Source organism: Lactuca serriola, chromosome 6, assembly GCF_051521515.1.
Source record: "Lactuca serriola cultivar US96UC23 chromosome 6, Lser_US96UC23_V15, whole genome shotgun sequence".
NCBI lineage: Eukaryota > Viridiplantae > Streptophyta > Magnoliopsida > Asterales > Asteraceae > Lactuca > Lactuca serriola.
Window position 1 is genome coordinate 120,741,137 of NC_136413.1, and position 144,179 is coordinate 120,885,315.

The 144,179-nt window shown below is 37.3% G+C and overlaps 2 protein-coding genes, 1 non-coding gene and 2 pseudogenes across 5 annotated transcripts; 1 reads left to right on the plus strand and 4 right to left on the minus strand.

Annotated features, from left to right (window-relative positions):
* Positions 1–50,520: 50,520 nt before the first annotated feature.
* On the minus strand, positions 50,521–51,808 carry LOC145056724 (tRNA-splicing endonuclease subunit Sen2-1 pseudogene; annotated as a pseudogene). Its single transcript, XR_013685890.1, has 2 exons — positions 51,699–51,808; positions 50,521–51,386 (listed from the first exon to the last, which is right to left on the minus strand). The product of XR_013685890.1 is annotated as a tRNA-splicing endonuclease subunit Sen2-1 pseudogene (transcript).
* A 4,470-nt stretch (positions 51,809–56,278) lies between these two features.
* Positions 56,279–74,857, minus strand: LOC145060094 (putative serine/threonine protein phosphatase 2A regulatory subunit B''gamma; annotated as a pseudogene).
* Positions 61,761–61,867, minus strand: LOC145060848 (small nucleolar RNA R71). The gene has a single exon (XR_013687030.1). It is a non-coding gene; the product is annotated as a small nucleolar RNA R71 (small nucleolar RNA).
* Positions 74,858–80,589: 5,732 nt separating the features above from the next.
* Positions 80,590–88,198, minus strand: LOC145056725 (ubiquitin-protein ligase). Of its 2 annotated transcripts, XM_079004445.1 has the most exons (19): positions 87,984–88,198; positions 87,819–87,869; positions 87,013–87,130; positions 86,736–86,871; positions 86,209–86,258; positions 85,838–85,926; positions 85,625–85,715; positions 85,260–85,296; positions 85,009–85,160; positions 84,427–84,931; positions 83,133–83,411; positions 82,878–83,023; positions 82,415–82,714; positions 82,098–82,341; positions 81,947–82,002; positions 81,699–81,779; positions 81,589–81,633; positions 81,420–81,494; positions 80,590–80,998 (listed from the first exon to the last, which is right to left on the minus strand). In XM_079004445.1, exons 1-19 carry the CDS (start codon positions 88,178–88,180, stop codon positions 80,819–80,821), a joined length of 2,832 nt encoding a protein of 943 aa, XP_078860571.1. In that variant the 5' UTR covers positions 88,181–88,198; the 3' UTR covers positions 80,590–80,818. The 2 variants fall into 2 exon arrangements, with proteins under 2 accessions (XP_078860571.1, XP_078860572.1); XM_079004446.1 differs by lacking the exons at positions 86,209–86,258; positions 87,819–87,869; positions 87,984–88,198 and having other exon boundaries at positions 87,013–87,128.
* A 51,176-nt stretch (positions 88,199–139,374) lies between these two features.
* PER1 (1-cysteine peroxiredoxin 1) lies at positions 139,375–140,426 on the plus strand. The gene is made up of 4 exons (XM_079006337.1): positions 139,375–139,500; positions 139,588–139,736; positions 139,808–139,954; positions 140,034–140,426. The coding sequence occupies exons 1-4, from the start codon at positions 139,383–139,385 to the stop codon at positions 140,277–140,279; spliced, it is 660 nt and encodes a 219-aa protein (XP_078862463.1). The 5' UTR covers positions 139,375–139,382; the 3' UTR covers positions 140,280–140,426.
* Positions 140,427–144,179: the final 3,753 nt, after the last annotated feature.

Below are 144,179 nucleotides of genomic sequence, written 5' to 3' on the forward strand. Positions count from 1 at the left end.
GGATAACAAAATATTGTTGAGAAGTATCCAGTCATGTGGGTTCAAGTTCGGTAGATTAGCCAGGGAAATAGTATGGACCGAGCTATCCTAGCCTCAGGTTACTTTGAATTTAACATTAACAAATTTCCCAGCCGAAGAGGGATTCAATACCTTCACTGTTGTAATCTTCTTTGGGCTCCATGTCAAGTATTGTGGCTGAGCAAACTCCAGATAAAACTCTAATAAATCCCGATCAACCTTTGGGTTTGGAGAGGAAACGACAGCCGTTGAGAAAAAGCAATGGAAGATAAATGGCTTTCGGGTGATTAACATATCGAATTGAGCATCCTTTGAGTTCTCAAGGTTGAACGACATAACAGGTTCAAGCCATTGAGTAATCGTTTCATCAATGACTTCCCTCTGGAGCGATTCAATGGTCCATTCCGGAAACATGGACTTTTTTTTCTCTAAGAGTTCTTTTTCTTTCAACTCTTTCTCCAAAAGATTCATCTTCTCCCGAATCTCTTGATCAAAAGGCTTGAATTTCTGATTAAGTTTAGAAGGACTCCCTTCCATGATGTCTTCAATATCATCATCTTCATCTACATCGTCTTCTCCAATCCTCTTCTTTTTCTTTTCCCTCTGACTGACCGAAGCTGCATTATCCTTCGGTCCAACAATAGCTTTTGGTTCTGGAGGGGGTTGAGGTTGCGCCTTGTCAGCCTTGCCTTGAGGAATCTTTTCTCCCCCTTGTTTTGGAAGAACACTAGTCTCCGGAACACCCTCAATCCTACTTAAAATATCCAAAGCAGGACGTAGCTTCTCATCTAAGTGACATCGAATGGAGATAGTCAAAATGGAGTCATGGGCGTCCAGGAGATGCAACAAGATTGAATGGACATCACCCACAGAGCTTCGAATCACCTGTCGTTCAGACTTTAAATCTTCAAGCTCTTTAGTTGCGGTCCGGAGATTTAAATTATGAATTTTGAGCTGAGAAGTTCGCTTGTCCAGCTCATCCATTATTTTGTTTTCGACTGCAAGCTCGGCCTCAAGCTGAATTAAGCGAGTATCAACTTTAGTATGAAGCTCTTCATTAGCAGCTTCAATAGCTTTTCGAGCCACTTCAAGTTGTGTCATCTCTGCCTCCAGTGAACGTGTGAGAGTGTCAACAGATGCGTTCACTGTTTGTGCGTTTTTTGAGCAGCTTGCAAGGAATCCAAAAATAGTTGAGCCTCTGATATTAGTTTTTCGACTTTTTCGGTCGCATCCTTGCAGTCTTTTGTTGAGGTTTCAATAGCAAGCGAAGCTTTCTGGCATTGGGAGGTAGAGTCGGAAATAGCCTTTGCAACATTGGAGATTGAGGTATCATGTTCTTTAACTATGGAAGAGAACAAAGCTTTAAGAGCAACTTCTGAATAAGTACCAGCAGTGGATGAAGAAAGTAACTGATCAATCGTATCAGTCACAACCTTGAGATGTCGCTTAGTAAGAGGAGCGTCTTCATCATCATCGCTTTGGACACGATAAGGACTGAAGTATGTAGAATCAAACTCCAAGTCCTTACCACCAAGAATGGTATTGGTTTCTGTTTATTAGGTAGGAGATAGAGGTTTGGTGGTAACATGGGTTTCGGGTGGTGAAGAACGAACCCCCGTATCAGATACGTTGGTTTGAACTCTAGTGGTGGTTGTAGTTGTAGCTTTAGAGAAAATAGGTGTAGGAATGGGAATGGTAGAGGAAGGTTGTGATGTGATGATAGGGAAAGTGGGAGGTAAGGAAATAGGAATGGAAATAGGTGGAGGAGAAGGTGCTTTCGAGCGAACATGTACCTCTGGTGTAGGAGAACGAGGTGGGGTACCACCACAAGCTGAACCTTCATCATCTAAGCTTCCGCTTTCAGATTCGCTAGGAATAGGGTGTTTATGACCAGTAGGTACATACTCGAAGTCTGAGTCGCTTGATGATTGAAGAATAAGCTTCCGAGCAGGTTTCTTGGTCTTCTTCTGCTTGGGCTGGGAAGGTGATGCCTTCTTAGATTTTCGCTTCCTTGGAGTCTGAACCTTTGATACGGGACCTCCTTTGTCCCCCTTTTTCGCTTATTTCTTCTTGCCCCATTTAGCAGGTTTGTTTTCTTCCTCAAGAGATTTAATCATTTCAGGAGAAAGTTTCCTTGGACCAGAAGAGGGGAGCTTCTTGCACTCCTGAATAATCTTGCTCGCAGGGGACACACATACATACATTGCCTCAGGCATTGAGCCAACGAAGTGAAACTTCGACGGATGAGTAACAATGATGTTGGTGGTATGAAAGGTAGCAATAGAGGAGAGAAGTGAGTCTGCCATGATAGGAGCATGATAACGCTCCATAATCCATTGAGTGATAATAGTCCAAAAACAGGCACAAGAAACTTCTGTTTGGCGAGAAGCAGATGAAAAACTTTGGACAAGTTGAAGCCATAGAACCAAACCATAATCGAGGTTGATACCAATGTATAATCCATAAAGCAGAGTCATGAAAGACTTGCTAGCACTATCAGATCCAACACTGCATTCAGAAAGCCCTTTGAAAAGAAGGGTGAAGAGGCCATTCCATTGAGGAGGAAGGCATGATTTCTTGAACTTGGTCACAGTAGTTAGGGTTTCAATGTACCCCATATTTTAGTACATAGAGAAAAGATGATCGGTGGAGATGGAATCGGGGTTCACCATGGATTCGTCTGAAGGAAGCCATAGCAACGACCAAAATCAACTCTTGGAGATCGAAGCTTTTTGGTTGAGAATGTCGAATTAAATCTTCTCTACACCTTTGTCGTATGTAGCAGTGGAATAAAGTTGGGAGAGGCAAGCCATTGGTACGACTTCTACCATTGAGATAGCCTTGACGAGTGGGGAATATTTTATACATTCCACCACTTGATACATGTAAGTATTGTTGAGGAACGGTGAAAGATCGATCAACAGGTTCTGGTTGGCCTTGATTGCGAGAAGAGTGGAGCGTCCAGTGGTTTCTTAACCAAAGGAAAATTTTGCCATTGGTGGAGCTTGAAGAAGAAGAAGAAGATGAACATTGATCATATTTTTGCTTGAGAGAGTTGAAGAAGGATAAAGAGTAAGATCCCAGTTAGCAAAATCCTTATATACAATTTAGTGGAGAGAGAGAAATCCGGAGTAATGATTCCACTAATTTGGGAAACATCGCCGAAAAAGGCATGATTTGACAATTAGCAAGCCCAATAAAGCAGCAGATGACACAAGAGTGGGTAACGGTTCAGAAGCATGCGCCTTTCCATACATATCCTCTTTTCAAATCCCCAATCGTTTAGACTTCCTACTGACTCACCCTTTGATCCTTTAATGGAACCTTTATCGCCATAAGTACCAAAGGCGTTATATTTACGCATCCCTTCGTTTGAAAATAACGACAGTATATCGTTAGGAACTGAAACTGTATATTTATGAATAGCTTGTGAATAAACAACCAAGACATTGTGGAAAATACAAGATTTTCATGCAAGATAGTGTCAAAGATAAAGAAATAAATCAAACTATTTGTGGGATTTTGTGATGTCATTTAAGACATAAAGCAGTGGATCCCGGGCACGAATCTCTCTCTTCAAAGTCAGGAGAGACTTCAAAGTGCTTGTGTGGATTCCCATTGAATTACGATCAAGTACTTGTTGAGAAGTATTGAAAGGCATCTTTTACATATAAGGCTATTAAGGGTGGCTTTCGCTTCAATTCTATATTCCGATACTTGACATAAGACCATAATAGAACGTAGTACTTGTGAGACCGGTGTGGCCTGTTAAATAAGTAGGTTAGTAACATATTCAGTGACTTGTTGATATTTATTAATTGGAAATCTTTAAAAAAAAAATTTGGATCCTTTGGGAAGAAAAATCTTAGTGAAAGACATTTTCATAAGGATCTCTCAAAAATAAAAGGAGAGTCCAGGATACATCCACAAAAGTGGTTTCGTTAATTCAAGGTGAAAGCTAGAACATTTATTTGTTCACCGTCAATGCATTATAGGTATTGAATTTTAGGTTTCACTTAGCACGTAGTGACACGAAACTAAGATCATAAACACAGAAGTTGTGTAACCATAAACCTTAGTGGTAGTGCTTAGAGTCTCAAGGGTTACAATTATGAAATGAATGATTAATGGAGAATAAGATTAAGTGAGTTAAAGAACGAATGTACCTCTGCTATAAAATAGGACCAAGCAGAAAAACTCTTAACTCATGTTAGAGTAGAGTTAGGTAGCTCATGATGAGAGTGAATTTGTCAGCCTAATTGGGAAGACATGATTGGTGTAAATCAAGTCATTAACGCTTCACTCAAAATCTTTAGAGGCTTGGGTCAACATACAGCAGCATGCTTCTAGGGAGACTTAGCTAATATAAAGATAAAGAATTATATGTATCCCAACTCCATCATTAAGAATTTTCCTTATACATTGATGAGATAAAGACTGAATAATTTAAAATAAAGAAAAATATTTTGAGTTACGGTTTACGTTTTCTGAAAAGAAATAAAAACAGAAAAAAAATATTTTTGGATTTTAAAAGATTTTCTGAAAAAGAAATAAAACATAAATAAAAATAAAAAAAATATTTTTGGATTTTATTAAAAAAACATAAAATAAATTATAAGAAAAGAGTGTGTACAAACTACACAGGTGAAACCATCACTTTAAGATAGAGAAGCGAACCGAGTCCAGTAAGACCGAATCCAAAATGGACCGAGCATTCGGTTCATTTCGGTTCCCAAAAGAACCGAACCCGAAATGAACCGAGAGTTCGCTCTATTTCGCTTCCAACTTTTATTGAGACGAAAGTGATTTTGGTACAAATTCAGCTTCCATCATTCCTAATCCTTGTAGGATTTTATTAAAATTGGTTTCAGGCAAGGCTTTAGTAAAGATGTCAACCAATTGATCAGTGGTCCTAACAAAATGAATTTCCACATTACCGTCTGCCACACGATCTTTTATGAAGTGGTACCTCAGTGCTATGTGTTTCGTCTTTGAGTGTTGCACTGGGTTATGACAAATCCTAATTGCACTCTATGAGTCACAATATAGTGGGATTTTATTTATGTTCAGGCCATAGTCTCGAAGTTGACTTTGTATCCAAATGACTTGAGATGTGCACAATGCTGCATCTATGTATTCAGCTTTGGCAGTTGAGAGTGAGACACAGGTTTGCTTCTTTGACTGCCAGCTAACCAATTTTCTATCTAGAAATTGGCATCCTCCAGTGGTACTCTTTCGGTCTAGTCCACATCCTCCAAGATCAGCATCTGAGAATGCTTGGACAAAGAACCTGGACTTGGCTGGATACCATAGACCGAGCGAAGAGGTTCGCTTCAAATATCGAAAGATATTTTTCACAGCTAGCAGGTGAGGTTCGTGTGGATTAGCTTGAAATCTAGCGCAATAGCAAACAGAAAACATTATGTCTGGTCGACTTGCTGTTAGATACATTAGTGACCCTATCATTTGGCGATAGAGGGTCATGTCAGCAGTCGGTTTGTCCAGAGAAGGTGTTAACTTTGTGCCAAACGCCATAGGAACCTTCACTTTTTAATCTCCTAACATTCCAAACTTGGGCAGCAAGGTCTTCGTGTAAGCCTCTTGATTTTAAAAAAATACCTTCAGGACCCTGTCTAATATTCAAGCCAAGGAAAAAGTTAATCAGTCCCAGTGAGCTCATTTTAAATTTAGTCTCCATCAACTTCCTAAATTTAGCTGTTAAGCTAGGATTTATGGAGTCGAAGATGATGTCATCAACGTAAATTTTAACTATCATAAGGTGGTCGCCCTCTTTCTTTGGAAAGAAGGTTGGGTCAACCAAACCTTGTTTAAACTTGGACATTTTAAGAAATCTAGTCAGAGTTTCATACCATGCCCTTGGTGCTTGCTTGAGACCATAGACTGCCTTGTCCAGAATGTAGCAGTCACCTGGATACTTCTCGTTCATGAAACCTGATGGTTGCTCTACATACACCGTCTCTTCTAGTCTCCATTTAAGAAGGCACACTTCACATCCATTTGGTATACTTCAAAGTTCTTGTGTGCAGCATAGGCAAGAAAATTACAAACTGACTCCAGCCTAGCTATGGGAGCGAAGGGTTGTTCGTAATTAATGCCTTCTTCTTGACAATAACCTTTCACAACCAATCTTGCCTTGTTGCAAATTACGTTTCCTTCCTTGTCCATCTTGTTCCTGAAAACCCACTTAAGTCCAACCATAGAAGCATCCTTTGGAGTTGGAATCAGTCTCCACACTTTGTTTCACTCGAACTCATTGAGTTCATCCTGCATGGCCTATACCCAATCAGAATGATCGAGTGCAATGTTGATCGTCTTTGGTTCAACCTTGGAGATGAACGAATTAAACATGCAAAATTCCACTTTAGAGAATAGTGCAGTTTGTTTCGCTTTCAGTTGAGAGCGTGTGAGAACAGTTTCTGATGGTTTACCAATAATTTGTGTTTGAGGATGATCTTTGGTGAGTGGTGGGTAATTAGGATCATAAGAAGGATCCAGTTCAGCATCCACTTCTTCTTCGAGTTCTGATTGAATATCATCATCATTTGAATTTGCATTCTCCCCCTCGAACGATGATACTTCCTCCAGTTCAGGCTCAAAATGCTTTCACTGGACTTGGCTTTCAGTTGGTGTTGATGATGATGGACTCTCCCCCTGGAATGATGAATATTGGTTATTTGGAGGAGACGAACCCTCCCCATAAACATGAGAACTATCTCTGGGAGGTTCGCTTGAGTTAGACTGTTCGGTTGCTTGTGGTTCTTCACCTATCATTTTCTTTGCAGTGTCATCGATTATCTTCTTCAGGTGATCTATCTTGTTGTCTGCAGCTTTAGATCTAGAGTGAATGGCTGTTTAAGGTTCATCAAATAACAACATGTACTGCTCAAAGAGATTTGAAATGGGTACCGTAACTTGACCATAAATGGGAAATATTTCCTCCACAAAGCCTTTGGTTGTTTTCAGTTTCTTGACGTAGTTATCATCAAAGGTAACATAATAGGTCTCCTCTATTTTATTTGAACGCTTGTTGAGAACTCTATATGCTTTGGAGGTTAAGGAATAACTCAAAAAGATTCCTTCGTCTGCTTTGACATCAAACTTGTTTCGGTGCTCCTTTGAATTGAAGATAAAGCATCTTGAACCGAACATGTGGAAAAACTTTACATTGGGATTTCGGTTGTTCAAGATCTCATAGGGAGTGATTGAGAAACATTTGTTGAGATAAGATATGTTCTATGTAAAACATGCAGCAGCAATGGCGTCATCCCAAATGTATAGATGTAGAGAAGCGAAGCTCAGCATGGTTCGGGCTGCTTCACATAGAAATCGGTTTCTCCTTTCGACAATCTCATTATGTTGTGGAGTATATGGAGCCAAGAAGTTGTGAGTGGTTCCCTTATCTGCAAGAAAGTCTTCAAAGTCTTTGTTCTTGAACTCCAATTCTTTGTCGCTTCTGATGTTGCGAACTACCTTTCATAGTTGAACTTCTATCTGTTTGATAAAGAGTTTAAGTTTGGGAGTGGCCTCTGATTTCTTCTTTAAAAAGAACACCCAAGTAAACCGAGAAAAGTCATCCACTATGACACGTATGTACTTGTTACCGCCAATGCTTTCGATTGAGGAAGGACCATATAAATCAATGTGTAGTAATTCGAGTGGTTTAATAACTTTTGTGTTGATTCGAGAGGGATGACTCTGCCGACTTTGCTTTCCCATTTCACAAGCGGCACACATGTGTTCTTTAGCGAACTTCAGAACAGGAAGACCTCGAACATGATCACCAAGCACCAATTTGTTGATGTATTTAAAATTGAGATGGGAGAGTCGTCGGTGCCAAAGCCAGCTTTCGTCTGAATGAGCCTTTGTCAGCAACCAAACTACTGGTTATCCTCGTATGGGATTGAGATTCAAAGGGTACATCTCTCCTTTTCGCTTCGAATTCAGCAAAATATTGTTTGTCTTCTTTTCAATAATCTCTGAGCCCTCGTCATCGAACGAAACCTTTAACCCGGTACCAACCACCAGTCGAGAAACACGGATGAGGTTGTGTTATAGACCTTCAACGTACGCCACTTTTTGAATTGAGAAATCACCATTGGTAATCATACCATAACCTTTGATTGTGCCAAAGGAGTTATTACCATACTTGACACATCCACCATCTTGAAGGGACCGAAATTCCCTAAGTTCTTCCTTTCTCCCTTTCATATGACGCGAGAAGCCAGTGTCTATATACCATTCATCATCGAACTGCTCGTCACGTATAACCTGCAAAAATTAAGCAGATTTAGGAACCCAAAGTTTCTTGGGTCCTTGTGAGCCTTTTACATAACAACGAATAGTAAGAGAAACATCGACCATAAAGGTTCTTTTTATTAGTGTTGTTTCATCTTTATTTTTTATGGTGAAAACTTTGATTTTATTAGATTTGAGTATTTCAGATTCAGTTTTTGATTTGATGTCAGCAATCTTTCGGTCCTTCACTTTGGATTCAAACGCCGTCTTCGTTTCATCTTCTGGAAAGAGCTTTCCTTTACCTTTTCTATCATTCTGTGAATGAGTAGTATAAGACTTTTGATGATTGCCCTTACTTGGTTGAGAGTCGAAACTACCTTCACTTTGGTTCCTCTCAATGGTTGATTTAGGACCGAAACCATCCTTTTGGTTTCTCACACATTGAGGACCGAAACTTCCTTTTTGGTTGTCGGCCGCCTGATTACTGAACATTCTCTTTTGGTTGCTGTGCTTTTGTGGACCGAAGCTCTGTTTTTGGCTATCTTGATTTTGAGGACCGAAACTATTCTTTCGGCTGTCTTGATTTTGAGAACCGAAACACTATTTTCGGTTGTCTTCATTGTGTTGACCATGAGAAGCTAAGTTTGCTTTTGCTTCTACCTTTGACTCAGAGGACCTATCTTAGCGAACGTAATTAGGATTTTGAGATCGCCAAAACTGTTTCCTTTCAATGAGATTTTTCTTGTATCTCAAATTCAGTTGATGCTTTCTTTCTGACACTTGTTTTGGATTTTTGTGGATGTTGGCCTTTTTCTTCGGTTTCTGAATGTGAGTTTTTCTCTTTAGCGAACATGTCTCACTTGATGTCATGACCGGTTCGCCTGAAGATGTTTTGGTACCACTTGTGCTTGGCACATCAAATCGTTTAGGTTCATTAAGTGGTTCTACCACATACCTACCCTTCACCCTCCATGATGTTTTCTGAGATAGACCTTCTGTTTCATCGCCATTATCAATCGGTGCTGACTAGAAAAACTCATCACAGCCATCAACATTATCTTCTTCTACCAATGCTGTTAATTCGGCTGTCTGTTGCTGAGTAACTCCTTTAACTGCATAAACTTGATTTGGAGTTGTTTGGACCTTTTGATATACAACAACTTTTGCCTTGAGGACTTTAGTCTTGTCTTTTGATGAGCGAGCGAACTCAACAAAGTTTTCAGAAATAAGATTTTTATTGGTTTCGGGTTCGCTCTTGACAAATTCAGAACAGTCCACCTCATCTTCTATAAATATTTCACTCATATCATCATCCTCATTGAATTCAAAAGTGTTTTCAATATCAATTTTATTTTCTAGAACTCAACTTGGCATTCATAGAGTCAAATTTCTGTACAGTTTCGGTTTTGATATTTAGTTTGTCATTTTCATCCAACAAAATTTTGAGCATGTCCTTATGGTCTTTTGAATTTATGAAGGACTCTTTTGTCAAGACCAATTTTGTAGGAGGGAGAGATATCATCAGAAGAAACAACGTTTTCACAGTTATATGCATCGACATCGATTTCATCCTCCTTGAACTCAAGGAAGGGTAAAATCGTACGATGTATCTTCTTTCCTATTATCAATTAAGATGCGGTAGAGTAATGTTGGAATATAATCTTTTAGCAATTAAACAAAAAACATTTCGTTGTTTCAAAAGCTTTAAATTATCTCTTTGCAAATAAATTGTTTCATCCCTAGACCTAATCAACTCCTTCTCCTTTTGCTCTATCCACATGCGTCTTTCCTCACTCTTTAATGATACCCTGATGATTTGATTAGTTAGGTTAGAGTTTGTGATGCGAGTTTGAGTTAAACTACCACTTATACTAGAAAATTTAGATTTTAATCCAATTAGTACTTTTTCATAGTTTGTGATGGGGATATTTAAAGAAACAAGAATAGATTGTACCTTCTTGATCAATTCATCGCATTCATTGATCTGCACACTGACAGGTTTCGCTGCAAAACACCTGTCTTCTCGCTCTTTCGCTTCGTCTCGTCCCCCCATCAGTGGTATAACCTCTCATTTGTGACACCTCAGGAGTCACCATCAGACACTTTCCAACAACTTTTTCTTCTTTCACCAACAAAGCACTGCCATGAGCGGGCTTCCTCAATTCTTCATCTTCAGAATCAGTCGACAAAAATTCAACACCGCCAAATTCATCATCAGTATTTCCCTGCACAATTAAAGCATTCATTGTGTTATGAGATCCAACTTTCTTTTTCTTGATTTCATCCAATCGACATAAGAGGCTCGCTTCCTCGTCATCATCGTCATTCTTTTCAGAATTCTTTCTTAACATGCAATATTTGGCAAAGTGATTTTTGCTTCCACAATAGTGACAGGTAAAGCCTGAGTCACCACCAAGTTTTGTTTCCTTCTTTGCATGGTTCTTCAGACTGAGGAACACTCTTCGGTTCCTCCTTCACCTTCTCAGCACTGTAGCTTCCCTGCCAGGTTCAGTTCTTGTTGGTTGGGAATCTTCTTTTAATGAACTTCTTGGGATTGGACACCATGAAAGCAAAATCTTCACTTCTTAGATCATACTTAGAAAGATCTAAATCTTCTTCTTCTTCAATAACATTCTTTCCTTTGGAGATTAGAGCTAATGACCCCATGATAGAAACCACGTTTGTTTCATTAGATACTTCACTCTTATGTGACTTTAATATTCCCACTAGCTTTTCAAAAGAGTAAGCCTTGAATTGTTCGTGTGCCTTCACAGTGGACACCATAGCCATCCATTCGGTTCTAAGGCCATTCATAAATGTGACCTTTTGTTCAATGACTTTCCTTTCTATCCCATGCTTTATCATTTTACTAAGGACATGATTAAAGCGATCGAAAGCTTGAATAAGCTTCTTTTCAGGCTTCTGCTTAAAGTCACCAAATTCCGAGAGCAATAAAGTTTGGATGGAATGCTCAAGATCTTCATCTGTGGAATATAGTTCCTTCAATCTGTCCCATATCTCCTTTGTTGTTGTGCATAAACTCACTAATCGAAACGTGTCCGATTGTAAAGCAAACCTAATCATCCTTAAGGCTTTGATGTTGCACTGAAACTTCTCTTTCTCATCTTGGGGTATGTCTTTCACATCATTAACGAGTTGATTGTACTCCTTTTGATTTTTGACAATTCTTGAAGTGCTTGAATGAGCGAATGGACCAACTGTTATCACCTCCCAGATCAAGTATCAATTGTCTTTCGAACCAATCATGTAGTCTTCAAAGTGATGCGTCCAGACCTCATAATCCTGGGTGTATAGTATGGAAATTCTCGTCGTCGATCCAATGTTGTTGGAGATATTGATTGGGTTTAATTGGGAATCATCCATGGACATGACGATGTTTGTTTAAAAACCTGCTAAAGATCAGGCTTGTGAATAACATTAAGGTAAGATCGATTTAAAGAACTACGTCAATAGAGAATGACGGCTCTAACAAGATCAATCAAAGCGGAAAAACCCTAAGAGCTTCTTCAACAGAAAAGATGTGTATTGATTACCCAGTCTCCTGCTCTGATACTAATTGTTGAGTTGAAAACTCTTAGATCGATTAGATCTTCAACAGGTTAAAAGATCAAAAGAAAACAAACACAATAAACACGATAGAGAATCAAGTAATGCTTAATGATTCAAAGTAGTCATGCCTCAACAGAGCTCGATGAAGAACTTCCACTATAGAGGCAAGCTAGGGTTTTTAGTAAAATAATCAGAATAATAATTAAAGTGATATCCACTAAGGATGCATGCATACACCTTAAATACCAAACCCTAATAAAACAATCACGATTGGACAGGCCCAAACTGGATAACAAAACTGGGCTAAGGACCGAGCCCAATGACGCAACACATTTAGACCGAACAATCTCCCCGTTTGCGTCAAATGTGGTCCATGAACATGGTAGGAGCATTTGTGAGTCCGAATGGCATCACCACGAACTCATAGTGGCCATAGCGAGTCCGGAAAGCAGCCTTCTGTACGTCCTCATCTCTGACCCTCATTTGATGGTATCCTGACCGCAAATTAATCTTGGAAAACCAAGATGCCCCCTGAAGCTGGTCGAAAAGATCATTAATTCTCGAGAGTGGGTAATGGTTCTTCACCGTTACCTTGTTCAGCTCCCGGTAGTCTATACACATCTGATACGACCCGTCCTTCTTCTTCACAAACAGGATCGGGGCTCCCCAGGGTGAACTGCTTGGTCTAATGAATCCTTTGTCTAACATCTCCTTGCAGCTGTGTAGACAACTCCTTCATCTCGCGAGGAGCTAACCAATATGGTGCCTTGGCTATTGGAGTTGCACCAGGGACCAGGTCAATACTGAACTCTACCTGTCTCTCCGGAGGCATCCCGGGCAGCTCCTCCGGGAATACATCTGCATACTCTCGCACCACTAGTACATCACTCACCATCGCTCTACCCACCTCCCGGGTATCCATAACATAGGCGACATACCCTACGCAACCATGCTGAAGGTAGCGCCTAGCCCTCGCTGCTGAGCATAAAGCTGGTCCACGCTATGGCCTCTCGCCTTGAATCACCAGCTCTCGCCTACTTGGGGTCCTGACCCGTACCAACTGTTGCACATAGTCTATCACATCCCCATTAGGGCTCAACCAGTCCATACCGATGATGACCTTGTTCCCACGCAATGGTATGGGAACCAAGTCTACCAGGTAGCGCTCCTCGAACAGCCTCAAAACAGAATCTCTGAAAAACTTTGATGCTCGAACTGATCGGTCATCAACAATATCGACCTTTAGAGGGCAATCCAACATGCTCGAAGACTCATTGAACCTCTTAATAAGTGCAAGAGAGAGAAATGATCAGGTAGCACCCGAATTGAACAACACCTGAACTGGAATACCATTCACATGGAACGATCCTAAACAAAACACATAACATGGCACATAAATATCATAATCAACATATAATAAACGCTAGGGAGAAGAAATCATACCCATCACCACATCGGGTGCAGCATGTGCCTCCTCGGTTGTCAACTGGAAGGCCCAGCTCCTCACCACTGGAGCCTCTGTCTTGCCCTGCTGGCCATCAGTAATCCGCAGGGTCGCTGGAGTTGGCGCCACCACTAGCGCTGATGCCGCTGTCAATCTAGAGCAAATGGCATTTTTATGGCCCTTCTGATTGCAATGAAAGCAAATCGGGTCTGATGTCTGAATGGTGGGGGTAGGGTAGTACAATCCCTGCCAAAGTGCATGGTCTTGCCGCACTTATAGCAGCCTGATCCCGGCCCAGTGCGGCAAACTCCCTCATGTGACCAACCGTATTTCCCACAGCGGCTTCGACCTACTAGCCCTTTGACCTAGAGTCGAATCCCTTGGGCTTCTTCCTTGAAGCCCCACTAACCTTCTCCGTCTCTGCCTTCCTCTTCCTGAGGTGCTCCAAGTCAATATCCCTCTCCCTCGCCCTCACACTCATAGAATCCAAGGTCGGGCATGCTGAGTAGCTGACATGCTCCCGAATGTCCGCCCTCAACATGTCATGATATCAGGTCTTACACATCTCCTCATCTCAGGCATACCGATGCACCAATAAGGCCATCTCCCGAAACTTGGCAGTAATCTCCCCCACCGTCTCAATAGTCTGTCTCATGTCGAGAAACTTCCTGGCCAACTGTTGAAGCTCCACAGCCGGCGCAAACTCAGGCCTAAACCTGGTAACAAAGTCTGACCAGGTCATAACCTCGATAGATGAGGCTCCCAACGAGTCACCAACTGACTCCCACCAATCTCTAGCCATGTCCCTCAAACATCTATCAGCATACCGAACCTTCGACCCCTCAGGGCAAACGCTAGTCAACTGATCAGACTCCATGTGTGCAATCCATGTCCTGGCATCAATGGGGTCCTTCACCCTATGGAAGTCTGGTACACCACATCCCCTGAAGTCCTTAAAGGACAGTGTGCACGCCGCTGACTGGCTAGACGCCCAGTCACTCCTAAACGCCCTGAGGCGATCCTCCATCAGCTCAATAATCCCTTCCTTGATCGACCCGAAAATCACCGGGGTCGACTCAAGGATGCCTCTAGTGATCTCAGAAGCAATGAACTCACGTAGTCCCTCATCAACTATGTTGAGAGAAAAACTTGGAGACACACTTGAACAAACGTTAGAACAAGTATGTTGCAGAATAGTTAATCTCAAAGGATCTAAAAGCTCAACAATAATATAGTTAGATAGTTAGAGAGTTAGTTGCGGAAAGTAAAGAAATATAAATGACAGCAATTGTTATATCAAGAATACACTTAAGCTGATTCGTAACAAGGAATGCAATCACTCTGAGTTAATAAGGAAGATCAAACTTAGTGATTAAGTCTTAAAGACTTGCTCCGGAGAGAGGTTATAAGTAGATATGCTTTAGTAATAATTGAGAGTAAGAAGAAAAAAAAGATAGAGAAATGAAGAAGATAACTTGGAGAAATGTATTCAGAATAATACTCAAGTTATCAGTGATTGAGTGTAGAGATTTATAATACAAGAGAATAAGTCTCTATTTATAGAGACTCTGAACTATTCTAGACTACAACTCTATAAGCAGCCATGCAAGGCATACTGGATAATAGAATGTATTACACAAAAGACAATAAGTAATCTAGATAAGTAGACTGCGGTAGCAAAAGACTGATTGAGGTTGCTGATAAAGAACTGACTCCAGGTGCTGAATTGGCTGCGGGTGCTGAACCGTTGCGGTAGAGAGATGGTTGCGGTAACTGAGTTCAAGAGGGCCACTTTTATGATTCAACAATTTCCCCTAAGTGACCTCTTTAACTCTGGTTCAGCTATCAAGTTTGAGAAACTTGATCAAAATCCACCAGAACTTCCTGACATTTTCCAGCCATCGGAATGAAGTATTTGACGTTGTCAGTCTTTCGTTTGAATAAGTTCAGGGAAGTTTGTTGCGCCTAGTGATCTTTCTTCGAAGCCTTCGGTAGGCATTGGCACAGGTTCAAGTAGTGGGAGATCAAACTTCTTGATGATGGTGGGGTAGATATCCGCATCTATTTTGGTAAAGTCACAGACTGTATCCCTCAGAAAAGAGTTGGCTTTTTTAAGCGTTATTTGCATCTTAGGGTGCTTTTCTGCCTTGTTCTGGAACACCCTGGAAATAAGGAAGATTTCTTCCGGATTCATGCAAGGGAAGTCTGCCTGGGTGCGGATGTAGTCATGCTCCCTTCTGGTGAGAGTATACTGGATGAAATCAGCCTTCATGAACTTCCGCATCTTGTAGTTCTTGACTGCGGATGGTCTATCGTTAGACCATATATTTTCAATGGAGGAGCCATGCTTGGCATAAAATCGGTTAAGTCTTTCAAACTACATTGGTAGTCATTTGTGAGCAGGAAGGCTACAGTCAAATGACTCAAATACAGCAAAGTACTTGGTATTTGAAGAAATTGGAATATCCCAGTATCCATCAGCAGGGGGTTCAGCATATGTGAGGTGCGGGGTGTAGTCTTCATCCAATAGCCTGCGGTGCGGATTGACCCATGAGTTAATCAAAGACTCATCTATCATAGTGTCGAATCCGCATTCTCTCCAGATAAGTTCAGCAAGCTTGGCCGCCTTCCAATCATGCTTTCTTTGGGCTGTGGCTGGGGAGTCTGTGGAGCTTGTGGATGACATGTTCTCCTCAACATTTTTGAAATGAGGAGGAGTCTCAGGCTTTTTGGGAGTATCTTTTGGAGGTGAAGTATGGGGAGATGGATTATTTTGTGATGGTTGCGGTGAGGGCTGTGGTGTTGGAATTTTTTCAGTGGTGAGAGGGGGACTCTGATGGATAGATGTATCAGAGTGGTGGACTTTTTCTTCTTCTTCACTTCCCCCTCTTGAGGAATGCAACGGAAGTGCTTCCTGTAACATCCGGAATTTCAGGTATTATATTTATTCATTATATTTCATATTTTGTGGAAGAACTCGGCGAGTTGGTGCGTAGACTTGTCGAGTAGAGACGCGAATCATTATCCGGGTGGATGGCTGGACTCGGCGAGTCGCCCCGAGGACTCGGCGAGTCCACGCTGTTTAATGAAACCCTAATTCCTCGGGCTTGGGGCCTATTTAAGGGGCCTTATGGCCGTCATTTGCAGCTACCAGACCCCAGAGAGAAACCCTAAGTGAGCTAGAGCGATTGTGAGAGGAAAGGAGCCATTTCTTGATCATTTGTTAGTGTTTTTGCAAATAGAAGAGGACCAAGACAAGAGGAGGTTGAAGAGGGTGCTAATCCAGTGATTCTAGGGCTCAGAGACTTCATTTTGAGGTATTCATTCGACCCTTCTTCAGTTTATGGTGTAATTCCTAGAGTTAGGGCTTTTTAGCCCCTTTAGAGGATGGTTATATGAAGTAATTGGTCCCCTCTCGTGTTGGTGTTGTAGATTTGGACCCAAAGAGGTCCAGAGACCCTTTTTCCTTGAGCTTTATGAGTGTTAATGGGGTTTATGAGCTTTGGATGTCATTTTAGAGGTCATATCTTCAAATAAGGCCTTTGAACCTTTGCATGAGCACCAAGATGTTAGCTTTACGTAATTATGATGCTTTGGGAAGCTAGATCTATAGTTTAGAGGAGCGGATCTGAACTTAGGAGGTCAGTTCAGCTTGAGCATGGCATGAACTCGCCGAGTCCAATAGCCGACTCGACGAGTAGGACGAGGGTTTTCCCAATAATCACACAGTTGGTGACTCACTGAGTTGGGGAAGTGACTCGGTGAGTCAGAGGGAATCTAAAGGTCAGAGTGCACGATGGTACTCATCGAGTCAGGAGCTGGACTCGGCGAGTTGAGTCGGGACATTTCACAGATTGTGATCGGTGATGATTTGCAGAGTTGAGGTTGACTCAGTAAGTCGAATGAGGACTAGGAGAGTGAAGAACACATGTGGACTCGCCGAGTCACAGTTGTGCACTCGGCGAGTTTGGTCAATGTTGACCGTTGACTTCGTTGACTTTTAGGGTTAGTCAATGTTTGGACCTTAGATTCATCGGAAGGGTAGGATAGTCTTTTACCCTTCCTAGAGGATGTAGAGAGAGAGAGAGAGAGAGATTAGCCTAGCCTTGAGGGTTGTATTAATTAGGGTATTTATTTCATGTGATTAGGCAGGGGCTAGACCAGATTTTACCGAGTCAGAGATTTAATGAGGTATCCGAGGTGAGTCTTCTCACTATACTTTACCTTGAGTAGGTAATCAGAGTTATGTGATACAGTGTTGTATGCTATATACAGTGTTATGTGTTGCACTGCATTATTCTATGTGATTTACGTTGTGCATGTTACAGAGTTAGAACCGGAAGGTTCACAGAGATAGAACCTGAGGGTTCACAGAGTTTGGGTGCACGGACCCACAGAGTTATAGCCTCGAGTGGCTAATATGTGTTATATATGGTATTTTGGGGAAATTCACTAAGCTTCGTGCTTACAGTGTTATGTGTTATGTGTTTCAGGTACTAGTGAGGATCACGGGAAGGCGCCACACATAGGATTGCTTGCTATGTATAAATCCCATCAGTATGGTGATAAGTTCATTAGATATTGTCATGAGGGATGTATGTAGGCTGAGTATGATAGCATGAAAGTACTTGGCTCGATCTATTGGCATGGTTATTAAGTGGTTTATATCTTTTAAATTGGAACAAGAGTATAACCACATATCTCATTCTGGTTGTGTGCGGCCACGTTTTCATCTGATTTCACATTGGTAGCATCCTGTACTGTGAAAGGAATTGTGTGTGGTGAAAGAGTATGGCCCGTGTTGTGTTCGATTAGCGTTGAGAGAGATGTTAATTGAGTTCCTGCAAGACGGTGGATTGATGGTTGAGTATTTGAGGCCCCTGTGGTGATGGTCTTGAGTTTTCAAACTAGTGATAGAATGACGGCAAGATCAGTTTAGTACCATGAATTTATCATTTTAGTGGTTAGAAAGTGTCACAAGGTATCATGAACTAGTGGCCATATGTTTCATATGGGTGGGACTCGGTTATCATTTCATGGAGACTTTTAGGTCTCAAGAATCTTAGTCTTGTTGGCATGTTTGGGATCGATAGTCTTTTGGGAGACCAAGATACCGGGAGCATTCCATACATGGGCTGAGGGTCAGGAAGGGCATTCTAGACTCATGTTGTGGGCTCGGAGGCAATCCAAAATTATGATGAGGACCTTGTAAGGGTATTCTAGAGATAGGTTATGGGCCCAATGTTTATGTTTGTTTATTTTCCGAGCACAATTATTGGTTATCAGATCGGAGGTAAGCCCGAGGATAGTTATAGGTTATCAGATCAGGGGTAAACTCCAGTGCAGATAATGGTTATCAGATCGAGGGTAATCCCAAGCGTGGTTATGGGATAAGAAAATCGAGGGTAGACTCCATTGTGGCCATCGGATGGCCGGTCTGTTGAGCCGAATGAGTGTTTGGGTTAGTCGAGTATGCGATTGATTAACTTTTATTCAGGTCTCGTCAGCACATTTATATGTTTAGTATTCTTTCTGCATATTCTGATGATGTTCCTAGTTAGGGACTATGGGTAGGTGCGACGAACGGATGATCGCCAATATTAGAGTATGGGTTTTGAAGTTTAGAACTGAGGGGTTCTTGGTTCCCAAAAGTATATTGATGGAGATAGTTGTGAGTATAGTTTGAGGATTCAGCGGTTGTTTGGTTCTCACTAGTAGCTGGGTCTTCAGCTAGAGAGAGAAAATAGTCGTTGCGATTGAGTAACTTCAATTTATCGGTATATTAGACCATTTTGAGTGGTTTCCAGGGTTGAAAGTAGCTTACAGGCTAGATTTTCCTAAAGTGTTGATGCAGATTCACAACACCTTCCAAGTTTTCTAGCTTCGGAAGTGTGTGGTTGATGATTAAATGATAATTCTTTTGGATGATATTTAGGTTGATAACTGCATGAACTATGTTGAAGATCCAGTGGCAACTTTGGATAGAAAGACGAAGGACTTGCACAACAAGGTGGTACCTTTGGTCAAGGTCTAGTGGCAGCATCGGAAGGGTTCTGACTGCACCTGGGAACCTAAGGCAAACATGAGGGAGCATTACCCAGAGTTCATTGCATCAGCGGACTTCGAGGACGAATTCTGATTCAACTGGGGAGAATTGTAACATCCGGATTCTTAGAGGTACTTTAATTTATTATATTTTGGATTTTGGGTAGTACCACTGTCACACCCCCGGACCAGACGGCGGAAACGTCGGGAGGCGGGCGACTTCATTGTGCACTATCGTAACAACTGAATATAAATAAAACAGAGCAATCCAAACATCATACATTGAGATGGAAAACTTACATTGTTTACATATTGTATTTGTTCTTCGGATTACAAAAAGGTACATAAGTAGAAAACTTCAACTACAGCTAAATGATCTTGCATCAACGTCCCTTGTTACCTGCTTACTAGATCCTTGAGAATACAAGTCGTTTCGAAAAGCATCAACTAAAAAGTTGGTGAGTTCATAAGCATTTTTGTAATAAAATCGTTTACACATGTTTAGAATCGTTCTCATTGTACTTTCAAAAAATCCGATATTTTCTATGAAATCGTTTGAACTCTTGCCTTGAAAATCATGGATATATGTGTGCATGTCATTACTTTTGTTCATTGTTATAAGGAGTGATTTTGAAAAGTAGTGTGATTTGTAAAAGCGAGCTGTGTCCAAGAATAGTTCTTTCGAATAGTAACAATCAATCATCTCAAGAAAAATCCCTTATTTTCAAAAAGGAAATATGGTTTGAGATCTTGTTCCTCTTATCGAGTAAAATTGAGTGTGTGTGTGTGTTCTAGTTTGTCGTTATCGAAATCGTAGAAAAATCATTGTTTCCAAGAAATCCTATATTTTCTGCTATAAAATAATCGTAAGTTCTAGTTTATCGTTATCGAAATCGTAGAAAAATCGTTTTCTCCAGAAAATCCTATATTTTCTGTTATAAAATATTCGTAAGTTCTAGTTTATCGTTATCGAAATCGTTGAAAAATCGTTTTTCGTAGAGTCCTACGCTTTTTACTTTGTAAAATAGCAGTATTTCGACTCTATGCTTGTTAAGAGAAATAATCATGGCAATTGTGGACATTTTATACGGTGAAAAGAAATGACAGTCAATGCAACAAATGCAGACCATCACCTATCACGTATAGGACAGTCAACACAACATGCCAAATTTTATTTATGAGGTTTTCCTTACATAAATTTCTAGTTAATATAACATATTCTAGTGAGTCGTTATAACCATACTAATCATGATGGAGTGCTTGTTTTGGCGTTTCTCAGGCGCCCTCGGTTTGAAAAAGACATTTGTCACCCTAGACTAGCCTGTCTAGCTGTAGCGAACAGTGAAGGTGCGGGGTGTCAACCCCGGATAGATCTATACACAAATTCCCGCTCTCCCTCCAGGAGACTCTGGCTATAACTCCTTACAGGACTTAGACGTACACTAATATTTTTATATTTCGGTACTGTTGAGATTTGTCTGACTAGAATATTAACAATCTTTTGAGCAATCGCTAGAGATCCATTATTTTTTAGATTAATAATGAAACTCGTACTTATTGAATAGAAATATCGTTCTCATTTCATATCGTTGATTGTGCTCGTTAACTGGGTGCTTGTGTTCGCTCCTTTTCGTTTATTGAAAAATGAGTCGTTTTAGTAAAGAGAAAAAGTGTCAAGTTATACTTTATACAAATTTATAACTACCGGTTATGACACGCATTTTCTGTTTTATGACATATAGAACATTACTTGTGTTCTCGGAGGTTTTATAACAGCAGCTTATGACATGAAAATATTTCTGTCATAAAGGCTCTACTTGTATATTTTCTTAACGCAAACTTTTATGTTGAATATTTATAAAATACTCCCTGATAGTTTGCAACAAAGTTCCTATTTTCGAAAATCACAAGAAATAGTGTCCACTTAGTAAGGTCTCTTTTATAACTTTTGTCTTTAGACATGAAAGCATAGATAAAGGGGTTAAGTTGGACACACCCAATAGTTGGGAGGCTCTTTTGTACAAAGTATCCTCTGTTCTTTAGGAAATTTAGAAATCATTCATACATGAGTATATTACTAAATAATAATTTAATAATATTTCAGACACACATACAAACATACGTATATATGCAATCATTTAAGAATCTAGGCAAGATATGACTTGTACTCTCCCCCAAAAACATTAAAACATCGAAAAAGGTGGGGTATGAAGCTCACCTTAAGTTAGTTGAGGAGTTGTTTGGAGTTATTGAGTGAAGATCTCAAGCTTAAACTCTTGCTGAGATGAGGAACTTCCCTGGGAGGGATGCTTTCCTAAGGGTGATCATCACATATTATGAATAAAATAATATGGATTCATCTTGAAATATTATAAAATATTAGATGGGTGGAGGAATTTACCTTACAACTCCAGGGAGAAATTGAGAATTTTGTTTTCAGCAAGTTCTTGTTCTTGCTTGGAGATGAGTTTTGAGAGGAAATGAGAAATGTGAGAGAATATGTGAAGTATAACCCCTTCATTGTCGTTGCTTTGGAGTATAAGAAAAGGAAAGGAATCTTTAATGCATGGGGATCTGGTGGTCCATGCATGGATATTTGGTGGATAAGGCATGGAGTACTGTGATTTGCATGAGAAATGAGGAACTTCATCAAATCACAAAGTCAATCCTTTTGTCCTTTTCTTGATTTAGGATAAGGTTTTCCTAAATCCCAACCATTTATTTTTATGAAGGGTATGCTTAAAATAATTAATTTTAGCATAAAATAATGGTTTTAGGGGTCTTAGTTAAGAAAAACACGAGTTTGGTGGGATTTCCGACCTCAAAATACCTTAAAATGGTGAAAAAGTCCGAAAATGACCAAAATCAGGGGCTAAAAGGTGAAATCCGGAGCTCTAGGGTAATTTCCGAGGCTCTTCTTTAAATTCCGGAGCTATATCTAAAATTGCAGAGGGAAGGATGAAGGCAATGAGGGTCCGAAGTTGCCACCATGCGTGTTCCGGAGGCGTTGTGCGAGTTCCGAAGTCCTTCTTCACATCCGGAGTTAGGTGCGAACCACGTGAGTCCGGACCGAGGTGCAAGGCAACCTAGCCCTTCCGAAGCACATGCGAGATCTTGTCCGGATGAGAGGCTTCCCCTTAGTCCATCAGAGGGTCCAAAGCAGGGAGGGGTTCCGGACCAAGAGGTTTAGGACCAAGAGGGTCCTTTTGGGGTTTCCTCTTCCGGTTTTGAGCTGTTTTCGATTGAGGAAGGTACTTAGGGAGATTTGAGATACGTGGAGAGATTTGGGAGAGATTTCACATACTGGGAGAGATTTGGGAGAGATTCACTATTCTTGGAGAGATTTCGCATACTTATAGAGATTTGGTAGAGATTCACTATTCTTGGAGAGATTTCGCATACTTAGAGAGATTTCGGAGAGATTCACAATTCTTGGAGATATTTCGCATACTTAGAGAGATTTGGGAGAGATTCACTATACTTGGAGAGATTTGGGACATATTCATTATTCTTAGAGAGATTTTGCACACTTAGAGAGATTTGCAAGAGATTCACTATACTTGGAGAGATTTCGCACACTTAGAGAGATTTGCGAGAGATTCACTATACTAGGAGAGATCTGGGAGAGGTTCGATATACTTGAAGAGATTTTCATTCTAACACTTTATGGCTCCTTAGGAACTCATATTGAATGCTTATGTGTGTTAGCACAAGTCTCACAAGAGTCCTTGCTTACCTGAGGACGGAATTTCCTAGCCAAAAGTGCTAGTTATGACAACCACCTCATGGAGAAGGCATCCCACGACGTGGTGATGGTCATTGTACTGCGGGTTTTAAATGGCCGCCATGGCGTGGCCGATGTTTAACGAGAAACCCTAATATATGGGGTTTACGTCGTATTTAATGGAATGTGATGGCTAAGGTTGCTCACTCTTAGCCTACGTCACACTCTCTTAGCCTCCATCACACTCTCTCAGCCTCCAAGCAAACCTAAGACCCCATTTGTGTCGGCTAAGCTTTCGGTGTTGACTTTTGGGGATAAAAGACGAAGGAGTTGACTTCTAGGGTTGGATTCAACAAGCAACTATTCTAACCATCTTATTGTGCATCTTCTGGACTCTTATAAGTACCCAAGTTCCAGGCTTTTTGGTTTATTATGCATAGATTTAGGTTTCTATGCCCTCATCTTCATGTTCTTGATTATTCGGTGGTGATATCTCATAAATTTTTCATCTTTATGAATCTCGAAGACATTTTGGACTGTAGATGCTTTGGATCTGGAATATCATTGAGTTTTAGCATCATACATGGAAAAATTTTCCAAAAACCCTCATTTTCACCTAATAGCGTCTCATGTCCATATGATATCTAGAATGGAGGAATATATGATCCCTTATCTAAGGGACGCGTCATTGACTAGGTCAGAGTTCGGCATCGGCTTTTAAGATCTACGATTGCTAGTCAGGTTGTGGAGTCGTACTTGCAATAATAGTTATTAGACTTATACAAGTGGGAAACTTTTGGATTAGGTTTCTAAGCCCATAACTATAATTGGTATGTAGTTGACCCGAGAGTAGCATGGTCCATTTGGGTTGCATATCACCAGGACAATTTGATAGGATGGACTTTTGAGAAGAGGTTATTTATGATTTGTTAATATATTATAAGCTCTAATATATTAATATGAAATCATGTGATTTAATTAGTATTGATCAAGAATTAATTTGGAATTAATTTTGTGCTCAAAAGAGACTAATTAAATATATGGGGATTGATTTGGTAAATCATTCATTCTTATGGTGTGGGCCAATGATCCATGATTCCTTAGGTTGGGCTAAACCCATGTGACAACCCATGGATGATCCATGGAGGTTTAAACCCATGGAGCCTAAGGAATATGGAAGGTCATGCACATTTAGGTTTACATGTTGTAACCCTAATCTTGCCACACAATATAAGAAGCCCCTTAGCATCTAAAATGGGCGACTAGACACCCTAGTGTTCTTGGAAGAGCTATAGCCGATTTTTGGAGTGTAAGTACTCTCTCTTAAGTCCTCCATTGTTGGTGGTGTTTTGTGACTCCATTTGAGGTTCAACATGTCACACCCCGAAACCTAAGGCGGAAACGTTCCGGGGCGGAGGACATCATGTATATCGCAACCAATGTACATAGTAAGCATAGTAAACACAAAACAATACATTACATAGAGTTATTACATTTGTTTGAAATCAAAGTGTTACAAGTGTCATACATATATATATATATATATATATATATATATATATATATATATATATATCATAAGAACAAAAGTTAAGACGAGTCTGATATACGCTCCGTGTTCTCCAAAAGATCGCGGGTACCTGTCTAATATGGACCTGAGAATACAAGCAGTTTGAAAATCAGCATAAAGTTGGTGAGTTCATAAGAGGTTTGTTTTCTGAAAATGTACAAGTTTCCTTTGGTTTTCCGAAAAGTTTGTTATCCAAGAAAATCTCATATTTTCTTATAAGTATAGTTGAATTATTCGTTTGTTATACGGTCCAGTTATGTACAATTTGTTATCCTAGGAAAAACCCTTATTTTCCTAAAAGTAAAGTTCAGTTATTGAATCCAAATGTAATGTACAAGTATCTAACATACTTGTTGTATTAGCTAGGTATTCTGATGTCCTAGTTATCCTACACTCGAATGTATCCAAAGGCGTGCTTTTGTATTCGTATTCCTATTCGTATTCGTATTCGTATTCCTATTCCTATTCCTATTCCTATTGTAGGGTTTCAAAGCACTCCATGGATGATGGCAATGGGCCCCTTTGATGAATTGTAGGTTAAAAGCCCAAGACTTGTCTTTTCCCTATAAATAGTCATGTACTGTTCATTATTAGGGTTAAGAGTGAGGCAAAATGTAGCCGCTACGTGAGGTTTCTTATGTCGTGTTAGATTCTTTAGTGTATGCTGAAAGTGTAATTTATTCCTCATATTTGAATAAATCGAGTGATCATTCGACATAATCTTCATATTTGTGTTTGTTCTTATTTTTCGCATCTTGTTCATCAAATCTCAATTAGGGTTTTAATCCCAACAAGTGGTATCAGAGCGGGTCTTTGAAGATCTATTTATTTTTGAAGTATCGGTTCTTGATTTGATGATTGTCTGCACAAATTATTGAAGATTATTGGTGTTGTGGCCTTTTGGAATAAATTTTTTTTTCTGCACAAGTATCGGTTTTTGAAGCCTCTGTTCATGAAGATTGATGATATTCTGTTAGTGTTTATCTGGTTAATTTTTTTTCTAATCCAATTCGTATCTTGTTCATATTTTCTGATTGAATCTGATCGATTGTTCAATCCATGATTATTCTATTGTTCCCATATATATTTCACTTGATTTTGCCCATAGATTCGTTCCTTGCATTGTTCTTAAGCCCAATTCTTCCGTCTACTGTTCAAGTGTTCTTAAGCCCACTCATAATGATTTATGTTCATTGGATTAAACCCATATCTTGTTCATTAACGTCGCATGTTCTGAATCACGCAGTCGACACATCTCGAAATCCTCTGGTCAATCTAAGCGTTTCATTCTTATGTTTCACTTGATTTCATGATTCTTGACTCCGGTTTAATTTATTAATCGATTTTGTCTTTGAATCTAATTTCTTATATCTAACAGTTCGTGTCTTGTTCCCATCGAAGTTGTTAGATTTGTTCAACAACGATTATTGTTGACAATTGATAATGATTTCTTGTTATCATTGACTGTGATTTTGGGTCCAATATTGTTCTTTAATGTTATTGGGTATTCTTATTGATGAGAATCGATATTCCTTTTTGAGAACCGGTGATGAACAGAAGAAGAACAGAGGTAGTTTGTATTGATTTTCGATTGAGTGCGATGTTTGATACGGAAATCGATATGTTTAGACCGGAAATTGTGTTGAGGAAAATTAATCTTGATGTTTGGCATTAACTGGTGTCAATGGTCAACGCTAAAAGGTCAAAATTGATATTATGGTTTTCTTTTGAACGGTGGTCTCATTTGTTCGCAACCTGGTGATTTGCAATTTTTATCATTCACAGTGTAATGGGTCTCGGAAACGGAAGCAATGAGATCAGAACACAAAATTAAACCGAAAGGACTCAAAATCGGAGTTGATTGGTTTCGTGTTCATATCTTCAAGATACGAAAGTTAGCTGTATCAGTCACTAAATGGGAAGATAACTTAAAGTTTCTCTTTTGGTCCCTGTAACTTAAGCGATTTGACGGTTTTGGTCCCGGTATTTTTAGTGACTTGGCTATTTTGGTCCATTCCAGAAATTGTTGCAATTAAAGGGGGAAATGATGCAGAGTTACATTTTCAGTTCCAGAATTTCAGAAAAGTAACAGTTTCAACCCATTTTTCGAAAAGTTTGCAAATGTAAGGGCTGGTGAACAGTTTTGAATTCTTTAAGGCGCATATTTTTTCGTGAACAGCAAAATAATGATTCCATCAAGTCTTGGCGGTTCGGAAAGTCGTTTTTCGTGATAACGTCAAATTTTCACGACTTTTTTCGGATTTTATACTTTATTGTGTATATCATTTTGTCACGAGGGAGCATAGTTAATTTTTATCCATTCAAGATCATTCTCATGACCATAAGAAGGCTTTGCAATCACGTTTTCGATTATAAATCAGGGGAGAATTTGATATGACCATTCGAAATTGGATTTGTAACTTTTCAAATTTGAAGATTTTTTATAAAAGTTTGTGGTAGAATTATGAAGGTACCTTTTACAGTGGAAGTTCTTCATCGAGCTCTGCTAAAGCTTTTACAGAGAAGTATCCTTTACAGTAGAAGTTCTTCATCGAGCTCGGCTAAGGACTTGTTATATCTCCGACTTCTAGTATTTTCTCAATCAAGTGGCATTACGAATCTTAAAGTTTGGGTTGTTACATGATATTTTTTTGATGGCTTATATCATTAGCTTATTTGAAGATTATTGTGACTTGGAGGGGGAGCTCTTCAAAGATAAGAAGTGATTCGGTTTCTTTATTCTGAAATGGGTTTTTATGGCGGGTTTGGTTTTCATGAAGATTCTTTGGGATTACATTCGAAAATGAAGTTTAAAGACATTACTTCAGTGCTTGGTTTATATATCCTAGAGTCTGTGTTTGAAGACTATTGAAGAATCAAGATTCATGGATTGCTTCATATATTCCTCGTTACAATTCTTTTTATTTGCTAGATTCTTGTTTTGGAAGTTAAAGCATTGTCATCCATTCCATACTTTGAGGGGGAGATTGTAGGGTTTCGAAGCACTCCATGGATGATGGCAATGGGCCCCTTTGATGAATTGTAGGTTAAAAGCCCAAGACTTGTCTTTTCCCTATAAATAGTCATATATTATTCATTATTAGGGTTAAGAGTGAGGCAAAATGTAGCCGTCACGTGAGGTTTCTTATGTAGTGTTAGATTCTTTAGTCTATGCTGAAAGTGTAATTTATTCCTCATATTTGAATAAATCGAGTGATCATTCAACATAATCTTCATATTTGTGTTTGTTCTTATTTTCCGCATCTTGTTCATCAAATCTCAATTAGGGTTTTAATCCCAACACCTATTCCTATTCCTATTCCTATTCCTATTCCTATTCCTATTCATATTCGTATTCGTATTTGTATTCGTATTCGTATTCGTATTCGTATTCGTATTCGTATTCGTATTCGTATTCGTATTCGTATTCGTATTCGTATTCGTATTCGTATTCGTATTCCTATTCCTATTCCTATTCCTATTCCTATTCCTATTCCTATTCCTATTCCTATTCCTATTCGTATTCGTATTCGTATTCGTATTCGTATTCGTATTCGTATTCGTATTCGTATTCCTATTCCTATTCCTATTCCTATTCTTATTCCTATTCCTATTCCTATTCGTATTCGTATTATTCCTAGTTGTACTTTCGTATTCGCTCTGTTCCTAGGTGTACTTTCGTATTCACTCTGTTCCTAGTTGTACTTTCGTGTTATTATCTGTTTCTAACTGTACTTTCGTATTCGCTCTGTTTCTAACTGTATGTTATTATCCCTTCACTCTCGTATCTACGGGGAGTGGTAAAGTTCTAAGTTTAATGTTATTAGTCCTGCACTCTCGTATCTACGGGGAGTGATAAAGTTCTTAGTTTAATGTTATTATTCCTTCACTCTCGTATCTATGGGGAGTTATACCAAGAACATTTTAATGCTTTAAGATTCATTCTTTTAACATCAATTATATGGAAATTCATTTGTGAAATATAAAATGTAACATTTTAAAACAAGTTTCACAAATAACATGACGGTTTACTCTACAAGTTGAACGATTAGTTAATACAGTTTTCCGTGTTAAAAGCATACGAAATATGGAATAGATCAAATGAAATCATAAGTTTGAGTACAAGATTTCCTTGTACTTTTGCTTGTATTCCCCCCTGAAAAAATTGAAAAACATTGAAAAAGGGTAGGGTATGAACTCACCAATCGCGGAATGTGTCAGTTTGGATGCTAAACGTCAGTTCAAGGCTTGAAAACGCACGAGGTTCCTATGTAATATGAAAAGATACACATGTGTATCTAATTAGGCTTTGAACTACTATTCAAATGAGAATATACACTCCGAGACGTGAAAACACCCTATTGCAAGTGTTAGGCGTGACCCGGGTGACATCTAGGGACGTATATGGCTTGGATATGGAGTTTACTCTTCAAGAGTAAACTCATAAGAGAGTTTACGGCCCTAATGACCCACTCCCCATGAGTTTACGGCCCTAAACTCGTGGTGGGGTGTTCTAGGGTGCTAAATGGTCTTATATCACTTGGGAAAAATTGCTAGGATCAAATCTAGGGCATAGGAATGGATTAAACCAACATATGGACCATCTAATGGAGTTTATGGCCGTAAACTCCCCCACACACCTTCCTTTGATGTTTTGGTGGTCCTAGGTCATTACAAGTGTTTCTAGCTAAATGTACAAGCCATGGAATGAATTTATGGCACCATTTGACTAAGTTTTAGGAGTTTATGGCCTAAGAACCCATACTTGGGGGGTTTACGGCCATAAGCTCCTATGGTGGTAGTTTTAGCATGTTTAAGGCCCTTAAATTGATTGTGGTTGCTTCTAAACTTTATTCCAAGGCTTATGGTGTGTTCAAGTGGCATCTTAACATCTTAAAATGAGTTTACTCCCCATGAATAGGTGTTCACGGTCCAAGCATGTGCTTAGGCCGTAAACTCATATTTACACCCTAAATGATGTGTTCAAGATGTTCTAAGTCCATGCAAATAAGTCCTTAGGTCATATCTAAGCTCCAAATGAGGTTTGGAAGGGTTTTAAGGCGTAAAAACCCCTTTTATGTGAGTTCACGGCCTAGGGCTCTTCTAGGACCGTAAACTCATGCTAATGGTCCTATTTCATATATTAATCACGAATTTGAAGGCTAAAGGTGTTATACTAGGAGCTAGAATAGTTACCTTGATGATTTGGAGCTTAAAATGAGTGATTTTGAATCAAGAACTTGGACTTGAGGAGAGAGGTTAGAGAGAGAGTAGATAGAGAGTGGAAAAGACTTCAAATGAGGATCTCTCAACTTTATATATGCTTAAAGTTTGGGACACGGTGGAATTCTACCCGATACTGACGTTAAGCGAGACTTTTGGTCGTACCCGATTTAATTGTTTTATAACTCGACAGAATAAAACTAAAATTTTTCCAAATAATAATTTGGGGCGTTTTCATGAGTTTCTAACGTGTTTGGACAACTATTAAGTCATAATAGTAAAGTCAAAATTAATGACTTAATTTAGAAATGAAACGGAAACAATTCAAGACGACGAATTTTTAATGACGGAACGGGTTACGACGACGGAATGAACTTCGGGTTGTCACATTATCCCCCCGTTAGAGGGAATTTTGTCCTGAAATTCAAACTTTAGATGCGACTCGCAGATTTGGAAAGAGATTACGGATACTTCTGTTTCATCGGAATACGCACTCCCAAGTGAATTCGGATCCTCACATGACATTCCAGAGAACCTTTCACTTATCGGGATACGGCTTGTTTCATACGTTTAATCTCTTGATCTATGATTTTGATTGGTTCTTCTATGGGGTTCAGACTTTCGTTGATTTCGGCCTCATCAAGGGGGTTACTAGGGTTTCGCCGAATAGGCACTTCTTAAGGACAAAGACGTGGAATACCGAATGGATGCTGCTAAGTTCTGAGGGTAGTCGAAGTTTGTAGGCTACGGGATCGATCCTAATGAGGATTTCGAAAAGTTCTATGTACCTCGGGATACGCGTTTCAGAATTTAACATGCCTTCTTCGATTACTACATGACTAAAGAAAATGGTTAGACCGAAGGGCATCACCACATCTTCGTAGTGACTATATCAAGTCCTGCATGTTGTTTTGGAAACATCATTCCTGTGAACTCGTAGCTGACTGGGTAACTTCTGCATCTCTGCTGGAGCCTATCGATGCGGAGATTTGGCTATAGGGTTTGCTCCGGGAATTGGGTCGATGCAAAACTCTACTTGGCATCCGAAGGGAATTCCCGTGAGCTCTTCGAAAAAGACAACATGAAAAAATTGCAGACTTCGGGGATGCTCTCAAGGTCTTTAACTTCCTGTTTCTCATTGATCACATAGGCTGGGAACTAAGTTTATCACTAATGATCTCTTTCTCACGGTTAGCTATCTCGACGGTAAACGTTTCGGTTACTAGTTGACAACTATGTTTATGAAGATGTTCGAATGAATAGCTAACAGATTATCTTTCATTACTAGAATTGAAAAGGATTGCAAGCATAAGGGTTGTCGAAGAGGAATATACATGTGGCAACGGTATGATCGGCGGCTGCCTCACCTTGTCCTATAACTAGGACTCTTCCAGTGTTGCCAGTTGTTGCTGTCTTGGGGCAGTTTCTCTTATAATGCACGACTTCGCCGTAACCGTAGCAGGCCTTACTGATACCTGCTCCGGAGACTTGATTGGTTGGTGTTCTGCAACTTCGCGCAAGGTGATCCTCTTGGCCACAATTTTTGCAAAATTTCACACGATAGGGACCGGGGATATCTCATTAAGGCAGACATAGAATTCTATTAAGCGATAAGGCAGGAAAGAGTTATCAAAGCAACTAAACTATCGCTAAAGGGATGATTAAGGAGCAATGCTAGAATGCGATCTTCTATAATGGATTTGGCTCGAGAAATACTCCCATAGTATTTCATGATTCGATGTGACGACGGCTCGTTGTTTGGGTATTGGGTAAGTTTTAGGCATGCCGCATACCACAGTCACTCCCAAGCACATGTTGGTCGTGTCTCGAATGAATATAGTTGGCCAGGCTATATTGATCCTAGACATGACGACATAACTGCCCAGGTTTAACCGCAGCGTACAACACCCATTTACTTGTGTTTTGCTCTACTTGTAGTTACAAATTTCGACGGTTGGGTATACTTGTATACTTTTGAAAATACTTATATTTTAAGGTATACTTTTAGTTCAGAGCACTTAGGCCCCTTAGTGTTTATAGTCTTATACCATGTAAGGTTTGGTATACTAGTTCAATATAAACAAGGGCTCTGATACCAATCTGTCACACCCCGAAACCTAAGGCGGAAACGTTCCGGGGCGGAGGACATCATGTATATCGCAACCAATGTACATAGTAAGCATAGTAAACACAAAACAATACATTACATAGAGTTATCACCTTTTTTTGAAATCAAAGTGTTACAAGTGTCATACATATATATATCATAAGAACAAAAGTTAAGACAAGTCTGATAAGCTCTCCGTCTTCTCCAAAAGATCGCGGGTACCTGTCTAATATGGACCTGAGAATACAAGCAGTTTGAAAATCAGCATAAAGCTGGTGAGTTCATAAGAGGTTTGTTTTCTGAAAATGTACAAGTTTCCTTTGGGTTTCCGAAAAGTTTGTTATCCAAGAAAATCTCATATTTTCTTATAAGTATAGTTGAATTATTCGTTTGTTATACGCTCCAGTTATGTATAATTTGTTATCCCATGAAAAACCCTTATTTTCCTAAAAGTAAAGTTCAGTTATTGAATCCAAATGTAATGTACAAGTATCTAACATACTTGTTGTATTAGCTAGGTATTCTGATGTCCTAGTTATCCTACACTTGAATGTATCCAAAGGCGTGATTTCGTATTTGTATTCCTATTCCTAATCGTATTCGTATTCGTATTCGTATTCGTATTCGTATTCCTATTCCTTTTCCTATTCGTATTCGTATTATTCCTTGCTGTACTTTCGTATTCGCTCTGTTCCTAGCTGTACTTTCGTATTCGCTCTGTTCCTAGCTGTACTTTCGTGTTATTATCTGTTTTTAACTGTACTTTCGTATTCGCTCTGTTTCTAACTGTGTGTTATTATCCCTTCACTCTTGTATCTACGGGGAGTTATATCAAGAACATTTTAATGCTTTGAGATTCATGCTTTTAACAACAATTATATGGAAATTCATTTGTGAAATATAAAATGTAACATTTTAAAACGAGTTTCACAAATAACATGACGGTTTACTCTACAAGTTGAACGATTAGTTAATACAATTTTCCGTGTTAAAAGCATACGAAATATGAAATAGATCAAATGAAATCATAAGTTTGAGTACAAGATTTCCTTGTACTTTTGCTTGTATTCCCCCCTGAAAACATTGAAAAACATTAAAAAATGGTAGGGGTATGAACTCACCAATCGCGGAATGTGTCAGTTTGGATGCTAAACGTCAGTTCAAGGCTTGAAAACACATGAGGTTCCTATGTAATATGAAAAGATACACATTTGTATCTAATTAGGCTTTGAACTATTATTCAAATGAGAATATACACTCCGAGCGCGAAAACACCCTATTGCAAGTGTTAGGAGTGACCCGGGTGACATCTAGGGACGTATATGGCTTGGATGTGGAGTTTACTCTTCAAGAGTAAACTCATAAGAGAGTTTACGGCCCTAATGACCCACTCCCCATGAGTTTACAGCCATAAACTCATGGTGGGGTGTTCTAGGGTGCTAAATGGTCTTATATCACTTGGGAAAAATTGCTAGGATCAAATCTAGGGCATAGGAATGGATTAAACCAACATATGGACCATCTAATGGAGTTTACGGCAGTAAACTAAGAGTTTACGGCCGTAAACTCCCCCACACACCTTCCTTTGATGTTTTGGTGGTCCTAGGTCATTACAAGTGTTTCTAGCTAAATGTACAAGCCATGGAATGAATTTATGGCACCATTTGACTAAGTTTTAGGAGTTTACGTCCTAAGAACCCATTCTTGGGGGTTGAAGGCCGTAAGCTCCTATGGGGGTAGTTTTAGCATGTTTAAGGCCCTTAACTTGATTGTGGTTGCTTCTAGACTTTATTCCAAGGCTTATGGTGTGTTCAAGTGGCATCTTAACATCTTAAAATGAGTTTACTCCCCATGAATAGGTGTTTATGGTCCAAGCATGTGCTTGGGCCGTAAACTCATATTTACACCCTAAATGATGTGTTCAAGATGTTCTAAGTCCATGCAAATAAGTCCTTAGGTCATATCTAAGCTCCAAATGAGGTTTGGAAGGGTTTTAAGGCTCAAAAACCCCCTTTTATGTGAGTTCACGGACTAGGGCTCTTCTAGGACCGTAAACTCATGATAATGGTCCTATTTCATAGATTAACTACGAATTTGAAGGCTAAAGGTGTTATACTAGGAGCTAGGATAGTTACCTTGATGATTTGGAGCTTGAAATGAGTGATTTTGAATCAAGAACTTGGACTTGAGGAGAGAGGTTAGAGAGAGAGTAGAGAGAGAGTGGAAAAGGCTTCAAATGAGGCTCTCTCAACTTTATATATGCTTAAAGTTTGGGACACGGTGGATTTATACCCGATACTGATGTTAAGCAAGGCTTTTGGTAGTACTCGATTTAATTATTTTATAACTCGACGGAATAAAACTAAAATTTTTCCAAATAATAATTTGGGGCATTTTCATGAGTTTCTAACGTGTTTGGACAACTATTAAGTCATAATAGCAAACTCAAAATTAATGACTTAATTTAGAAATGAAACGGAAACAATTCAAGATGACGAATTTTTAATGACGGAACGGGTTACGACGACGGAACGAAGTTCGGGTTGTCACACAACACTTGGGGCACTAAGTTCTTAAAGGCCAAACTCAAGAAGTTCTACAAGCTACAACAAATAGGTAATTCTATAACTCTCTTTTATGTTGATTATGTCATTTCCATGCTAGTTGTAGGATTAATGCTTTGGAAACAATATTGCATGTATAATTAGAGAAAACATAGATACAAAGCATTTAGGGTTGTATGTGCACCATAGGATGTTGTAGTATACTAAAACCTATCAGTGGTATCAGAGCCTAGGGTTGTTTTCCATTATACTTGATGGTTTATTGGTTTTCTAAGCAAAAAAATCGAATTTTTTGCATTCTGGACAGTGAACTCGCCGAGTCCACTCAGAAAAGGTCCAACTCGACGATTCCAGTTCATGTACTCGCTGAGTTGGTGCTCCAGTGGGCAGTTTTTCGACTTTTTTGGTCTGTTTTGGATTAGAATCATTACGACAAAATGTTTTAGTTCATAAAATCTGATTTTGTTGATATGGTAATGATGATTCTCATCCAAATAAAAGATAATTGTCAAAGTTTCATGATTTGTATTAGTTTATGATTAGGCTAATTTCTTGAATCTTGTTTGATATGAATTATCTTAACTTATGAGTTTAATTAGATCATAGACATATTGTGTGGTTTTGTTAGTTACAATTTTTGATCTAAATGTTTTTATGAAATCCATAAGTTGTCCTCAAGTTATGGAAAGTGAAAAGTCTCTTTTTTAAATGTCATCATAAAATGGTTTTAAGTCTTCCATAACTTGTCCTCAAGTTATGGAACTTGAAGAGTCTTTTACATAAATGTTTTTATAAACTCCATAACTTGTCCTTGAGTTATGGAATGTCAAGCGTCTTTTCATAAAACCTATATTAAACTCATAAGTTATGGATACCAAAAGTTTTTGAATAGTTCAAAACTTGCCCTCAAGTTTTGGAATTTGTAAATGTAAAGTTTCACTTTTGAAACATTTAGTTCCAAAAACCCTAGAATTTTAAAGATTTAAAATTCAAGCCTTATACTATTATAATATTATAGGTATAATATTTGTATATATGTATAAGAGTAAAGTCAGTCTTGCCGTTAGTAGGCCTCATTCACGAAGTCATTCTATAAGAGGGGGCATAAGGTTACTGCCTATAAAATGGCAGTTTAATGGGTGTCCACTCTCACCTACTGTTTCCTTGACTAGTGGAGGATTGTTAGCCGAACAGGTTTGACAAGACATTTAAATTCTCATTAAAAGTATAATGAAATACTAAGTAACTAAACACTTATAAATTCCCAATCTTAGTTACTTAGGAAAATGTGAATTTGGTGCTAACCCATGAAATTGCACTTTGCACCTTGTTAACCGGCACACTAACTTGGGACTAACATTGCGTGGAAAAGGGTATCTTGATGTTAATCATAGATCAATGGAGAGTTTGTGGTTAACCGGCACATTGATTATGTGGTTGTAACATTGGGTGTACCATGCTAATTTGCATGGTGTTCACACCTTGTTTGTGATCCTCAACATCCCAATCACAAGCTTGAAGGGCATGATCAAGATTTAAACATGCCATTGAAAAGTTTAATGAATCTCAAAGGATCTAGGAATTTCAATCCATTAAAACTTAATTATCAATTTCGTTTTTCATGGTGGAAATTGGTAAATCGTCATTTACCTACCTTCAAATATTTTTGCATTCGGATTACGGAATCCCTCTTCCGAATTGTAAAATATTGTGTTAGGTCCTAGCCTTAATATTTCATTTGGGTGTTATATTAAATACTTAAATCAACTAACTTGAATTTCTCCCATTGTAGATGTCTAGTTCAGACAATTATGGTCTTCCCAAATCTTTTGGAACAAGCTTTCCTCTTGAAGATGATATCCCACGTGATGATCAAGGTGAAAGATTAATCTTTTTGTCGTGCATTAGTGGAAATGGAAATCATACTTCACTTCCTCCACGTCCTCCAATTATTCTCCCTAACCCACAAGTTTAAAGACTTGAAAAGTTCAAGAACACTCAATACCTTTTGGATAGCAAACACAAGGATGGAAAGTCTGTGTGTACACATGTCTTGGATATGAAGTCACACATTGACAGGCTGAGAATGTTGGGTTTCTTTTCCCAAGGAATTTGGCTATTTACTGGGTTCTTCAGTCACTTCCCGAGTCATATAGTGAGTTTGGGAAAGATTACTATGTGACAGATCACGACATGACCCTTAATGATCTTACTTATTTGTTTGTTGCTGCTAAATCAACAATGATTTGGCATACTGGAAAAGCAAATTTGATTGGAAGATGTACTTCTCAAACTTCCATGGACATCGAGAATGGTAACATTGGAAGTCCAGAAAAGATTTCTCTTCCCAATGGAAAGGGATCGGCCATAGTCAACCCGGTTGACCAAATGGTAAAGAGAAAGTCTAAGTTTGTGATTGTCTCATGTGCCAATGCAAAAGAAGTCTGTTTGTTTGTATTGCCAAGAAAAGGAACATTAGAATCGAAGCTGCCCTGACTACCTGAGAACTTTAGTCAGATTGTATGGTTCTGCTTCAGGTAAAATCCACTATCTAACTCTATTAAGTTCCTATTTGGAGATTCTTAATACATGATGTAATGCAATTACATTTTGATGTTTTATAGAATCAAAGGAAGCTTAAAAGAAAAGTAAGCGGAGTCTGATCGCGAAGAAATGGATTTCGATTGCATGGTTCGATGATCAGATTCTTGAGCTGCTGCTTAAAGAGTTATGATAGATTGCTTAGAAATATGTAGTAACATAGTTTTCATTTATAATTGCATTGTAAGGAAAAGTTTTTCTGAATTTTTTAAATAAAAAAAAATTGTTATTATTTTATTATATCTCCTTGCAATGGCATTTGTGTAAATTGATGTTTGTATGTTTCTATTGTTAGCAATATGAATTTGATTCTTTTGTTTGTGGTAGTGTCCAAATTTTGCCACATAAGGAAAGATTCTCATCACCCAAGTTTCAATTGGATAGAAACTTGGAATCATGCAACTTGTAGTGTGTGATGAATGAGAACCTTCATCTTTGGTAAATTAAGACTAATTCCTTGTTCTCATATATATGTGAGTTAAGTGAAGGACTAGGGGATCGGGTACACTGGGTGTGCGCTGGTTAACTCCACCACAAAGAACGATAAGACTATTCATCATGATATACTAAAGTTTAGTAAATATGGTTATGCTTACAAGTTTAAGTATAATTCTTAACATTGGAAAAGTTTCAATGTATGGCAAAACGAATAAGAAGAATCAAATTAAGCAGAAAGATAAAGATTTCTCCAATCTGAATAGATGGGAGATTACTTTAGTATCGTGTTTTATGATCATCTTAATGATTATGGAAAACCATATCACAATTGATCCTCTAAGGATACCTTAGTGCATTTGTATGGCTAAGAAGAGGAATCATGAATTGTTGGAATGGTTAAATCAAAAAGGTGAATAATACTTCGTTCCAAATCGAGTCTTAGAGTCATACTCCAAGATTGTGCCTTGAGTGACATAATCTTAAGGAAGGTTTAAAACACTCATCAAATGTAGAGTAAAATGTTTCTTACTCTTGTACATTTGAAATTGGTAAGTTGTGATGTTTTGGATAAAACAAAGACCAATTAAGGCCAATTGTGTGAAGTGTTAGTCTTGATTAGAATCCGCACTAACTCTTGAATATTTGTTTGTCAAGGAATAGTTCTAGACAAGAGAGTCTTATATGTCAAGAGGTCAGTGGGAGTCTTACAGATCTTGACAAGTATCAAGAACTACTCAAGAGTAAACATATTGTTAAACACTAGCACACGACTTGAGGTATGTAACCTATCGTGTTGACATATTCTTGTTTCGGTGCCCATTCTAGTTAAAGTTGACTATAATTGTGAATTCTATGAGTTCTCAGTTGTTTTCATAACAACTTGGAAGCAATGGTAGGCCCTTGTGTTGCCAAGTTGCAAGAAATTAAGATTAAACAAGTTCAGTCCATATGGGTTTGGTTTTGTCACTAACCTTGTCTTGTGATTATGGTTGCGACAAATTCACATGGATAAGAACACATATACCATAAAATCTAAGTGTCATAAGGTTTCTCTCCAATTCATGAAAATGATTATGAGGAAACGTTTTCACTAAGTAGATTTTAAATAGTTAGCCATTGTGATATTTGCATTCGCAAATTCGATTATGATTACGACATCCCTCTTCATAGTTTGAATTGTGAGAAATGGAAAGGGTCTAAACATTTGAGACTTATTGATGTAAGTTCTAAAATTGTTTAGACACACATGTAAGCTATCTAAGGAAAGGTGTATGAGTTTGAGAAGCCTAGATAAAGTCTTATCGAAGCATCTCGTATCAGAAATCTGAACTTTGGTAATGAAAGTCAATAAGTATTGATTTCTAGAAGTCCAACTGATTTTTTGGTACATGTCAAAGCTAGTGGGAGCATAAGTGTTATGCTAGTAAGATAATAATTATTATGCTAGTGGAAGCATAATTATTATGGTAAGTGTTGCAAGTTAGCAATGTTAATAATAGAAAACAAAAGTTTCAATTCGCAAAGTTGTGGGTTTGAAAAGTTGTTTTGCAATAATTAAGGGAGAGGAAATTATACTTCATTTCAAAATCTAAAAGCTTAAATTGAGTTTTTTAATCAAATTTGGTCAAATATATATGTGAATGTTATGTTGGAATGGTTCAGCATAAGGAAATTCTATATATGGAAATGTTAATTGCGTTCTCAAAATTTGACTATGGTTATGGAATCCCTCTTCATAATTCAAATTATGAGAACATGGCAAATAAAAATATTTTAGCAAAAGACTGATCAACTATCGTGTCTTTATGTTAGACATTATGAATCGCATCCCATATGCTTCGGGTATAGGATCAATTGCATATGATATAATATTCTCGTGTTCTAATTTTTCCAAATGCCTAAGGCATTAAAAGAGAAAAAGGAATAGAACCGGATATGACTAAAGTGTTTAAACAACTGTTAAGAACAATCTAAGGTTCGCCAAGGATTGGTCGCTAAAGGATAGTTGGAAGTATTGTAATGGATGGAACATATTGACATTATTATGAATAGACATGAATCTATTAATAATGAGTTGCTGTATGGTAAATATGGAATGTTTCCATATTGGGGGTTGAAGAATAGATGAGAAAGTTAGAAACTTTTATGCAAGAAGGATGTTTAAAGGAATGTACGTTGAATTTGAGACTTCATTTCCATGGAATTGTCTTGTAACAATCTCCAAAGGAATATTTTGTAATATTGTTGGTCAAGTCTCTGTGACTTTTGGTACCATGACATTACAAAGGTTGCATTACATGATAGTTTAGAAGTGATCAAGAATTTGGAATTCTTACACTCTCAATAAAGATTTAGAATTGTGAAATGAGCATCATTGAAATGTTTTTCAATTGATCTATTTCACAAAGTCAGGATCATAGACAAACATAGTGTGCATGCTTGGAGCAAGGCATAGCTGTTGTTTTAATTCAAGTGTTAAGTTGATAAATCGAAGCATTATACATTGAATAATGAGTAATCAATATGGCACTCAAAAGTTTTGGGTCCATATAGGATTAGTATTATTATTGTGTTTCACTTTGCATGTTATGACTTCCCGAATAACTAGGTTATTCAAACCATCCACAGACGATCATACTTTGGAAGTAGGTATTGAGGCAAGACTGTCGTGAATGGGTCTGTAGTTTGTCTAGGTATTTTAGACATAGTTGTAGTGTTCATGAGTACTCCTTGAATAAGATTCGAGTATTAGATTCAACCCATGCTCATCTGAGTCACTTCATGGATTTTATCACGAGTGATTGTGAGACGATAATATCTTATATTCTTGAAACAGAGACATGTGAGTTGTAGTTGCGAGTCGGTTGCACATTGACATATGTAAATGCACCAGTAACTTGGATGTTATAAAACATATTGTTGTGTGTAATTTGATTAGTAAGTACAAGCAAGCATTTGGGTCAAAGTTTATCCATTCCTTTTACCCCATGTGGTTAAAAGCGATATATGTGGGCCTCTCGATGATTTAGTGATGACACCCGAAGTGCTTGGCCAAGCCTGGACTGATTTGATTTGTTCAATTAGTCGTTCGTCATAAATCGGAAATCGAGAAACAATGGATGGACGGAGAGAATGATTAAAATCCATGTCTCATGTCCACATGATATCTAGAATAGAGTAATATATGATCCCTTTCGACAGCGGCTTTTAAGAGCTACGATTGCTAGTTGGGTTGTGGAGTCTTACTTGCAATAATAGTTATTAGACTTATCCAAGTGGGAGACTGCTGAATTAGGTGTCTAAGCCCATAACTATAATTGGTATGTACTTGACCCGAGAGTAGCATGGTCGATTTGGGTTGCATATCACCAGGACAATTTGATAGGATGGACTTTTGAGAAGAGGTTATTTATGATTTGTTAATATATTATAAGTTCTAATATATTAATAAGAAATCATATGATTTAATTAGTATTGATCAAGAATTAATTTCGAATTAATGTGATCAAAAGTGACTAATTAAATATATGGGGATTGGTTTGGTAAATCATTCATTCTTATGGTGTGGGCCAATGATCCACGATTCCTTAGGTTGGGCTGAACCCATGTGACAACCCATGGATGATCCATGGAGGTTTAAACCCATGGAGCCTAAGGAATATGGAAGGTCATGCACATTAGGGTTTACATGGTGTAACCCTAATCTTGCCACACTATATAAGAAGCCCTTTAGCATTGCAAATTGGTGACTAGACATCCTAGTGTTCTTGGAAGAGCTATAACCAATTTTTGGAGTGCAAGTATTCTCTCTCAATTCCTCCATTGTTGGTGGTGTTGTGTAATTCCATTTGAGGTGCAACACTTGGGGCACTAAGCTCTTAAAGGCCAAACTCAAGAAGTTCTACAAGCTACAACAAAGAGGTAATTCTATAACTCTCTTTTATGTTGATTATGTCATTTCAATGATAGTTGTAGGCTTAATGCTTTGGAAACAATATTGCATGTATAATTAGAGAAAACATAGATCCAAAGCATTTAGGGTTGTATGTGCCCCATAGGATGTTGTAGTATACTAAAACCCATCAGGTGTTGCCAAGGATGTCCAGGGTATGGCGACCTACTGTAATTGACTTTGACTTTGACCATTGACATAGTCCAAGTTTGACCAAAGGGTATTTTGGGTATTTTGAGTTGTACTTATCATTGGTCACTATTTGATGAATAGGTGACTGTTAGAGCAGATATTCAGAGCAGAGACCTACTCAGCTATCTATTCATACTGAGGTGAGTTTTCCTCATTGTACTTATGGGTCGAATGCACCAATGTCGGTCTACTACATTATGTATCCTGGTATAGAAGATGTTGATATGTTAAGTGATCTGTTAGATCTGTATCCTAGTAAATAGGATGTAGTATGCGATAGTGATCTGTAGATCGGCATGTTTGTCTATTGACTGGTTATATGTTCATCTGTTTATTGGATATATGTTATATGTTATGTATATATCAACATAGTATGGTTGGTTGAGGTAATATTGCTTTGTGTTGTGGCCAACAAACCTGGGAGCAAGCCAGACATAAGCTGTGGGCCTAAAGGGCAAGCCAAACTTATGTTGTGGGCTTGGGAGCAAGCCAAATAGGAGATGTGGCCCTAAAAGGCAAGCCAAACTCATACTATGGGCTCAGGGGTAATCCAGTATGTTAGCTGTGGACCTAGTATATGTTGTTATATGTTTCTGTGGGTTAATACTTTGGGGGAACTCACTAAGCTTTGGTTCATAGTTTCAGTTTATTGTTTCAGGTACTTCAGATGACTGTGGCAAGCTGAAAGCGTGATAGTGCATAGCCTTCGGTTTTCTGTTATTTGGATTTTGAGATAATCTGAAAGCTGAAATACAGTTTTGAAACAATAGTTTTGTAAACATTTATGGTTTTGGATTGTTTTCGTAAAGCTAAAAATTTATTGTGATTATTTGGGACATTACAGTTTTGTTTGTTTACCGTATATAATGATTTTTACGTTTTGTTCGAATAGACAGATTAAAATAATAACCTGGATATTTTTGACGTTTTATTTGAATATATTATTAGATGTTTTTTTTACTGTTTTTTCGTTTACATTATCTAATGATGTTTTTTTTACGTTTTGTTTCAATAAACAAATTAAAATAATAAACCGGATAACTATAAACCGTCCAATATAATTATTTAATTTTGTTTTTAATGTGTTTTTTGTTTACAACATTCATTTATATGTTAGTGTTTGTTCTTTTATTCAATTTTTAGAAGTTTTATGGTTTTCTTCGTTTTTCATTTACATCATTCGTTTATATGCCAGTGCTTCTTCATTTTTTGCCTAAATAATTTTTTTTCATATAACTATTTATGAAAAAAAAACCAATGTAAAACTATTCAATCTAATATGTGTGTGAATATATATGTATATATATATATATATATATATATATATATATAGAGAGAGAGAGAGAGAGAGAGGTTCATGTATTCTAACTAGTTATTGTGTGGATGTATGATTGATTATGGACCAATCAAAATTAAAAAAATAAATAATTAAATAAATAAATAATGGTATCTAAGTAATTTGATAAATAACTTCTAAAATTACTCCCTATAATCATGTTAGTTACATTGACTTTTAAGCTAATTTCTCCCCTTTTTATTTACATATACTACATCGATTCCTTGTTCATCATATTCATCACTTCATCACCAGAAAAACCTTGATGTCATCGTACCACCATCATCCGCCATCGTAGGTTTCTTTCACCGCCTTTTCACCCAATCACTCTTCTACATCGCCTCACAGTCCTTCAAAGAAAAAGTTGATAGTTGTCCCTCACTTCATTTTACGGCGAAAGGTGATTACATCTACCTCAAATCCCATCTCCCTCTCCATAAGATCACAGTGAGTTTTTTTGTTCATAAATTTTGTTGACCGGCTACTTGAGTATACATCTACTGACATTGGAAATTCGATAAATTCAATGATTGGGTTGGTATCGACTCACATTATATTTCTTTTACCTCACCTCCTGTTCTCATTATTTTTGATTTCGACTTCTCTAAAATCAGACAGTTTTCCCCAATTTGAACTACACTCTATAGATTTTTGTTTACAACTGATGATTTTTGTGCATAGATTCATTAATCAGGTCTCATTTTTTGATTTCAAGTTTCTATTTTTGATTTCAATGATATATGCTTAGATCGTAAAGGTGATTATGAAGACTCAAGAGTGGGCAACGATTACTTGATCTTTTTAACGGTGCCTAATCTTCTTTACTACTACCCGCAATCGCTCTACCTGTACCTATCGAGAAGGACAACACTAAAGTTGCAATGGTTTCCTTAACACCACACTTGCTGGTCAACCTTTTGTTGAGTACATGTTGGTAGAGCTTGAGCAACGTATGTCTATATATTAAACTGAACTGATATTATTTCTATTTGTTTTTTTAATTTATGATAAAATTATGGTCGATAGATAACCGATAACCAAAATCAAGTTGAATTTAAGAACTTGTCAGGTTTTGGGAGTTATTTTTCATATGGCACTTGTATAAATTAATGTTTGTACAATACATTAAACAAATTATAGAAAATATGGTGATTTAAGGAGTGCCCTAAAAGTGTTTGATGAAATACCAAAGAGAAATATGGTGGTATTGATTGTTCAACATGTCATGGGCAGTCTCAGATTGTATTCTCGGTTAGTGATGGAATTTTTATCGATTGTGCATCTCGTCTCCATTATTCTATTGATTTACTGATTTATGCATTTTTTTACTTGGATATTTTTCCAACTAAATGTGTAACGACCCAAAAATCAAGGGTAAAATTTTTATTTTTATTATAGTAAAAACACAGATATCTTCTAAATCCAAACATTCCAGAAACATGATTAATTAAAATATTTATCATAGTTCGTCCCAAATTCATAAGTTGCGGCACACAGGTGTGTGTGCACTGCGATCAAGTCGGACCCTTCATTTCCAAACCAATGATACCTGAAACAATAAACAAAACTGTAAGCACGAAGTTTAGTGAGTTCCCCAAAGCATACCCCCCACAATCCACATAACCACATAATCCATATTAGCTATAACAGCTACATAAACCATATCAATCACATAAACCATACCAATCACGTAAGCCATATCAATCATGATAATTACACATACCATATTAGCTATAAAAGCTACACAAACCACATAAGCCATGCATATAACATATAGGGATGCTGTGGGCTCCCCCAGGGTCTTACTCCAGGATGTCATGGGCTTCCCACATGGTCTTACACCTAAGTGTCATGGGCTCCCCCATGGTCTTTAATAGGAAAGCCATGGGCTCTCCACATGGTCTTACATCCAAGTGTTATGGGCTCCCAACATGGTCTTCAATAGGAAAGCCATGGCTCCCCACATGGTCTTCCATACAAGTATAACACATATACAACTATCATACCTCTTAGCACATAACTGGATAACATGCCACATAACACTATATCAACTAGTGTACTATATATCACAAAATCGGCCGGCCTTGGTGCCTTAGACCCATTAGTATGGTGAGGAGACTCACCTTGCACCGCCGAAGTCCCGCGGATAAATCCCTGACTGCTGGCTGGCCGATCCTCGTACTGTGAATCATCAAGACAAAACCCAATTAACCATTTGGGTTTCAATACATAACCATAAATCTACACTTAGAGTAAATGGACCATTTTACCGCTAACCCAGCTTGGTTTAAAACCAAGGCCCAAACTCACACTTTGAAGGCCCAAATGCCCAATAATCAACCAAGGCCCAACATATGGCCTAATTTTCCAAATTGGGCCCAAACCTCTACATGGACTTATCTTAAGGCCCAATCATTTATTACATATTTCCAAAATTAGGGTTTTCTAAACCCTAATTAGGATTTTTAACTCAATCGTGTGCCCATTAGACCATTAGTTAGGTTTTTAGATCCATTTGTGTTACATAAGTTGGGCACCACCCACTACCACCTCGGGTAGTGGTGGTTATGGTACGCGGCGACAGCCACCACCTCGTGGTGGTGGTGGTGGTGGTTGTGTTTTTAGGTCAAACAATACCAAAAGTACTCCAAATAATAGTCCAAACGCACCCAAATGCACACCACCACAGGAGATGGTGGCTAATGGTGGCAGAATGGCGACAGTGGGTGGCAGTCACCACCTCACGATGGAGGTGGAGGGCCTTTCTTGGTTTCCAGCCGAGCAAACCCACAAATACACTCACAAATACAATCTGAACACGTAAACACATCCAACTTAGCCACATTGGGTGGCAGAAGACGACCAGAAGCATAGGAACGACGACCTAAGGCCACCGGTGACCACAGCCGACGTTCATGACGTCGTATTCACAGCAAAGAACAAAAGAGAGAGGAAGTAGATTTGCGGTTGGACTTACCGAGCGCTTCCGGTGGCTCCCGGCTCACGCAGGACGAACACAACATGCCCCACATTCCTCTGCGGTTCTTTTATTGCCCATGGCGTCTCCGGCAGTCGAGGTTGTTGCGGCGACGATCATCGGCGAGATAGCTGGCGGAAAAAGGTGGCGGCCGGGCTTGGTGATGCAAGCGGCGGCTGAGGAGTCTTCACCTTGGTGGCGGCTGATGAAAGAGATACACTAGGGTTAGGTTTACCCGACGTCGCCTCTTGAAGAAGGAAGGAAATGAGCACCGGGTCTAAAACCTGTGTTCTTTACAAACTTCAATCCGATTTTTACAAGTTTAGCTCCTACTCCATCAAAACTTCTCAATATAACTCCCATATTTACCATTCAGCCCCCTAAGCCTTCAAATCCTTTCAATTTAAGTCCATTAATTACCAAACACACCCTGACTTGAAATCCTTTTCAAATTAAATCCAGAACTTACACTTTTAACCCCCCAAATCCAAAATTATATCATTTGGCTCCTCGAAACCAACATTCCGCTGAATATTATTGATTTGGCTATAAAATAATAATAATAATTACATCAAGCGGCTTTAGAGTTTATTATTTATTTAATTAATTTTAAACTGAATGTTACAGAATGCATATGGTAACTAAATCTTGAATTCCAATTCTATCGGAATGGAATCACGAGTTCCAATTCTGTTGGAATGAAATATGGATATTTTCTCACTGATTTATGCATGCTCTACAATTCTTGGTTATTGGTTTTGGTGCAATTCACAAGTCCGCATATTTTTCCAAAAGAATTTAGTTTTTTATTTTTCATTTGCTAATGCATTATTGGATTCTAAACTACAATTGGATTTTTCTTCAAAGAAGTTGATGCTTGAAGAACTGACCACAAAATTGAAAGTGATTCTTAGCAACATTATTCTTTTAGAATGTATTAGTATCTTTGATATATTTTGATGTTTTTTCCCGATTTGAAATTTTATTTAGTTTTATTCTTTAACAATAAACGTAATTCTTAGCAATTGCTACCCGTATTCTATAAGAATTAATGTAATTTTTGTTTTTATTCTTCAATTGATGGTTCAAGAATTTGTTATTCTACAACAGTTTTTAAAGTCATGATCAAGAAAATAGGTTCAAAAATATTTTTATTATGTTATAGTTCAAGAATATTTTTATTTTTGAATAAACTCAAAAACATATTCTGTCAGAATGCCCAAATTAAAAGAATTATAATTCGTAAAATCGGATTTTTAAAATTAATACAATCTATGATCCCTTAAAATATGCAATTTTCCATTATTAAATCTATATTAGTTGACTAAAATACCCTTATAATAAAATTAGATGATATTTTTCAATTATATTTAATTCAATAATATGTATTAATCACTTTCTTAAAATAAGTAAAATGAATGACCCACAATAATTTCTATATCCATACAATAATTAGTTAAAATACAATAACATAAGCATATATATATATATATATATATATATATATATATATATATATATATATATATATATATATATATGACAAAATTGCAAGAATGGTCCCTGTGGTATGTCAAAACTAGCAACTTTGGTCCAAAATGGGTTTGGCTCGCAAGGATGGTCCAATAGTTTCGTTTTGTTGCGAGTTTATTCCAATTTCCTATGAACTTTTTTATAATGACGGATTTACCCCTTGTTATATTATTTTCTATTTTTCTTTTATTACAATAATTAACAAACAATTAAAAATAAAACAAAAATAAAATACCTCTCTCTCTCTCTCAGTTTTAGGAATTGACACTATATTCGTCATTATCAAATCCACACAACCAAGTTCACGATCTTTTACACACATCTCCACCTATAAAGAGATCTGCAAGAAATTGACTTGGTTTTGAAAATGATAGAAAATCGATCCACCGCAGAAACCCATAAAGAAAAATTTTGAACCCAGAAAACAAAATAGTAAATTGTTCTTAAACTGTGTTTACACACCCTTTTCATCTTCCTTGAATGTGATCCCGAGTTTCTTTCGGAGTAGGGGCAAGATCAGTTTTCTACTTACCTTCTTCCAATGACTTCTCTCAATCAGAGAACATAATGTCCCCTCCCCCCTCCAATTAGTTTCCTTTCTATTGGGTTGTGTTCTTGAAGCTCTGGATATGGAGGATAACAACTGAAACAGTCACTTTGTTCATCAATTAATAGTTTTCTAATACATTTCCTAGCTGTAATTTCAGTTCATTTGTTAATAAGCTTGTGATAATCGATTTCTTGGATCAAGGGTATGGTTGTGATAATCGATTTCTTAGATTAATGGTCATCCACGTGAACTACAATTGTCGGAGATCAGAACATAATATCGTTTCTCCTCCCTTGCAACTGTCGTTCAACCTGCCATCTATATTCCTAAAAATCAAAACCCTAGAACTATGTTAACCACCATCGTTGACAACAATTTCAAAAATGGAATTTGGAATGTGGGTCAACCACTCACGATTCACTTGTGATTTCCAGTCTAAGACACAAACATAAGACAGAACAATAAAAAGCACGCACACACATATGGGAAAGGGTGGTGATTATCATGTCCATAAGTCTATGACGACAATAAGCAGCCGACAGTGGTCGAGAGATGTAATCCAAATCGATGGCGCTAGGGTTTCTAGGAAGTGGTGTCGTCGTCAGAGTTGATAGGTAGTATGTGATGCAGTGATGGTCAATAGTGGCTATGAAAGGGGTTATGAAGGTGGAGGTTGGAATAGGGGAAGGAAACTGTCGGTGTACGGTAGGTATTTTATAAGAGAGAGAGGGGGGGGGGGGGGGAGGGGGTATTTTATTTTTAATTGTTGTAATAAAAGAAAATGGAAAATAAAATAATAAGGGCAATCCGTCATTATAAAAAAGTTAATAGGAAATTGGACCAAACTCGTAACAAAACGAAACTATTGGACCATCCTTGCGAGCCAAACCCATTTTGGACCAAAGTTGCTAGTTTTAACATACCACAGGGACTATTCTTGCAATTCTCTCTCTCTCTCTCTCTCTCTCTCTCTCTCTCTCTATATATATATATATATATATATATATATATATATATATATATATATATATATATATATATATATAATGAACATTAAATAATTTTATTGGAAGACTGATAGTTATCCGGGTTATTCTTTTAATTTTTTTACTCGAAATAAAGTCAAAAAAATCATTATATAATTTAATCGAACAAAACGTCAAAAAAACATTAAGTAATATATTTAAATAAAACATCAAAAATATTAAAAGATTTTTAAACCACAAAAACAAAGATAAATAAATAAAATAATAAATAAATAATAATAGTAATTTAGATAACTGAATTAAAAAATAAAAATAATTTTATAAATAATCTATATTATTTCGATTAAAGTAAAGATAATAAAACAATAAAAATTTAAGGACCAAAACTATAAATTCTATCAAACTACTTGGACCTAATCGGTAATTCACCCTCATAATGTGTACTTCATGTTCCATTACCAAAATGGAACATGATGAAGGGTTTTCCATGATTGAACACATGTGGAACCCTTCGATTATATTATCATTGCAACATTGTGATATTATAAACATGCTTGATATATAAATTATTTATAAATAATAAAAAAAACACAAAAATATCACATCAACACAATTAATCCATACTATTTTTTACTATTCTAAACCAAACCCGATTTGACCCTACCAACATCCACCACCCAAAATCAAAATCAAGGCCAATAATGCTCAAACAAAACATTAACAACAATATACCGATCTATTTAGTAAAGTATGAATCTTTAAAAACAATTTATCTAGCTTAAAAGCAATTTAAACTGAGTTTAAATTTAGTGTATAAATAACTAAACTTTACTCATGTGCTCGTATAAAATGTTCCAAAATTAAATTTAAACATTATGAAAACATAATAATCACATGCTTACTCGTATGTCTCTGAATATGTAATTTTTCAACACTTTGTTTGGCATATATATGCCCAGTAGGATAAAATACAAGAATTAGCAATATAGTTTCATTTATTTGTTTATTATAATATCCTACTTCCATTTCTTCCTACTATAAAATTATACTTTGAAAAACTATACCTAATAATTGCAATGTCGACAGAAAACAAAACTATTTTCACTGCTATAATTGGATTTAAAAAAATTGGAAATACAATGCTATAACTGAAAGATTTTTCAAAATAAGAAACAAAAGTAGGATTTTATAACAAACACATAAATGAAAGTGCTTTGCTATTTCTTGCATTTGACTCTACATCAATACATCATGAAACACGATAATCAATTAATCATGTATTCAAACAATTAATCTTTTATAAATATATATGGCTAACAATAGGGTTAAATGTAATAAATAGCTTTATAAAAAAAGGACCAGATATATTTATCAAAGTACAATTACCTTTATAAGAACAAAAATTGTAAACATAATGCTTTAATGGAAAAAAAAAATCAAAATAAGATGCTATAATAAAAAAATAAATGAAAGTACATTGTTATTTCTTTCATTTAGAGTAGATTAACTAACTTGGTCCCATTTTCCACATTCTCTTGATCCTCCCTAAATCTTTCTGGATTCCATCTTGTAATTGTTCGCTCTTCAACACTATAATTCCCTAAACAACAAGGTGAATCAATCCCATTTTCACCATTTCTATTTACATAAAGAATCAACAATGTCTTTGCAACACTACCAGAAAGCCGAAGCATACATTGAAAATCAGACCAAACCCTCAATCTATCATTCCCAATTCCATTCCCATCTTCATTCCCATTCCAATTCTGATTCCGATTCCGATTCCCATCAGAGAAAACCAGCACACCGTATTCGGAGTGAACAAGTGAAGGATGATGACAGTATGCCACAAAGTCAACACCATACTGACACCCGGACCTCACGACCCAATTCTTGGCTCTTAAATGAGAATAAGCTTTAAAGAAATCAGGAAAAGATACCCTTTTGGAGGTCATATTGATATAGTCCCATAACTCGTTATTTGTTTTTATAACATTATCACCAGTTACAATCTTTATACAATTGAGAGAAAAAGATAGATAAAAGGCTTCTTCTAAAGTCAACTGAAACCATTGTTTATCTTTATCGATTGTTATAATTGGTCGACCAAAACAGGCTTGATTTAGAAGGTCAGTTTGGTCAGGATTAGTTGCAAGAAGTACACTAGAGCCTGATAGTATTCCTGAAGAATTGGATTTGATTAGAGAAGACTGGAGATCTGAAACTGTCTTTGACATGGGAATTTCAAGGGCTTTTGCTTCTGACCATTTTCCTTTCCATCTTGGTCCACCCATTAAAACCTTCAAAAAAATAAAAAAGATGAATGTGTGTATTATTACAGGTCGAGAAATTTGGTCACTAGACTTTTAAAATTCGTTATTAAAACCATTCGACTTTAATTGTCCCTAATTGGAAAGCATAATGAAGTGGAATCACCGAAAAAATCACGAACAGACTCCACACAGGAAATACAGGAGACAGAATCAATGGCATATAAACACTCGACACACACTCCAGGCAGGTATAATCACACACATACACTCCACACAGCAAATACTATGGAGTTGAAGAAATGGAGATGAAACCAATAATGATGATCAATGGCATATTACCTGATGGACGAAGTCGCTGATGACAAAAAATCGCGGCTGGGTCGAGGTTTTCTGGAGCAAACGGCCACAAGGCGACAACGGCGGAGTCGAGGTGCGTCGATTGGGTTTTCAGCCTCATTAACGTGTTTTGTTTGCGTAATTAAAATGATTTTAAATAAAAAATAGAGTAAATTACACGAATGGTCCCTATGGTTTAGTGTAATTTGCGCATTTGGTCCCTAACTTCTTTTTTTAACTCGGAAGGTCCCTATTATTTGCTTTTGTTACGTGCTTGGTCCCTATCTTATCTAAAAATATTATTTTGGCCTTGATTTTTTAATTTATATTAAATAAACACACCCCAAACCCACCCCCTCACCTTACCTTACCTATCCCATCAATTTTTCTATTTAAATAATAGTCTTTTTAGATAAGATAGAGACCAAACGAGTAACAAAAACAAACAGTAAGGACCAAGCGTGTAACAAAAACAAACAATAGGGACCTTCCGAGTTAAAAAAATAAGTTAGGGACCAAGAGCGCAAATGACCCCAAACCATAAGGACTATTCGTGTAATTTACTCTAAAAAATAATTATTATTTTTGTATTTTGAGTAGGAGATTGCTATTAAAAAAAAAAAAAAAAAAAAAAAAACCGCAAAACCGAAAAACCGATCTGATCCGGCCAATCCAAAACCAAAAAAATCCAAACTAAAAAAAAACCGAAACTGTATTTATGGGTCGGTTTCGGTTTGGATATTTCGATATTCGCGGATACCCGAACCAAACCTTCGTGTGTGTGTGTGAGGGGCTCAAATGAGAACCACAAAAGATTAAAACTCCTAAGAACCCCTAATTCTTAAGTAAATATGTATTCTGAATACCTATTAAATATGTTAAAAATCTAAATATTTATTTTTTGGTAAAAATATGGAAAAATCGTATTTTTTATAGTATAATATTTTCATTTATACATTCATTAATATTTTAACACACAATTTATATAAAATACAACTTAATATAGAAAATTTAAAATTTAATATATAAAATTCACAACTTAATACAATCAATTTTACACTAATTTACATATTACATATTCAGAAAAGTTAAATTCCACCATTCATTCAAAAATCATATATATATATATATATATATATATATATATATATATATATATATATATGATATGATATGATTTTGAATGAATGGTGGCTGTAAATGCATGAATATATATATATATATATATATATATATATATATATATATATATATATATATATATATATATATAAAGTCATGCATTTACAACTTAGACACTTCATTCACAGTTTAATAAACATATTAATTCACACACTTTGAATTTAATGCAAAACAATTATTTAAAAACTAATACTTTCTTACATACTTATACAATACAAAGATAAATATATTCACAAGAAAATTAATACAAAAAATCATACATAATATTTTAACACAAAATTATGTAAAAAAATTCACAACTTAATACAGCTAATTCACAACTTAATACAATAAACTATAGTTTAATACTCAAAATTCACAACTTAATATAACAAATTCATAATTTTAACACATAAATGTTATATATTATTAACTTAAAACTTATATTTATAACCTCATATAAAACATTCACAGTTTAATACACAAAAATTATATATTCACAGTCATATTCTCAACTTAAAACTTATATTTATACGTTCATATTTGGAAGCATTTATGTGTATTAAAATGTGAATTTATTATACTAAGCTTAAAAAGTACATTCACATTTTAATAAACATATTAATTCACTCACTTTGAATTTAGTGCAAAACAATTATCTCAAAACCGATATATTTTCACATACTTATACAAGAAAAAAATATAAATATATTCACAAGAAAATCAATACAAAAATTCATACATAAATTATTAATGTTTTAACACAAAATTATACTTAATACAACAAATTCACAACTTAATACAATAAATTACAGTTTAATACACAAAATTCACAACTTAATATATAACAAATTCATAATTTAATACAAACAAATGTTATATATACTTAACTTAAATTTTATATTTATAACTTCGAATAAAACATTTACAGTTTAATACAGTTAATTCACAGTTTAATACACAAAATTGACAATGTAATACAATAAATTTGCAATTTAATATATAAAAATTATATATTCACAACTGTATTCTCAACTTAAAACATATATTTATACTGTCATATCTTGAGGCATTTTATGTGTACTAAAATGTGAATTTATTACATTAAACTGTTAATAAAATTGTAACACCCCGTTTATTAAATAAATAAATAGACAAATTAATAAATAAATGATAGCCCTAAATGCAGAATAGTGTAGTAAGGAGTTAGTTTTGGGGGTTAAAAAGTTATAATTGAGAGCCTGAGGGTCAAAGTATAAATTCAGGATTTATTTGGAAAGATTTTTTAAGACATGGACTGTTTGGTATATGTTGGATTTAAATTGAAAAGATATTTGGAAGCTGGAGGCTGAAGAGTAAATTTTGGACTTAATTTGTAAGGGTTTTCAGAAAGCATGGTTTGAATGGTAAATTAAGGATTTGTTTTGAAAAGAATAATGGGAGGAGGGGGTGGAAGTGTAAAAACCATATGAAAAGTTGGGGGCCGAGTAGCTTCGTTTGATTACGATAGCCGAGGATTGTTGCCCTGCATGGGAGGGTCTGGGTACCGTACTGGGGCGGGGTACGGAAGGTGCTAATGGATGAGGCCAACAAGTCTCGGTTCACCATCCCCCCAAGGGCGACGAAGATGTATAGAGATCTTCAACCCGATTACTGGTGGCCCTGCATGAAGCGGGACGTAGCTTGGTACGTGGAGAGATGCCTAATCTGCAGGAAGGTCAAGGCAGAGCACCAGAGGCCCCACGGCAAGATGCAGCCGCTCGTATGCGAAAGTTATGAATTTCTGAAGTTCGGGGCGTAAACCCCAAGGTTGTGTCAGTTCATGAGGTGAGCATTAGAAACTCACGAGGTGAACAGGTATTGGACGTCTTCCAGGGCAAGTGGCCATGACGAACGCAATGACGTATCGAGCTCACGGGGTGAATATTAGAAACTCACGGGGTGAGTAAGTTCATGAGGTGAATATTAAAAACTCACGAGGTGAACTCAGGAAATTCACCCTATAAATAGAAATCAAGGGTCAGCCGATTTAGGTTGCTCTCTCTTACTCTCCCACTCCCGATACTCTCTCTAAGCCCTATTTTAACCCCCCCGAAGCCCCGATATCATTCCCGAACCCCGAAGCAAGTCCCGAAGCCTAAAGATCCCGAGAAGTGAAATTCCCGAGCCGAAGCTCTCCCTGCGAGAAGCCGATTTTTGTGAAGATCTTCCAGATCTACCGAAGAATACTACTTCTACAAGCCGTAGTGCTGTCCGATCATCTTCTGATCAAGTGACTGTGTGTTTACTTTCTTCTAACACATAAATATGAAGTATTTGTTATAAAATACGTGTTATGTGTTTATATATTGTTGTTTATTTGAGATGAGTGGGGAATGGATGTTTTATATAGTTTTTAAATGAGTTAAACTATATATGTATTTTATATCTACAAATATGTTGGGTAGAACATGGGTAGATGAGATAGTTGGTGTGTGATAAAAGGATGAGTTGGATTAGGCCAAGAGGTAAGTTTTAGATCCGGGAGTATGGATCAGGTAAAGAGATAAAACTTGTCATTAGTCTGGGAGTATGGATTAAGACTAAGTTAATTGTCCCTAATCGGGGAGTATGGATTGGGCACAATTATTGATCCGGGAGTATGGATCAGATCAGGATTAAGGTATAGTTAATTGTCCCTATTCCGGGAGTATGGATTGGGTACAATTATTGATCCGGGAGTATGGATCAGATCAGGAGGTTAGTTAGAGATCCGTGAGTATGGATCAGGTAGTTTTAGATCCGTGAGTATGGATCAGGGGAAAAGGTTAGTTTTAGATCCGTGAGTATGGATCAGGTGAAAAGGTTAGTTTTAGATCCGTGAGTACGGATCGGGTGAAGAGGATAGTTTTAGATCCGTGAGTAGGGATCAGGTAAAGAGGAAAATTTTAGATACGAGAGTTTAGATCGTGTCGTTGTGAGGATCGATGGGGTGGGATAAGAGTTGCCTTTATATGGTGAAATTGTACAAGTTTGAATGTTCTATATTTATAAATATATGATATAAAATTGTGGGATGAAAACCCTATATGCTCACCAGGCTCCCAAGCCTGACCCACTCAGTTTCCTTTGTATCACAAGTATCGATACGTATATTTCACGGAGAGATTAAAGGAGATGTAAAATCTTTAGTATAAATAATATAAGTTCTGTTTATGCTTATGTGTCTGTATCGGAACATGACATCTCGAGATTTTGTTATATAATGAAAATACATTTCTTTAAAGAAATGTTTTGATAAATCTTTATCATATTTTGGGAACAAATTCCGCAACTGTTTTCTTTAAAATATTACTCTGATTTTATAAAAAAAAAAAGCATAAACAAATCGGTCTTTTCTGGCCGTGAAATTGGGGATGTCATAGTAGTGTTTGGAATTGTAATCAAAATGGAGCCTCAAGAGACTCATCCCATACATCCCCACTACCATTAGATGCATCATATGCATCTTCCTCCATTGAAAGCTTTATATATTCTCAATGTGCAAACTGATCCCATTCATTCAATGTTAGATTATCACGTTCCTATTTAACAAGAAAAATGTTATTTCCATTTGTACCCCTGATGATATTACTAAAGATGGAATGGCTTACCTAGCGAATGAGAAAGGGGTCACGGGATTCAAAGGCCATGAACTTATGAAGGTTAAAGAGGATATTGAAAGAGCTTCCAGAGAGCTTGCTTCCTTTCTAGTCTTGTAATGTAAAATAAGCCTCTTCCTGTAAATAAAAATTATATATAGTTAAAAAGAAAACTAATATGATGGTATCAGTGTTCTAAAAGGCGCGCCATGGCGCGCGCCATGGCGTGAGGCGTGGCTTCGCCGTTACGAAAAGCTTCATAACGTTGCTGTTAGGCGTAACGCGTGGCAAGGCGTGATATGGCGTGCCATGGCGCGTTATGGCGTGTTATGGCGCGTGTTTTTTCGTTTGAGACACAGTTTTTTTTTGCTTCATTATGTCTTTTCAAATCGGAGATACAAGTATTGTGGTTTTTGTTAACTTTTTGTTATTAGTTATTGATCTAACACCTCTAATAAGTAGTTATATTTAATATAAATTTATATTTATGTGGTAATATAATTTTAAATTAATACAAAATCGCCGCCTTACATCACGCCTTGAAAAATGCCATGGCTCGCCATGGCTCGTTAAGCTTGAGGCTTGGCCTTGCCGCCACGCCACGCCTCACGCCATTTAGAACCTTGGATGGTATACAAGTTTGGTTAATAAAATAAAGGGTAGTTGTGGTTAAGTCATGTGAACTATCTGACATAAAATGTCCTGAAAAAGAACAGACTCTTGAGCCATGCATTCCATCCTATGCAACTGTTCTTCATAGAAGAATTGTAATTCATTCCTAGTCAGCACCCCGTTTCCATCCAAATCTATGCACTTAAACCTGAAAAAAAAAATTATTTACAGCAACCAAAAAAGATGTTAAAAAATTGTATAAAATAAATGGTTGAGAAAGGAGTCATACCAGTATTCAAGACGAGGCCCAGATGATTTATCCTCTTCAGATAAAATAAAGCACACAAAATCTTCACATCCCATTTTACCCTCGACTTTAATCGTGAACTTTCTTGGAACCTAAGCAGGATATAATTTGATCAAGAAGAAATATGAATGATATGTGCATATCTATATCTATATATATATATATATATATTACATCATATCTTAATATTTTATGCTATATTTTTGATTATTATAGAACAAAAGGTACTTATTATGTTTAATATTTGTTATGAAGCATAAAAGACATTCTCGGAAGCAATATGGAAGCTGGCAGCAGGAAAATACGAGCTTAGACAAGAAAAAGACACAAGAAGGATGTTGCTAGACAGCTTGACCCTTGTCAGTATTTTGACCATATCTCATGACTCGTAACTCTGATTAAGGTGATTCAAAATGATCTGAAAACTAGACACAATTTAGGACGACTTTGGTGTTTTGAGAAAAGTCGGATTTCCAACCACCACGACGTGGTGAATGGAATCTCCGTGATTCTTGCCGTTGGCTTGGAGAATACGGGATAAGCTTGAGGACCACGATGTGGTGTCAAGATTTTTGGTAACTATATATATCTCGGACATTAGGTCGATTCCAGAGGAGAGAGGGTTGAAGGCTGTGACTATTAACGAAAAAATACCCTTCCAAGATCCCTTTGAGGGCAGAATTCAACTAGAGATCAAAGGATAAAGAGATTGGAGCAAGGATTCGCATCTACACATTCAGTTTGCTTAGTTTAATGATGTTTAGCTTAGTTTACCTTATGTTTATGTGTTCATCAGCTGTGATTATGAGTAGCTAAACTTCTTTACTTTCGTTTAGTTAGATGAAACCCTAATAACTATGGTTTAGTTTATTAGTTTATGGATTTATAAAATTTGGTTTGGAGCTTGTGTTTGATTAACTTACCTAGCATGTTAAAGTGTTTCTCTTTGTTGCTTTAATTCAAGTTAAGTGTAGCTTAGTGACTATTAAATTACATGAACTTGTTTACCTAGTGATTTAGTGACCATTAAATTGCTAGAGCTAGGATTGACCACATCTTAGTTAAGTGATAAAAGTAACAATTTAACTGTGTTAGAGAACATAATTGTGACCATAATTGTGTTTAATAAATCTTACATAGCCCAATTATAATTAATAACTAATTTTGTGTTTTGCTTGTGTATGACCATACAAGGTAGTTCATGAATTGGTGAAAATATTAGTAAATTTGGACTTGAATTGCTAATTACAATAACTTGGTAACCAACTTCATTAATCCATAAATAAGAACTAACCATAGGAAAAGGGTGGATTCGAAACTAAACGAAAGTGTTTTAGTATATTGATTACAATTGTTTTTATTTGAGTACTTAAGTTTTTCTGAACTTATAAAGTCAGATAAAACCTGTTAGGTCATAATTTTGTGGTTTGAGCTAGGCATTCATCTTATATAGGTCTTGGTAGGGTCTTGGGGTTTTTTATGTTGGTTGTAGTATGTTAGCGAGTGTGTGCGGCCATACACGCGTGTGCGGCTGCACACTCTGTGTGCGGCTATACACGTGTGTGCGGCTGCACACTCTGTGTGCGGCCATACACACGTGTGCGGTTGTACACATGTGTGCGGTTGTACACACGTGTGCGGCTGGTGGTCCTATAAATAGAGTGTGTCTGTGTCAGTTGTACAGAGACGTCAGTGCCGTATGTGTGTGTTTTCCCAAGGTGTACCTGACATTTATATGATATAGATGTGTGCATGCTTGGATTAATTCTTCTTCTACTCCTTCTACACTCTATTTGATGTTTGCCTTAATTGATCACTGATTTGGATCCTTAGTTTTTGGGACTTACAATTGGTATCAGAGCCAATTCAGTGTCAATTTTTGAAGGAACTTTGAGGGTGTGCGGTTGGAGTTTGAAGGTGTGCGGTTGGAAATTTGAAGGTGTGTGGTTGGAAATTTGAAGGTGTGCGGTTAGAGTTTGAAGGTGTGCGGTTAGAGTGTGCGGTTGAGTGTGCGATTGGAGTGTGCGGTTGAGTGTGTGATTGGAGTGTGCGGTTGGTGTGTGCGGTTGGGACCTAGGCTTGTAATGACCTGGGTCCCCAAATCTAAATAATCCCACTCATTGTGCAGGAATAACTGTGGAGGAATGTCGTCAAACCTTGGTACGTCGACAACGGTTATTCCAGGCACATTGACAGGAGACATCTCCCAACTACACGTCATTCAGAATTTTATTGGGGGCTATGTTTCCTTCACGAGAGGAGATGGAGGGAAGATCACTCAAAAAGGAATAGTTGTAAATCGAGTGCTGAGTTTTGAGAACGTCATCTATGCTCCTGAGTTAAAGTATAGCTTGTTGAGTGTCTCACAGATCAGCTTACAGACTACGGATAATGATATACGGTTAAGCAGTGAAGACCTCGATGCAATAGTGTTTACAGAGTGTTCCATCGAGTTGTACCTGACGTTTTTCTGATATAAACGTGTGCAAGCTCGATTTCTTTTCATCTTCTTATTCTATTGCTGCTTGATCATTGACAAAAGGAGTTAGCGGTGTTCTCAAAGTGAAGTCTCCAACTTTTGATCAGATGGCCGACACCTTTCAACCGATATAGATACAACTTCAAGGATTCCTCCCCTTCCATTTGCTATTCCAACTTTATTGCCATTTGATGAGTGATCAGATACTGACACAAACCTCCCAGCCTCCTGTGAAAACAAGATGACTTGATCAGAGGCAGGGAGATCTTATCCAAGAACAAGCACCACCAGTCCAACAACCCTCCAAAGTTGCTACACCAACTCAACCGAACCTAAAAGGACCAAGTAATGTTAGATCTTCGTTTGAAGTCGGGAGTTCTTCTGCTCCTGGGGGTTCTTCTCCTCCATAACCTACGCATGATGTTGCCTCTTTGCGGCTTGCCAGGTTTCTTGCTCAACAAGATTCAGATCCTTTACCTCGTGGCAAATGAATATCAATAGGTGAAGGAAGTTTAGGGGAGCAGGCCCATCTATCTCAGAGCTCAAGGAGGAGATCACTGATGAAGAAGACCTGATTCCATGCTAGATCAAACCAAGGGGGAGATTGTTAGGTCATAATTTTGTGGTTTGAGCTAGGCATTCATCTTGTATAGGTCTTGGTAGGGTCTTGGGGTTTGTTATGTTGGTTATAGTATGTTAGCGAGTGTGTGCGGCCATACACGCGTGTGCGGCTGCACACTCTGTGTGCGGCTATACATGTGTGTGCGGATGCACACTCTGTGTGCGGCCATACACGCGTGTGCGGCTGTACACACGTGTGCGGTTGTACACACGTGTGCGGCTGGTGGTCCTATAAATAGAGTGTGTATGTGTCAGTTGTACAGAGACGTCAGTGTCGTATGTGTGTGTGTTTTCCCAAGGTGTACCTGACATTTATATGATATAGATGTGTGCATGCTTGGATTAATTCTTCTTCTACTCCTTCTACACTCTATTTGATGTTTGCCTTAATTGATTACTGATTTGGATCCTTAGTTTTTGGGACTTACAAAACCCCCACTTTTAGTTGTTTTTCTTAGTTTAGCTTTTAGTAATTATTTTATTAATTAAATACTGTTCCCTATGATCGACACCCGACTTACCCAAGCTATACTATAATCTGACTAGGTACACTGCCTATAGGTGCATAGTTAGTATAAGTTTGTTAGGTTATAAATTTAAAACTTGATAGGCATAATTTGTGCACATCAAGTTTTTGGCACCGTTGCCGGGGAACAACTATTTTAGTTGTTAATTTAATTGTTTTAGGTTAATCGATCCTTTTTGTGGGGTAAAAACCGCAAAAAGTTATTTTTCAGCATTTATTATTTTTCTATTTGATTTGTCACCACGTCGTTGGCATCTTGGCCACGTCATGATTACGTTACAATCAATTTTTTGTGTAGTTATTTTTTTTGTTCGTTTTACGCGTTTTTTTAGTTTTGTTTTAGCAGGAAACAAATATGGGGGACATCACGACCATGACAATGGAAGAGTACAAGCGACATATGAGGAACGAAAATAGATGGGGTCTTGATCCACCAAAAATCTCAACCACGACAAAGTTTGAAATTCCGAGGCACATTCTTAATATGCTAAAAGATTTACCTTTTTATGGGAATGAGCACGAGGACGCCTACGAGCACCTAGAAGAGGTGGTGGAGATTTCACATTATTTTAATGCACCAAACATGAGTAAAGATGCGGTGATGCTTCGACTTTTACCGGTCACTTTGAAGGGTGAAGCAAAAGAATGGTTAAAATCACTTCCCTTTGGAGCAATCATGACATGGGCCGATTTTAAGACTGAGTTCATAAACCAGTTTACCCCTCCTTCAAAAGTGGCAAAGCTAAAAAGAAATATACAAAATTTTCAACAACTAGAATGGGAGTTACTATATGAAGCTTGGGAGCGTTACAAGAGATTGTTACGACATTGCCCTCAACATGACTTCAATCTGCAACAAGAAATCTCGATATTTTATGATGGAGTCAATGTGTGTACTCGCCAACTTCTAGACTCGCAAGGGCCCATGACAAAGAAGGATCCGGCTACTAATAAATCTTTGATTGAAGAATTCTCCAAGCATTCAAGGGAGTATCACAACCCAAGGGGGGAGGATATCACGAGAAGAAGAGCGAATGGAGATGGAGCTTATGAAGTCCTAACAACGGTAATGGCAAAGCTCGATGCCATGGAAAATAGGCTCACAAAGGTGGATGGATCCATTAATATGGTACATGACAGATGCAGAGATTGTGAAGGACCTCATTCTACAAGGGATTGTGATGCGGAGTACAAGAGAGAATGAGATGTGAAAGAAATTCAAGAACTTAAGCGTGATCTTTATCAAATTAAGCAAGACCAATCCAAGAAGATAGATGCTCTCGAGCCAATGCTATTCAGATTCATGGAAGCTAGCGAAAAAAAGACATGATGCAACTGATGCAACACTTAATGCTCAACAAGCATCTATTTTGAGAATCCACACACAAGTTGAACAATTAACAAAACTTGTACAAGAAAAGCTATCGGATCTACTTTCAAGTAAAGTCGATTCAACCCCTATGGCTCAAGTCATGACCGTTGATACAGAGGAAGATGATGAATTGGTGCATATGAAGGACCTTGAAGAGGAATCTAATCAGTCACTCGAAGTAAAAAGTAAAGAAAAAGAAGAGTATCATGAAGCTTCCCAGTCGCCACGACGTGGAGGCAATAGTGCCACGTCATGGGCGATAAAAGAAAATTATGATTTCTCAGTTGTTGAGCCGTATCGATCACCTCTCCCTTTCCTATCTCATGCCAATCCAAATCTGGTGAAACAAGAAAACAAGAAGTTCCTTAAGCATGATGAATATCAACGCGTGAAGGAAGAATAGTGGGAGGAATGGGAGGAGCCTTTACCCAAAGAGCAATTGGAAAAAGAAGTGAATTATTCGAAACCTCCAATTTCAACGCCTATGATTTTTGAGGTGTTTGATTTTACAAGACCACCAAATCTAGTAATAGATCCGACTGGAGAAAAAGAAGAAGAGAGTGATGAGTCCAATTTTGATAAGAAAAACCCAGAAAGAGACAAGACAAAAGCTAAAGACACGGGAGTGAGGAAAAAACCCAAGCGAAAACACAAAGAAAATGTCAACCCAACTATGCAAGAAATCTCAAGAAAGGCATTCTACAGACGAGTTGCCTACAAACAAACAAGGCTCAAAATGATGGAGAACAGGTAGGTTACACTTCCACCTGACACAACATAGAGTGGGAAGGAGTCTGGCTCATGACTCTTCAAAAAGAAGCACTACTCGGGAGGCAACCCAAAGTTTTTAGAGTTTGTATTTTCTTTTTTATTTATTTTTAATTTATTTTTAGTTTTATTTTACCTTAACCGAATGATGATGTGTTCCTCTAGTTCTTGATCTTATTTTGTAGTGTTGAATGAAATTGAAGCAGTGAAGGAGGTTAATTTGAATAAGCCGTGCGATTTTGAAGATCATAATTGAAGAACAAGTTTTTGAATAAGTGTGGGGTTCCCACATAATGAAGAGAAAAGCTTTTTGAAGCATATTTACTAAAAACAAGACAACACGACGTGGAAATCATCAACACATTGTGCCAGTGGTTCAGCACAATTTTTTCAAGAATAGTTCTTTAATTCCATTCGATCCGGCACATTTGCATTCACAAGAAGAAGCTTTCTAGAAATCAGCTCATTCTGGCACCGATTATTGCAATTTCAAGACCAACACGTCGTGGTAATCCCCACCATGTCGTGTTGTCGTAGTCAGAATACTAGAAAAATAATATGTTTGATCCACCACAAGGTGGTGCTTTTCAAGTCTATTTTTTGATTCAGATCCTGTACCTTCAGTAGTCAAAGTGTTCAAGAGTGGCGTTTTCAATTCTATATTGAATTCCATGGTATGGATGATGTAACACCCGTAGATCAGGGCTAGTCAATTTAGAGACGATAAGCATCAAAAATGACTTTTTGATAAAAGATTATTTAGTAGGATTAATCTTAACTAAGTTGTAGTATATGTCACAAGGTTTCCATGCATATAAAGAACGCTGAAATCCGAGTTATAACGAAGAAGTTATGATCTGTCGAAGTTTTACGACAGAACCGGCACGACACAACGCGACGTAAATAGTGAATTTACGTTAGAGCGATATTTGGCCTTAGCGATCTAAATGAAAGTCATAGAATACGTTAAACCGAGAGCGTGCATGAAAAGAACGCCCAAATCTGACTTCGTATGAGGAAGTTATGATTTTTCGAAGTTTCGGCTTAGCAGTGTACAGCCCGAAGTTCGAATATGAGATCGAGCGATATTTAGCCGAAACAATCTAAACGAGATTTGAAGATCTCGTCGATAGTAGTCCAATGGTAAAAAGACAGATGAAAACGGAAGTCGGATGAAGAAGTTATGAATTTATATCGGAGTTTTCCTATCCCGGCCTACTTAAAATAATACATTTATAATATATTAAAAATAAAGTCAAAATTAGCCAACGGAGTCTAAACAAGAGTTGTAGAGCATAATCTCACCTACGCGTGGATATAAAGTACGTCAAAAACAGAGCTCGTATGTGGAAGTTATGAATTTCTAAACTTCGGGGCGTGAACCCCAAGGTTGTGTCAGTTCACGAGGTGAGCATTAGAAACTCACGAGGTGAACAGATGATGGACGTCTTCCAGGGCAAGTGGCCATGAAGAATGAAATGACGTATCGAGCTCTGGAGGTGAGAATTAAAAACTCACGAGGTGAGTTTAGCATTTTTACCCTATAAATAGAAATCAAGGGTCAGCCGATTTAGGTTGCTCATCTCTTACTCTCCCACTCCCGATACTCTCTCTAAGCCCTATTTTAACCCCCCGAAGCCCCGGTGTCATCCCGAGACCCGAAGCGAGTCCCAAAGCCTGAAGATCCCGATAAGAAAAGAGTTTCCAAGCCGAAGCTCTGCCCGCGAGAAGCCCAGTGTGTGAAGATCTTCTAGTTTCACCGAAGAAATACTACTCTTAGAGCCGTAGTGCTGTCCGATCATCTTCTAATCAAGTGAGTGTGTGGTTACTTTCTTCCAACACATAAATATTAAGTATTTTCTATGAAATACTTGTTATGTGTTTATATATAAAGTTGTTTATATGTGTGAGTGTATAGTCCCTTTCATAAACACGATTTTAATACAAGTATTGTTTGAATGTATTAAGTATATGTTTTGGGTGAGGGTATAGTTACTTTCTTCTAACACATAAATACGAAGTATTTGCTATGAAATACGTGCTATGTGTTTATATATTATTTGTCTATTTGAGATGGGCGTGGAATTGATGTTTTATACAGATGTTAAATGATTTTAACTGTGTAAGTATTTATATCTACAAATATGTTGGGTAGAACATGGGTAGACGAAATAGTTGGCGTGTGATGAAGGATGAGTTTGAGGATGAGACGAAAGATAAACCTCGGTAGCTATGGATTTAGTACTGTAAAGATAAGCCTCAGTAGCTATGGATTTAGTACTGTATATAGATGAACCTTGGTAGCTATGAATTTAGTATCGTATAGACGAACGTTGGTAGCTATGGATTTAGTATTGTTAGATAGACGATGATAGCTATGGACTTAGTACCTGTTAGATAAACGTTGGTAGCTATGGACTTAGTACTTACACTGGTAGCTATGGATTTAGTACCCGATGAATGAACCATAGCAGTTATGGAATGAGTGTTTTACGAAGGAGCCTTGGCAGCTATTGTCTTAGTGCCTAATAAAGAATCATGGCAGTTATTGTCTTAGTGCCTAATACGGAGTGAACGAATAGATGACTCTTAGGGTAAACCCTTAAGAGTAAGGAAGATAATGGGGATGGGAGATTGGTTTGATTGTTTGATAATTAATTATAATAATTATATTATTGTGGGTTAAAAACCCTATATGCTCACCAGGCTCCCAAGTCTGACCCACTCAGTTTTCTTTGCATTACAGGTAATGGCACAAAAGTATAAGTTGGTGGACTTGACGAGAGATTTTGGATTATAGATCAATAGTTATAAATGACTGTTGTAAGGTCTATTTTTAGTGTTTATGATTTTGGTCTGTATCGGAACATGACATCCCGAGATTTTGTTATTTAATAAAAATAAATTTCTTTAAAGAAATGCTTGGATAAATTCGTATCATATTTTTGTTTTGGGAACAAATTCCGCAACTGTTTTCTTTAAAAGATTACTCTGATTTTAAAAACAAAGCATATACAAATCAGTCTTTTCTGGCCGTGAAATTGGGGATGTCACAGTTGGTATTAGAGCATTAGTTTAAGCGAACTAGGAATATGTAGGAAATTTCTAGACTTAATCTTAGAATGTTAAGCGATGATTGAGAGTTGAGTGTGTCTAAAATATGTTTGGTAGTACACCTAAATTGACACAAGCACTAGTTTATTTTAGGAATGATGCCTAAAATGCTTTTATGTGCTAAATGTTTTGTGTGATAGCTATATTGATGCTATTATTTGTTCGGATCTATGGTCTGTTGCCGACCGGATCTAGAAACCTTATGTGTTTAGGATTCTAAGTGTATGACTACGATATTAGAACTAGCATGTAAACGTTTCGGAGTGATAAGAATATTTATACGTCTATCGTAAATAAAGCTTTCTTATCTTAAATTCTCGCCCGGTACACCGAACGTCTGCTTAGGTGTACAAAATGTTGTGGTGAAGACTCGTAGAGAAATTTGAGTAAATGGAGGAAATGAAGAAGGCTTATGATGGTGGATGAAACCTATCAGAAGATATTGTAAGATTGGTATCTTGCCTTTAGAGTATGTCTTATGAAATAACAGTACGTTTAGAGGAGTATGGTACATCTGAAGTACACCTTCGATTGGCAGGATGATGAAACGATTGATGAAATTCTTGAAGTTGTCTCATCTTCTGGTGTTTACATCACCAATTGAGTTGAAGTAGAGTTGATGATTGAAGATTGAGCAATGAAGAAGTCCTAGTAGAATCTAGGGAAATTGTTTATAATTATTTGGACACATTCGTATGTGTTAAATTGTTTTGTGATTTTAGGACTTGGGGACTGCGAGACAATACTTGGGACGAGCACGAATAGGTGTGAAAGGTAGTAGATGCATATACTACCGGAAGCACAGGACTCGCACTTGGATCAGGGAAAGTCACAAGGTTACCAAGAAGCTAGTAATTGATTCCGTTTTGTTCAAGTGTGTTATTACCCTTGTTTCGGTAGTGACTAGTAAGATGGTTGTTATTCCGACCCTAGTGGTCATATTCAAATTGAGTCTGACTACGGTGAGTATGTTACTTGGTTCGGAGAACCAAGTTCGAAGTAACATCTGACGTAAGTCAGAAGGTTGAAATTAATGCGATCGATAGTATCGCGCTCGTTGTTAAAAGAAGTTTGCAGGAAGAAATGCTACATGCTGAAATGTGATTATATCACATTAGAATATGAAGGAATGTATATTCCATTTTGGAATTTGACTCTAAGAGACTTGAGTCAAAGCATTGCATCATGCGATGAGAGGTCATTAGAACATGACCCATCGATCTGTTGCAATAGATAAATGAAAGTATTTATCCTAAGAACAAGAAGGAGTCCTCAATAAGAATTTATTTTGTAACTCGAAGGTTACAATTGAAAGTACAATATAGCACGAAGAGCAGATGCAGGATTGAGCACTACCTGCTATCAAGAAATCCAGAGAGTTAAATACTCTTTCGAGGAAACATAGAAATTACAGTTATTACCTAGGATGAAGAGATAGCGTATGGGATCATTATACAAGTCCTATTTTCGTTGATGATTCTCGGACGTAATCATCCTAAGGGGGAGATAATTGTAACGCCCGTAGATCAGGGCTAGTCAATTTAGAGATGATAAGCGTCAAAAATGACTTTTTGATAAAAGATTATTTAGTAGGATTCATCTTAACTAAGTTGTAGTATATGTCACAAGGTTTCCGTGCATATAAAGAACGCTGAAATCCGAGTTATAACGAAGAAGTTATGACCTGTCGAAGTTTTGCGACAGAACCGGCACGACACAACGCGACGTAAATAGTGAATTTACGTTAGAGCGATATTTGGCCTTAGCGATCTAAATGAAAGTCGTAGAATACGTTAAACCGAGAGCGTGCATGAAAAGAATGCCCAAATCTGACTTCGTATGAGGAAGTTATGATTTTTCGAAGTTTCGGCTTAGCAGTGTACAGCCCGAGGTTCGAATATGAGATCGAGCGATATTTAGCCGAAACAATCTAAACGAGATTTGAAGATCTCATCGATAGTAGTCCAATGGTAAAAAGACAGATGAAAACGGAAGTCGGATGAAGAAGTTATGAATTTATATCGGAGTTTTCTTATCCCGACCTACTTAAAATAATATATTTATAATATATTAAAAATAAAGTCAAAATTAGCCAATGGAGTCTAAACAAGAGTTGTAGAGCATAATCTCACCTACGCGTGGATATAAAGTACGTCAAAAACGGAGCTCGTATGTGGAAGTTATGAATTTCTAAACTTCGGGGCGTGAACCCCAAGGTTGTGTCAGTTCACGAGGTGAGCATTAGAAACTCACGAGGTGAACAGATGATGGACGTCTTCCAGGTAAAGTGGCCATGAAGAATGAAATGACGTATCGAGCTCTGGAGGTGAGAATTAAAAACTCACGAGGTGAGTTTAGCATTTTTACCCTATAAATAGAAATCAAGGGTCAGCCGATTTAGGTTGCTCATCTCTTACTCTCCCACTCCCGATACTCTCTCTAAGCCCTATTTTAACCCCCCCGAAGCCCCGGTGTCATCCCGAGACCCGAAGCGAGTCCCAAAGCCTGAAGATCCCGATAATAAAAGAGTTTTCAAGCCGAAGCTCTGCCCGCGAGAAGCCCAGTGTGTGAAGATCTTCTAGTTTCACCGAAGAAATACTACTCTTAGAGCCGTAGTGCTGTCCGATCATCTTCTAATCAAGTGAGTGTGTGGTTACTTTCTTCCAACACATAAATATTAAGTATTTGCTATGAAATACTTGTTATGTGTTTATATATAAAGTTGTTTATATGTGTGAGTGTATAGTCCCTTTCATAAACACGATTTTAATACAAGTATTGTTTGAATGTATTAAGTATATGTTTTGGGTGAGGGTATAGTTACTTTCTTCTAAAACATAAATACGAAGTATTTGCTATGAAATACATGCTATGTGTTTATATATTATTTGTCTATTTGAGATGGGCGTGGAATTGATGTTTTATACAGATGTTAAATGATTTAAACTTTGTAAGTATTTATATCTACAAATATGTTGGGTAGAACATGGGTAGACGAAATAGTTGGTGTGTGATGAAGGATGAGTTTGAGGATGAGACGAAAGATAAACCTCGGTAGCTATGGATTTAGTACTGTAAAGATAAGCCTCGGTAGCTATGGATTTAGCACTGTATATAGATGAACCTTGGTAGCTATGGATTTAGTACCGTATAGACGAACGTTGGTAGCTATGGATTTAATACTGTTAGATAGACGATGATAGCTATGGACTTAGTACTTGTTAGATAAACGTTGGTAGCTATGGACTTAGTACCTACACTGGTAGCTATGGATTTAGTACTCGATGAATGAACCATAGCAGCTATGGAATTAGTGCTTTACGAAGGAACCTTGGCAGCTATTGTCTTAGTGCCTAATACGGAGTGAACGAATAGATGACTCTTAGGGTAAACCCTTAAGAGTAAGGAAGATAATGGGGATGGGAGATTGGGTTGATTGTTTGATAATTAATTATAATAATTATATTATTGTAGGTTGAAAACCCTATATGCTCACCAGGCTCCCAAGCCTGACCCACTCAGTTTTCTTTGCATTACAGGTAATGACACAAGAGTATAAGTTGGTGGACTTGACGAGAGATTTTGGATTATAGATCAATAGTTATAAATGACTGTTATAAGGTCTATTTTTACTGTTTATGCTTTTGGTCTGTATCGGAACATGACATCCCGAGATTTTGTTATTTAATAAAAATACATTTCTTTAAAGAAATGCTTTGATAAATTCGTATCATATTTTTGTTTTGGGAAAAAATTCCGCAATTGTTTTCTTTAAAAGATTACTCTGATTGTAAAAACAAAGCATAAACAAATCGGTCTTTTCTAGCCGTGAAATTGGGGATGTCACAGATGACTTGTTCCCACACCATAAAATTTTATTTTTATGCCATGCGGAAGTAATGTCTCGGCTGCCACGACATGGTTGCCACTTTCCTATGTTGTGGGGGAGTTTTTCATCACATCAGGAGGCTGCCATTCTACTTTCCAATTCTGTTTCCACACTTTAGAGCAAGCTAGAGATCTTTCACTTGATTCGAGATACATCTTCTATCACAAGGGAGTCTGTTCATTTTTCTCCCTTTTACTGGTTTTAAATTATTTTATGCATACAATGAGGGCATTGTATGTAATAAGTGTGGGGTAGGGGTTCGAGAAAGTTAATTGGTAGAAAATTTTAAAATTTTATAATAGATTTGAAATAATAATCTAAAAATTGAATCTAGTACTCATTTAAACTTAAGTTTCTAGTGTTGCGTGGAATGATTCGATGAGAGCTCAAATGTTTAATTGAGCCAATATATGTTATAGTATATTTGTGGCTTCCCATTTCCTAGTGAAAAGCCATGAGATATGAAAGGTAATCTGGTAGTTTATATGACATAATATGTTTTGCATCATGTACTTGAAATCTATCCAGGAGAGCTTATGTAGTCATTGCACTTAGACTAATACCTTTAACAAATAAAGGTTGAAGTTAAGCTCATTTTCTTAAGCATGTAGGATTTGAGTGAAAAAAGTGAGATATTATAAAAGAGAGAGAGAGAGAGAGAGAGAGAGAGAGAGAGAGAAATTACCGAAAAGTTGTTGTAAGAATTTTGGAGCTATCAAAGTATGAAGATCAAAAGATCAAAATTCTAAAGAATCAAAAAGTTGAAGATACCACAAAGAAAACAAAAAGGTGGTGAATTCTAAGAAATCAAAGATCAAATATTCAAAGAAGTGAAGAATTCTGAGAGTAACGTTGTGGTATCTAAAGTTGTAATTTTTCTAGATTATGTATGCTTGGGTAGCTTAAACAAAAATACCTTGAGGTTAAAAAAGATTTCTGAGGATTGATTCGGAGGGTTGCAGAAATGAGTGTCGTATAAGCTAAGGGGTGAAGGTTCATACGAATTGTGAGTAGCTAGGATTAGGGAAGTTTTTAGGAACCTTAGACACAAATATGTGCATTGAGGTCTTGGTATAATTACTGAGTTCAAAATGGATTGTCTTATGTGATATTGATGATAAATGCTAGACTTAATTAATTAGTTTTGCTTGAGGGCAAGCAAAAGATAAGTGTGGGGTATTTTGATATGTGCATATCTACATATATATTTTACATCATATCTTAATATTTTATGCTATATTCATGCTTATTATAGAACAAAAGGTACTTATTATGTTTAATATTTGTTATGAAGCATAAAAGACATTCTCAGAAGCAATATGGAAGCTGGAAGCTGGAAGCAGGAAAATACGAGCTTGGATAAGAAGAAGACACAAGAAGGATGTTGCTAGACAGCTTGACCCCTCGTCAGTATTTTGGCCATATCTCATGACTCGTAACTCCGATTAAGGGGATTCAAAATGATCTGAAAACTACACACAATTTCGGACGACTTTGGTGCTTTGATAAAAGTCGGATTTCCAACCACCACGATGTGGTGAATGGAATCTTTGCGATTCTTGTCGTTGGCTTGGAGAATACGGGATAAGCTTGAGGACCACGACGTGGTGCCATTACCACGGCGTGGTGTCGAGATTTTTGGTAAATATATATATCTCGGACATTATGTCGATTCTAGAGGAGAAAGGGTTGAAGGCTACGACTATTAACGAAAAAATACCCTTCCAAGACCCCTTTGGGGGCAGAATTCAACTAGAGATCAAAGGATAAAGAGATTGGAGCAAGGATTCGCATCTACACATTCGGTTTGCTTAGTTTAATGATGTTTAGCTTAGTTTACCTTATGTTTATGTGTTCATCAGCTGTGATTATGAGTAGCTAAACTTCTTTACTTTCGTTTAGTTAGATGAAACCCTAATAACTATGGTTTAGTTTATTAGTTTATGGATTTATAAAATTTGGTTTGGAGCTTGTGTTTGATTAACTTACCTAGCATGTTAAAGTGTTTCTCTTTGTTGCTTTAATTCAAGTTAAGCGTAGCTTAGTGACTATTAAATTACATGAACTTGTTTACCTAGTGATTTAGTAACCATTAAATTGCTAGAGCTAGGATTGACCACATCTTAGTTAAGTGATAAAAGTAACAATTTAACTGTGTTAGAGAACATAATTGTGACCATAATTGTGTTTAATAAATCTTACATAGACCAATTATAATTAATAACTAATTTTGTGTTTTGCTTGTGTATGACCATACAAGGTAGTTCATGAATTGGTGAAAATATTAATAAATTTGGACTTGAATTGCTAATTACAATAACTTGGTAACCAACTTCATTAATCCATAAATAAGAACTAACATAGGAAAAGGGTGGATTCGAAACTAAACAAAAGTGTTTTAGTATATTGATTACAATCGTTTTTATTTGAGTACTTAAGTTTTTCCGAACTTATAAAATCAGATAAAACCCCCACTTTTTGTTGTTTTTCTTAGTTTAGCTTTTAGTAATTATTTAATTAATTAAATACCGTTTCCTGTGATCGACACCCGACTTACCCAAGCTATACTATAATCTGACTAGGTACACTGCATGTAGGTGCATAGTTAGTATAAGTTTGTTAGGTTATACATTTAAAGCTAGATAGGTATAATTTGTGCACATCAATGAAAATTAAAGATCTTTTTTGTAATAAAAATGTTGGAAAGAAACCTGAGAGAATATTCGGTCAACAATCCTGTAGGTTAACGGATGGTTGCCATATCTGATAAGGTTCTCTTTATCAATCAACAAATCATGATATGTATCGAGCTCCCAGAACTTGCAATATATTACTAAGAAGTGTTCATAAGAGAGGAACCTGTCCCAAAAGACAAATATACCCTTTACTTTATAAACATATTTCTTATTCTGATCACCAAAGAAATAGAAAAGAAAAGAGAGAGGTGTTCCCGTAACCATTGGCCTCACTAGGTGGCATGGTATTCCCATGTGGGGCCACTATTGCCAGGTAGGACCCCACCATGTGTGGGAGAGGCATAACATTTTTCCGTACTGGATAAAGAATGAAAGATAGGATTAAAAGAGAATTGAGGTGTAAATACAAGTAGTGGTTACTACATTTTGCTCCAAACTTACTAGAGGAATGCTTGTATAGTGTACACAAGAATCATTGTAACCTTGTAACTAAATAAGTAAACATGCAAGAAACATTTACTAGAAGTGCCCATGGAGCTACCTTTGTTGGAATCCGGAAGCTCAGTAGGTGAAGCAATTTGTTTCTCAAAAACCTCAAGAATATAACCACATATATTTTTCACATAAATATGGATTGATGCTCAAAAGGAACAACAAAACCACCGAAAGAGGTGCATCAAAATGAAAATACCACTCACTCTTGGAATTGTAGTAGTAGCAAGGAAGTTATCAGGTGGCTCTTCAATGGTTCTTGAATGCAACAATGCTATCAAGTGCAGGGTTTCAGACCTGTCGCGTCATGCAGTATATATATAACATATTAGTAATGACAAACACAATATATTCCAAATAATGAAGCTCTTTGAATATTGTCAAATACTATTTTACCTCAAAACCACCCCTCAAGTTCAAACAAGCAATAAGAAGTAAAGATTGAAAACAAAAAGCCACCACCTACAGAGTAAATAATAACAGTGTACAACTGTATAAAAAGAAAGAAGGACCTTGTAAAGATCATCTGTTTTAACATTTGTTCAAGCTCTGACTTCCTAATGGTTAAAGAAATGCTAGCAAAATTACTGCCTTGATGAGTGCTAACTTCTGATACTCCACTTGAGTTTTGCAGTCAAGAAATCATTGAGACAAGTACACATTATTGTTGATCTAGTAAAGAAAATAAATACTACAACTAACAACAATTTGAACAAGTCCCTCCATCTACTTTATAACAGTTATGAGACAAGTTTTTTTAAATTAGTTGTTGCCATCAACATTACAGGTTCTTAGCCACATATTAAATTAGATGAATTTAAGAGATAAATGTGAAGAGATTGGATGTGTGAACTCCACCATTACTCATCATTTTTTGTTGGTTCTTGTTAGCTTAATAATATCTCTAGCGTTTGAAAAAAAATAGTTATTGGACTTAAAAATAAAAAGTAAAATCGAAATAGTAATAATTTTCTATTACGTCTACAACAACCAAAAGTCCGACATGAAATTGCAGTTAATTTTTCCTTAACAGTTAACAGCAACAAGTATTAATAATAACGATTATTTATAAACAGCAGCGATTAAGACAATTACTTCTTATTCCATTCGTATTACCATAGCTACATAATGAATTGACCCAATCATATGCCCTCGAAAGTAAACATTTCTACATAAAAAATCAAGTCAACCATATGGTCTAGAAGACGACGGGCATGGTTGTTCCAGCAGCAGCCATAATTATCTTTCCTGTCTTCAAGAAGAGCTTCAACATGTTAATAAACACAAAAATATTAATGTACATCCACAAATCAAAACACACAAGACACAGAAAGATGAGTAAAAACACTATGTAGATGTGTGTGTGTGTGTGTTAAAGAGATATTGATTATACCTTTTCGTCTATGTGGTTTTGTCATTTCAAATTTCCCTTCTATAGAAGGAACAATGACATTTACAGTTACAACTTCTAACGAGTGAAGCAAATTTGCATGAACACACAACATCTAGGGTAACGAAAAGAGTGCAGACGGTGAGTCGTAAGGGTCTGATGCAAGAACTAGATAGTCCGGTAACCTAAATTCCACCTTGCAATGTGCTCGTCGATGATGAGACGGCCTAAACGGAAAGGTCATCGGATTTTATGGCTTAGAATTCAGATTCAAAGGATCTTAGATTTCAACGAGTTGTGTAGAGTCTTCACCTTACTTGATTCAATTAATAGAGACAGTTGACGGAGGAAACCATAGATTTCGGATGCTGGTTCTTGGGCAACGATCGACGATGAAGCTATAAAAGAAAGAGGATGACAAGACGAAGATGATCGATGGATTTGAGAGAAAGAGGGCATCGATTGATTTGGGGGAATGATTTTTCAGTACCACAAATGCCCTTAGATTAATTTCAGAACCATACCCCCGTGTTTAATTTTCCCATTTATTTACAAAAGTGCCATAAAATATCTTAACCCTTAACTTTTTTAATCCGACGATCCACTTTTAGTTCTCGGGTTCTCGGGAAACTATAAATTCTCAAATGATCATTCCTCTCTCTCTCTCTCTCTCCCTATATATATATATATATATATATATATATATGTATATATATATATATAGAGAGAGAGAGAGCTAGGTTCAAATGTTTCTAACAACTCTTGTGTTTCTAAATGCACTAATCACAATTTAGCAAATAATTAAATAATTAATTAATTCAAAAGGGTATTTCTGGGTTTTTGACACATTCAATTAATAGGATCATTTAATTAAATCCGTTCAATTAAGGAAACAAAATAATTAGGTTTGACCTAATCTCTCTCTTTTATCTCACGTCTTCACCAGAATCTGTTATTCTTCAGTCGCAATACCCTATATACCATCGATCCCCTTTGTGGAACCCTTCATCGTGTTCATCACAATTGCTGACAACATCCACCATCGTCCATTACCACTCCACGAAACAAATCAAACCTGCAAATAATAAAATATGTGGAGGAAAGGGTACAATCGAACCATTACATCCGACAACTTCATTCCCTTATTATATTGCCTCTATTCGTTCTTCCTTTGAATCAATCATCGCAAATCAAAAAAGAATCGGTTAAACATTGATGTTATCGGGATGCAATTTTTACTCAAATATTATTTTAAAATAAATCTCAAATCGGTTTTTTGTTGGTCGCATCTTCAATATTGATTCTCCTTCTACAATTAGATTGATGTAAAGTAAATGTAACGCCCGCAGATCCTGGCTAGTTAATTTAGAGGAAATAAGTGTCGAAAACGACATTTCAGCAAAAGATTATTTATAACAAATAGTATTAACCAAGTTGCAGAATATGTCTCAAGGTTTTCGTACATATAAAGAACGCCGAAATCCAAGTTATAATGAAGAAGTTATGACCCGCCGAAGTTTTACGGCAAAACCGGCACGGCACCGAGAGACGTAAATAGTGACTTTACGATGGAGGACTTTTTAGCCTTATTGATCTAAACGAAAGTCGTAGAATATGTTAAACCGAGAAAATCCATAAAGAGAACGCCTAAATCTGACTTCGTATGAGGAAGTTATGATTTTTCTAAGATTCGGCTTAGCAGTGCACGGCCCGAAACTCGAATTTTAGTTCGAGCGGTTTTTTGCTTACGCGACCTAAATGAGAGTTGAAGATCTCATTAATAGGAACTCAACGGTAAAAAGATGGACGAAAACGGAGTCCGTATGAAGGAGTTACGGATTCTTCGCGGTCATTTAACAGTCTAAACGCCTCCTACTGTTAAATTTAAGATCGGTCGAGAATTAGCTGACGTAGTCTAAACGAAAGTTGTAGATCTTGATTTTACCTACGCGTGGATATAAAGAACGTCAAAAACGGAGCTCGTATGCGAGAGTTATGATTTTTCTAAGTTTGAAGGTTGATACGCGATAGGGGTGACGTGGCACCACCAGAATTGGACACGTGGCACCACCAGAAGGTTGCCACATGCACCAAATCGGCGAGTAGGTCAGTCAGCACCCCTATAAATAGAGGTGTCGGGTTCCCTCATTTCCTCACCCCTCAACCCTCTTCTTTCTCTCTCTATACTCTCTCTCTCTAGCCTCCTTAACCCCCCTAAAAGCCTAGGTAAACCCCCTAGCACCCGAAGGAAGCCCCGAGGCTCCCGGAGTCCCGAGAAAAGAGCCTTTCGGCTCGGGAACGCTGCTCCAGCGAAACCCGGTTTTCGAGAAAACCCGCTGTAAGTGAGCTATGCCTACCCTATCTTTAATATAACTTATGTTTTAATATAGTAACGTTATTAAGAACTTATAATGAGTATTTGGGCTATTATTATGAGTTATATTGAGTGTTATTTAACGCTTATATAATAATAATAATAATAATAGCTAGACTATTAATTTTTCGCGGTTATCGTTAGACTAAACCCTAGTGGTATTTATACTAGGTTTCGTCAAGGGGTAATTGTTTTGAGAGTATCGAAGTGCTGTCCGAGTGACGAGTCACCACCTTATCAAGTGAGTGCATAGTCCCTTTCATCTTACACATAGATATGAAGTATTTTAATATAAATTACATGCTGTGTGTGCATATTGTCTGAATACTTGCTGTCTATGCCGGGTGAAAGATTTTTATACATGTTTTAAATGATTTAAACTATATATGTATTTTATATCTACAACATGTGTTGGGTAAAACATGGGTAGATGAAATAGTTGTTTTGTGATAACACGTTGGGAGACATCAATATTGTCAGTGATCCAGTCATCTAGTGGAGTATAAATGATGACCATGGGCGATAATAGACGGTCCGGTGGAACTCTAGTAAGCTCGTAACATGTAGGTGTTTTTGAACTAGGTGCTCGTTAGGTATTTTGAACTGAGTGTGTTCACTAGGTATCTTTGAACTGAGTGTGTTCACTACGTATCTTTGAACTGAGTGTGTTCACTAGGTATTTTGAACTAAGTGTGTGTTCACTAGTTACTTTTGAACTAAGTGTTTACCAGATGTTTTGGACTACGTGTTCACCAGTTGTAATCTATAAGCTTTGGTAACGATGGACTTCGTGCCGATTCCTTAGGATAATCCTTAGGAATGAATGAACGAGAAATAGATGATTCTTAGGGTAGATCCTTAAGAGTAAAGAAGATAATGGGGATGGGTAATTGGGTTTAATTGCTTGATTGTTTCAACATAATAATTATATTATTGTGGGTTGAAAGCCCTATGTACTCACCAGGTTTCCCAACCTGACCCACTCAGTTTATTTATATCACAGGTGTTGATATGAAGTCACATTATACTGAGAGATTAAAGAGATGTAGATCACTAGTGTAAATAAATGTAAGTTCTGTTTATGCTTATGTTTTTGTATTGACAATGACATCCCAAATGTTTTAAAATGAATAAAATACGTTTCTTCGAGAATGTTTTAATAACGTATTTATCGTGTTTTTTTGGGAACAAATTCCGCAACATTTTTATTAAAAGTACTCTGATTTTTATAAAGCATAAACAAAATCGGTCTTTTCTGGCCGTGAAAATGGGGATGTCATAGTAAAAACTCTTTATTCTAAATTGTTGATCAACATGAAACTCAATTGAATTATTAAAAGTATATATTTATTTTTTTGTTGACAATGCGGCCAATGTAAATTGTAAAGTACCCCTGTTACTGGTTCTATTTAATTGATGTGGAATAAAGCAAATGAAGATACTTTGAGTCAAAATTACATTGCTTCTAGAATTTCAATTGGCCCATTGAAAAAATTTTGCACTGTTTTGTAGTGTGTAAAATAAATCAAAAACCAGAAATTTGTAAACAAAGTCATAAAATGCATTATCATAAAATGATATTCTTACAGAATATTATTCTCACCTAATGTTATTCTCACATAATTAGGTGGTCAGCTTTGTTTGTTTGTCAAAAGTGTTAAATTATGTAGTATCACTGAATCGAAATCATGGAGGATTTCGATTTTTTTGTATGGTAGATTGTTCTTGATTTTCGATTTGTTGTTGATACTTGATTGTTCTTGATTTTCCATTTGTTCTTGATACTTGATTCTTCTAGAATGACATCTTAAATAATGAAACATTATATTCTTTCAGAATAATATACATTGCAAGTTTATGGATGATTGTTAATGTTGGTTTATAGAAATTATAGTTATATTCTATTTGAATGTATATCACATTCTATAAGAATTTATTGTTTTATTCTATTTAATGCACTAAAAATTTTAATATTTGAAAGTTGATTATGTTTTTTTGTTGTGAATTTAGGTTTTGAAGAAGTTGTCATTAATGTGGAAAATGAAGAAAACATGGAGAACGATAATGTATTCTAGTAGAATGTATTCTGTCAGAATTTATAAATTGTTTTTTAACCATAATATTCTTTCGGAATGGATTAGTGTTTTTGTTATATTTTGATGTTTTTTCTTTTTTAACCATTTTTAGCTTTAATCTTTAAGAATAAATGTAATCCTTAAACCATTATTAGTTATAATTTTTTTAGAATGAATTTAATAATTATTTATAATCTTATTCTTTACGGATGAATGTAAATAGTGATTATTAAAGAATAAGATTCATATTCTTTACAAAATGTTATTCTTATTAATATCTTGAATGAAACTATATTCTGCAAGAATAAAACCACAAAATATATTTACTAGTTTATGGTTGACTTTTTTATCATTTTGACATAATAAAATCGGTTATTGTTAAAAATAATATTAAAATTTAACTATAATTAATTTAAAAAATTCAGATTTTTAAAAATAAGGGAATTAATGATCCCTTAAAATTCGAAAATTCCCTTTTTTAAAATAGGTTAATTGACCAAAATACCCTTTTGCTGAAATTTGTGTGATTATATGATACATGTTACCCTATTGTAATATCATAAACACTCAGATCATGACCTTTGATTGTATTCATCCGTTGGTCCAGATCTGTGCATTCTGGCACATAATAGTTAGTAAAAACAAAATAACCTAAGCCTACGTGAGTGTGTGTGTGTGTATGTGTGTATGTATATATATACACACACACACATACGTAGGAAGTGAAGTTTCACTACAAGGTGCGTCATAATCTAATGTGTGATGTTGGACATTCCAATCGACGAAAGATAAATAGGTTGGAGTCGCACTAATGCCACATCCACCTTTTTTATCTAAGGCTTTTTTGGAAAGAATATAAAGGAGTCCATCTTTAACATGGTATACGAGCTAACGTCTAACACCTCAAAGAGTTAGAAGTTGTTTTGCAAATCCAAAAGTGAAACCTCATAGTGGCAATAAAGCCAATACTAATGACTAGCAATTAACCTCTCATTTATTGCTAGTACTCTACGATTGACCTCCCATGTAATGGGCCCTAAGGTTCGATGTTTGCTTCTTAAATGATGCAGTTTACAATTTCTTTAATGAGTAACATTTTTACGGTTAGAATGTGATTCCACTCATCCTAACTAGTTGTTTCCAAAGCTTTGATTTTCCACCTCATTTACACATGCATCATTCATTTTTTCCCTTTTCGAGCTTAACTAGTTATCTTTGTCTACTTGAGATTATAAAGATGGGTTTTTATTTTTATTATAATTTTGTTTTGTATTAAATTTAGATTTGCTTTTTAGAATTTTGGTTAAAATCATTTAATTTAAGAGTTTCCATAGAAGAGATAAGAAGGGGAGGAAAGATACAAAGAAAACGGGTTATTTATCAACAAGGAGACGAATGTTACAAGAAATAACGGACAATTTTTTTTAATAATTTAACATGTGGTTGTATAAATCGACTACCCAGGGACCAAAAAAACTACACTACATACATGTCCAATAACAAATGATGCCTTTTTATATTCTAAGAGTTTGCATTTTCTCAAATGTTTTTTAAGCCTCATTAATATTTTTATCTAGAAAACACATGGTAAAAAATCAATCTAATCATTAATTTTATCATACAAATGCTAGACCCTTTCCTTGACAAGAGTTGTGGTGAGGTGTTTGCTATCCCACACAAGAACCAATGTTTCTCGATGTATCGACACTGTGGAAGCTCGAACATGTTGTGGATCAAAAATGCATCTATGAGTATGAGATTTACATCTTGCTATTTTTACATGACTTAAGAAGTGCCGATTGTCAACCTACATTATATAAAATATAACCACCAATCCATCAAATTAAACTTCAACTGTTTTTAGTCAAGGGTTTATGCCATGATTTGTCAACCAACTTATTTGCATGTTCTTATTTTATCACTTAGCTGTTTTAATGTTAGGGAGTTTATTTGGATTAAATCTTTTTCAATGGTGTATTGTTGTAACGCTTAATAAAGAATTCAGTACAGGTGTTTTTTTAGTAATTTTCCCAATAATTTATATCCAAATAGTCAAAAGGGTAAAATTCAAAAACTTGACTGAAAATGGAACAGGTCAAACAAGTTGATGGTCAACTAAGAAATTTCTGTCCTATGAATTTTGCAAGGATTAAATTGGCACATAATTACTACTAGTGAAATGACTAGAATACCCTTGAAAGAAAATAATGTTGTGGAGGGTAACTTACCTCAGGAATGTCAAAGTCTTTGTCTCTGTCCTTTGCATCACATATATCAAGGGAGATTTTCCGGAGCATTGGCAGCTGTTTTATTAATTTTCAACATAAGATTGATTACAAGGCTAAAATGTCTGTATTATTGTATAGAAAAAAAAAAAAAAACAGTGTGATTATATACCTTGGTTACAGCTTCATGAATAAAACCTTTCTGAATCCCAGACCCCTGCAATCAAATGTTAAACTTGAGAGTTGAATACATGTGACTATTATCTTCTAGAAGTGGCTTACATTGTGGCGCAACAAGATATCTTCAAGGGCAAAACAGTCAAAAAGAGACACAACACCATTTTTGGTCACTTCTCCACATTCCTGAAAAAGATATTAACAAGAATCAGTGACAAGTAATATTTAGGTAGACTGCTTTGTATATAAATTGAGTTTTTAACCTCATGGATATATTCACAAAAAAATTAAATGAACTTAAAGAATTTAAATTTTTTAAACACTTTTTTTATGATATAATATTAGTTGCAAACCTCCAGATGGATAGAGATCAAGCCTGGCCACCCACTAGAAATAATCTTTTGTGATTCTACATACACAAAAAAACAAAAACAGGTTTGAAGAAGATGTAGTTTAAAGACAATTATACCCTTTTCATGAAACAAGCATATTCAGACTACAAACCCGAATTCAGAAGTGGGCATCCAAGCAATGAGAGCTCAATCAAGTTTGCACAATTGTGAGTCAGGTTGACCAAGTCAACATTGTTCATCCATGGTGCTACCCTTTCAAGTCTAATCTTTCTCAAATTTGGCATCCTCACTTTAAAACCCAATGAAGATATCTCACCAAGACAATGACACAGTGAAAATGATTTCAGATGTTTCAGTGATTCCAGCATATTTATTATGATATCATCTGAAATCACCTGCCATGTGTAAAAGACATAAATGCCCTCCTCATTCTAACCATTGAATATAACAATGATTATATATATATACCTGAAAATAGAGAACCACAGACTCCAGTGAAGGAGAAATTCCAGGAAGCCATTTCAGTCCTTCTTGACCTAAGGATGCACCCAATCCCACTTCTATTTCTTTAAGAGATGAAAGTGAAGGCTTTAAATTTTGAAGAGAAAAATATGAAAATCCCCACCCAACACTAATTTCCTCTAATTTGCAAACTTCAAAGAAAAGGTTTTTGGTTTCCTTATGCAACAAGTTGTTGCATCCTCTTGTTTTTAAGCATTTTAAACCAGGATTTCTGCCAATAACATGAGCCAAAACAGCACTTGAAACCTGAAATTCAGAAATGAGTTATATCTTTAATAATAAGTATCTAAACAAGATTTATCTGCAATACAGATGCATGATTCAAAGAAGTGTATTTGAAAATGAAAACTAACAAATAAAAAACAAGTAAAAGAATGAAGTTTTTTCTTAACAATGTTTATGTAAGTACCTTTGTGTTAGAAACATCAAGCACTTCTAATGAAGAACCAAGGAAATTAAAAAGGACATCATCAACCACTTCAGTATCCCTCAAGCAAAGATTCTTCAGCATGTATGCTTGAGACATAAGCTTTGAAAAACAACTCAGGTTGATGCCTGTTTAAGACACAAAGATCACATTTGTCTCAACTCCATTCCAAAAAAAATATATAATTTACTACTCAAAACCTAATTGTAGTTGACAAAAAGTGTTATGTGGGTCCACCTTTGCATCCACCAATGTGAAGCATTTGAAGATTACAACCATGGGGAATATTCCTTCCACTGTGTTTAACAGAAGGATGATGATCATAAGAAGCATTTGAAGAGCAAAGAGCCAAAACGGATTGTTGTCCAAAAGAAGTGTCACATGCCACAATGGAGTTTAGCTTCAAACATTTGGATATAAGAGAAGATATGCCAACATCACTCACTGAAGTACAACCTCTAAGGCTTATGTAACTTATTGAAACACAGATATTAGATATAGCTCGGAGGTCAAAATCTGGGAAAAAAAGTTGAGAGGATAAGTAAGCAAATTGACCAAAAGGACCCCAAAACAAATGGAACAAATTGAATTGTGGATTGTGAAAACATTGGATAGTGGTGTACACATAAGGCCTGTTTTTTTTTCTAGACTGAATAAACTATCTGAATGAGACTAAAATCTAAATGACCACTTTGTCCTTGCATATTAAAAAAATATATATAATAATTATCAATTTTAACGATATTCATAATTTTAACATGAGAAGAGTTGGGAGGAAAAAAGAAGGGTAAATAGGTAAAGCGTGGTTTCTTAACCCATTAAGCCATGTATTTTTGGCTTAACCCATTAAGTCATTATGTGAAGATTAAGTGAAAAAGAAAAAACACCTTAAGCATATATACATGAATTTCTTTTTGACTTTATATAGAAAGAACGACTTAATGATAGAGAAAGTCTAAAAAATGAGGCTTTTTCCCCTTCTTTATTTTTCCATTCATTTCCACAAGTTTGTCATCATTTTCTCAAATACCTTTTTAAATCATTTCTCCAAACAACACTTTAGAAAGAAAATAGTCAAAATACAAAATTTCAGAAAGGAACAAAACAAATGTGAAACTTGTTACTATTTAATGACTTTGTTTCTAAGACTGTGTTTGGCGCGCCACAGCTAGCTTATTTTCGAGCTTTTTTATGTTGTCGTGTTTGGTAAGTTAAAAAAGAGCTTATAAGCTAGCTTTTTGAAAAGCTACTTAGACTAGCTTTTTAGGAGCTTTTTTAAAATTTTCCAAATACACCGCTTAATTAATTGTAGAAACGCATACTCTTACATGTCCTTTTATGTAATTTTATATATTTCAGCTAGCTTTCAGCTAGTTTTACCAAACGTTGTTTTTTATCAGCTAGTTTTTCAGCTATCAGCTAGCTTTTTATTTAACAACTAGCTTTTCAGCTATCGGCTAGCTTCTCAGCTAACAGCTAGCTTTTCAGCTAGTACGCCAAACATAGCCTAAGTGTATAGACAGTGTAATACCTTCAATGTCATTTCTGCCCTCTAGTATAAGCTTTGTAATATTGGAGTGATTACTATGCCAATGTATGGAAAATGATCGGGGGATAATAGCAGGAAGAAATGAGGATAAAATTGAGACTTGGGTTGGAATTACTGGACTCACATCCACAGTTAAGTCAATATCACAAAGTAAAGGACATTTCTTCACTAACTGCATTACATCTAAAGTCTTGAAGCTTAAATGATTAGCAGCCTTAAGCTTTCTCAATGATGGAAATGAGTAGCTGATGATGTCAATGGCAACTTTAAGAGGTAGCATGGGACAATTGGAGATATCAATCTCATGAACAGCTTCAAAGGTCAAGTTTGACCATTTTGTCCATGGAAAAGCATTTATACTTTCATGATTGATGAGTGATTTTTCAAATTTTATCCTCAATTGAGGTTCCAAGTTTAGGGAAAATGGAAGCACTGACAAAAGAAGAATTGCAGGATTCATTTGTGTACAACACGAAACATCCACTCGCTGCAAAAAAGACATAGATTTGTATCAAATAAGTAGCAAATCATTTTATCTAAATGAGTTATATAATATATACACACCTGAGTCAACTCAGTCAAACGAATTCTAAGATTAAGCAACTCATTGTCTTGTAGAGCATTCATACGAGGTGTAAAAGGTTGTTTCAGAAGGGTAATAACTCCACTATAGCTTTCATTGCAACACATGGATAAGGACTCATAGGTCTTTTTCCCTAAAAAACCAATCAGATTTCATCTATTTTATAAACATAGAGATGAATGTTCACTAAATCATTGTATTTTTTAGATAACCTGAGAGATTTTGAACATACCAAAAGCAAACCACAGAGGCAAGAGACTAATACGGATCTGTAAATACACAAAAGGTGAGTGCATCAAAAGACATACATATAATAAATGGCTAAATGCAAGAAATAGCAATGTGTTTTTATTTATTTGTGTATTAAGGCGTTGTACTTTGAAAAATCAACCCCATTATAGCATTTTACTTTCAACTTTTTTTCCTATTAGTGCATTATACTTTGAGTATGTTGCTATTTCTTGAATAAAATACTTTAAGATACAGTTTACAACAATTCATTAACATCAAGTTCCAATAAATAAATGGTGATGCAAGTGGAAAAACTGGTGATATGTTTCTAAAAAAAATGTAAACAAATAAGATGTTATTCTATACCTGTTTCAAAAGGTTGATATAGCAATCTTCAGTATATTGTCCTTTGTTAGCAGAAATCCATATGAGAAGTGCATCACAAAGCTGCATTTCACTGAGGATATCAAGAACATTATTAATTAATATGTTCCTTTTACATTATGAAACAATAAAGGGGAATTCGGCTCTAAGAATGTTTTTCAAAAAATTGAAATGTTATAATACATATAAACCAACCTATCTACAGTCAAATTGGGATGCTTTGTGCTAGAAAGCAACAAATCATATGGAACATCAACAAAAGAACTACATGACATGGCCCAAATCTGCAAAAACAAATATTTTGCATTAATAAATTAATAAATATCAGTAGTTCAACATGATGCTATGAACTGATTAAGAATATGAAATCGAAACAAGAACAGAAAATCAAAGCTTCACTGAATGGATAAGCAATAATCAAAATAACAAACTATATTAAGCAAAATACTACCTAAATTACCCTCCACTAATAAGATGCTTTTCATTTACAGAATTTCCAATACTACCCTTATCTAAGATACATGACTAAAGCAGATGTGGAGGATTGGATAAGTGAATGTACGTACAAAGTTCTTTGCAATATAAGTTGTACATAGTTCAGGAAGATAGTTGTTCACTGCAATGCATAAAACTTCAGCTTATCAGGCATAAGAACAACATCTTGTGAATCAATGATTTCTATCAATATTAAATAGGAGTAAACCAATGTTGGTACCTAATTAAGTCTACAAAACATCAATAAAATCATTTCATGATTCATGCATTACGTATGTATGACAAATACATACTAAACTGAAAGAAAAACCTAAGTCTTATCATGCCCTTAATTAGTAAAGCCATGTTAGTCTACACTCCCAAATCCAAAAAGGTAATTTCTTGCTCTTTTGAATTCATAAACTTAAGTTTTGCTTTACTTGAGCCTAAGTATCTAATTTTGCAAAAGGGTTAAATGCAAGAATAGTACTATAGTATAGCATCCTACTTTCACTTCTTCATATTACAGTATTTTACTTTGGAAAATATACCAAATTATAGCAATGTCATCTAATTATGAAGCAATTCTCACAAGTTAAGGCTTATTTTATAAACTCACCGAGTTCAGACCCAAATTCCCAGATACTGAGAAGATCATTAAGTTGTAGCAAGGGAACTCCATTTACTGATATTGCCTTAGTCAGCCACATCATGCATTTTGAGATAATCGTTTCCATACCAAAATAAAGTGCACCCTGCAAAACAACAAATTATCTCTTTTACAATATACAAACTGTTTAAACTTAGGGGAAGACAAAAGAATATATGGTAGCAGAATATGGAAACTATGAGGTGAAAAAATTAATTTGATTGTTCAAAAACAATCGAATTTATACCTCAAATAGAGAAAGGAAACTTTCAGAAGTAACATCCACTGGTGAACCAAACAATGAAGCCAGGAGACTTAAAAATGTTGGCTGGTTCCACTGAACTAGGATTTCAAGGTCTAGATTGCTGATGATAAATAAAAAAAATAAGATAAATGTTATATCATGTGCATTCAAACTTCTGTTGCTATCTTAATATGCAATAATCAGTTGAGTGTTTGGTAAATCAATCAGGATCCTGGTTTTCTGATCATTTATTTAGGGTCAAAAAATCACATCTGGGTTATCAGTTAAGGAGTTTGGTTAACAAAATCAATTATTGAGGTAAATGTTAAAGTATATGAACTATCCATAACTTTTTAAGACACTTATTAATTGATAGCTTTCTTCACATCCAAGTAATCAACATTATCTTGCTACATTCCAAAAGAAGTAGCCAGATTTACTGTTGTAAGAATAATGTACACTAAAAACTAAACATCAGGAAATTTTGGAATTGGATGCTAAGAACCTACATGTCAATCTGAATTTGAAGAAAAGAATGTTAAGTTTCCAAGATGATGTAAGTACTCTTTTTCTCTGAATTGGGAGCATAACACACTTTACTGATTAGTATTCTCCACAACTTTATTAGCAATCGATTTCCAAAATTAACCGATCTATCTACAGGAGAAAAATAAAAAGAAGAAAACAAGCTAAACATAAACTCAAGCTTGTTTAGCAACAAAGCACAAGTACAATTTAGAAATGTTAATTACTTGTTAAGCTTCAGAGTAAAATCAAAGTAAGAGATAGGCGAAGAAAAACAGAATTACCCGAAGTTTCCTCCTAGAAGTCCATGGAAATAGGAAGAATGTTCAATGAGCCTGTAAAATTGAGTACATAGACGGGACAATATAAGCTCAGTAGAGTTAAATTTTCAAGAAAAAAATAAAATTTAATCAGATAAACAAAATCGAAACTAAAAATCATAGGTTTGCCTGTTTCTTTGAGCTTTAACTTTGATTGTTCTGTGTTTAAGAATTGACGGAAAGTTCCAATTATAAACATCGACGGTTGATATCATAACAGCATCTTCATCTTGATTGTGACTAAAATCATCCTGCTCGTTACGATCTATGCATGTGAGAACTACCATCACATCGTCGCTACCGTCTTCTTGAACCAGGGACGCCATGGACTGCTATTGACCTGCGATTTCTAAATGCCTCAGAAACAAGAGATTTCAATCAAATTAAATTTTGAAGTAAATTACAGTTGTAGTCCATGTGGTTATATATTATATGGATTTAGTCCAGTTCTTTTGTATGGTAACATTCATCGTCCCTATAAAATTTTTAATTCTAAATGACATTAAACCATTGACCACGTGTCCTAGCCTACATCATGTTGTGATGACGGCAATGTATTTGAGCATATGTAAAACATATACATATTATTTAGCAAACATGTGGTGAAAAATAACATTTTACAGGGTAGATGAGTAGAAAGTAGCATTTTACAAAATAAAGGGTTGGAAGTTGCCAGCGGAAATGCAACAAATTTTTATGGGTTATTGTCATTGTGGCCCAACAAACTTTCGTATATTGGTTTAAACGGTCGCCCGTGACTATTTTTTACATTTAAGGGGCACGTACTTGTGTTTTACCGTTTGAAAATGTCCTTTTACCATTTTAGCCCAACAAACTTTCGTATATTGGTTTAAATGGTCACTCGTGACTATTTTTTACATTTAAGGGGCACGTACTTGTGTTTTACCGTTTGAAAATGTCCTTTTACCATTTTAGCCGGTATTCCTGCCTAGTTACTTGTCAAGTAAGCAGGTTAATGAATACATATAACCCAGTGAGTCAACATAGACTCACTAATGAGTCGACTCAATGATAGACTTGCAGGAATAGGGTTAACCATCCACATCTCTTTGACCCTTTCTTCTTAACCTATACATACACGTTTCTTTGTTCTAATGATCTTTTTTCTTCTTCGTGTGAATATACACATGGAGTGTTTGAATCATGGCTTCATTCATGCTGAGAAAATTCATAGGTACAAAGACCATCAAGTGCAACACATGATTAAGGTTTCAATTTTGCTCATAGGGTGGAAGACCTCCGGCTAGTGTACGCTTCTACCGGATCAACTCTTCCTTCTCCAAAATCAAGATATGTTACTGTTAATTTAATGGAAATGGGTTCGATGAGCCCATTGGCGCTTGGTTCAACTCCACCGATGTCCCCTCCAACATCTCCGATGTGGCAGAACAAGGTGAATCATGTGACGTCGTTGGCGCTGCAATTTCCGGAGAGTAGGTTGAAGACGGTTCCGGCTATGGGTTTGATTTGTCGATGGCAGTTTCTCAGGTAGACATTGACGCAGGTCAATCCTCCAACAAACCTCCACCTTTTCCGAATGGGGTTCACCGGGGACGACGTGCATTGACACTGGAATGTCATCCTTTTGCTCTGATTACTTTGTAAGTGAAGGAATCGGTGAATTCGATCTTGAAACTTCATAAATCTCTATACCTTCTCCATGATTTCTCTTTCCGATTCCGAAATCTCCATGTGACATCACATTCATTTGGATTTGGGGTGTTGACTAGTGTTTGATAGTCGAGAAACACTATTTATTTGAAGTGTTTTAGGTTGAATTTCTTGATAGCCATCAGAACTCCCCTATCAGAACAGTTTACTAACCTCGTATCATCGCAAGCACCAAAGCTCAAGCTCAGATTCGTATCATCGCAAGCACCAACGACAAAAGCGAACCCCAACAGGGCGTTTCCTCTTCTTCTCATAGCCGATACTCCTCAAATTTGCCTGAACTTCACGAACCTCCACTGAAAACCGCCACACTTCCACTACAACTGTTGGGTTTAGTTCTCTCCATGGTCCAGTAATGTCGACGATTAACCCAGTTACAGTCACCACAGTCGCAAATTAGGTGGAGGGAGATAGTGAAATCTGGAGCGTGAGATGTGGAGAAGGGAACAAGAGTACCAATTCGCTCCAAGATAGGATGGCCCAAATGAAAAACTAGGGTAAACATTATCACATCTACGTAGCAATGACCTGGACTTATTTAATCTAGATGGCAATGACTTTGAATTGACAAAATGCAAGATAGGTTGGGTGTCACCGGGAGACCCTTCAAAATTTTCAAAATGGCCTTTTAAAACATAAACATACAAGTACATGCCCCTCAAATGCAAAAAAAAAGTCACGAGGGACTCTTTAAACCAATGTACTAAAGTTTGTTGGGAAACAATGACAATAACTCAATTTTTATTAAGGAAAATAGATTATAATTTATATATATTACGGTGTGTGTGTGTGTGTATGGGTGGTGGGGGGTAAACACGTAAGTTTAGAAAGTCGAGAGGGTGAAAGCTATATTTTATAAAGTTTAAAGCTGATTGAGTTAAAATGACATCATACAAGTTGAGGGATTGTAAGGGGATAAACATTAAAGTTTAGAAAGTAGGTATACGTCTAAACGTTGACCACATTGAAATTATATGGGCACATGCATACAAATAAGAACGTAATAAATTAGCTTTTTAAGTTAATGAAAGAAATTATTAAAGAAAATCTAATTATATATTATGAGGTAAAAACGAAAGTTTAAAAAAATCGAATGGATGAAAGCGACATTTTACAAAGTTCAAAGTCGATAAGATCAAAGTAATATTTTACAAAGTTGTCGTGGATGTGGTAAATACCAAAGATAAGAAAGTCTAAGGGTCAAAATAAAATGTTAAAAGTTGAGGGCTACTAAAAATCATCTTATATATACTACGGGGAAGTAAACACAAAAATTTAGAAAACAAAAAGGTAAAAATAATATTTTAGAAAGTTAAAAGTTAAAGGGTGAAAATGACATTTTATAAAGTAGAAGAGTGGAAAGTATCTTTCACGAACTAAAAGTAGGGGTGTGCAAAAAACTGCATAAACCACACAAACCGCCCACACCGCATCAAACCGCACCACATAATGCGGTTTAGAATTTCGCGGTGCGGGTTGCGGTTCGTAATTTTGTCAAACCGCACTATGCTGTGCAGTTTGCGGTTTATAATTACCAAACTGCAGTTCAAACCGCACCACGCCATGTATATATATATATATATATCAAAGTTTCCAATCACCAAATACTTGATACTGTCCAATAACTTTATTCTATATATATATATATATATATATATATATATATATATATATATATATATATATATATATATATCAAAGTTTCCAATCACCAAATACTTGATACTGTCCAATAACTTTATTCCATATCACGATGGTTAAATATGGTAATTAAAGACTTAAAAGACTATGATATCAAATTTCATAAGTCATAACAACCTAGCAAAACATCATGTGGTTTTTTTGTTTGCAATATCTATGCCTTTTAAATGGTATGCAATATAATTAATAAATTTTGAAAGTGTTTAAATGTAATTAATAACAACCAAAGTTATAAATTGAAACAACTTGTCAAACCGCATAAACCGTCCAAACCGCCTGCATAAAACCGCACCGTATAATGCGGTTTAGAGCTTTTGTGGTGTGGTTTGCGGTTTTCAAAAAACTCAAACCGCATGTACAGTGCGGTTTGCGGTTTCAACTCTAATCTGCACCAAACCGCACCGCGAACACCCCTAACTAAAAGGGTTGAAGTTGTCGGTGGAAAACCCTACCGACACTTCAAATTAGGATATGTAATGTGGCTAAATCTATGCAAAACAAATAAATAAATAAATAAAACTTTGCTTTTAGGTGTTGTTTGGTTTGCTGGAATCCTTTGGAATTAAAATGAATTGGAATCTAATTTCAACACTTTCTTATGTTTGGTTCAAGCTTATAAAAGGAATTAGATTCCTAAATTAGTATAATTTTCCTTTCATTGAGGGAGACTAAATTTCATCCGATGAGGGAATTAAAATTCTTTTTATGTGGGAATGTTGAAGATTGTCATATTGTCTTTTTTTTAACACTATATATGAACCCTTAGATCACCACTCGTACCACCCACCACCATCGCTACCACGTACTGTCACACCCTAAAACCGATAACGGCGGAATACGTTTCGGGGTGCAGGACGTCATGTACAGTATCATCACAATTGCATAATAGTAAAAACAAGGAAACATACAACCATTTCATTTACATAGTGAATTTAATTACAAGTGTGTTTTGTAATGTTTAACAATCACCCAAAAGTAAATCAAAAATAAGAGATGGGTCTTGTGTGCTCCACCTTCTCCAAAAATGTTGCGTCTGTACCTGTCTATCTTTGACCTGAAGATACAAGTTATTTTGAAAACGAATATCAGCATAAAGCTGGTGAGTTCATAAGAGTTTAGTGTGGGTTTTTGTATACAAGCAATAGTGCGAAGAATGCGCCATTTGTATTCATAAGCAGTAGAAACCTAGAAAATCCCAATTTTTCCAGTAAATACATTGTAAGTGAAAATCTGTTAAAAGTATGCATTCTTCCTTTTTGAAAATAGTTTATTGTAAAAGTATATTAGCAAATCTCCAAATAGTAATGTGATAGAATAGGTTAAGCCTGTAATCATTGATAGTGGTGAAAGCTTCCTTTAGTGATAGATACTTACTTACTTCGGGATGTAGTTTAGCGTTTAGTGTAATATTTTAGTGTAGTTATAGTGTATTCCTTGTATATTTCTACTAGTGAGGATAATAGCGGATCCCATGACCTTTCCAGTCATGCACAATATAGTGAAGTAGTGGCATCCCTGGGCCTGCACGGCGCGGACTGAAATTATCAGTCGGGATGTAATAGCGTCTGCCCCGTATAGATCTATACATGTAGTGTCGTCTTTCTGCCGGAAAACTCCGGGCGTAGTGGGTAGCGAATAGAGTATCTCGTAGCGGGTTAGTGTATTATTGTTTGTTTAGTGTTTTCTCTTCTGTTATAGTGTAGAAATCTTTTAGTATTGATCATAGTGTATTCTCTTACTAGTGTATTGTCTAGTAATAGTGAGTATTATAGTGTAGAGAGTAGTGACTTTAGCGAGTAGTAGCAGTAGCAACATTAACTATACCTATTATAGTTATCTTAGTGTGGATGGTTCTTGACAGGTTAGTGACTTTAATATTTTAGTGAAAGAGAATTATTCGTATCCCATACTAATATACAGGCTATATAACTAAGAAATCAACGATAGTCGGACAGATAACTACTACCCTAAGCCCACAATCAAACAAGAACAGGAAATAAGGCGAGATATCGGTTCTAAGTCCTCCAAGTCTTACTTATATAAATATATCAGAGTGGTTACGTTTTATAAGTAAATTGATTTATAAAAGTATTTTCCAAAAGAACATTTAAAATCTGGCTTGCTATCCAAAAATAGTTTTGAAAATGTAAAAACCTGTTTATAAGGCATAGTGATAAATCACATGTGATTTGAACTAAGGATGGTGAATCACATGTGATTAATCCTCGTAACGTGGAAAATCATTCTGTAAAACTTTCCATAAACATATATAAGTAACTTGTATCTCCCCCCTAAAACATTTAAAACATTTGAAAGGTTCATTAAAGGGGTATGAACTCACCTGAATTCGCGTAATTCGGGTGAATCGGGTAAATCGGGTGAAAGTGTCGGTTGAGCGTTTTGTTCCAAACAATGACTTGTACACCTTTTAGGACCCTAATGTCATATGAAAATATGTATTTTACAAGAAATTAATCATTTTATGCTTTCCGTTTAAGTATTGAGGCATTCTAGCATCAATTCGGGGTTTTAGGGCCTAGAAGGGGTTCCCGGGAGTGGTACAAGGCCAAGAATGATTTACGGGAGGGTCCATGAGCTCACTACCTTGGAGTTTACGGCCCAAAGGCCACTCCTTGAGAGTTTACGGCCGTAAGCCCCCTAGGCTTGGCCGTAAACTCATGTGGTCCTCCAAATTGTATGTTTAAAGCCTTATTTCACTTCCTTACTTTAATGGTATGAGTCTTGGACCAATATGGAGGGATTAAACTCTTATTTTTGTGTCATTTTGGGGAGTTTACGGCCAAGGCTTGTTCTTGGGCCGTAAACTCCATTTAATCCATCAAAATGGGTGTTTAAATGGTACAACATGTTCTCATTCACCTTAGGTAAATCCTAGAAGGCCTTAAAATGAGTTTTGGGACAATTTGGCATGAAAATTGGGGAGTTTACGGCCCAAGAATATCCTTGGCCGTAAACTCTTCATTTGGCCTCAAAATGGGAAGTTTAATGGTACAACACACATCCAAGGGCCTTAGCTAAATTCCTTACATGCATTAGAGGAGTTTTGGGACTTGTTTGACACAAAAACTTGGGTGTTTACGGCCCAAGCTTAGCCTTGGCCGTAAACTCCTCTTTTTGTCTTCAAATGATGTTGTTTGATGCATTTAAACCTTCCTTAGTGTCAAGTCTAAATTCCCAAACACCTTAGATGAGTTTTTGGGGCTTTAAACAAGGATTTGTGGGGGGTTTTGGGGTGTTTACGGCCTAAGCACAAGCTTGGGCCGTAAACTCCTTTTTAAGCTTCAATTTCTTGTGTTTTAGTGTCCAAACTCTCCTAGGTATATGCCTTAATTAGTCCATAAGCTTAAAGGAAGGGAAAATGAGGTTTTTGGCAAGTTTCTAGGGGTTTACGGCCTAAGGGGCTTCTTAGGCCGTAAACTCCTTTTTGGTCCTTGATTTCTATGATTTTGGCCCCTAAATACAGTGAAGTATGTCTAGATTAAGATAGGGAATGAGTCCTTACGTTTGGAAGCCGGAAATTCGCGGATTTGGGGTCGATTTCGGGTCTAGAGAGAGAAAGTAGTGAGAGAGAGTGAATGTGTGGTAAAAGAGTGTTCAATTGTTGTTTACACTCATTTCATATGCCTCGGGTATCGTACCCGATACACGGCTACCCGATGCTTAAAGTTTAACAGGGTTAAAACTTTTTACCCGGGTGAAGTGGTTGAAAAAGTAATATAACTCTATTAGGTTAAACGGGGTTAACACATACAAGTTATATTTACTTATGATAATATCAAGACATGCATATAACTAGATATTCGGTTATTGACGATTCCAAATATTACAGAAAATAACGTATAGTGACGCATTCCGTTAGTAAAGATGAGATTTGTAACGGAAATAGATTTGGGGTTGTCACATCATCCCCCCGTTAGGGGAATTTCGTCCCGAAATTTAGAATTCAAACAGATAGGTTATTACAATACTACTAAGCAAGGAGATGAGGGTATTTGAGTTTCATTTGATCCTCGCGCTCCCAAGTGAATTCCGGTCCTCGCTTGGCGTTCCACCGAACCTTCACAATTGGGATGCGGCTTTGTTTCGTCCGTTTTACTTCACGATCCAAAATCTCCACAGGCTCTTCCACGAAGTTGAGGCTCTCATTGATCTCGATCTCGTCGAGGGGAATCACGAGAGTCTCGTCAGACAGACATTTCTTCAAGTTTGAGACGTGGAAGGTAGGATGTATGTTATTTAGCTCTCGGGGTAAGTTTAGTTTGTAAGCTACAGGGCCGATTCTGGCGAGAATCTCAAAAGGCCCTATGTACCTTGGGTTTAACTTTCCACGTTTTCCGAAGCGTATCGTGCCTTTCCAGGGCGAGACCTTCAAAAGGACTCGATCTCCCACCTGGAATTCCAAGGGTTTTCTTCGTTTGTCGGTGTAGCTTTTCTGCCGATCCCTAGCGGCTTTTAGTCGTTCACGTATCTGCACAATCTTCTCGGTCGTCTCTCGAATGATCTCCGTACCAGTGAGGGTGCTGTCAGGAACTCGTCCTTTAGCTAACTGAGTGTCTCCCACCTCAGCCCAGCACAAAGGGGATCTGCACTTCCGGCCGTAGAGGGCTTCGAATGGAGCTGCCTTGATGCTCGTATGATAACTATTGTTGTAGGAAGACTCCACAAGAGGCAAGTGTGTATCCCACGATTTCCCGAAGTCGATCACACAAGCTCGCAGCATGTCTTCTAAGGTTTGGATCGTCCTCTCACTTTGTCCGTCAGTCTGCGGATGGTAGGCTGTACTCATGTCCAGCCTCGTTCCTAGTGCCTTTTGCAATGATTGCCAAAATCTAGAGGTGAATCTACTATCCCTGTCTGATATAATAGATATAGGGACGCCATGCAGTCGCACTATTTCTTTTATGTAAGTTCTAGTGAGCTTCTCCATCTTGTCCGTCTCCCTGATGGGTAGAAAGTGGGCAGACTTGATCAACCTGTCAACGATGACCCAAATGGTATCTAATCCACCTGCTGTTTTGGGCAGTTTGGTGATAAAGTCCATTGTGATTCGCTCCCACTTCCATTCTGGTATTTCCGGTTGTTGGAGGAGTCCTGATGGCTTTTGATATTCGACTTTGACCTTCGCGCAAGTAAGGCACTTACTTACAAAGGTAGCGATCTCCGCTTTCATGTTCGGCCACCAGTATAGCTTTTTGAGATCCAGATACATCTTATCTGAACCCGGGTGAACGGAGTAACGAGTGTTGTATGCTTCCCTCATAACCAAGTCTCTGAAACCTCCATGGCGTGGAGTCCAGATTCGGTCCATGAAGTAGTAGGCTCCGTCACCCTTAACCTCCAGATTTTTATCCATTCCGCGCAGGGATTCTCCTATCACGTTCTCGGGTTTTAAGGCTTCTAGCTGAGCCTCTTTGATCTGTGTGGATAGATGCGAATGGATAGTCATTGTCAACGACTTGGTCCTTCGACCGGAATATTCCTTTCTACTCAGGGCGTCAGCTACTATGTTGGCTTTCCCTGGATGATATCTAATTTCACAGTCGTAATCGTTAAGTAGCTCGACCCATCGACGCTGTCTCATGTTGAGTTCTTTTTGGTTTAGTATATGTTGGAGGCTTTTATGATCAGTGTACACCACGCTCTTCGTCCCATACAAGTAGTGTCTCCAGATTTTTAGTGCAAAGACGACCGCTCCTAACTCGAGGTCGTGAGTAGTGTAGTTCACTTCATGGTTCTTTAGCTGTCTCGAGGCATAGGCGATAACCTTGCCTCGTTGCATCAAGACACAACCGAGCCCCTGATTGGATGCATCACAGTATACGACGAAATCTTCTGTCCCTTCGGGAAGGGATAATACTGGTGCGGTGCATAGGGCTCGCTTCAAGGTCTGAAATGCCTTCTCCTGTTTCTCTTCCCAGTCGAATGATACACCCTTCTGAGTTAGCAGAGTGAGAGGCTTCGCAATTCGAGAGAAATTTTGGATGAATCTGCGGTAGTAGCCAGCGAGGCCTAGAAATTGACGAATTTCTGTAGGCGTCTTCGGTGCTGACCAGTTCTCAATAGCTTTAATTTTGGAGGGGTCCACGTGGATTCCGTCTTCACTGACCACGTGCCCTAAGAATTCAACTCTTCGGATCCAAAACTCGCACTTAGAGAACTTCGCATACAACTTCTCGGATCGCAACGTTTCCAGGACTAATCGTAAATGATTTCTGTGCTCTTCCTCGCTCCGGGAGTAGACAAGTATGTCATCAATAAAGACGATGACGAACTGATCTAGATATGGACGACATACCCTATTCATCAAGTCCATGAATACTGCGGGGGCGTTAGTCAGCCCAAAGGGCATCACTACGAACTCAAAATGCCCGTATCGGGTTCGGAAGGCTGTCTTCGGGACATCTTCCTCAAGCACCCGTAACTGATGATACCCGGATCTAAGATCAATCTTGGAGAAGTAACTTGCTCCTTGGAGTTGGTCGAATAGATCGTCGATACGAGGGAGAGGGTAGCGATTTTTGACCGTGAGTTTATTGAGTTCCCTATAATCGATGCACATCCGAAACGATCCATCCTTTTTCTTCACGAACAAGACCGGAGCTCCCCAAGGTGAGAAGCTCGGTCTTATAAAGCCCTTACTGAGCAGTTCGTTGAGTTGACTAGATAGCTCTTGCATTTCGGCGGACGCTAGACGGTAGGGCGACTTAGCTACGGGGATAGCTCCTGGGATTAGGTCGATTCTGAATTCAACCTGTCGTTTGGGAGGTAGGCCTGGAAGATCCTCCGGGAAGACATCAGGGAAATCGCATACTACCGGAATGTCTTTTGGATCTTTCGATTTCTGGTTAGTGTCGACAACGTGAGCAAGAAAGGCACGATATTCCTTGCGCAAGTATTTCTGAGCCTGGATACTAGAGATGATACGAAGGCTCGTACTTTGCTTATCTCTGTGTATCAATAGGGTTTCGCGATTCGGAAGGTTCAGGCGAATGGCTTTGTCGGAGCATAGGATATCGGCGTAGTGAAGACTTAACCAATCCATACCAACAATGATATCGAAATTTTTGATTGAGACTGGTATAAGATCGATTAAAAAGGGGTGATCATCTAACGTGAGAGTACAACCTATATAGATTTCATTAGAGCTTTCTGTCTTCCTATTAGCCATTTCTACGACGAATGTTTCTTTTAGTGGTTGAGGGGTTTGTTTGAGTAAGTGTTTAAAGTTTTGATTTATGAAGCTTCTTTCTGCACCACTATCGAATAAGACACAGGCATAAGAGTTGTTGAGAAGAAACGTACCCGTGACCACCGTGGGATCAGCTACTGCTTCATTGTGACCGATAGCGAGTAACCTTCCAGTTCCCCCAGCATTTGCAGCCTTCAGACAGTTCTTCTTAAAATGGCCCGCTTCACCGTAGCCATAACAAGTTGGGGTCACTCCCGTACTAGGAACCTGTGTGATAGGTTTGGGAGGGGCCTTGCAAAATCGGACAGTATGGCCCTTTCGTCCGCAGTTGGAACACTACAATTCACGGCAAGGACCGTTGTGGTGAAAAGGGCACTTGGGACACTTAGGCAAGTTTCCACTGTAAGCCTTTGGCGGGGATGGAGCAGCTGGTGTGGCTGGGGTGGTGGCAGCATGGACCGCCACAATTTGCTGGTCCTTGGAGGCGGTTTGAGTTTTCTTGCCTTTCTTCTTATCCCATCGTTTCCTTTTTCTGTCAGATGATCTGGATGGTGCAGTGGTTGTTGTGGTTGTTGTTGCTGGAGTGGAGGAGATTTCGTGGTTGATCAGACTATGGGCCAATTCCTTGGCGCTGTCGAAAGTGGTAGGGCGTGAAGCCAGAACATTTCCTCGATACGGGGGCACTAAACCCCAGATGTATCGTTCAATCTTCTTGCTTTCAGAGGGGATCATGTTGGGACACATAGCCGCCAAGTCGCAAAACCTGGCCGTATAAGCCGTTATGTCGGTCCCCTTCATCTTGAGGTTCCAGAGTTCTTCCTCAAGCTTCTGAACTTCGCCCCTAGGGCAGTACTCTCCTCTCATAAGATCTTTTAGAGTGTCCCAGCCCATGGCATTGGCTGTGACCAAGGAGAGTGCGTTGACATGGCCGTTCCACCATGACAAGGCCCTGTTAGTGAGGGTAGCAGTAGCGAATTTGATTTTGCTCTCTTCGGGACAAGAGCACATCTCGAATACAGTTTCGGTTCTTTCGAACCATTGGGACAATGCCAGGATCCCTCCGGTACCATCAAAGAAGGCAGGTTTACAATTCATGAAGTCCTTATAAGGGCATCCCTGCACTCGTTGGTGGACTTCACCAAATCTAGAATTCCCACCGCTCGCATCACCCGAGTTCATTTGGGCCATGGCTGCTGTTACAGCCGCAGTCACAGCCGTTTGGAACAACACCGGATCGAACTAAGGAGGAGGTGGTGGTGGGGGAGGGGTTTGAGTAGTTGGTCTTCCTCGGTTTGGACGCTTTCTAGGAGGCATCCTTCGCTGGAAAACCATAGAAATGATAGCAATAGTAAGAGCCTATTGCGAATATGAACAGAGTGTTTCATGGATTAAATCAACATAATCCAAGATCAGTATGAGAGTCATAGCAAGAGAGAAATCAACTGCCAATATACTGGTATTAATGATGCAACACAAGTTCATGAAAATTGACCTAGCAGTAGGTCTTACATCATACCATGGAGAAAATGTTGGCAGTTTAGAGGTTCAACTAGAGTACTTTTAAACTAGGAATGTTTACAGACAAGAGACCTACGGAACATAGAGATAAAAGGCTAGTCCTTTTAAACAAAAGGGTGAGGTAACTAGACGTCTTCTACTAGCGACGGTTGCTTGTTGGGCGAATCCTCAGATCCGCTAGTTGACGCATCACTTCTTGAAGGTGTCGCTCATGAGTCCTTTGGCGTGCTCGGAGTTCCCTAACTTCAGCTCGGGATGCAGCCAGCTGATGCTGCAGAGCCTCGTTGGTCCTCCTTGTCCTGTCCACGGCTTCTTCGAGCTGACGGATGCGAACAGTGTTGAGATTTGAGTTGGCATCCACTTCTACAACTCGACCAATAGCAGCTTGACTTTGCTCAACATTCCTGGCAATCCTTCGGATCATGATGGGTAGAACCCGATCAGCTGATCCTCCTTCGCCTATGTTGTAGAAACTTCGGTCTCCATTGTAAGGCAAGGGCTGACCCTGCTCCTCGCTCCATCGGTGAAAGGATATTGCCCACATAGGGGTGGGGCCCTGAAATGCCGGTCGGGGGTTAGGGTTCGGGGCTTCAGGAGGTTGGTTGTTGACTTCTGGCTCGGAGCTCGAGCTATCCGAGAAGCCTTCAGCATGATGATCATCCAAAGGGATCGGGTGATCGTCGTCTGACTCCTCTTCGAGCCATCCTCCATTGCCCTGATTCGGAAAGTACGGATCACCGGGTAGGTGGAAGCCAGCCATGCTATCTACGCGAGAAAGGGGGAAAAGAGGATTAATAGACGTACTATTCTAAGATACTTATAGGATGAATCATTATTAGTCGACCCAATACTTGCATAGTGCATACCGATTACACGTAACCGAAGCAAGATAGTCCTTCGAATAAACCACCCTAACTTCAGACCCCCAATCAAACAAGAACAGGGAATGAAGCAAAGGCTGCAGATTCTGAGTCTATAACGCCCCAATCACATGTAATCGTGATGTATCCACTTAGCAACTATTGTCCTACTAGTAACGACCCCTTTTTGATATCACATACGTATAATCTAGAGATACAGAATACTCCTATAGTATTCTTATGGTAGCATTATTATGATATTGTTGGTAAGTTTTAGACTTGCTGCAACATCACAACCAAACCTAGGCACATGCTAGTCACTCTCAGGAAAACGTAGTTGATCAGGCTACATCACCCTGAATGTGACTATATGTCTCTACACCCAATTGTGCTGTCCAACAATCTTAATACTTTCGTTTTGTTCTAGGATGATACTGACTTCGATGTTTTATAGTGAGGTGTGTATATATATATATATATATATATACTTAGTTAGATCTTTTAGATACTTAACAATATATATCTTTGGTCAGAGTGTTTTAGTCCCGAAGTATTTATAGTTCGTATATCTTTTATAGGTTGATATACTTGATTCACTATAAACAATGCTCTGATACCAATCTGTCACACCCCAAAGCCGATAACGGCGGAATACGTTTCGGGGTGGAGGACGTCATGTACAGTATCATCACAATTGCATAATAGTAAAAACAAGGAAACATACAACCATTTCATTTACATAGTGAATTTAATTACAAGTGTGTTTTGTAATGTTTAACAATCACCCAAAAGTAAATCAAAAATAAGAGATGGGTCTTGTGTGCTCCACCTTCTCCAAAAATGTTGCGTCTGTACCTGTCTATCTTTGACCTGAAGATACAAGTTATTTTGAAAACGAATATCAGCATAAAGCTGGTGAGTTCATAAGAGTTTAGTGTGGGTTTTTGTATACAAGCAATAGTGCGAAGAATGCGCCATTTGTATTCATAAGCAGTAGAAACCTAGAAAATCCCAATTTTTCCAGTAAATACATTGTAAGTGAAAATCTGTTAAAAGTATGCATTCTTCCTTTTTGAAAATAGTTTATTGTAAAAGTATATTAGCAAATCTCCAAATAGTAATGTGATAGAATAGGTTAAGCCTGTAATCATTGATAGTGGTGAAAGCTTCCTTTAGTGATAGATACTTACTTACTTCGGGATGTAGTTTAGCGTTTAGTGTAATATTTTAGTGTAGTTATAGTGTATTCCTTGTATATTTCTACTAGTGAGGATAATAGCGGATCCCATGACCTTTCCAGTCATGCACAATATAGTGAAGTAGTGGCATCCCTGGGCCTGCACGGCGCGGACTGAAATTATCAGTCGGGATGTAATAGCGTCTGCCCCGTATAGATCTATACATGTAGTGTCGTCTTTCTGCCGGAAAACTCCGGGCGTAGTGGGTAGCGAATAGAGTATCTCGTAGCGGGTTAGTGTATTATTGTTTGTTTAGTGTTTTCTCTTCTGTTATAGTGTAGAAATCTTTTAGTATTGATCATAGTGTATTCTCTTACTAGTGTATTGTCTAGTAATAGTGAGTATTATAGTGTAGAGAGTAGTGACTTTAGCGAGTAGTAGCAGTAGCAACATTAACTATACCTATTATAGTTATCTTAGTGTGGATGGTTCTTGACAGGTTAGTGACTTTAATATTTTAGTGAAAGAGAATTATTCGTATCCCATACTAATATACAGGCTATATAACTAAGAAATCAACGATAGTCGGACAGATAACTACTACCCTAAGCCCACAATCAAACAAGAACAGGAAATAAGGCGAGATATCGGTTCTAAGTCCTCCAAGTCTTACTTATATAAATATATCAGAGTGGTTACGTTTTATAAGTAAATTGATTTATAAAAGTATTTTCCAAAAGAACATTTAAAATCTGGCTTGCTATCCAAAAATAGTTTTGAAAATGTAAAAACCTGTTTATAAGGCATAGTGATAAATCACATGTGATTTGAACTAAGGATGGTGAATCACATGTGATTAATCCTCGTAACGTGGAAAATCATTCTGTAAAACTTTCCATAAACATATATAAGTAACTTGTATCTCCCCCCTAAAACATTTAAAACATTTGAAAGGTTCATTAAAGGGGTATGAACTCACCTGAATTCGCGTAATTCGGGTGAATCGGGTAAATCGGGTGAAAGTGTCGGTTGAGCGTTTTGTTCCAAACAATGACTTGTACACCTTTTAGGACCCTAATGTCATATGAAAATATGTATTTTACAAGAAATTAATCATTTTATGCTTTCCGTTTAAGTATTGAGGCATTCTAGCATCAATTCGGGGTTTTAGGGCCTAGAAGGGGTTCCCGGGAGTGGTACAAGGCCAAGAATGATTTACGGGAGGGTCCATGAGCTCACTACCTTGGAGTTTACGGCCCAAAGGCCACTCCTTGAGAGTTTACGGCCGTAAGCCCCCTAGGCTTGGCCGTAAACTCATGTGGTCCTCCAAATTGTATGTTTAAAGCCTTATTTCACTTCCTTACTTTAATGGTATGAGTCTTGGACCAATATGGAGGGATTAAACTCTTATTTTTGTGTCATTTTGGGGAGTTTACGGCCAAGGCTTGTTCTTGGGCCGTAAACTCCATTTAATCCATCAAAATGGGTGTTTAAATGGTACAACATGTTCTCATTCACCTTAGGTAAATCCTAGAAGGCCTTAAAATGAGTTTTGGGACAATTTGGCATGAAAATTGGGGAGTTTACGGCCCAAGAATATCCTTGGCCGTAAACTCTTCATTTGGCCTCAAAATGGGAAGTTTAATGGTACAACACACATCCAAGGGCCTTAGCTAAATTCCTTACATGCATTAGAGGAGTTTTGGGACTTGTTTGACACAAAAACTTGGGTGTTTACGGCCCAAGCTTAGCCTTGGCCGTAAACTCCTCTTTTTGTCTTCAAATGATGTTGTTTGATGCATTTAAACCTTCCTTAGTGTCAAGTCTAAATTCCCAAACACCTTAGATGAGTTTTTGGGGCTTTAAACAAGGATTTGTGGGGGGGTTTTGGGGTGTTTACGGCCTAAGCACAAGCTTGGGCCGTAAACTCCTTTTTAAGCTTCAATTTCTTGTGTTTTAGTGTCCAAACTCTCCTAGGTATATGCCTTAATTAGTCCATAAGCTTAAAGGAAGGGAAAATGAGGTTTTTGGCAAGTTTCTAGGGGTTTACGGCCTAAGGGGCTTCTTAGGCCGTAAACTCCTTTTTGGTCCTTGATTTCTATGATTTTGGCCCCTAAATACAGTGAAGTATGTCTAGATTAAGATAGGGAATGAGTCCTTACGTTTGGAAGCCGGAAATTCGCGGATTTGGGGTCGATTTCGGGTATAGAGAGAGAAAGTAGTGAGAGAGAGTGAATGTGTGGTAAAAGAGTGTTCAATTGTTGTTTACAATCATTTCATATGCCTCGGGTATCGTACCCGATACACGGCTACCCGATGCTTAAAGTTTAACAGGGTTAAAACTTTTTACCCGGGTGAAGTGGTTGAAAAAGTAATATAACTCTATTAGGTTAAACGGGGTTAACACATACAAGTTATATTTACTTATGATAATATCAAGACATGCATATAACTAGATATTCGGTTATTGACGATTCCAAATATTACAGAAAATAACGTATAGTGACGCATTCCGTTAGTGAAGATGAGATTTGTAACAGGAATAGATTTGGGGTTGTCACACGTACCATCGTTTCCCCCACCACCACCACTACCACTACCACCCACGACCTCATTGTCACCACATGTCACATCCGATCGGCGGCAGAAACGTCGGAGTTGCGACATTATCGTTGGATCACAATCAACAAGCATATATTAAACAATACAATCACTTAAGGAAATATATTACAAACTTAGATGTCTTGAAATAAAATTACATTGTTCAAACTTTTAAAAATACGATATTATTTGAGGCATTTCAACAAAACATAATATAGGACGACATAAGGTCGAATCAGAAAAATCATCACAAAAGTGAGGAAATACAATTCCTAAAGGGTCGGTGACACACTTATAGCATTAATTACCTAAGAATACAGACATTTAAAAAATACGTAAACAAAATTTGTTGGTGGGTTCCACAGGTTTTGACACCATGTGTTTTATTAAAAATGAAGTTTTATAAAACACGAAGCGATTTTACAAAAAATTGTTTCTTTTTATAAAGTTTTAAATATAACAATAATAATATCAAGTGTTGACCCGATTTAAATGTAATTATACTTAAAATCCCATTCAAATGTAGATGTTAGATCACTTATGATGCATAAGTCAATTTCAACATGATTTTGTGGCGTGAATTATGAAGTGTTTATTTTATTTAAATAAACATTGTCACTAAATTTGTAAGCGTATAATTTATACTACATATAATTTGTATATTGTCTTGTCCCGCAAGATAGGGCTAGATTAAAGAATAATAGGTTAATTGATTGTCAAAGCCATAAATAAATGTTATTAATGGAGGATTATTTAGGGAAAATAATCTAAATGAAAGTCATAATAGTTGTAAAACCGAGAGCATACATATAGAGAACGTCCAAATCTTACCTCATATGAGAAAGTTATGATTTTTCGAAGTCTCAACGCAACAGTGCGTGACATGGAAGCCGAAATAGAAATCGGTCAATTTTTAAGAAAAACAATGTAAACGAGAGTTGAAGATCTCGTCATTACCTATGTGTCGATAAAACACAGTCGAGAACGGATATCGTGTGCAAAAGTTATGATTTTTATACAGACTTTAACAATCTAAGCATGTTAAAAATATAGCTTTAAAAATAAAGTGATAATTAGTCGACAGAATCTAAATTAAAGTTGTAGATCTTGTTGATAGCTATGGGTGGATATAAAGAACATCGAAAATGGAGTTAGTATAAACAAGATACGGTTTTTTAAATTCCGGGTGCGCCTAAGCACATGCGGCGCACGATGCGCAATGACAAGCAGACGTGGCCCACAAGGTTTTTACTACATGTCAATGTTTGACTGAAGCCACGTCACCAACCCCGACAAGATGTGTGGTGAACATCTATGGTGTGCGGCGTACACCCCTACTATAAATAGGTTGCAATGCCTCATTTGTTCCTCACACCTCTCCAAACCTCCACTCTAATTCTATGAGTTATAGTTTTGGAATTTCTTAGTGTGTGTGTGTATTTTAGCGAAGCTCTGGAATCCCTACGAGCCCGATAAGTGGAAGCTCCCGAGTCGGGATGCTGCCAATTCAATTTCCAGACTTCTGTCAGGAAAATCTCTATAAGTTAAGCTACACTTGTATTTCTTTCAATGTAGCTTATATGTATATTCATAGTCATTATTATGAATCTATAAATGAGATTTGTCAGTAATTCCATGGCATAATACTTATTTATCTCCTTATCGGAGTGATGTCTAGGCTGGACTTAATGAGGTGTTTAAAGAGGGATTTCCAAACAGTAAGCTTTGTACAACAAACGAACCATACATCCGATATGATCCTACCTGGTTGTTCCTTATTTGATAGATTTTGATGTAGACATTGAAATCAGTGAGGAATCTGGACTATGATTAGTCGTCAGGAATATTAGAAAAAAACTTAGTGACATTCATACCTAGGTCACGTCAATGGAAAAGTCAAGGTGTTTGGCGGAGCGCTACCAAATTTTCCATTCATCCACTTTAACAAGTGAACGCATAGTCAATTTCATGAACATGATTTTAATACAAAAATTAATTAAAGTATTAAATATCTATTAGAAAATTATATATGAGTTATATGTTTATTGTCTGGTTTATATGTTAGAAATGTATTTGAGGACTCACGATATGCAAACCATATATATATATATATATATATATATATATATATATATATATAATACCTTATAAAGTATATTTAGTCAAATGTTGAATTTTAAGTCATACAAACGTTATTATGTTATGTACAATCATTTTATGCATTACCAAATCATGAATCTTAGTTTGGTCAATATCTGAAAAAGTCAAGATAAGAATGATGATGGTTTATTGACTAAGTCCTATATAATCGGTTGCTTTCCCTTTCTCTCAGCTGATATAAATACCAAAGCTTCCCATCAAGTGAATTAGTCAAAGTTAAACAACATTCCCTCAATTTTAGCCAATTGAATCGGTCAAAACCAATTGAATCTATTAGATCCATTTTATATAGCATCTCATACCCTGATTACCAGCCGTTATACCACCTAATCACCGCCACCATCGATGCTCACCACCGTCGTGGTGCTACCTTGCCACTGTCACAACTATTTTTCCGTTAACCACCACAAAAACCATCGTTTCTTTTTCCTCACCACCATCGAACAACCACCGATCACTCACCTCGATTGTTTCTAGCATACATCAAAGTTTTTAGTGTTTCGATGAAGTTGGTGCCTAACATTCCTACATCGCATTCCGAACTTGCTCTGAATCGTCCCCATCTCATATATTTGATGACCAATTGGTTGTGGTCCAATCCATAATTTCTCCAACCCTAGGAAGGTTCCAGAATCCTTTTCTTGCTTAACTATTGAACAATTACAACTTAGGTCATTTCACTTTTAATTAATCTACTTAATTCCAATTAATTTCTGATTAGTTATTAATTAAATAATACTATTTCTAATTAATATATTAATCTCATAATATATCAATAATTTTTTATTGCTATTTATTAATCTTATAATAAACCAATAAATCAACCTCTCTCTCTAAAAGTCATTATGTCAATTACAAGTTTTGAAGGCAACCCAAAAGGACTTTGTTTTCAATTCAAGTATATACCAATTTAATTATTGGCTTAGACACCTAATCCAACAATAACATAGAATATAAACGATAAGCCCCTTAGCTCACATGTCAGTTCCAATTACACAAAATGTCAAGTGATACTAAAATCACCAACACTTCTCATGAGATGTTCATCAATTTATTTACTATTTTCTTTATTAGCATTCATTATAACTTATTAGCCACAAATATATATATTGGTTTTTGAATAATAACATATCATATTGGTTTTTGAATAAAAAATAAATCTCATATTTCAAAATAAAAACCAAACCTCATGTTTACCTGTAGTCATACAATTGCATCCTTTTTCTTTCAATCCTCTCTCATTTCACCATGAATACCCATCACTTGACATGAAATGCAAGTTAATTTACTAAACTTAAGAAAATCTACTAAAAATATGAATTGCAAAAGCAAAAAATACCCGATCTTCCAAATACAAAACATGATTTTTGAAATGCAAGTAAATTTGCTTGGTAAGTCTTAATGGGAAATATGATTCCTTCTATTCATCTCTCTCATAGCTTATCTATCTCTTTCTTTATGTTACATACTTTGTCAAATTAAGGGCGATAAATAGCATCTTTTGACCGGCTATTGGTGGATTTGATTCACTAACTTCACCAACCTTTTATTGTGGTTGACCAGGAAAGACGGAATATTCAGTAAGCATCAAATATAATTTACTTTTTTTTTTTCAATAAGCATCAATAAATGAGGATTGACCGTCGTTTGCAATAATAGTAGAAGAAAGAACAGAGGTCAAAGGCCAAGATTAAAAACCGAAAAAATATTTAAACTTCCTGTATTTACAATACCTCTAGGACGCCAAAGAAAATGAACCGGTTATGTGCAGAGATATTGGAATAAAATTCAAAATCTACTCATAAATCCTTATGAACAAAATGAAATCAACTTCACAAAAATCTCAAACAAACCTGAAAAGTTGCTAAAAATCCTTTCATTTTTAGGAGAAATCTCTCCAATAGCTGCAAATGCTAAAACAAAATGTAAATAATAACAAATTATAGATCGATAGCTCAATATATACATGTAGACGTGGAACGAACACATAAACCTACACTAACCTACTCAAGTCAGGCGAGCAATGTTCTAAATAACCTGAGGCGTGGCTTGGCGGAAATGTCAAAATTAAGCCATGGCAAGCCTTGGGAGCCATAGCGTTTTTCAAGGCGTGACTATTTTATATACATTAAAAGAGATAAATTATATAAGTATTGAATTTTATAAAACATATCAAGTTTTTAGAAGTGTTATATTAATCTTTAATATAAAAAAGTTAACGAAAACTCAATTATTTTAGGCCCGATAAAAAAAAACAAAAACAAAACAAAAAGAACCCACGCCTTGAAAAAAAAAACTCGTGTCATAACGCGCTAAGGCGCGCATTAACACGTTGTTTGGGCACCACACTTAATAAACTGCCTTGGACGTTTTTGTAACAACTATTCCACGCCTCGTGCCATGGCATGCCTTGAGGCGCGCCATTTTAAAACCATGGAAGCGACCAAGCATACAAACATGTAGACACAAGTAGAGACAATATCGACAAACTGAAAAACCAAAACATTATATTGAACCACAATAAAAAAAAACCCCTTAAAAACCACATGAGAAGACCAACAAGGAAGAACGGAACGCACACGATGAATTCAAAACCCTAAAGGGATGTGCCGAGATCTGGGGGAAGCGGAATTCAAATTTTAAAACTTAAATCAATATGGAGTGGTATTAGAGGAGAAAAATGGATATAACACCGAGTGGGGGAGGGTTGACTTTATGCCATCTCCTAAAGAAATAGGAATGGATAGACGTAATAAACTCAAAAATTTTGCTGATTAAATACATGATTTGTAGCCCTAAATATAGGAATTAATGGATAGACGTAGAAGAAATTTTGAGCGGGAAAACCATAAGTGAGGGTGTAAAAAACGGCCATGCGGCAGAAGCATGGTATAGAAAGATGTCATGTGACTTAAATAATATTTTTTTTAATCAAAGAAGAAGACATGTCAATACCTGAGTAAGATTCCAGACAAACGCTCCAGAATAGTCAATTTTTGTTTGTTTTTGTATAATATGCTTTTGTGTTATTTTTTTGTTTTTTGTTTTTGTATAATATTTGTTTTTATAAAATCTATATTGCAAAAGTAATAGTACATGGAATCTTAAAATCTAAAAAAGTAATAAATACATAAACTTAAATTTGTTTTAAATAATAGTACAATGTTCAAATGAACTTTATCCTCGTACCCTAAAAATTTTCTATCAATCTTTTGCGATATGAAATGACATATGTATCGCTTTCACCCTCTATCAAATACGATTTCCCCGTGATTAACATCTCTATGAACCAACACAAAAACACCCCAAAATCCTCTCTATTGTAACTTTTTGTGGTAGGTCTGGGGTCTTTTCAAGGGTCATTTAGAAACTCTGAATTGGCCGTAATATCAATTGGTTTGGTAACCTAATAGTTGATACCCTCTAGGAGTGTGTGGATGCGGGCTCGTATAGTTATAAACCAAGACTGATTTTCTGAACAATAGCCGCTCCCCCAGTCACTATCATATATAGTCATTTTGAATGTCTTCAAATCCAAAGCATACAAAACTAGTGAGCACGCGATATATAGTGAGCACGCGATATATTGATAGGGATGTAAAGCTACATAAAAGGTTGGAGTTAATTAATCATCAAATAATATTATATTATACATTACGATTACATAGTGTGACAACCCGAAAATTTTCATTTTTACAATCCCTAAAGTCAAACACTTCAATTTAAAAGTCAATTACATTTATGATAATTGTTAGCTAATTTAAAGTTTGTTTGATTGTTTTTATTATTTATTCTTCAAACGAACGAATGAAAGGAAGTACCGTCACGGGTCTTGGAGTTGCAAAACCACACATACCACCCTAATAAGGAGTTCACGGCCAAACTTTTAGAGTTTGGGCCGTAAACTCCCATGTGGCCGTGAACTCATGCCTTAGGAATGAGTTTACTCCCAAACTCTTCACTTATCACTTCCACCCTCAAGAACACTCCCCATTCTCTCTCAACTATCATCCCGTTCTTCACCTGATCTCCCGAAAACGTAAGTGTTTCTCGACTTGATTTGTTGTTATAACCTAACATCTAGTAGTTATACATCATTTCATCCATTCATTCTTTCTTTTCAACTAGATCGTCAAGTGTTCTTCAAAACACCAAGAACACACACTCGTGTTCTTGGACCTTAAACACCCAATCAAGCTTCTATCTTGTAAGTACACTTGCCCTAGCTTCTTGTGTGCTTAATATGAACTTGATAACACTTGAAAATCATCAAGAATCATAAGAACAAAGGAGTTTACAGCCAAGGATGTTCTTTGGCCGTAAACCCTTCTTAAGGTGGTTAAATGGACCCTAGTCCCTTCCTAAGCCTTGGATGCCAACCTTGATCCTTCCTAGAAGTGTATAAGACCTTAAAAAACAATCAAAACAAGTCCCCATAAGAGATTACAGTCGTAAACACATAAGGATATGTTCCTTAGGCCGTAAACTCTACAAAGAAGTCTTATTGTGCCCCTAATGCTTTCCTAAGGCTAGGACTTGATCATTGGATGCCCAATAATGACTTATAAGACCTAAAACACAAATTGGCACTTAGTACCATGAGTTTACAGCCATAAACTCATGGGGAAATGGTCATGGGCCGTAAACTCCATAAGGATTGGTCCTTGGGTCATAAACTCCAATGCCATGCCATACAACCCTTAGATGCAACCCGTTGGTACCTATAGCACTTGAATCAAAGTGTTTCCATGTCCTAGGGTGTCTTAACTTGATTAATTAGTTGTTAAATGACTAATTAGATACATATATGTTTATTATATGTTAACTAGGACCTTTGTGTGTGTTCAAGTCTTCACTTGACACCCAACACCTTGTCCAACACTTTCGTACAAACCACTCACTATAGGAGAGTCCATACCCCTTAATTAACCTTTTAAATGTTTATAAATGCTTTATGGGGGGAATACAAGTTGAATCATGCTGGTTATTATATCAATCACATGTGATTAATAACTAGCATACAAATGGATTTACTACATTGTTAGCTGTTTACTCAGTATACTACTTCTAAATGACTTACCAAAACATTTTTACATGTTAAACTCTTTATCAAACTGTCTTACATACTTTATGTTTCCTTTCAAACTCTGTTACAAATGGGTTTCAAACAAAAGTTTTTCTTATACTTAAAACTGTCTTATCAAACAAACTACTTTCAAATCGTTTTATAAACTGACATCAAGTCATCACTTCTTAGTTATTAAACTTTTCAAAGGTTTTACAAAACTTCTTTTATACTTTTATATTGTCAAATGCATGCCTATATATGTATAGTTATATAAGTAATGTTTACAGGACTTAAGACGGCTGGCTCGCTTTAATTCCTTTTCCTCGTTGGGATGTGGTCTTAGGGTATCGGTTATTCGTCTGAATGTCGTCTAAATATTAGTTATATATCATGTATCCATATATAGACATAAAAGTTCCATCAGTTAGTTCAGTACCTTTGGGTAGCAAAGGTATACCTTCGATTATACACGTACATTACTAGTAACTATAATAGGTATAGTTAGGAGATACTACTTACTATTCCAAGTACAAGGAATCACACAAGAGTCAGTTCATTCATGAGTCTATACTAATACATTACATACTATAGGAAGAGATACAATTACAGAAATACGAATACATTACATACTATATGAAGAGATACTAATACATAAAATTACAAGACATACTATTATAGGGTTACAATTACATAGATACTAGTAAAGCGATACAATTACATACTATATGATGAGATACTATTACATATTATATGAGTAGATACTATTATATAAGTACGAGACTAACCATTCTACACCCAGCTGTTAGCTACAGAGGGAAAATGCACATCGACGAATGTCTACGGTTAATACTATTCGGCAAGTTACTCTGTCGTGTTTATCCTAGTACCAAAGGATAATACTTAAATGATTATATTATTTTCCTTCTCACCTTTACTTTGTGACACCTTCACATGAACGACGAGGTAGAATATATTTGATATAGATAGACTATTTTCCTTATTACCTTTATATTGTGACACATACACATAAACGATGAGGTAGACGATAGTTTTATAATAATAATAGTTATACGAGGGAAAAACCGTCACATTTACAGTGATGCACACTTTCAAAATAGTTGGGTCTTGGTAGAAGACTACTTTTTATACTAGTAGGAAATATGAGATTTTCTAGGATTTCAAACATTTACAATTACTCACAAACATGTTCATTGATACAAACTTTTCTTCAAACATTTACAAGTTTTTCTTTACAGTTTTACAAGTCAAAGACACATAAATACTTATGAATTCACCAGCTTTATTGCTTATACTGTCTTTCAACATAACTTATATTCTCAGGTCATAAATAGACAGGTACGACGACCAAGTTTTTTGAAGACGGAGCAGTCAAGACTCGTCTTTTATTTTGATTATTCATTATGTTGTTTTATACAATGAAATAACACACTTGTATTCACAATTATACTATTAATGCAATGGATGATGCTGTTGCTTGTTTACTACTTTACATTGTTGTGATACATTACATGACGTCCTCCGCCTCAGAACGTTTCCGCCGTTCTAGATTTTGGGGTGTGACAGATTGGTATCAGAGCATTGTTTATAGTGTATTGAGTATATCAACCCATAAAAGATATACTAACTATAAATACAATGGGATTAAAAATACTCTGACCAAGAGTTAATACTTTTAAATAATAAAATATTTAACTAAGTATACATACCTACATTCATACTAAAATTTGTGTCACAATGACAAGAACAAAAGTATTACGATTGTTGAATATCACAAGTAAACTCGGGGATGTATGGTCAGTCCTGGGAGTGGCATAGCCTGATCAACTATGCTGGTCCGAGGAGTGATTAGCACATGCCCAAGAATGGTTGTGATATGACAACAATTCTAAAAACTTACCAACACTACTATAATGAGAACTCTAGAACCGAACATAAGTCTAAAATACTATAGGAGTATTTTGTGTTACTATAATTACTTACTTGAGAACTAAAAAGGATCTTCATTACTAAGTAAATAGTTGCTAAGTGGATACACTAAGGTTATATGTAACTAGGATGTCATAGAATTAGAATCTGTAAATTTTTGCTTTACCCCTGTTCCTTGTGAATTTGAAGTTAAGGTCACTTATTCGAAGGCCTATCCTGTTTTGATTACATATAACTAGTATGCACTTTACAAATAGAGGTGTAACTAATGAAGATTATTTAATAATTATCTAGTTAGTTTGTCTAATAACTATTTCCTTACCCCAATTCTACCGTAGATAACATGGCTGGACTCCATCCCCATGGCAATCCGTACCTTCCGAACGAAGGCAATGTTGGATAGTTTGGAGAAGAACCCGAGAATGATCATCCAATCCCTTTGAATGATCACCATGCTGAAGACCTTCTGGATGATGATAACTCCGAACCCGAGGTTGAGAACCTACCCCCGGTAACTCCCATTCCAAATCCTAACCCTCGTTCGGCTTTTCATGGCCCGACGCCTCCTTGGGTAGAATGCTTGGAAACATGGAGCGAAGAGCAAGATCAACCTATGCCATTTAATGGAGACCGAAGCTTCTACAACGTAAACGAAGGGAGCTCAACAGACAGAGTTCTACCAATCCTAGTCCGAAGAGTTGCCCGAAATGAAATTCAGGGCAGGACGGATCTCCATCGTATCGAAGAGATTAACGCCAATGCAAGAATGCATACCATCCGCACCAATCGTCTTGAAAACACTCATGAGAGATCTGAGAGAGACCATGAGACCCTGCTGCAAGCACTAGCTGAAACACGAGCTGAAGTCATAGAACTCTGAGTATGCCAGAGGCTGTACGAAAGATACCTGCTTAATATGGAACGTCAACTAGCTGAACTAAGGGTTCACCATAGGGGTAACCGCCGCCAGTAAGAGATGCTTTATGTAACGCCCGTAGATCTGGGCTAGCCAATTTAGAGATAATAGGGGTCGAAAATGGCTTTTCGACAAAAGATTATTTAGAATAAATAATCTTAACCAAGTTTTAAAATATGTCTCAAGGGTTCCGTACATATAAAGAGCGCTGAAAGCCGAGTTATAACGAAGAAGTTCTTACCCGTCGAAGTTTAGCGACGGAACCGACACGGCACCGGGAAGACGTAAATAGTGAATTTATGATAGAGCGACTTTTAGCCTTAGTAATCTAAATGACATTCGTAGAATATGTTAACCTGAGAGCGTCCATAAAAAGAACACCAAAATCTGACTTCGTATGAGGAAGTTATGATTTTTCGAAGTTTCGGCTTAGCGGTGTACAACCCGAAGTTCGAGTATTAGATCGAGCGGTTTTTAGCCGACACAACCCAAACGAGAATCGAATATCTCGTTATTATTAGTGTAACGATAAAAAGACAGACGAAAATGGACATCGAATAAAGAAGTTATGAGATTTTAACGGACCAATCCTGTCCCGGCCTGTTAAAAATATAACTTTAAAAATAAAGTCAAAATTAGCCGACGGAATCTAAACGAAAGTTGTAGAGTACGTCTCCACCTACGCGTGGATATAAATAACATCAAAAACGGAGTTCGTATGAACGAGTTACAAATTATAATAGCATATATACGTATTAAAATAAAGTATAAATCATATATACGTACACATATATATATATACATATGTATATATCATTAGAAAGGTATCGACGATGCGGTCATTATAAGACTAATGTTGAGTTCTTTCGGCATTAGTTTAGTGCAAATATCGTTAAATCTATTTAAAATAGTATTATAAAGGGGTGTTTAGTTGTTTATATAACTATAAGGTCATTAAGTAATTATGGATGGTAGTTTTTGTAAATTCAATTACTATAAATAAGAGGCTTGGGCTCTCATATTTCTTGCACCATTCTCTTGATTCAAGAGTCTTTCTCTCCTTATCCCCCGAGCATTTCGGTCCCTCGTGATTCGACTTCTCTTTCTGTAGTTTTAGTATAGTAAGGTGAGCGTTGAAGCGCTGCACGAATCTTTCTTAGAAAGATTCAGCGACGAAGTTCTGCCCCTGCAGAGCCCGACTCCTAGCTAAAATCCCCTTGTAAGTAAGTTATGCTTACCCTATTTTAAATATAGTTTATTTTTAAAACTAGTATTGTTATTATAAATTTATAATAAATATTTGAGCTATTATTATGACTTATATAAGTGTCGTTATAATATCTTTTTAACTACTTACGGTACGGGGAATCTGGTTTAAAGGGTCGTATAGGGTTGTTGGATTTCGGAAGTGCTATACACCAAAATGGTCCTGCCCTCCGGTGTTTTATGTCTGGCCCCTATTTGTAAATAGTGGTTGGAAAGTATTGTTTAAACGCTTATATAATAATAATAAGACTAATAATTAGTCACGGTAAATATTATACTAAAATCTAGTGGTGATAATACTAGGTTTCGTCGAAGGAAATTATTTTAAAGTAAACGAAGCGCTGTCCGAGTACCGAGTCACCACCTTCTCAGGTGAGCGCATAGTTACTTTCATCTTACACATAGATATGACGTATTTTATATAAACTACGTGCTATGTGTGCATATTATCTGAATACTTGCTGTCTATGCTGGATGAACGTTTTTTTTTATACATGTTTTAAATGATTTGAACTCTATACATATTTTAAATATACAAGTATGTTGGGTATGAGATGGGTAGATGAATGATGAGAGATAAAAGATGATGTGAGTAAACATTGGCAACTATAGACTTAGTGCCTAACAAATAACATCGACAACTATGGACTTAGTGCCTATTGGACAAACACTGGTAGCTATGGACTTAGTACCTGTTAGGAATTGGTAGCTATGGACTTAGTACCTATTAGATAAACACTGGTAGCTATGGATTTAGTACCCAGAAGCTATGGATTAGTGCTTTATGAACGAGCATTGGCAGTTATGGATTTAGTGCCAGTCCTATAACTCTGGAAGCAAAGGACTTCAGAATGAACGAATGCAGGATAGATGACTCTTATGATAGATCCTTAAGAGTAAAGAAGATAATGGGGATGGGTAATTGGGTCGATTGTTTGATTGTTTAAACATAATAATTATATTATTGTGGGTTGAAAACCCTATGTACTCACCAGGTTTACCAACCTGACCCACTCAGTTTATTTATATTACAGGTGTTGAGATGAACTCACATTACACTGAGAGATTAAAGAGATGTAGATCACTAGTGTAAATAAATGTAAGTTCTGTTTATGCTTATGTTTCTGTATTGACGATGACATCCCAAACGTTTTAAAATGAATAAAATACGTTTCTTCGAAAATGTTTTAATAACGTATTTATCGTGTTTTTCTGGGAACAAATTCCGCAACATTTTTATGAAAAGAAGTACTCTGAGTTTTACAAAGCATAAACAAAATTGGTCTTTTCTGGCCGTGAAAATGGGGATGTCACAGTTGGTATCAGAGCATTAGTTTAAGCGAACTAGGAATCTGTAGGAAATTTCTAGACTTAAACTTAGAATGCTAAGCGATGATTGTGAGATGAGTCTGTTATAATTTAGACACGAGCACTAGTTTATTTTAGGAAAGATGCCTAAAATGTTTTATGTGCTAAATGATTTATGTTATAGCTATAAAGATGCCTTATATGCTGTTATTTTTTCGGATCTATGGTCTGTTGCCGACCGGATCTGGAAACCTTATGTGTTCAGGATTCTAAGCGTATGATTACGATATTAGAACTAGCATGTAACGTTTCAGATTAATAAGGAGATTTATACGTCTATCGTAAATAAGATCTTTCCTATCTTAAATTCTCGTCTCGGTACACCGAACGTCTGCTTGGGTGTACAAAACAAGAAGAAGATGATAACCTGAGCCTAAGAATGTGATGGGTCATACATCGGTCGTTACGCCTACACCCAAACCTATCACGATGGCAGAAGTTCAGGAAGTGATGCGAACCATGATAGAATGGGAAAATAGAGGAAATGAGATGGCTTATGATATTGAATGATACATATCGGAAGATATCATAAGAGAGGTATCTTGCCTTTAGAATACGTCTGATAAAATAGTAGTACGTCTATAGAAGTATGGTACATCTGAATGTACACATTTGATTGGCGGGATGATAGAACGATAAGTGTAATTCCTAAAATTTTCCTATCATCTGGAATGTCCATCACCAACCGAGTTGAAGCAGAATTGATGATTGAAGATATGCATGGAAGAAGTCCTAGTAGAATCTAGGGAAATTTTTATGATTATTTGGACACACTCGTATGTGTTAAATTGTTTTGTGATTTTAGGACTTGAGGACTACGAGACAATACTTGGGACAAGTATGAGTCGCTGTGAAAGGTAGTAGATGCATATAATACCGGAAGCACAGGACTCACGCTTGGATCGAGGAAATTCACAAGGTTACCAAGAAGCTAGTAATTGATTCTGTTTTGTTCATGTATGTCGTTACCATCGTTTCGGTAATGACTAAGAATATGATTGTTATTCCGACCCTAATGGTCATATCAATTTGAGTCCGACTACGATGAGTATGTTACGTGGTTCAGAGAACCAAGTTCGATGTAACATCTGACTTAATCCATAGGATTGAAGTAAAAGATAATCGAAGTGATCGGTAGAGGTATCGTGACGGTTGCTTGTAGCTAGAAATGCTACCTTCTTTGTTTTAAAATTGACTTAAGCCATACGTCTGAAAATGGGGATGTCACACTTTACTTTCCTTCTTTGTTTTAAAAGAATCGTGTTCCTATCTATGTTATGTGTAGCACTTTTCTATGTGACTACCTTGTACTGTAAGCACTTTTGGTTAGACCTTTCTACTGTCAAAGACTTTTCTACTCCGAATATGATGTAAGACCTACTACAAGGTTAATTTTCCCAAACTTATTACATCATGAATATCGTTATGGATAGTCGGCTAACTTCTGTGTCACTCTTTGTTCAAATACTTTCATCATACTATCGTTGGATTCTATTGGAAACCCACTCTAGTCAAGTTATTGGACTAGAGTAATTTAACTCCGGAATCATTTCCAAGTCTCTTTCAAAGGTTGGATCATGTTATCCACCAACCAATAATACCCCGGTTTAGACGACAAACGTCTGGAGACCATTCTATGAACTTACTTCTACTCTGTACTAGGACTACATCATAGGGATGTAGGTCAAACCCTTGAGAACATACTTCTACTCTTTACATGAACGATCGAAATACATCTAGGTTCAACCAAAAATCTCTCACGAATTCATTTTCTTTCCGTGTAACAGAATCATGTCACCGAAGAAAAGTAATCAACCCATCAATTAACCAAACACCAACTCTTCAAATTGATGCAACTACCTTTCAAGCTGCAGTCTCAGTTGCCGTGACAGCTGTTCTGACTCACCTTAACGCTAACAATGCAAATGTTAGCGGGATTGTTAGCAATAATTCCAATCAAAGTAACGATCAAGTACCTCAATGAGTAACAAACTACCACGACACCCCGAATCTCAAGCCCAAGAATAACAAACGAAAATTTTGGGATAGAGTTAAAGGCAAATCACCCCAAGGGGCAAGCAAAAGACAACAACCTGTGGCAGCCTTCGCGGCCACGACATATGTACCTCCTACTACCATCCCTTCTAGTATCCCCGTTATCCATAACCCAACCAGACAGTAAGCTGGCAATCTCCCAAAGTGCAACAAATGTAACTATCACCATCATGGACCTTGTCGGGAAATGCAGTGCTTAAACTGCAATGAAAAGGGACACACTGTCCATTACTGCAAGACTCGGATCCAACACATTACTTCAACCACCAATGTCGAAATTTCTCGGATATTCCATCTATGTGGCGTAATGGGACACTCCAAGAGGGACTGCCCAACAGAGAAAAATGACGGTGGAACAGGAGGAGCTTGACCTCGGAATGGAAAAAGGCAACGAAGGACCCTACAATAATATAGGTTCACTTCCAATCGTCAGTATTAAGTATGATTTTAAACATGTTTAAAAACTAGTGCAACTTGAGTCTTATCTTTTGCGAGATCCCGTCAGTTAAGGGACCCTCGTGCTGCGTATACTTGCCTTTTGTAGTATACCTTGTGCGCAGCAGTATTCCTGTAGTTACTCTAAAGTACTGTAACTCTATTAAAAGTTACACTGTTGTGTTTTTTCTGTAACGCCTTTATGATCAAATCTAATGCCTTTATTTCTAATTGAGTCCGATATTATCATACAACTTGGTTCCATTCGATCCTCACAATACCAGTTTCGTGCGTACATCTCTTTCTCTGAAATCGCCTTTCTAACGAAACCGTCATTCCAAAACTTCGAAGTACTCATGCATAGAGTACCTCATGTTTCTTATCCTTCCAAAAGAAACCTCAGCAAACCTTCCCGAAGTACCACTCGTACAGTACGTCAAGTTCAACCCAAAGACCCATACGGTTGATCTATCGCTGAAGAATGTATACACAAGGGTGGTATATAATCAAGGTTTTACAGGTTTAGAATTGACGATTCCACTTTAACTTCTTTTCCTCGTGGGATGTGAGCTTAAATAAGAATCATTTATTCGACTACCTTTTCAATCTTAGTTATATACAACTCGTATACGAGACTGTGATTGATGAATCATGTATGACTTCTAATATGAACTTTAGGACGGAGACTGCCCCAGACTACGAGTAATCGCATCGACATGCGAACAAACTTAGAACCCAATACTACTCCTGTAACCAGATCGCCTTACAGTCTAACACCTATGGAGATACAAGAGCCGTCCGGACATATTAACAACTACTCAACAATGGAATTAAAAGACCAAGCTCCTCACCCTGGAGAGCTTCGATCTTATTCTTCAAGAAGGTAGACGGATTGTTTCGTAAGTGCATCAACTATCGGAGACCTCGACAAGATTTCCATTAGAAATCATTACCCTCTACCCCGCATAGATAAGTCGGTTGACCAACCGCAAGGAATGATTTACCTTTCAGAAATAGACCTGAGATCCAAATATCACCAGTTACGAGTGTTAGTGAAGGATGTCCCAAGGACAATCTTCCAAACTCGATGTGGACGCTATGAGTCCGTAGTGATATCCCTCTGATAAGACCAATACACCTGTAGTATTCATGAACTTAATGAATAAGGTACACCATCCTTACTGGGATCAGTTCGTCATTCTCCTTATAAATGACCTACTTATCTACTCATGAAGTAAGAAAGAGCAAAGAAGCATTCACAAATCCAACTTACCCCGCGAACTCAGTAACGTACATTTTACCCTCCATGTCTCAAACTTGAAAAAGTACCTTTCCTTCAGGACTCTTGTAATCCCACTCGCCGAGATCGAGTTCAACGAGAGCCTCACCTTCGAGAATGAACTGTAGTGACCGTAGACCGAAAGAACAGGCGAACGAAGCAAAGCCGCTTCCCATTAGTGAAGGTTCGCTGGAATGCCAACCGAGGACCTGAATTCACTTGGGAGCGCGAGAATCAATCGAATAGGAAGTATCCCCACCTATTTACTCGATTATTCATACCTACTCCTTTACCTAAATTCTAATTTCGGGACGAAATTCCCTTTAACGGGGGGATGATGTGACAACCCGAAATATTCATTTGTACAATCCCTAAATTCAAACACTTCAATTAAAAGTCAATTACATTTCTAATAATTGTTAGCTAATTTAAAGTCCGTTTGAGTTTTTTTATTATTTATTCTTCAAACGAACGAATGAAAGGAAGTACCGTCTCAGGTCTTGGAGTTGCAAAACCACACATACCACCCTAATAAGGATTTCACGGACAAAATTTTAGAGTTTGGGCCGTAAACTCCCATGTGGTCGTGAACTCATGCCTTAGGAATGAGTTTACTCCCCAAACCCTTCACTTCTCACTTCCACCCTCAAGAACACTCCCCATTCTCTCTCAACTATCATCCCGTTCTTCACCCGTTCTCCCGAAAACGTAAGTGTTTCTCGACTTGATTTTTTGTTATAACCTAACATCTAGTAGTTATACATCATTTCATTCATTCATTCTTTCTTTTTAACTAGATCTTCAAGTGTTCTTCAAAACACCAAGAACACACACTAGTGTTCTTGGACCTTAAACACCCAATTAAGCTTCTATCTTGTAAGTACACTTGCCCTAGCTTCTTGTGTGCTTAATATGAACTTGATAACACTTGAAAATCATCAAGAATCATAATAACAAAGGAGTTTATGACCAAGGATGTTCTTCGGCCGTAAACCCTTCTTAAGGTGGTTAAATGGACCCTAGTCCCTTCCTAAGCCTTGGATGCCAACCTTGATCCTTCCTAGAAGTGTCTAAGACCTTAAAAACAATCAAAACAAGTCCCCATAAGAGTTTACAGCCGTAAACACATAAGGATATGGTCCTTAGGCCGTAAACTCTACAAAGAAGTCTTATTGTGCCCCTAATGCTATCCTAAGGCTTGGACTTGATCATTGGATGCCCAATCATGACTTATAACACCTATAAAACACAAATTGGCACTTAGTACCATGAATTTACGGACATAAACTCATGGGGAAATGGTCATGGGCCATAAACTCCATAAGGAGTGGTCCTTGGGCCATAAACTCCAATGCCATGCCATACAACCCTTAGATGCAACCCGTTGGTACCTATAACACTTGAATCAAAGTGTTTCCATGTCCTAGGGTGTCTTAACTTGATTAATTACTTGTTAAATGACTAATTAGATACATATATGTTTATTATATGTTAACTAGGACCTTTGTGTGTGTGTTCAAGTCTTCACTTGACACCTAGCACTGTGACAACCCGAAACTTGTCCCGTTTCCGCTATGGGATTCCGTTAATAAAAATTCAAATTTGTTAACTTTTCCGTCAAACTCTTTGGTTTATTAAAATAATCTAGTTATATTTAATTAAATTATTTACGAGTCGGAATCAAAAATCGCGTGGAAAACCGAAAATCTCGAGAAAACAACATTTTTGGTCTAAAATGGGATTACGACCGTAAACCCCGTTTACGGTCTGTGATGAGTGGACCCCATTTTCACCCTATAAATATGATGCCTACGACTTCATTGGGACATTTCTGGCCACATTCTCTCCTCCTCTCTCTAAGAAACTCAAACCATAAACACTCAAAATCGCATTTAAACACCGGTAAACGTCGAAAAACACCGTTTAGAGCCCTTGGAACGTCTGGAATCACTTATCCCATGGAAATCATCATCCAAACACCATTTTCTGAGTTTACGGTCCAACCCTCAAAGACCGTAAACTCAGTTCTTGAGTTTATGGCCGTAAACTCGGCAATCTTCAGAAACCGTAAACTCGGCAATCTTCAGAAACCGTAAACTCGTGTTCAAAGACCGTAAACACCTTTTTGGGTGGTACTTTTGGCTGAAAACTCATTTCTTCAATTCAAGCAAGTCTCGGTAACCTTCCTCAACCAAAATTCAAGTGTTTTCTGACAATTTATTTATCGAAATCGCTAAGTTAGATACATATACGTATTTATTTGATAATAGGATTTCGTTAGTGTCACGTGCAACAAACCGGACATCTTCATTTCAGTCAACAACCCCACGCAACAACTGTGAGTTCATACCCCTACATTTTTCCGTATTTTTAAGGTTTTCAGGGGGGGGGGGGAATAAAAGCTAAACATAAATGTTTTTTTATTATAAGCTAAACATAAATGTTTTCAGGAATATACATAAAACTTATGCAAATTTCATACTTTATTTCCCTTTTGTACTATGTTGAGCATAAGGGACGTTTTCACTAAAATTACATAGTTTTTACGGATACGCTATTCACTACGTTATACATGCAAACTATAATCGGTATAGTTTGGGATTTCTCTAAAAACTTATCAAGCATAGAAACTTCTCTACTAAACATATGCACTGGAACAGAAACCGTTTACAGTTTATATCACTGTTTTATCATGATTTTCATAACTGTAACTTATCATGATACGCGGTTTACATTCAGATTCTCACTACGGTAGAACGCTAATCCATTACATGTACACTAGATTGTACGATACTGTGAGGCGCTACTTCACCACTATACCCTTAGGTGTACATGGATAAATCCTACAACTGTATAATCAAAGTCTCCTAGAGGGAGAGTGTGAGGTTTGTGAATAGATCTATTCGGGACTAACAATCCCACATCTGGACTGCTAGCTACAGTTAGGTGGGCACACCTGAGATGTACAAATGCCATTTAACATCAACGCTTGAAGAACGTTAGAAAGGTCACTAGTCATATCAAGCATGGTTATACGACTCACATTATGTATAAGTCACCGATAGTTTACCAACCTGGTTTTCTTTAGTAGTTTTATTTATACCAAATAGAACTAAACACACTATGCATACTGGCCGAGCTAGTGTTTTCAAAACCGAATCATTTATGCTACGGTTTTACATATTAAATACGCATATTTCATGATTAGCTTTAGCTAGTCACATGAGGTAGTATTTTTCGCATATCACTACGGTATTTTCAGAAACGAACACTCATGGTTGTATATGAAATCGATAACGCTACGTTTTTCATTAAAGAAAATATCGGATTTTCTAGAGATTTCACAAACATTTCAGTTGGTTCATCAACAAGTTTTCATTACAAATTACTGCTTATGAACTCACCAGCTTTATGCTGATATTTTTCAAACTGCTTGTATTCTCAGGAAATCAGTAGACATAAGCTTGCTGGATTTTTCGAGGAACCAAAGCATTTAGAGTTTTTAAGTTTTTATTTTTCAAAACTAATGAATGTAGTTCAAATTGAGTTTCAAACAGATGTAAACGTTTTCATTCAAATATTCACTGTAATGGTTGTGTTGCTATGATTGCTGTTATTCATTGGTTGTGATGCTATACATGACGTCCTCCGCCCCGGAATGTTTCCGCCAACAGTTTCGGGGTGTGACAGATTGGTATCAGAGCCCATGTTTATAGCGAACTAGTATACCGAACCTTATGTGGTATACAACTATAAACACTAAGGGGCCTAAGTGCTCTACACTAAAAGTATACTTTCAAAATATAAGTATTTTTATATGAAGTATACGATCATGCATACATAACAGGATTCGTGTCGCTAATAGAGCAGAACAAAAGTATTTGGATGTTGGAACGCTATGGTTAAACCTAGGCAGTTATGTAATCATGTCTAGGGTGAATATAGCCTGATCAACTATATTCAGTCGAGACGTAACCAACATGTGTTTGGGAGTGTCTGTGGTGCTACAACAGGTCTAAAACTTACCAAAATCATCTCACATGAAATAATATAGGAGTATTTTTGCTAGAGCCAAACTTGGTACGCAGATTCACTCTAAGTATTGCTACCTCTCTTTCCTTAAGCGATAACTTACTTGTGTTAGTAACCTTTCTATGAATATCGTTTGGTAGAATACTTTCACTATAAGGATGAGATATATTTTGTTCTTTTATATATCTCGAGGACTTACCATCCTCTTCTTCCTGATTGTTTCTAGAACAAGATGCCTCCTTAACCAAGACCCATCAGAAGGAACAATGACACCCCGCCGCCACCACCACCTCCTTAGTTCGACCCAATCATGTTCCAGGCAGCAGTTACCGCCGCCGTGACTGCAACAATGGCACAAGTGAACGCTGGAGGAGCTGGAGGTGGAACCGACCCCTAGAGACAAGATGGAAGTCAGAGACATCAAAAAGAGTGTTCCTACAAGGACTTCATGACTGCAAAACCCAAGTCCTTCGATGGAAATCGAGGTGTCATCGCCCTGACTCGATGGTTTGAGAAGATCGAATCCATCTTCGAAATTTGCGTCTGTTCTGAAGCCAACAAGGTGAAGTTTGCCGCCTGCACCTTCACTGACAGAGCCTTGACCTGGTGGAATGGTCGAGTCAAAACCCTAACCCTGCCAGTGGCTAATGCCATGGGTTGGGAAAGGCTTAAGGAGCTCATGCTAGCGGAGTACTGCCCGAGGGGCGAAGTGCAAAAGTTAGAGCATGAACTCTGGAACTTGAAGATGAAGGGTTCCAACATCACTGCCTACACTGCTAGATTCTGTGATCTAGCGCTTCTCAGTTCGAGAATGGTCACCCCAGAAAGCAAGAAAATCGAGAGGTACATCTGGGGACTGACGCAACCCACCAAAGGAAATGTCTTGGATGCTAGGCCGACCACATTTGAAAGCGCCAAGGATTTGGCACAGACTCTGATCGATCATGGAATCGATCTGGATGAAGTGACAACTATCCCTGAACCCCAAGAGGATAGCGGTGGGAAGAAGAATAAGTCTGGCAACAAGCGAAAGGGTTAGTCTTCGCAGGAGCCCTCCAAGAAACAACAAATAGTAGCAGTTCATGCTGCTACTGCTCCTCCTGTTGCTCCCACTGCTGTTCCAACCACCCAATCTCCTACCGGTGGTTATGCTGGAAAACTACCTTTGTGCACCAAATGCAACTTCCATCATCACGGGCTCTGCCGTGAATTGATCTGCAACAACTGTGGGAAGAAGGGACACATAATTCGATATTGCAAGACACCGGATCAACCAACCAACCAGGCTCTGGGAGTGGGCGCTGGTCAAACTTGTTATGGATGTGGAGAGGCTGGGCACTTCAGGAGAAACTGCCCCAAGGCAGCAACTGGTGGCAATACAGGAAGGGTTTTGGTGATGGGACAGGAAGAAGCAGTTGCTGATCCTACCATTGTTACGGGTACGTTCCTCCTTGACAACTCTTATGCATGCATTCTCTTTGATTCTGGTGCGGAGAGGAGTTTTGTTAGTCATTCATTCAAACATCTAATCAAATGTAAATCCCAACCTCTAACCGAAACATTTACCGTCGAAATGGCTAACAGAAAGAAGGAGAGCACTAACGACATATTCATAGGCTGCACTCTTACTCTAGACAATTATTCGTTTCCCATCGATATTATGCCTGTGTCCATCAAGAGTTTCAAAGTCATTATTGGCATGGACTGGTTAAGCTCCAATCATGCTGATATTCTTTGCTTCAAGAAGGTTGTCTGTCTCAATCTTCCTTCTGGCAAAACCCTTATGATTTATGGTGATAAGCTCAGTTCGAACCTCTGTATCATTTCGTTCATCAAAGCTCAGAAGTATCTGCGGAAGGAGTATCATGCATTCTTAGCCCATGTTGTCAACGAAACGCAAAAAGTTAAAGACCTCGAGAGCATCCCCGAAGTCTGCAACTTTCCTGATGTCTTCCCTGAAGATCTCCCAGGAATCCCTCCCGAACGCCAAGTCGAGTTCCGTATCAACTTGATCCCCGGAGCTACTCCTGTAGCTAAATCTCCATACCGTCTAACGCCAGCGGAGATGCAAGAATTATCTAGTCAGCTCAATGAGTTGATCATCAAAGGATTAATAAGGCCGAGTTCCTCACCCTGGGGAGCTCCGATCTTATTTGTGAAAAAGAAGGATGGATCCTTTCAGATGTGCATTGACTACCAAGAGCTGAATAAGCTGACCATCAAGAACCGATATCCTTTACCCAGAATCGACGATCTCTTCGACCAACTTCAGGGAGCCAGCTATTTCTCAAAGATCGATCTAAGATCAGGGTACCATCAGTTGCGAGTTCACAAGAATGATGTGCCCAAGACAGCATTCCGAACTCGCTATGGACACTACGAGTTTGTAGTAATGCCCTTTGGTCTGACCAACACACCAAAAACATTCATGGACCTGATGAATCGGGTGTGCCGCCCTTTCTTAGACAAGTTTGTGATTGTGTTCATTGACGACATACTTGTCTATTCGCGGAGTGAGGACAACCATAAACAACACTTAAGACAAGTGTTAGAAACATTAAGGGCAGAAAAGTTGTACGCGAAATTTTCAAAGTGTGAATTCTGGATCAGGAAGGTGAATTTCCTTGGGCACGTGGTTCGCAAGGAAGGAATACATGTTGACCCATCCAAGATCAAAGCGATTGAGAATTGGTCTGCACCGAAGATACCTGCAGAAATCCGGCAATTCTTGGGTCTCATGGGCTATTATCGCAGATTCATCCAGAACTTCTCTAGAATCGCTAAGCCTTTAACTACCCTAACTCAGAAGGGTGTAACCTTCAGTTGGGGAGCCAAGCAAGACCATGTGTTTTAAACATTAAATCAGGCCCTACGCAGCGCACCTATCTTGTCCCTGCCCGAAGGGAGAGAAGACTTCGTGGTCTACTGTGATGCATCCAATCAGGGCCTAGGATGTGTTCTCATGCAAAAAGGAAAGGTGATCGCCTATGCCTCAAGACAGTTGAAGACACATGAAGTCAATTACACCACTCACGATTTGGAGTTGGGAGCAGTGGTTTTTGCGTTAAAGATCTAGAGACATTATCTTTACGGAACCAAGTGCACTATCTTCACCGACCATAAGAGCTTGCAGCACATCTTTAATCAGAAGGAGTTAAACATGAGACAACGACGATGGGTCAAGTTACTCAGTGATTACGAGTGCGAAATTCGCTACCATCCCGGTAAGTCCAACGTGGTAGCAGACTCCCTCAGTCGAAAGGAGTATTCAGGGCGTAAGGTGAAGGCACTAACAATGACCATCCATTCCCATCTGTCCGCGCAAATCAAAGAGGCTCAGCGGGAAGCCTTAAAACCCGAGAACATGACGGATGAAGCTTTGCGAGGAATGGACAAGAACTTAGAGGTCAAAGGAGACGGAGTGTACAATTTCATGAACTGAATCTGGACCCCAAAGTTCGGTGGTTGCAGAGAGGTTGTCATGATTGAGGCGCACAAGACTAAATACTCCATTAACCCAGGTTCGGATAAGATGTATCTGGATCTCAAACAACTCTATTGGTGGCCAAATATGAAAGCAGAGATTGCTACCTTCGTGGGCAAGTGCCTGACTTGCGCCAAGGTGAAGGTTGAATATCAAAAACCCTCAGGTTTACTTCAATAGCCAGAAATACCTGAGTGGAAGTGGGAAAGGATAACCATGGATTTTATCACCAAGTTACCCAGGTCTCCGAGTGGGCACGATGTCATCTGGGTAATTGTTGATCGGTTGACGAAGTCCGCCCACTTCCTGCCAATCAAAGAAAGCTTCAAGATGGAGAGACTCACACGGATTTACCTTCAAGAGATAGTTCGCCTTCATGGTGTACCTGCATCCATTATCTCCGATCGAGACAGCAGGTTCACATCAAGGTTCTGGCAGTCTTTACAGAAGGCTCTTGGAACTAAGTTGGATATGAGCACGGCTTATCATCCGCAAACTGATGGACAGAGTGAGAGAACAATTCAGACCTTGGAAGATATGTTGAGAGCCTTCGTCATTGACTTCGGCGCGTCATGGGACACTCATCTTCCTTTGGTTGAATTTTCCTACAACAACAGTTACCATACCAGCATCAAGGTTGCGCCGTTTGAAGCCCTCTATGGCCGCAAGTGCAGATCCCCTTTGTGTTGGGCTGAGGTGGGCGACACGCAGCTAGCCAGGGGTCAAATCCCCGACAATACTCTCACTAGTCCTGAAATCATTCGAGAGACAACGGAGAAGATTGTACAAATCCGGGAACGAATGAAAGCTTCACGAGACAGGGAAAAGAGCTACGCTGATAAGAGACGAAAACCCTTGGAGTTCTAGGTTGGTGACTGCGTCCTTCTGAAGGTCTCACCCTGAAAAGGCATGATACACTTTGGAAAGCGTGGAAAGCTAAACCCAAGGTACATCGGACCATTCGAGATCCTTGTTAGGATCGGTCCCTGTAACAACGCAAATTTTCAAACAAAATTTTCATTTTCAAAATAAAGTATTTTCATTCAAAACAAGGCATAAATAATTTAAGTGTCATGTCAAATACAAATTGTCTAAATCCCAAGATCATGAAAAAACATCCTTCAGTGTGTACAGATCACGCCGGCGCCTTCCCACGGTCCTCGCTAGTACCTGAAACACATACATAACAACTGTAAGCATAAATGCTTAGTGAGTTCCCCAAAATACTACTTACGCACATACGCCTTTCCAGGCCCTGACCTTTCGGTCCATGTGTCTCAGGGGACTTCCGTCCCTGCTGGGTAAACCTTCCGGTCCTACCCACGCCGACCTTCCGGTCCATAACACAACGCCTTCCGGCCCATAACATAATCGCCTTCCGGCCCATAATATAATCGCCTTCCGGCCCATAACATACATAACACGTATAACAACTAACTTACCACATATAGCATACATATCACATATCATACCAGACCTTCCGGTCACACAGTCAAACCCTTCCGGGTACAGTATAGTGAGAAGACTCACCTCGTGAATACTGAAAGCTAGCAAATCCTGAAATCACTCGTGCACAATCCATCGAGCTACAACTTCCCTATAACATCACATATCTCTCATTAACACTTATATCTTCTAAGTGTGACTATCCCTAAGAAGTCAGACTTAGGTCAACTCTGGTCAACGGTCAACGGTCAACGGTCAACGGTCAACTCGACCGGACTCGGCGAGTGCCATGGTGACTCGGCGAGTCTAGACGTCCTCCAACTCTCTGAGATTCCCTATCTACTCGTCGAGTATCCTCCTTGACCTGACGAGTTACTCCTGGAAGAATCGCGGGGCCACCCCGACTCAACTCGCCGAGTCTGAAGAACAACTCGATGAGTCCCAGTTAATCTTCAAGCTACTCGCCGAGTCTGTTCGTCGAACTCGGCGAGTCCATGCCATGCAACTGCTCAAACTGCATCATAAGGTCAGAACTGCTCCGACCATTCCTAGGTCTGGCCTTCCTAGGCTGATCCATCACGTAAAGTCCTCATTTCAATGCTCATGATACACCCTATGATTCATAATTTACATTTTGACCTAAGGCATAAGGATTCCAATCCAAAACCTTCATCAATTCCCGAAATGCACAGACATGGGACATTCTGGACCTCCAAAGGTCCCAATACAGGGTTACAATCGATTAGGGGACTAGGGTAACATTCAATCTATTCACAAAAGGGTTCCATAAACCCTAATTCCATAATCACATCAACATAGCAGAGTATACTCGAATTCTTACCTAGATGATGTATTCTCTGTGTCCCCAATCCTCAGAATGTGACTCCCTTGCTGTTCCTTTAGCCAATCCCTTCTCTTCCTTGCACAACAACTCTTCTATAATCAACAATGGCCTATAATCCTTGCTCCAGATGCACACAATCGATTTAGGGTTCTTCTCAGAAGGCTAAAGTGAACAATGACGGCCAATAAGTCCCTTTTATACGTCCCAAACCTGAACGGTTAGGGTTTTCACTAAACAGCGTAGACTCGCCGAGTCCATATCTGGACTCGTCGAGTCCAGTCGCGAACCCGCGACCAAGTCTGCGATCCTACTCGGCGAGTCTAGGCTCCAACTCGCCGAGTCCCCTCTTAAATCACCTCAAAAACATAATTTAACAATACCTGAGATTCCGGGCTGTTACAGTCCCGCAGCATACAAACTCCTGCTACCGCGAGAACTTAGCAACATTCATCCTGTTTTCCATGTATCGAACCTAAAGAAGTGTCTGTTCGATGAGACACTTGTGACTCCTCTTGATGAAATTGAAATCAACGAGAACCTAACCTTCGTGGAAGAACCGGTCGAAATCATGGACAGAGAGATCAAACGAACGAAACAAAGTCGCATCCCGATAGTGAAGGTTTGCTGGAATGCCAAGCGGGGGCCTGAATTCACTTGGGAGCGCGAAGATCAGATGAAACAGAAGTATCCGCATCTCTTTCCTAATCCATGATTTGTATTCTAGGTTCGAATTTCGGGACGAAATTCCCTCTAACGGGGGGATGATGTGACAACCCGAAACTTGTCCCGTTTCCGTTATGCGATTCCGTTAATAAAAATTCAAATTTGTTAACTTTTCCGTCAAACTCTTTGGTTTATTAAAATAATCTAGTTATATTTAATTAAATTATTTACGAGTCGGAATCAAAAATCGCTCGGAAACCCGAAAATCTCGAGAAAACAACATTTTTGGTCTAAAATGGGATTACGGCCGTAAACTCGTTTACGACCGTAAACTAGTTTACGACCATAAACCCTGTTTACGGTCTGTGACGAGTGGACCCCATTTTCACCCTATAAATATGATGCCTCTGACTTCATTGGGACGTTTCTGGCCACATTCTCTCCTCCTTTCTCTAAGAAACTCAAACCGTAAACACTCAAAATCGCATTTAAACTCCGGGAAACGTCGAAAAACACCGTTTGGAGCCCTTGGAACGTCTGGAATCACTTATCCCATCGAAATCAGCATCCAAACACCATTTTCCAAGTTTACGGTCCAACCTTCAAAGACCGTAAACTCAGTTCTTGATTTTACGGCCGTAAACTCGGCAATCTTCAGAAACCGTAAACTCGACAATCTTCAGAAACTGTAAACTCGTGTTCAAAGACCGTAAACACCTTTTTGGGTGGTACTTTTGGCTGAAAACTCATTTCTTCAATTCAAGCAAGTCTCGGTAACCTTCCTCAACCGAAATTCAAGTGTTTTCTGACACTTTATTTATCGAAATCGCTAATTTAGATACATATACGTATTTATTTGATAATATGATTTCGTTAGTGTCATGTGCAACAAATCGGGCATCTTCATTTCAGTCAACAACCCCATTCAACAACTGTGAGTTCATACCCCTACATTTTCCGTATTTTTAAAATTTTCAGGGGGGGAATAAAAGCTAAACGTAAATGTTTTTCTTATAAGCTAAACGTAAATGTTTTCAGGAATATACATAAAACTTATGCAAATTTCATACTTTATTTCCCTTTTGTACTATGTTGAGCATAAGGGACGTTTTCACTAAAATTGCATAGTTTTTACGGAACGCTATTCACTATGTTATACATGCAAACTATAATGAGTATAATTTGAGATTTCTCTAAAAACTTATCAAGCATAGAAACTTCTCTACTAAACATATGCGCTGGAATAGAAACCGTTTACACTTTATATCACTGTTTTATCATGATTTTCATAGCTGTAACTTATCACTATATGCGGTCTACATTCGTATTCTCACTATAGTAGAACGCTACTGCATTACATGTAAACTAGATTGTACGATATTGTGAGGCGCTACTTCACTACTGTACCCTTAGGTGTACATGGATAAATCCTACAACTGTATAACCAGAGTCTCCTGGAGGGAGAGCGTGAGGTTTGTGAATAGATCTATTCAGGACTGACAATCCCACATCTGGACTGCTAGCTATAGTTAGGTGGGCACGCATGAGATGTACAAATGTCATTTAACATCAATGCTTGAAAAACGTTGGAAAGGTCACTAGTCATATCAAGCATGGTTATATGACTCACATTATGTATAACTCACCGATAGTTACCAACCTGGTTTTCTTCAGTAGTTTTATTTATACCAAATAGAACTAAACACACTATGCATACTGGCCGAACCAGGGTTTTCAAAACCGAATCATTTATGCTACGGTTTTACATATTAACTACGTATATTTCATAATTAGCTTTAGCTAGTCACACGAGGTAGTATTTTTCGCATATCACTACGGTATTTTCAGAAACGAACATTCATGGTTGTATACGAAATTGATAACGCTACGTTTTTCATTAAAGAAAATATTGGATTTTATGGAGATTTCACAAACATTTCAGCTCGTTCATCAACAAGATTTCATTACAAATTATTGCTTATGAACTCACCAGCTTTATGCTGATATTTTTCAAACTGCTTGTATTCTCAGGAAATCAGTAGACAGGAACTTGCTGGATTTTTCGAGGAACCGAAGCATTTAGAGTTTTTAAGTTTTTATTTTGCAAAACTAATGAATGTAGTTCAAATTGAGTTTCAAACAGATGTAAACGTTTTCATTCAAATATTCACTTTAATGGTTGTGTTGCTATGATTGTTGTTATTCATTGGTTGTGATGCTATACATGACGTCCTCTGCCTCGGAATGTTTCCGCCAACGGTTTCGGGGTGTGACAAGCACCTTGTCCAACACTTCCGTACAAACCACTCACTACAGGTGAGTTCATACCCCTTAATTAACCTTTTAAATGTTTATAAATTCTTTATGGGGGGGATACAAGTTGAATCATGCTGGTTATTATATCAATCACATGTGATTAATAACTAGCATACAAATGGATTTGCTACATTGTTAGCTGTTTACTCAGTATACTACTTCTAAATGACTTACCAAAACGTTTTTACATGTTAAACTCTTTATCAAACTGTCATACATACTGTATGTTTCCTTTCAAACTCTGTTACAAATGTGTTTCAAGTAAAGGTTTTTCTTATATTTAAAACTGTCTTATCAAACAAACTACTTTCAAATCGTTTTATAAACTGACATCAAGTCATCACTTCTTAGTTATTAAACTTTTCAAAGGTTTTACAAAACTTCTTTTATACTTTTATATTGTCAAATGCATGCCTATATATGTATAGTTATATAAGTAATGTTTACAGGAATTAGGACGGCTAGATCGCTTTAATTCCTTTTCCTCGTTAGGATGTGGTCTTAGGGTATCGGTTATTCGTCTGAATGTCTTCTAAATATTAGTTATATATCATGTATCCATATATAGACATAAAAGTTCCATCAGTTAGTTCAGTACCTTTGGGTAACAAAGTTATACCTTCGATTATACACGTACATTACTAGTAACTATAATAGGTATAGTTAGGAGATACTACTTACTATTCCAAGTACAAGGAATCACACAAGAGTCAGTTCATTCATGAGTCTATACTAATACATTACATACTATAGGAAGAGATACAATTACAGAAATACGAATACATTACATACTATATGAAGAGATACTAATACATAAAATTACAAGACATACTATTACAGGGTTACAATTACATAGATACTAGTAAAGCGATACAATTACATACTATATGATGAGATACTATTACATATTATATGAGTAGATACTATTATATAAGTACGAGACTAACCATTCTACACCCAGCTGTTAGCTACAGAGGGAAAATGCACATCGACGAATGTCTACGGTTAATACTATTCGGCAAGTTACTCTGTCGTGTTTATCCTAGTACCAAAGGATAATACTTAAATGATTATATTATTTTCCTTCTCACCTTTACTTTGTGACACCTTCACATGAACGACGAGGTAGAATATATTTGATATAGATAGACTATTTTCCTTATTACCTTTATATTGTGACACATACACATAAACGATGAGGTAGACGATAGTTTTATAATAATAATAGTTATACGAGGGAAAAAACCGTCACATTTACAATGATGCACACTTTCAAAACAGTTTGGTCTTGGTAGAAGACTACTTTTTATACTAGTAGGAAATATGAGATTTTCTAGGATTTTCAAACGTTTACAATTACTTACAAACATGTTCACTGATACAAACTTTTCTTCAAACATTTACAAGTCTTTATTTATAGTTTACAAGTCAAAGACACATAAATACTTATGAATTCACAAGCTTTATTGCTGATACTCGCTTTCAAAATAACTTGTATTCTTATGTCACAAATAGATAGGTACGACGACCAAGTTTTGTGAAGACGGAGCAGTCAAGACTCGTCTTTTATTTTGATTATTCATTATGTGGTTTTATACAATGAAAGAACACACTTGTATTCAAAATTATACTATTAATGCGATGGATGATGTTGTTGCTTGTTTACTACTTTACATTGTTGTGATACATTACATGACGTCCTCCACCCCAGAACGTTTCCGCCGTTCTCGGTTTTGGGGTGTGACACATAGGTAATGTAATCGAAACACAATTATACCGTAAGACACTCAGACGAAGTTGGGTAAACAAATCTGTCAACCATTTCAGTCCAGTCAAATGCATTAGTGTTGAAAGTTAACGACATAACCATCCACCGGATATCATCCCATCTACGCTCTATCAACAATGAGATCCACATCATGATGTGCTTGAAATAAAAATTTTTACAGTAAAGTGAGTATAGTTATTAGAAGTGTAGTACGTAATGATCACATAATTATATAACTTACATCACATTCCAACCAGCTCGTGTGAGTGTTCCCGTATAAGCATGCCCAAAACGTGTATGGTAGGTTCTGAAAGATTGTCCAATGGTGCTGGCTATTGGCATGCATTACCTTTCCTTTTCATCTGTATCCATGGGGACTTATACCATATGGACATAAATTTTTGGCGCATAGAATGCATAAGAGGTGTTGGAGGCATTTTGTATTCTTCCCACAAAATCATTGTTATATCTAAAGATTGAATATATGTAGATTGTTGCTTAGGGCCGCCATTCGACGGTTCTTCAGGGTACCTGACCCATAATCATGGTCTCATAAGTCATTGTAATATGTGGTACCACATCATCTATGATATGTGTTTGTATACTTCAATGTATTTAATTATATACAATGTAAAAACAAGTATACCATAAAGTTAAATAAAAAAATGTATAGAAGTGACATAATTAACAAAGTACCTCCACCCCCTTTACAGTACCAACATCATCTACAACAACCTTATTATTATGTTTTAGAAGCATGAGTACTACAGGTTCAAGTTCTAGAAAACGCATCTCATGTTCTCTCAACGTCTCCCAACATTCATAGACCTCATTTTGCAACTCATAAATAATTTGGTCTGTATCAGTTGATGATATAGTGGGTGGCGATGGAGGTGGTGGTGGGTCATATGTATTTGAACCTTTTGCAACATATATATGTGCCTTCTTTTGACGAGGCTCATGGGTAGGCGAGTGTTGGGGTGATGGTGTTACAGAAGGTGTCTTGGAAACATCTGTGGTAGGTAAATCAGGGCGATCAATCCATGCCAAGCTAATTGTCCACCATTCGTCACGACTCTCATCTTCTGTAGGCTCCAACTTCTGTATAAATCTATTATCCTACTAACAAAATTATAAATAAACATAAATTATACATATAGAAGATGGTTGCACTTAACCACACTTAAAGGTTTCAGTTTCAACCATGCAACAACCCGAGGGATCACATTGGGTACCAAACAAACTTCTCATAGGAAAACTCTCAAGAATCAATATCTAAAAGAGTCATGTATTAGAATATTATCAAACAAAAAATTTTAAATTGTTAATCATATATTTACCTTAAAAGCGTATAAAAATCCGTTTAAGGTGTACATTATTTTTGAGGTTGTTAAGCTTTTAGTTCAATTGGATGTATAAGGTTCTCAACCTTATTGAATACATTAAATAACTATGAGTACAATTAATCCCAAATTATCTTTCCCCATGGATATTTGCGACATAATAAAGTTCGCAATTAAATTTTTAAAAAATTGTAATGCCCGGTTCCTAGTAGGTATTTTAAACAAGAATCCTCATTTTTGCAAAGGGACTCGATAAGCTGAGGTCCCAAACTCGTCGAGTAGAAATGAGAATTAGACGCGGGTAGAAGAGTCTACTCGACGATTCGAAAGCCCTGACTCGACGAGTAGACCTGTCTGGATGAAACCCTAAATTCTAGGGTTTACACCCTATTTAAACACATTAACCAGCCTCCCATGTAGCCCCCATCGTCTTCCTTAGTCAAGAACGCCTTAACTTGTGTCCCTTGAGCTTTGATAAGCGTGGGAGTCATTTTTTAGAGTGTTTGTGTGATCTTGAAGCTAGAGGAAGAAGAAGAAGGAGCTAGAAGGTTCAAGGAAGCAATAGATCCAGGGTTCAAGCTCCATTTCCAGTCCCTTTAAGGTATAAGTTGCTTCCTTGACTTCCTTATTGCTCGATCTCTCCATGTTGAGTTTAGGGCCATCTTTTAGCAATTTTGTGAACCTTTTTGGAGTATGGAGTGTGATCTGAAGTTGTAATTTCAAATCCATATCCCTTTCAGGCCCTTTAGCCATAAAGTTTATGAATTTATCATGCTTTAGCCCTTCCCTTTGGCCTAGACTTCATTTTAGACTTGGAGATGGTGTTAACACCTTGCTTGCATGTAAAGTTTATAACTTTACGTGTAATATCGACCCTAGGAGGTCAGATCTATGTTTTAGATGCGTTAAGCCCTATTGAGATCGGTTGTATGGATTTGGACATTGAAGGACTCGACGAGTTGCTCATACGACTTGGCGAATTGGGTCGTAGTTTCACCAATCTTTTCTAATATTGAGCAACTTGTTGAGTTTTGGAGATGACTCAGCAAGTTGGGCTCGTTTATGGACTTGAAGATCATGGAACTCGACGAGTTCAAGGATGAGCTCGGCAAGTTAAGAGCAACTATCGCATCTGAGATGAAGATGAACTCGACGAGTTCAAATGGAAAGTCTCGATTCTGTTATAAGGGGAAACTCGACGAGTTAGATCGCAGGTTCGAAGTTCTTTGAATTATAGGACTCGACGAGTTGAAGGACCAACTCGGCGAGTTGAGTCAACCAAAATGTTGACTTGGACCTTATTGGTTTTGGGCTTAGTTATGGGTCTTGTTGGGCCAGGGGTAAAATGGTCATTTTACCCCAAGATTGGATTATGGATCATGGTTTAGAACTTAGTTGCTAATTGGGTATTGTGATGAAAATTGTAGTTTGGGAAGCCGTCAGGGCAGCAGCTAGGACGTTCGGGCAGCGAGCTTCAATATTCGAGGTGAGTTACCTTCCAGTAAAAGTTGGTCTAAGGCACCAAGGCCGGCCCACTAGTAAGAGTTATAGTAGAGATAATTGTCTTCGTATTTTGGGATCATATTTTTTTTGTTCCGGAATTCCTATTTTCGATGTGTAATATTCTAATATAAATAATTAAAATAGTTTTGGGTTGGTCATAATGCATTATCAACATGTATTGCTACCCCATAATGTGTTATGTTCATTCCGGAGATGTTCTTCGCGTTCCAGATTAAGTTTCTAAAGACAAAAATCTTAAAAGTAAACTACTAACTATAAGGGTAAAGAACTTACTCGTAAAACAATCAGGTCATCATGATCGTCTTCCACATCTTAAGTCTCAGAATACATGTCGGAATGCCGGAGAGCATGTATCAGAATTCGTTTGTAAATTGAGATCTCGAATGTATTAGAGTATAATTCGAAAAATGAATTTCAAAATCGCAATCCGGAATAAACAATGGTGACCTGAAATTGACATTTTAGACGGTCTTTAATGGTCCGTCCAACTTGCTATTGAGTTTGAAATGCACTCCGTAATGAACCATTTCAGATACAATGGTCATTTTAAAAAAAATAATAATTTTAAAATATTATCTAAAATAAAATACCCAAAAAATTTTGTTAAATTATTCAATTTTCCAAATGTTTATTCCAAAGAAATTAAATAAATAACCAAAATCTTGCATACCTTCCACCAATTGGCAACTTTAATGCAAAGAGAAAACGTGGTGGTGCCAGTCATGACAGTCCTGGAGAAGTGGCATCATATCCAGCAGCCACGTCACCACTTCCGCCACGTCTCCCCTCCGGCGACCCCCTTTAAATTCCTCTGCAAATCCACTTCTTTTCACATTTCCAATTCAATAACCACCATGCCTGGCATCACGATCGGAGACTCTCTCCCGAACCTCCAAGTCGACACCACTCATGGCAAAATCAACCTCCATGACTACGTCGGCGACTCCTTCACCATCATCTTCTCTCACCCAGGTACGATTCAATATCGCCATAACTGTGCACAATATCGAAACTAAAAGTAGATACAAATGTTCTGAAATCGAAACTCCATAACTACAGGTGACTTCACTCCTGTTTGCACGACGGAGCTGGGAATGATGGCTGCATACGCGGATAAGTTTGCTGAAAGGGGAGTGAAGTTATTGGGGTTATCGTGTGATGATGTTGCGTCTCACAAGGAGTGGATCAAAGATATCGAAGCTTATAATGTATATTCTTCTATGTTTATGGTTATACCGTGTAGTTAACTAATGAAGTAGGATGATTGTTATTGTTGCAGAAAGGGAAGAAGGTGACATATCCGATCGCTGCTGATCCAACCAGAGATATAATCAAGCAGCTGAACATGGTGGATCCCGATGAGAAAGATGACGCTGGGCACAACCTCCCTTCTCGAGCCCTGCACATCGTGGGTCCTGACAAGAAGGTTGGATTATAATATAAACTGCTATATTTGATCTTCATGATTCATGATTCATAATGATTTTCTTCATTGATGGTGTTAGATTAAGTTGAGTTTCCTGTATCCGTCGAGCACTGGGAGGAACATGGATGAGGTCGTGAGGGCGTTGGACTCGTTGCTGAAGGCTTCTAAGCATAAGATAGCAACGCCGGCGAACTGGAAGGAGGGGGAAGCGGTGGTGATAGCTCCGAGTGTGTCTAACGATGAAGCTAGAAAGCTGTTTCCTAATGGTTTCAAGACTGCTGATCTTCCATCGAAGAAGGAATATTTGCGTTTTACTAATGTTTGACTTGGGTTTATCTATCTGTGTACGTATATCGATGATAAATTTTGGTATGTGCATGATGGAATGACCTTTATATATGAAGGTAGATTCGAATAATAGTATCATTTTGGCTTATGTTTTATGTAAATTTACGTGTCTATATTGGCGTGATTTTTGGTGTGTTAATCTTTTGTTTCCTTTTCTCTTGCCTGTATATTCTAGGCAAGTCTTTGCATTATGTTTTTACCACATTTTAGCAGGCAGAATTTATGCTCTAGCATTCTTTAGATTTCATCACCTATATGTATATATGTATCATTGGCTTATTGAGAAAAGTCAGATTATTCCCATTTCATTACTCTCATAATACCAAATTGATTCTCTCAAAGCTTTCCTCTGATGATAAAGCTTCCGCCAGTTCATTTCTTTCTCCACATGCTCTTCCAAGCAATGACAATCCGGGTAAATTGATAACCCATACACAATTGAAGGGCCCTAATTTTGAAGAATGGGCAAAGGTAATTAGGGTTTTGTTGGGTGCGTAGAAGAAGATGGGTTTTATTAATGGTGCAATCAAGCAACCCGCTGACAATTCAGAAGAGATTGAAGATTGATGGACAGTTAACTCCATGATAGTCTCGTGGATATTTAACACGATCGAACCAACTTGAGATTCGCAATTTCTTACAGGGAAACCTTTAAAGAATTGTGGGATGATATACACACTACAAGAAAGGTTGGCATTACCGGCGACGTAGGGCAATAGCTGCTAAAGGCGTCACCGCTAATACCTAGATTCAGCGATCCGGTTCAAATTACCCATTCCGTCTGATTTCTTTTCGATCCAACGGTTGTGGAGGAAAGCGAAAACGCGGAAAACTTTCCCTCCAAGTGTCGCCACTATTGCCCTAGTGTTGCCGCTATTGTGTGTCGCCGCTAATGTCCTTGCAAATAACCCAGTTCCAGTTAGCCTTTTTGTGACATCTCTTCTGCCTCCTCTATTCATTCCTCTCGTTTCTTTCTTTCTTTCTCTCGTTTTTTCTCTCTTTTTTGCAACTTGGTGGACTAGGAAGCAAAAAATTGGTACCCTCCTTTCCCAAAAACTGCCACAAGACTCCAAAACCGGCGACACTAGGAAATCAACCAACGAACCCAAGCTACTTCTGAAGCAAGCGATCTAACACTCGCTGATATAAAAAAACTGTTTTGATAGAATATTGGGTGTTTGACGCGGACATATCAGAAGCATTGGACGTAAACCCCCTACCGTCGTGTCCATGTACGATCAGGAATAACCAGTGACACTAGGAAATCAACCAACGAACCCAAGCTACTTCTGAAGCAAGCGGTCTAACACTCGCTGATATAAAAAAACTATTTTGATAGAATATTGGGTGTTCGACGCGGACATATCAGAAGCATTGGACGTAAACCCCCTACCGTCGTGTCCATGTACGATCAGGAACAACCCAGTGACACAAGAACAACCACAATCACAGGTAATTATTAGTTTAAGTTGAAAAGTATAATGATATAATGGAAAATACAATGCTATAATTGAAAGTAGAGTGGTATAATGATATATTGGTTATGATTTGATATGTTGATATTTTGTATTTCGGTAATTTTTTGAGAGTACAATGCTATAATTGAAAGTAGAATGGTATAATGACATAATAATATGTTGGTTATAGTTTGATATGTTCATATTTTATAGTTTGGTAATTTTTTGAAAATATAATGCTATAATGAAAAGTAGAATGTTATAATGATATGTTGGTTATGGTTTGATATGTTGATATTTTGTAGTTTGGTAATTTTTTTAAAGTACAATGTTATAATGGAAAGTAGATGTATGTTTAAGTGTATTTGATATGTTGATATTTTGTAGAATGGTATGGTTTTTGGAAATTATAATGTTATTATGATATGTTGGTAATATATTTTGTTTTCATTGTAGTTGGAAATGCTGCAAACAATACTACAGGACCCGACCTGTTCTGTAGCATTAGAAAAGTGGTTTCGCTCATTACTGCCACCAAATAATGAAGGAAATGATGAGGACGAATAGTTACTTTAGGATTTTATGAAAATGTTTTGTAATTTGGAAGAATGTTTTAATTAGGTGGTATGGATTAATATTTTGGATTTAGTTGTATATGGATTAATATTTTGGATTAGGTGGTATGGATTAATATTTTGGATTTGGTTGTGTATGGATTAATATTTTGGATTGTTTGTGTATGGATTAATATTTATATAAAAAGTTATCAGATTTTATAAATATTATATTGTTTTTTATAAATTTAATGTTAAATAAGCAAAAAAAACAAAAACAAAAACAAAAACAAAAAAGTTTTTGCGGCGACATCAGAGTATTAGTGGCGGCACACTATTAGCGCCGACGGTGGACTATTAGCGGTGACAGGTGCAATGGCGGCGACGGGTAACCTTTAGCGGCGACTATATGTGTATTAGCGACGAAGCATTACCGACGACGCATCTGCAGCGACATGTCGTCGCTAAAGGTATTAGCGGCGACCACCCCCACCATTAGCGACAACAGGCGTTGCCGCTATTACCCAGACTTCTTGTAGTGACATCAAAGGTGCTAGGTATGCAATGGACCTTGATTTTTTTCAAATATGCAAAAGAACGATATCAGGTTGAAATGGGACATGTGTTCGGGTTCGAGAAATCATGGGAGTTGTAATGGGACATGTGTTTGGGTTCGAGAAATCATGGGAGTTGTTACGAGTGGATCCAAGGCGGAACATATTGATGTTATAACATTGTTATAACATGAAAATCATATCCTTGACGTTATAACATCATTGCTTATGTGGCATGTGAGGTGATATCAAGCTTATGTAGCATGTGAGGTAATCAAATTTGTGTTATATCTAGTGGCCCACACCCAATTTTCTAAGAAAAAAAAACAAACTTTTTTTGTTTTACACCAAGAAGAGAAGGTAGAAAACATATGAGAAACTTTTGTTTGTATTTCAAAAGTTGTATCTCCTTTATTTTATTCACATCATATAAAGGCTATATATAGCCTTTCACACATCATCATATAGGAAGAGAAAGAAAAGAATAAAACACTACTCTAACATCCTCTTTCCGAGTTCAATTTAAGAGAAAAGAAAACACGTGAATGGAAGTGAGAATAAAGTAAAATAAATTAGTGTTTCCGAGCTTCACTAAATAAATGAAGCAATGGGAAGTGAAAGAAAATGGATGGATCATTTCCCTTCTAGTTTTCCTTCCGATTTGGAAGAATTTGGAGAGAAAGAACAAAATATTTAATTTTCTTTCACTTTCTCCAACTCGGGAACATAAAAAGATTTTTTTTTCTTTTCCTTTCTTGCTTTTCTCTCTTTAGCTTCTTTTCTATTATTTGCTAAAACTCGTAAACTAGGTAAAATAAAAAAAACATGTAAATGGGTCTTTCTAACGTGTATATTCTTGTGACTAATCAGTTAAACCCTTCTATCTAATTTCTTTATTCGATAGCAAATAAAACAATACAAAAAAACTTAACCTTTACCTATACCCATAATCCATATTAACCCACTTATGTGAAGATTACCTAGTATTCACATCCTTAATGTTGATCGTAGTCTATTTACTCAAAGTATAGCGACTCATCATCATTTTGGATCAAATTAGCTTCTTCTTCCTTTGTTTCTTTCTTAGGACATTTAGCTGCATAATGTCCATATTCTTGAAAATTATAGCATTTAATATGTCGCTTATCTCGATAAGTACATTGCTCCCTTCGATCTTCATAGCTTCGGATCCGACTGTCTCGACCTCTACCACGACCACTTCCTTAACCCCAATTTCTTCCTTGCCCATATTGATCTTGATTGAAGTTACCACGCTTACTTCTTTTTTGATAGTAAAAGCTTGTTTTGATTT

Excerpts from the sequence above, each read along its gene's own strand:
- PER1 (XM_079006337.1), top strand. The coding sequence starts at position 139,383 with ATGCCTGGCATCACGATCGGAGACTCTCTCCCGAACCTCCAAGTCGAC. Across the intron at positions 139,501-139,587 it reads CATCATCTTCTCTCACCCAG|GTGACTTCACTCCTGTTTGC; the intron begins GTACGATTCAAT and ends CCATAACTACAG. Across the intron at positions 139,955-140,033 it reads TCGTGGGTCCTGACAAGAAG|ATTAAGTTGAGTTTCCTGTA; the intron begins GTTGGATTATAA and ends TGATGGTGTTAG.
- LOC145056725 (XM_079004445.1), bottom strand. The coding sequence starts at position 88,180 with ATGGCGTCCCTGGTTCAAGAAGACGGTAGCGACGATGTGATGGTAGTT. Across the intron at positions 84,932-85,008 it reads GTTTGACTGAGTTGACTCAG|CGAGTGGATGTTTCGTGTTG; the intron begins GTGTGTATATAT and ends TCTTTTTTGCAG. Across the intron at positions 82,342-82,414 it reads CTGTGGTTCTCTATTTTCAG|GTGATTTCAGATGATATCAT; the intron begins GTATATATATAT and ends TACACATGGCAG.